Genomic DNA, 102,386 nt, shown 5'->3' with positions numbered 1-102,386 from the left:
CCCCTCACTCGTAAACAAGTCCCCAAGATACTTAAACTCCTCCACTTGGGGCAGGATCTCCTCCCCGACCTGGAGAGGGCATGCCACCCTTTTCCGACTGAGAACCATGGTCTCAGATTTGGAGGCGCTGATCTTCATCCCAACCGCTTCACACTCAACTGCGAACCGCTCCAATGAGAGTTGGAGATCACGGCTTGACAAAGCCAACAGTACCACATCATCTGCAAAAAGCAGAGATGAAATACTGAGTTCACCAAACCGGATCCCCTCATCGAAACAAATCCGACTTACTGCCGGCAATGCGGACCAAACTTTGACATCGGAGGTACAGGGACCCAACTGCCCGTATCAAGGGGCTCGGTACCCCGTACTCCCGAAGCAAGCTCCACAGAACTCATCGTGGGACACGGTTGAATGCCTTCTCCAAGTCCACGAAACACATGTAGACTGGTTGGGCAAACTCCCATGAACCCTCAAGGACCCCGTAGAGAGTGTAGAGCTGGTCCACTGTTTCACGGCCAGGACGAAAACCGCACTGCTCCTCTTGGATCTGAGATTCAACCTCCCGACGGACCCTCCTCTCCAGTACCCCTGAGTAGACCTTACCAGGGAGGCTGAGGAGTGTGATTCCTCTATAATTGGAACACACCCTCCGGTCCCCCTTCTTAAAAAAGGGGACCACCACCCCGGTCTGCCAATCCAGAGTCAGTGTCCCCGATGTCCACACAATGTTGTAGAGGCATGTCAACCATGACAGCCCCACAACATCCAGAGCCCGAAGGACCTCCGGGCGGATCTCATCCACCCCCGGGACCTTGCCACCGTGGAGCTTGTTAACTACCTCAGTTACTTCAGCCCCCGAGATAGGTGAGTCCACCACAGCGTCTTCAGGCTCTGCTTCCTCAAAGGAAGGCGTGTCGGTAGAGTTGAGGAGGTCTTCGAACTATTCTCCCCACCGACTCACAACGTCCCGAGTCGAGGTCAGCAGCACCCCATCTCCACTATAAAAAGTGTTGATGATGCACTGCTTCCCTCTCCTGAGACAACGGATGGTGGACCAGAATTTCTTCGAAGCCGTCTGGAAGTCGTTTTCCATGTCCTCACCGAACTCCTCACACGCCAGAGTTTTTGCTTCGGCAACCACCGAAGCCGTATTCCGCTTGGCCAGTCGGCACCTGTCAGCTGCCTCCGGAGTCCACAGGCCAGAAAGGCCCGATAGGACTCTTTCTTCAGCCTGACAGCATCCCGTACCGCCGGTGTCCACCAGCGGGTTCGGGGGTTGCCGCCACGACAGGCACTGACCACCTTACGTCCACAGCTTCAATCGGCTGCCTCAACAATGGAGGCACGAAACATGGTCCACTCAGACTCAATGTCCCCCGCCTCCCCCGGTACGTGGGCAAAGTTCTGCTGGAGGTGGGAGTTGAAACTCTTTCTGACAGGGGATTCTGCCAAGCGTTCCCAGCGGACCCTTACAATACATTTGGGTCTGCCGGATCTTCCCCCACCATTGGAGCCAACTCACCACCAGGTGGTGATAAGTTGACAGCTCCGCCCCTCTCTTCACCCGAGTGTCCAAAACATGCGGCCGCAAATCCGTTGACACGACTACAAAGTCGATCATCGAACTGCGGCCGAGGGTGTCCTGGTGCCAAGTGCACATATGAACACCCTTATGTTTGAACATGGTGTTCGTTATCGACAATCCATGACGAGCACAGAAGTCTAGTAACAGAACACCGCTCGCGTTCAGATTGGGGGGGGCCATTCCTCCCAATCACGCCCTTCCAGGTCTCACTGTCATTACCCACGTGAGCATTGAAGTCCCCCAGCAGAACGAGGGAGTCTCCAGGGGGAACGCTTTCCAGCACACCCTCCAAAGACTCCAAAAAGGGTGGGTACTCTGAACTGCTGTTTGGTGCCTAAGCGCAAACAACAGTCAGCACCCGTCCCGCCACCTTGAGGCGGAGGGAGGCTACCCTCTCATCCACCGGGGTGAACCCCAGTGTACAGGCGCCAAGCCGGGGGGCAATAAGTATGCCCACACCTGCTCGGCGACTCTCACCTTGGGCAACTCCAGAGTGGAAGAGTGTCCAACCCCTCTCAAGAGGACTGGTACCAGAGCCTAAGCTGTGTGTGGAGGTGAGCCCGACTATATCTAATCGGAATTTCTCTTCCTCGCACACCAGCTCAGGCTCCTTCTCTGCCAGAGAGGTGACATTACATGTCCCAAGAGCTAGTCTCTGTAGCCAGGGATCAGAGCGCCAAGGTCCCTGCCTCTTGCCGCCACCCGACTCACATTGCACCCCACCCCTTTGACCCCTCCCACAAGTGATGAGCCCATGGGAAGGGGGACCCACGTCGCCTTTTCGGGCTGTGCCCGGCCGAGCCCCATGGGTGCCAGGCCGGGGCTCGGCCGGGCAGTGGGTTTGGTGAGCCGTGCTTTGTCTGGACCCTCACCAAGGACCTGTTTGCCATGGATGACCCTACCAGGGGCAAAAGCCCCCGACAACTTAGATGGCTGTCATGTCCGAATCAAGCCTCCAAGTGACCTTGATGGTCATGACTTATAAGAACCGCGAGCTTTTCAGCAGCATAATTATGCAAGCTGTATGTGACCATCAGAGTCGCTTTCTGGACATCTACATGGGCTGACCTGGATCAGTCCACGACTCCAGTCCACTTCATCTTGGCAGATGGAGGGTACCCGTGCCACACGACCACTCCCCGTCATCACTCCTTACAAGCGGCCGGTGCAGGGTGTGTGGGCCCGGCGATTCAACATTCATCATTCCAAGGCGCACAAACATGGCAAAATATCAGCAGATGAAAAATAGATTCATATACAATGTAATGAATGGTTAATAAATCTTTCCCATCTTTTGTAGTGACATGGCAGCCATCTATTGCCCCAACCATCCCTGCAAACCCCCACGTAATGGATGATGTAGTGGACACCACAACCGGTATGATGCCCCACTTCAAGTCACGAGAGGAAGATCAGGACTCTTGCTCGTGCCCCATCCATGTCATGGGTCCTGGAAGAACGGTTCCATCCATGCTCCAAATGAGTCCCTGCTCAGGCGAGAATTAAAAAATAGCACAGGCACACTCAGGTTTATCCTGCAACTGTTATGAACTGGGGAATGTTTTTTATTTATTTACTGTGAATAGTTATTTCTGTGAATTTACTGTGAGTTATGATGTACTTAATTTATCCATTTTGTTTGTTCCCAACAGTTTGTAAGCAAAACAGACACATGGTGGCATCTTCATATTATTGTAAAAGTTTTGGTCTTTTACAAACCTGGGCTTTTTCACTTTTGTTTGAAGAAGCTGATCTAAAGCTGTGACTGGGACAAATGCATGTAAACACGTAAAATAAATTGTTGAGCGATACAAACTAGTTCATCTGTTTTGAAAGTACCCTGGTTTTTGTTTACTTTTAAGTGAATGTTATATAAATTCTAGTCTTGGGAACACCAAGCATTGATTTTTATTTTGATCAATCATTTTTTCCATTAAACTGAAAAACCTTCGTCTCCCTCCTCTCAGTTGCTCTTCTCTCCTCTGCCAACCTCTGTCTCTCCAATTCTTGTCTCCGCATTTCTAAACCCAGTTTGTAGAGTCTTATTTCATGAGTTCGATTCAACAAAGGCAGTTTTATTTCTTTGTTTTGCTCCCTACTATTGAAATATATGTGACTTAAATATTCTAATATCCTATTTCATATCCAATTCCAAACAAATCATGTTAAGGTAGAGAAAATAATAATTAATGAACAGTTCTGTTACATATATTTAGTGAATAATCAACACATAAGAGTCAGGGGGGTACCCGAAGGTACACAACCCAAGAAAGATTAGGAACCATTGAATTAGCGCATCTTGAGTAAATGGATGGAAATAGACAAGACAATAACCCGTTAAATGTTTTTCCTGTGATATTATTTTTTTTACACCATGCACTGGCTGCGTAGAACTTGGCCTCCCGTAAAGAGGCTGTCGTATATACGATTCCCCCTGGAGCTTGATCAGCCGCGCGGTCATCTCCTTGCTCCCTAAAGAGAAAGATAAAATAAAATAATGCTATTTTGCATGCATGCAGAATTACGACAATTCAAATGTTTCAGCTGTACCTTCTATACAAGAGTTACTAGAACGACCTTTGTTATATTTGGCCGATAACTGATAAACTGATCTTAATCTGGAGCGAAATATCCAACCATTGCTGCCCAATATTTCTTATGATTGTTTTAATATTATATACGAATAACTTATACTTACATCTGAAAGTGCACTCCGATGAGGTGGAACACGTACGTAGCTTCGTTTGTTTTTTTTTTGTCAAAGAAGAGTGTAGAACGGCGTAAGAAGAGCGAGGCATTTAAGGCTGCGAAGGTTCCATTTTAGTAGCCTTCCCTCAGGGTCCGTCGCCATGGAAACTCCATGGAAACAAGGCCAGATTTGAAGGCTAGTTCTCGGAGGCTGCGTGAATTTGGACACCTGCGTAAGCAGTCTCGTCGCACCGGAAGTGACGTATTCTGGTCGCCATATTGGACATCGAAGGACGGAGCCTATTAATTTGTAGCTATTGAACCTGTCCAAATTCACCACGAGTTATGCGGTCCATTCAGGCTACATGAGGAGGAGCCTTGTTAGGGCCCAGCCTGCAAACTGGCCTTCTGAGGTCGCGGACTGTTAATTTGGACACGGCCTGTGTTTTTGAGTCTACCCGGACGTCATACTGTTATAAAATGCGATTTGCCAGTAAACAGCCAATCAGAATCAGCCCTCGCGTCCGACTCCTGATTGGTTAACAATTGTGGCACAGTTTGCATTGTAAGCGTAAAACTGTGTTTTGTACCGAGAGAGAGAAACCGGAAGAGTTGCTCTTTTTGTGGAACCCACGCTAAGACAGTTCAACACCTGTTTTGGATCGGCTCATATTCAAGGACATTTTGGAAGGACTTCAATAAATTTGTCAGTTTATTTCTTTATTAAAACTTTTCTTTAAAGTGGGAAAATGTTGTTTTCTGTTTCTTGAAGAAGTGTGGTGCTGTAGATGCTTTTTTTCATAATTTATTTGCTAATAATAACTTTTTTATTCATAAATGTAAGTTTGGCAATCAGAAACCAACCTTTTCACACTGACACTGTTTTCTATATTAGACTTTTAAATGACTCTACTAACACAAAGGCTCAGGAAAAAGGCCAGTTGAGCAAGTGGAACAAGTGATTTTATTGATGATTGTGGAAGGCACCGATTTCATAAGCACCGTTTCTTCTCACACCTTTTCCATTAGGTACAATCAAAAACACAACTGAAAAGAATAATGTTAACAAATGTTGTTCCAGGCAAAGGCAATTAATTTTATTTACATGTTTGATGTAAACACAAAAAAAATCATCACTCAGACACGTTGGTTCTTCTGGCACTGATCACATTGGCTTAGTGTCAATAAAAGAGCTTTGCAAAATTCAATACATCATATTTCATCCAAAATCACATTTACATCTTACCACCAAGAGTCAGTTCCTTCAGTTTTTTTGTCTTTTTTTAAGCTTCAAGGATTGCTGCAATTCTCACTAGCACAATCGTGTCTCTCAGCACCCTGCTTAGTGGAGAATTCTTGAGCACAAACGCTGCAACTGAATGGCTTGTCTCCACTGTGTTCTTGTGTGCGCTGTTAAATGTGACTTTCGAGAGAAGCATTTTCCACAAACCAAGCAGGAAAAATGCTTCCCTCCACTGTGTATTCCTGTGTGCGTTTGTAAATTTGACTTATCAAAGAAGCTTCTGCCACAAACTGAGTAGGAAAAAGGATTTTCTCCACTATGTGTTGTGTGTTTTGTTAAACTTGACTATCAGAGAAGCTTTTGCAACAAACTGAGCAAGAAAAAGGGTTTTCTCCACTGTGTATTCTTGTGTGGCTTGTTAAACTTGCCTTTATAGAAAAGCTTTCACCACAAACCAAGCAGGAAAAAGGTTTTTCTCCTCTATGTGTTGTGTGGCTTGTTAAAGTTGACTTATCAAAGAAGCTTTTGCCACAAACTGAGCAGGAAAAAAGATTTTCTCCACTGTGTGTTCCTGTGTGCCCTTTTAAACTTGACTCCCCGTGACGTCACTTTCGGCGCGACATCTGTTCCTCCGCTTTCATACAACCGGGTGAGTAAACGCAACTATGGTTTTGTGCACCACCACATGCAACACTTGCACCATTCTCATGGAAAGACTCTCCCTGATAGAGGGACGTGTCCGCCAGCTAGAACAGAATAATGTGATAAGCGGAAATGTGGCTCACACGACTGTTAGCACGGGTTGTAGCCAACCTGCTAGTCTGGTTAGCATTGGCCGTAAATGGCTTGCTAATCGCGGTGAGCCTGTTAAGACGCATAGCAGTTCCATTCCACCTTGGTCTCCTGTGAGACGTGACTCCATTGCCCGCAACATTAAGCTTGAAAATCCAGCCACAGTAACGTGTATTCCTGGGGCCAGAGCACCCGATAAAGAAGCTAATCTTATGGAACTAGCAGTGCAAACGACGCTAGCTATTCAGATATAGTGATACACATCGGCTCCAATGACACTGGGATGAAATAATCAGAGATCACAAAGAAAAACATATCAAGGACTTGTGATCTCGCCAGAAAGATGAGTCGGCATCGAGTAATTGTCTCTGGCCCCTTGCCTGCGAGAGGCAATGATGAGAGGTTTAGTAGATTATTCTCGCTAAATAAGTGGCTGGCTAGTTTTTGTAGTGAGCAGGGACTGCAGTTTATAGATAACTGGCCTTCTTTCTGGGGCCGACCCGACCTGCTGAGGATGGACGGCCTTCACCCTAACTGGGAAGGCGCCATCACTCTTTCTAGAAACATAGATTATTGTTTGAGCCTTCCATGACTATTCATATTAGAGCAGGTCGGGTTGCAGGCGAATAGTGAGCCTGTAAGGAAGGGTATGGAGTCTGTAAGGCTAGAGCTAACTAGCGCTATGCTAGACTTGGACAACACACATAGCTTTTCTTCTAGATCTGAGCGCTACACACCATACGCTGTTACATCTCATACTGATATAATTTCTACTGAGGTGGCAATACATGATGGGTTTAAGCATTCCTCCTCGGTCGGTTTTATTGACGACGAGCCGTTCTCTCAAAATAATACCACTCGAAAGCTGGTAAATAACTACAGTGGAACCTTGGTTCTCGAACGACTCTGAGGTCGAACAAATCGGCGTTCGAACAAAAAAAAGAGAAATTCTTGCTTCGCAGTTCGAACAAACATCGGAGTTCGAACGCCGGTATGACGCGTGAGTGCGCACGCGAGGGTGGGATGCTGAGCGGCCAATTGACCAATTGTTGTCGCGTGCGGACGTGCTACGTGCTGCAAAGTGTTTTAGCCCCTAATCATGCCTCCAAAGAAGGTCAGAGCAAGCAACAAAGCTGCTACTAGCAAAAAAGAAAAGTAGTGCGTACAACTATTGCATTTAATTCGGTGTTCGAACAAATCGCTTTTCGAACAGGGTTCTGGAACGGATTATGGTCGAGAACCGAGGTTCCACTGTAGTTCAAAATGCAATAGCTAGACTCTTGACTAGGACGAGAAAGTTTGATCATATTACCCCGATACTAGCCAATTTGCATTGGCTTCCGGTCCTCGGAAGTTGTGATTTTAAAGTTCTGCTACTTACTTTTAAAATTTTGCACGGCTTAGCACCTTCCTATCTCGTTGACCTCGCGGTACCATATGTTCCGTCCCGAAACCTTCGCTCACAAAATGCTGGTCTTTTAGTGATCCCGCGAGCCAAAAAGAAGTCCGCAGGTTCTAGAGCGTTCTCTATTCGGGCACCAATGCTTTGGAATGCACTACCCTCATGTATTAGAGGCACCACCTCAGTACAAATGTTCAAAACACTATTAAAGACACATTTAGACTCTTGTGCATTTAGCTGAAATATTTGTTGGCCTGTTTACTGCCGCTTTTTTTCTTTTTTCTCTTTTGTTTTCTTTTCTGCCCCCTTTTCCCCCGGCTGGGGGATTAGGTGACGGTGACCCACTAGGAAGTTTAAGGCATTGACCAACTGGGCATGCACCTGTTCCAGTGATGTCGTCTTCCTGCAGCGCGACATTTGATTAATTAATTTATATACTTTAGCATCTAATTTAATTATTTGTTGGCCTGTTTACTGCTGCTTCTTCTCTTTTCTGCCCCCTCCTTCCCCTGCTTGGAAATTAGGTGATGGGGACATGCTTTGAAGATTACGGCACTGACGAACCGGGAAGGGACGTGCTCTGCCGAAGTCGTCTTCATGCAGCGCCTTTTCTGATTTCCTTATATTTCAGCACTTCATTGAACTACTTGTTGGCCTGTTTGCTATTTCTGTTCTTTTTTTTCTGTTCCCAATTCCCCGACGTGGGAATTAGGTGATGGTGATTCACTTGGAAGTGGCTGTTCTGAATTTACACCAACTGACCGGTACAAGATCGAAGGCTCATCTTCGGATATGCTGCCATGGAGATTACGGCCCTGGATGAGGACGCACTCCACTGAAGTCATCTTCCTGCAGCACTTCATTCAATTGACTCTTATATTATCTCATCTATTATTGCATAGCATCATTTTATGTGTCAAACGTTGCCCAGTTGGCATCCATTGCAGCCTGGTCATCCTGGAAGGGGGATTCCCCCATCTGTGGTCTCTTCTCAAGGTTTCTCAACTTTCCCCTAATGGGGTTTTGAGTTTTCCTTGCCCTCCTGGGGGTTAAGATCAGTGGATGTCGATTGTGGTTATGTAAAGCCCTTTGAGACTGTCTGTGATTAAGGGCTATACAAATAAAATTGACTTGACTTGTTGCGTATGCATTCCCATCACGCTAATCTTCGGGATTTCCCTCCAAAAGTCCCCCAGAGGGAAAGCAGATGCGTCTCCCCGTTGATACGACCAGTTTACTCGTGACCACCTTAAATTACTCTCATACCCTGGAAGGTCACTGACCTGGCGAGAGAATTGCCCCCACCATAAACAATGCTCAGGCCTATTTTCTCTCAGGGCAGTATCTGGTTACATCGGAACTTCAGAACCAAGACTGGTCACTTCTGTGAGCTCCAGTCCCTTCATAGTTTCATAAAGAGAATTACTTCCCATATCTATATTAGGCCATTTAAAAATATCTGACTTTTTAAAAATTTATTTCAACTTATATTTAAGCTTGCTTATGTAATACTACAATATTTATTCAATTATTTTAATATGTGAAATTATATCAATATTAATTTAAACCATTTTATTTCACTCTTGATTATTTCTTAACATATTTGTTCATTTGAATATGTATGCAATTTAAATTATTCCATCCATCCAGGCATTTTGTGCCGCTCATCCGGGGTCGGGTTATTGAATTAATTAAATACATAAGTATTTTTTACATTTCAATATTTATTTCAAGATTAGGACTCTTCTCAATGAGCTCAATATTTATAAAATGTTTCCATATTTCTTATTAATTGAATTAGGTCTGTATGTGGTTGCCAATTTTAATATTTCCCTATTTCATTATAAAAATAATATAAAAAATATAATAGAGCATGAACAAAAATATTTAGTATATTTGACAAAATGATACGTTTTTTCCGAAGTAAGATTCTGCTTAGCAACAAGCCCCAAACGCTTGATAGAGCTCAACCTGGAAAGAGGTTTTAGCTAGTCAGAAATTTATTCAGAAAGTGAAATATTAAATGTATGTGAGGGGATATTTGAAGAGTTTGAGTTTTGTTCAATGGACCATTCATATACGAGCCAGCCAAACACAGCGAGAAAACCAGCGCTGACTCCAGTCACCATCAGGTTACCAACTCCTGACATACCAAAACCTTTGAGAGAAACTGAGACTGCTTGCGTTTCTCTTTCTTGTTCTTTTTCGAGTTTAGTTTTTCACCTTTTCACGGCGTAATGAAGGCCAGTTGAGCAAGTAGAACACGTAATTTTATTGATGATTGTGGAAGGCAACGATTTCATAAGCAGTTTGTTCTCACACCTTTTCCATTAAATACGATTAAAAAGACAACTGAAAAGCATAACGTTAACAAATGTTATTCCAGGCAAAGGCAATTAATTTCATTTACATCTTGATGTAAAATCACAAAAAAAAAGATCATCATCACACAAACACATTGATAATTCTGGCTCTGATCCCATTGGCTTCATGTCAATAAAAGAGCTTTGCAAAATTACATTTTTCATATTTTATTCAAAATCACATTTACATCTTACCACTAAGAGTCAGTTCCTTCAGTTTTTTGTTTTCTTTTTTTAAGCTTCAAGGATCGCTGCTTTTCTCACCAGCACAATTGTGTCTCTCAGCACTACGTTTAGTGAAGAATTTTTTAGCGCAAACGCTGCAACTGAATGGCTTGTCTCCACTGTGTGTTCTTGAGTGGCGTCGTAAACTCCACTTTACAGAGAAGCTTTTGCCACAAACTGAGCAGGAAAAAGGTTTTTCTCCACTGTGCGTTCTTGTGTGATATGTTAAACTTGAATTTTGAGAGAAGCTTTTACCACAAACTGAGCATGAAAAAGGTTTTTCTCCAGTGTGTAATCGTGTATGTGTTTTTAAATTTGTCTTAAAAGAAAAGCTTTTGCCACAAACTGAGCAGGAAAAAGGGTTTTCTCCAGTGTGTGTTCTTGTGTGATTTATTAAATCAGACTTTCGAGAGCAACTCTTGCCACAAACTGAGCAGGAAAAAGGGTTCTCTCCACTGTGTTTTCTTGTGTGTTCTGTTAAATGTGACTTTTGAGAGAAGCATTTTCCACAAACTGAGCATGAAAAAGGTTTTTCTCCACTGTGTGTTCTTGTGTGCCTTGTTAAATGTGACTTTTGAGAGAAGCATTTTCCACAAACGGAGCATGAATAAGGTTTTTCTCCAGTGTGTGTTCTTGTGTGTTTCATTAAAATTGACTTTGAAGAAAAGCTTTTCCCACAAACTGAGCAGGAAAAAGGCTTTTCTCCACTGTGTGTTTTTGTGTGACTTGTTAAATGTGACTTTTGAGAGAAGCTTTTTCCACAAACTGAGCATGAAAAAGGTTTTTCTCCAGTGTGTGTTCTTGCGTGTTCTGTTAAACTTGCCTTTTGAGAGAAGCATTTTCCACAAACTGAGCATGAAAAAGATTTTTCTCCACTGTGAATTCTTGTGTGGATTGTTAAATCAAACTTTTGAGAGAAGCTTTTGCCACAAACTGAGCAGGAAAAAGATTTTTCACCACTGTGTGTTTTTCTGTGCCCTTTTAAAGACAGCTTTGAAGTGAATGAGTCAGTGTGACATGCCCTTTCACCTTTGGCTTGCCCATCATCATCATCATCATCATTAGTATCATCATCATTGTCATGAGCATCTGATGTGTCCTCATTTTGTGCTTGTGATGGCCCCCAGTGGTCTTCATCACCTTCTGTTGTCACGTGATGACTTGAACTGCTGCTTGTAGGCTCCACCCCTCTGTTGTCCTCACTCACATCCTTGTTTTCATCTTCAGTCTTTATAGGGAGAACGTTCACTGGTGACTTGTTGATCTCCTCCTCCTCCTCCTCCTTTTTGATGTGAGTCAAGTCTGGCTCCTCTTTCACAGAACGGAGATCGTTTTCACTGACGTCTGCAGGACACAAAAAGACAAATTTGGTTTGGTCAAATCAAAGTTCAGGCGGCGACTTTGTCTTATATTGTTTCTACCATGCTACCTTGACTTGTGCCCGCCGCACACGGAGCAATGCGTGCGACCCCAACTTGGACCGGACCATGGGGACACTTCACTGCAAAATTGCTCATTTTATTGCGATATTGATTTTAGGTCATATTGCCCAGCCCTATATTCTCTCCATCACAATCGTGTCTGTAGAAAAGGCTGCTCAGAGACTGTGACACCGGCTCCTTTAAGAGGGCGGAGTTTAGTGCTCCAACTCACGTGTGTGGGCGTGCGTGCGTGTATATAAGAAGGAGGAAGAGGGGAGAATCGTGTCAGTCTGTCTATCGAGCTAAGTTTGAGTTGTAGTCCACATTTATCCTGCTTTGAGTTGTGCGTGAGACAAGTAAGTTACAGCATTAATACCACTGTTTGTTTGTCTGTACAATCCACGTTTCACTGCTAATTAGTAACATGCAATGTTCAATGTTTATTATTTCCTTTAGAACCACACGAATTGAAGCGTCAAGAAATGTGTGCTTTGACTGCAACTTATTAAAAGACCTGAACCACAAGACCATACCCTCATTATTGGAGTTCTAACCGGACTCTCAACAGCGATTTGCATACTCCTCCCAGCACTAGTCAGTTACATATTTTTCAATGGTCCTTCGAGCCGGATGGCAAATCGCTGTTTGAAGATGCAGGACTCAGAATTAGCAGCACCTGGCGGCAAATCCAAACGATTGACATCGGTGCCTTCCTGTATGTCTGATTATGACTTAAGTGGGCCAGGTGCGCTGAGTAAATTCCGAAGACCAGCTGCTCTTACTAGAGCATTACCAGAGGAGCACGTAGCTACGGAGCGCTCAACTAGTAGATCCCCATCACCACCGGCTAGCCAGGGCTTTGACACGGGAAATTTGGGGGATGTTGAGCACGAGCAGGGGTCTCAGCATTTTAGGTTGCAAACCACCAGGGGGCAGGATGCCAACACACTCAGTGAGTTTAATGCCGCCCTTAAAGAGATGCGCCGAGAAAATGCTGAACTCCGCAAACAGTTTCAGAGCCTGATGACCGCCTTACAGTCCAATCCTCCTCCTCCTAACCTCCCACCTCCAGGCACATACCGCAGTGGGTTTGACGGAGGCAATCAACGCCCGACCAGAAGCCAACTGGACAATCCAGCCCACTCACAGCTTCAAGATCAGGCACGCGGGTCGTCCGGAAACCTGATACAGGACTTCTCACAAGTCAAAGTTTCACAGCCACCCGCAGATCAAGGATATAGTCCATACTACGCAGCCACACCCCCGCAATGTGCGTCTCGTGCTGACATGTATGGCCAAAGGCATCCCGCTCACTCATTCAGAGCTAGTGACCCCCAGTATGAAGATTCCTACGCTGGCAGAGATTCAGCCTTCCCCCCAGTGCCCTACTCTCATGTTCCCCAGAGAGAGACCACATACAGAGGACCAAAGCCCACCATTCCCAGCCTCACATCACCAGACCCCAGAGGGTTCGCACGTATGAAGTTAGCCTTAGAGAATTTATTACCGCATGACGCCACTGAGAGATACAAGTACCAGATTCTCACTGATCATCTTAAGTGTGAAGAAGCCTCACTCGTGGCTGACTCTTATTGTAATTCCAGGCTACCCTACACAGATACGATGCTGGCTCTCACCAAGATGTATGGACAGCCCCACAAGCTTGCTGTGCAACGGATTGCAGCGCTAATGGATGGTCCAAACATACGTAGCGGTGATGCTAAGAGCTTTCGTTTATTCGCTCTCAATGTGCGCTCACTAGTGGGCATGTTAGAACAGCTGGGTCGACAAGGTCAGGCTGAATTAACCTGTGGCTCTCATGTCTCGAGGCTCTTAAGTAAACTCCCCCACGACCTCAATGCCAGCTTTAAAAGATTCATCCATCCACTTAGAGTTTCCATTCCGACCCTTTTCGAATTTGCTGATTGGCTGGAATATGAGCTAGAAGTCCAGGAAGACAGCATTACGCCCCCCAAGAGAGATGAGTCGTCCAACAAGAGGCATGATAACAAGCGCACTCCTAAATCTTCAAGTAAGTCTGCTACTATCCTCCTGAACACTGAGAAAGCTTCGGGATCAAGCTGTGCAGCAGACCCACCTGCCTCTGGACAGTCAGCTGACAAGGCAAATGCGATGGAAAGGAGAAAGGCCTACTGTCCATATTGTGATAATGACAAGCACTTCCTAAACAGCTGCTCTAATTTTAAGGACTTGACTAGGGAAAAAAAGGTGACGTGGATTAAAGTCAATAAGAAGTGCTGGCGTTGTGGACGCAATCATCAAGCGGCAAAGTGCACGCTCAAAGCCCCCTGTAAGGACTGTGGCAGGAAACATCTGCTTGTGCTGCATGACGTGAATGAGAGGGGAAAGGAGGAGGAACAAGCGCCGCATTCACCGCCAACAGGAAGCTGCCTCGTAAGCACAACCGACAGAGTCCTGTATGCAGACCGGCCAGTCTACAACCGGAAGGTGTTGCTGAAGATCAGCAAAGTCTTCCTGAGGAACGGTGACAAATCCTTGGAGACGTATGCAATTTTAGATGATGGCTCTGAGCGGACAATACTGCTCCAGCCTGCTGCCAAACAGTTGTGCCTTCAAGGAAGAAAGGAGGTGATGGCTCTCCGTACGATCCGGTCAGGACTGGATCAGCTCCATGGAGCGTCAGTTTCGTTCACGATTTCGCCAGCTGACAGCCCTGACAAGATATATAGTATCCCGAATGCCTTCACAGCCGCTCAACTGAGTCTAGCAAAGCATTCTCATCCAGTTGCCGCACTTAAGCAGAAGTATATACATCTGTCAGGTTTGCCTCTTCTGTCAGTGAACAGGGTCCAGCCGATGCTGCTGATTGGTGCTGACAACACGCACCTCATCACACCAATAGAGCCAGTCAGATCAGGACCACCTGGTGGGCCAGCAGCTGTAAAGACACGCCTCGGATGGACTCTACAAGGGCCAGCCCAAGCCATTAAGTCAAGCCCGAATGTAAGTCACTGCCTTTTTACGTCCACCCCTTCATCCACAGAGCTCTTCTCATGCGTTGAGAAGATATGGCAGATGGAGGTGCTTCCCTACCGCAGCGAGAAGCTAACAGTTCGGTCAAGACAGGACGCTGTTTTCAAGAAGACTCGATTTGGATTTCAAAAGGCAGATATCAGTGTAGATGTTCGTCCTCAGCGACAGTCACCCCGCATTAAAAAGCTAGCCCAGAACAAAGAACCCATGCATGTGAAAGAAGACAAGTGGGTGCTCCCTCAAGTGAGAAAGGAGGAGCAGCCAGAGGCCTCCTCCATTGAAGTGAATGAGATTGACTGCCCCCACATCAAACAGGAAGTGCAGAAGCCTCTGAATATTCAAGAGGCACCTGACGAGGTGGCAAAGCAAACAGAGCCCCTCTTCATTAAAGAGCAAGAGGAAGCAAAACCCTTCCAAGTAATGGAAGAGGAGGAAGCGTCTCCCCACATTAAAGAAGAAGAGGTGGATGTGGCAATCACACTGACTGGTCTTCCTTTAAAGAGTGAGGATGAAGGTGGAAGTGTGGATAAATGCGGACTGGACTCTCCAAGCAACAGCTCAAGTCAGCACATGACGACAGAAGGTGAGCTGAAACATCATCTCGTGCTAACTCTGTCCAGTTCTAGTCTTCCAGATCCTCTTCAATACGAGACATGGCACAGTTTCATTGAGGCCACTGCCCGGCAGTTTCATGGGGCGGCCGACTCCAAGAAGCCCCTAACGGCTGATTCCTACGCTGCTGCTGAGCTGGAAACCTTGCAACAATCTCAAAGAGAGTCATTCCCTGAGGATGTCACCCAGTTAAAGGTCAACAAACCCATTGCTAAATCAAGTCGACTTATCCCACTTGCACCTGAGTTTGATAAACAAACAGGTCTTATCAGAGTAGGAGGCCGTCTTCGCCGTCTCCCCCTCCTGACAGCGGATGAAGTGCACCCCATTGTTCTGGACCCTAAACATGCTCTGACCAGACTCATCATACAGGATTATGATGTAAAGCTACAGCATCCCGGGCCAGAACGAGTGTTTGCTGAAATCCGGAGGAAGTACTGGGTGCTACGTTGACGCGAAGCCGTACGCCGGCATCAGAGAGCCTGTGTGAAGTGCAAGGAGTGGAAAGGACGACCAAATCGTCCACGGATGGCGGAACTCCCTCCGGCCAGACTGCGTCTCTTCAAACCTGCATTCTATTCCACCGGCGTAGACTGTTTTGGGCCATACACCATCAAGATTGGACGCAGGAACGAAAAGAGGTGGGGGATAATATTTAAATGTCTAACCACTAGAGCAGTCCACCTCGACCTGATTCCTAGTATGGACACAGATGCGTTCCTGATGGCCCTGAGACGCTTTATAGCCAGACGAGGGAAACCCCAAGAGATTCTCTGTGACCAGGGAACAAACTTCAGAGGAGGCGAACGAGAACTACAGGAAGCATTTCAAGAGCTTCATCCTGAGCTCCAGCAACAGCTTGCTAGCCAACAAATCAGGTTTGCCTTTAACCCTCCTGGTTCCCCACACTTTGGCGGATGCTGGGAGCGGGAGATTCGCTCATTGAAGACTGCCCTTCAAGTCACCATCGGAGCCCAGATCGTTACAGATGAGGTATTACGCACAGTACTAGTTGAGATTGAGGGGATGCTCAATTCAAAACCTCTGGGCTACACGTCATCTGAGATTGCGGACCCTGACCCCATTACCCCCAATTGTCTCCTCATGGGGCGGCGGGACGCCTCGCTGCCACAAGTCGTCTATGAGGACTCTGAGATACTTGGCCGAAGAAGATGGCGGCACAGTCAGGTGCTAGCAGACCATTTCTGGCAGCACTTCCTGCGACACTATCTGCCAGGACTTCAAGCCCGCCACAAGTGGCAAAATGAATCAGCTAATCTGCAAGTGGGAGATGTAGTTATGATTGTGGACAAGCAGCTGCCACGGGCATTCTGGCCTGTAGGGAAAGTCTCTCAGGTCTTTCCTGGACCAGACACTCGAATCAGATCAGCCGAAGTGACTGTGAAGGGAAGAACTTACGTCCGACCTGTGGCAAGACTCATCAGCCTACCTGCTCTGCCGAAGGACGATTAATCACCCTTTGTATGACCTTTTCTGTTGTTCATATTCACAGGTGAATATGGGGGCGGCTGTAGAAAAGGCTGCTCAGAGACTGTGACACCGGCTCCTTTAAGAGGGCGGAGTTTAGTGCTCCAACTCACGTGTGTGGGCGTGCGTGCGTGTATATAAGGAGGAAGAGGGGAGAATCGTGTCAGTCTGTCTATCGAGCTAAGTTTGAGTTGTAGTCCACATTTATCCTGCTTTGAGTTGTGCGTGAGACAAGTAAGTTACAGCATTAATACCACTGTTTGTTTGTCTGTACAATCCACGTTTCACTGCTAATTAGTAACATGCAATGTTCAATGTTTATTATTTCCTTTAGAACCACACGAATTGAAGCGTCAAGAAATGTGTGCTTTGACTGCAACTTATTAAAAGACCTGAACCACAAGACCATACCCTCATTATTGGAGTTCTAACCGGACTCTCAACAGCGATTTGCATACTCCTCCCAGCACTAGTCAGTTACATATTTTTCAGTGTCTCTCAGCCTGCTGTTTAGTGGTGAATTTTTTAGCACAAACACTGCAACTGAATGGCTTATCTGCACTGTGTGTTCTTGTGTGTCTCGTTAACGTTGACTTTTCAGAGAAGCATTTTCCACAAACTGAGCAGGAAAAAGGTTTTTCTCCACTGTGAGTTCTTGTGTGTCTTGTGAAACATCCCTTTTGAGAGAAACTTTTTCCGCAAACTGAGCAGGAAAAAGGATTTTCACCACTGTGTTTTTGTGTGATTTATTAAATCAGACTTTCGAGAGCAACTCTTGCCACAAACTGAGCAAGAAAGAGGTTCTTCAGTGTGTGTTCTTGCATGCTCTGTTAATCGGAACTTTTGAGAAAAGCTTTTGCCACAAACTGAGCAGGAAAAAGGTTTTTCACCACTGTGTGTTCTTGTGTGTTCTGTTAAAGTTCCCTTTTGAGGGAAGCATTTTCCACAAACTGAGCAGGAAAAAGGTTTTTCTCCTGTGTGTGTTCTTGTGTGGTTTGTTAAATGCGACTTTTGAGAGAAACTCTTGCCACAAACCGAGCAGGAAAAAGGTTTCTCTCCAGTGTGTGTTCTTGTGTGGGTTGTTAAATACGACTTTTGAGAGAAACTCTTGCCACAAACCGAGCAGGAAAAAGGTTTTTCTCCACTGTGCATTCTTGTGTGGATTGTTAAATCAAACTTTCGAGAGGAGCATTTCCCACAAACTGAACAAGAAAAAGGTTTTTCACCACTGTGTGTTTTTCTGTGCCCTTTTAAAGACAGCTTTGAAGTGAATGAGTCAGTGTGACATGCCCTTTTACTTTTAGCTTGCCCATTATCATCATCGTCGTCATGAGCGTCTGATAATGTGTCCTCATGATGTGCTTGTGATGGCCCCCAGTGGTCTTCATCACCTTCTGTTGCCACGTGACGACTTGAACTGCTGCTTGTAGGCTCCGCCCCTCTGTTGTCCTCACTCTCATCCTTGTTTTCATCGTCCGTCTTTATATGGACAACGTTCACTGGTGACTTGTTAATATCCTCCTCCTCCTCCTCCTTTTTGATGTGAGTCCAGTCTGGCTCCTCTTTCACAGAACGGAGATCGTTTTCACAGACGTCTGCATGACACAAAAAGACAAATACACATTTGGTTTGGTCAAGTCAAATCTCAGGGGGCGACTTCGACTTATATTGTTTTTACCGTGCTACCTTGACTTGTGCCTGCCGCACACGGAGCAATGCGTGCGACCCCAACTTGGACCGGACCATGGGGGCATTTCACAAAATTACGTCCTACGATGTAAGCCTCCCGTTAGCCGCACAACAGTGATAAACGAGCATTTAAAAAGGAAGCACGTTGCGGCTGATGCCCGATTTCATTCCTGACATAGTCACAGACGTTTCTGGAAGCGAGCTGAAGTTAGCACACACAGGCTATTGTGTGCGTCTGATGGAACACCTGTTGTGGGACCCTAACATATTAATGGGGGCCACTGGGGGCCATCGCAACATAATGTCATTGATAAAATAGGAATCGTTCAAGTGAAATATGTTTACAAGTATTTCATTTTGCATTTATAGATAGTTTCATCGTGGGTACTTTTTGCTTTCATTATAATCTGGATCCCTAAAAGAATTAAAGGGGCCCTGGAATCAGAGTGGCTATTTATTGCATGATTTACGTTTGTTTGTTTTTTTACCCAAAATGACATTTATCCTGCTCGTACATTCCGACATTCCCCTTTTTCCTTTTTTAAAATAAAATTTATGTTTCTAAATCAAATTTAAAACAAAATTATGTTTGAAGAGACAAAATCCCTACACATAAGCATGAAGCAATTACACTTTCACTCTGACTTACATGTTGACATATTTGAATAATGACTGTTTATATTAAAGTTATCCAATACATATTCAAATTAGACTAAGATACACCATAATATTTTAAGAGTTCACTAAATTATTTTGGAACTGCAATGATGCTTAACTGCCAAAGGGTGTCAGTAATGAGTAACAAAGGAACACAAGACCTCCCACTGATACATCATCATTGTCATTGGGATAAATTACAAGGAACTACGAGTTGTGGGGGAGATGCAAACCACCTGGGCCACAGGAACTTTATTACCAGGAACAAAATTTTCCTGGACTTGTTGGTAGAAAAGGGGGTTTTGACGTTCTCCCTTTGTAAGCCCATAGTAAGCAAAAAATGCAGATGCATTCCTTGCAGCATGCGCTTGTTCACTGATCGAGATCCGTGCAACCCTGGATGGATGCATTCAATCTATTTCAAATGTTTGGATGGGGTGAATCTACGCATATGTGCACAAAACAGTGCAGGGCCACCCGAGGTTCATTGACTCTCACCCGACGAAGCCAGTACAAAGTTAATAAATAAATAAATAAAACCAATACGTACTTGATTAAAAAAAAAAAAAACTTAATATTTTGTGTTTTATCCACTAAAATTGATCAACCGCCATTGATGTTTTCGCCGCAGAGTGCACATTTTTTAGAGTCGGGCAGAATTCCTTCCGTAAGGACTTGCTTGAACAAGATATAAAACCCAGAAAATGTAAAATGTTAAACGAGTTCAAATTTTATACTGGGAAAAACATGGAGTTCACCCCCCACTATTGGTTATTCTTTGGCATTTATTTTCTGCACTGATTTCATTTGGCATAAACAAATGTTCAGCAAACCGACAAGTAAAAGGCAACATTTAAAAATAAAATGGCAATAACCGTGAACGACTTCCCCAAACAACTTAATGTTGTGATGCATATTTCTAACGATAGAAAGTCGTTCTATACAAAGCAAATGAGAGTAAGACGTGTACAAACCTGCTTTGTGTTGCACAACACGAAGCTGCTTGCAACCTTCGCCCAGCAGTTGAAGATGTTGCTCGTTCTCTTCTTTTATTCCACAAAGTTCCTCTTCGTACTTGGGTGTCGTTTTTGCACACATTTTCAAATGATAATTCCAAAAAATCCACACTTGATCTCTGCTTGGCGATGAGTCATGTGCCTCTTTTCGTTAGCGGCTAGCTAGCTAACAAGCTAAGCTAACTACGCCGAAAAGCATCAACGCGCGAAGATGAGGTTATCGGGACACAAAGACTTAATGAATTATGTCGTAGTCCTTTAGAGTAGCACTGGACATCCTATGAGAAAATTACAGTCAGTTCCACACGAAATCAGAAGAATTTAGCGGTGGCTGTTTTTGTTCCGGTGTGGAGGAGTCGGTGGATCTGGTCGAGGTCCTTCGGAAGCTGCGCGCTAGGTAATGACGTCATGCTTTAAGCACGTATTTTTCAAATATATTTCTTTGACTCTGTGTTTGTTTTACCCCTGGCTGTTCTATTTTAATATATATTTTATATAATATTTTAATTAATAATTTAATTTTAATTTTGCAAAATAACTAAATTAACGCCACATTGGCGAGTCAGCTCTTACGTCACTTCCGCCTATGCCCCGAGAAGCCGCTGCTTCTACAGCAGTGGGACGTTTCCGTTTCTCCTACCGAACTTGCAACAATGCTGTGGTTCACTCGGGCTGCAAGATTGTATGAATATAATTTCTGCATATACTAGCAGTGCTTCTCAATTATTTCACGCCCACCCCTACCAAGAGGAAAAAGATTCGCTCCCCCCCACCACCAATTTTTTTCTGTCTTTGTATAGTGATGTTAGATTGTCAATAAAATATCCCTTAACGAAGCTAAATTCCTAAGAAATATGATTTTGAGAACTATTATTGTGAGGATCTCGAAACTCAGTACTCTGTTCTGCAAATATTGATGAGATGATAAATATTTACTCATACGGTTTTTGTAAAAAACTTTATTAACATCAGCAAACCAAACACAGTTATTAATACGTACATAATATAGAAAAGACAAAAAGAAGAGCCAGGGGGATTTTAAACAAAAAATCTTTGTAAATAACATAAAGCAACAGCTTTAGTATGTTTACGATACTTTTTTTAAAAAAATAATTTTATGGTGACTATACGTTTTTTTCATGGTTACTGTAACAATATTATTGTGAGTTATGTTATGTTGCTTAGGGGCCGATTACAGTGACGGACGAGAGAAGGAGGAAGTGACGTTTTCCCTATCTCAACAGCCTGAAGTAACGTACTGTACTGCAAAAGTTAAGAAGTTAATAAAAGTGAAGTAAGCAAGTCAATGCTTTAATCGTCCACTCTGAATGAGAAACAGAACAGAGTGAAACATGGTGGCAGCGCGTGAGTCATAACTGGCGACGGGAAGAGAGTGTTGAAAGGATCGCTAGCTTGTTAGCACGGAAGCTAACTACGGACAGTCGCTACGATGGAAGGACTGCGACCGCCGCCGATTCTGGCTTTGGATTCAAACAATTTGACGAAGACGTGGAAAGCGTGGAAAGATGAATTCACATTGTATGTGGACCTGACAATGCCGGACTCGGAGGAATCCACGAAATGCAAGCTGTTTCATTACCTCATAGGCGAAGAAGGTAGAGAACTGTTGAACACGTTGTTGATGGATGATGTGTCGGCAAGAACTACCGTGAGGGAGATGATGAGAAAATTCGACGAACATTGTAACCCTAAGTTAAAGGAGACTGTGGAGAGATACAGATTCTTCATGAGAGATCAGACACCGGGCAAAAATGTGGACAAGTACGTTAATGAATTGAGAATTTTGGCCAGCACCTGCAATTTTGAGCAGCTGAGAGACTCATTGATAAAAGATAGAATCGTGTGTGGCACAAACGACAATGCGCTGAGGGAAAGACTGCTGAGAGAAGACAATCTGACATTAGAAAAACGCATGAAGATTTGTCGAGCAACAGAGTTGTCACGAGAAAATGGTAAAACACTGCAGGGGCATTCAGAGGAGGAAGTGCATCTACTCAAACAAGAAAAAGCAAGCAGAGGTGATGTTTGCTGTAAGTTTTGTGGCAAGAAGCATGAGTGGAATAAAAAGAAGTGCCCTGCTTTTGGAAAAAAGTGTAAAAAATGTGGGAAGGCTAATCATTTTGCTGCTATGTGTAAGACAAAAAATGCACATGGTAAAAATGATAGAGCTGTGAATGCAATTCAAGAGCAAGATAAAAAAGAATATGAAGATATTATGATGATAACCCACATCGTTGAGACAAAAGAGAACGTGAACCAAATTGGAGACAGACATACTCCAGAAAAACAACTCTTTGCTGGTATGCTAATTGACACTACACAAGTTAAATTTCAAATAGACTGTGGAGCGAGCTGTAATGTCATTCCTGTGCATCACTGAAGTGAAATATGGTTTATTAATGTTGTTTTACCACATAAATGCTGCATAATAACCATTTTATACCTATATACACGCGTTAGTAGATGTCTGTGTCTATGTGTTATGAGAATGGGAATAATTGGAGGGAATTCGCACAGGGCCTAAGCACCAGGAATGTCTGACTCATGCGAAAAGGTACAGCCGATAACGAAAAAAGGGAGTATCGAAAAGGGAGTAAGGATTGGCAAAGGCCAAGGTTGTGCAAAGGGCCATGCAAACCATCAAAGCGCACTCGAACTGGAGGGGATGGGGTGCGATATTGGCTATAAGAATGTAACGGAGGCAAAACGAAAGTGGAGTCGGCTGAGGGTTCTACGCGCGGACGCCCAGCATCGTATTTTTTGCTCGCATTACTGAGGACGCCGGGGCTCTCCGTCCTTCCAGCACACGGTAATGAGATTTATGTATTGCATGTAATCTATGAGCTGAGATACAATTGTTGCTTGCTTGCTTGTACACTTTATACTGTGGGTTAAATAAAATGTGCCGCTTGTTTAACGCAGTGAAGTGTTTGCTGTCCATGTAAGTCGCCGACGATCCGCGATCCTGAAGTTAATAATAAGTCATAGCAATTGATCATGAGTTGTGACTATTATATTATTTGATACTGTAACTGATTATAAGCAGTGTCTACTCAAGGGCTCACGCTTGTCTGATTGGATATAACAGACAGCTTAACCCATTGTAGTTCATGCTTGTCTGATTGGATATAACAGACAACTTAACCCATTGTAGCCTGGCGATTGGGTATCAGTCTCGCTACTAGTCACTCTTATTGATGCTGTAATTGATCATAAGCAGTATCAGAATTGTTTCAAAACAGGATTACAGAGTTACATGCGGGACAAAATTTACTTGTCAGGAACTGTCCTTACTTGAGGCCGAGGCCAGACCTACAGACCAGCATGACGGTCACCGGCTGAATGGGGACACCTCAGGTGAGATTGGCCGTGCCGTGCATCAGATATTTCTGGCCCTGTTGGGGCCGATGTTGCTGTATCTTTCAGGTGGGGAGCGGAGGAGACAGGCCTGGTCTATGTGGCCAGGGCGAAACGTGAATGGAGTGAGACTTCCGGCAGTGACCCATCCAATAATGTCGTCATTCCGCAGCTGTTCCAGTTGGCCGTCCATAGGGCGTGTCCTTCCGGTTACGGACATCATGTGAAACAGTCCATCAATGAAAAAATGCTAATCAGTCTCAGGAGAACACATTTTTTTTTACATCATTTTGCACGACATCAGAAAAGGAAAATGTGGGATTGGATTAAGGAGCGTTACTAAAAATTGTTGTACTTGCAGGTTCAGGTGGCCAAGAGGGCAAAAAATAATAAAATAAAAAAAATGAAAAAAAAGGGGTGGGGCAGCTAATGCATGCAGCTCCCTTTGCACCTGCGCCTTCCGCTTCTGCTGCTCCTAGGCAAGGTTCGGGTGACGCGGCACCACAGCAGACTGGCTGTCCGTACCCGGCCGGTCAACGAGGTCGGGATTGCGGTAACAGAGGTAGGGGTGGTTATAAACGGGGGTTGTGAGTGGGGTGTGCTCTTGCTGCGGGGTCACTGGGTGATGAACTATCCATACCGAGCCACTTTCTGGAATGTGCCATCCTCTGGTCCTGTGCCATTCCTGTCGCCCAGAGCTCAACCAGCGCAGGGGGCGCCACCGTTACCCACTCCCAACGCACTCTTGACACCAACCCGCTGGTACCCCATTCCATGACAGGGGGCCACGGCGCATATGTGGTGCTCTCCTCCATTCCACTGGCTGAACTGAAACATCTGAGGGCAGCTCTGAAACCTGGTTCTCCATCCTCCCGCGGTGGGTATGCCCTGTTCCTGATCCAACCTCCACCCATTCACCAATTGACCCAGTACATTGTACACTGTACATATGATCGCACACATGATTTGGTTTCTCAAAATGCATTCATCCAAATTTAGTCAGGAGTTCATCTTGCATTAGGATTATATATGTGTTATGTCTACCGGCGTTGCCTCGCATGCGTGCCTTGTCCCTGAGCAGCAGAAATGGTATGAATTGTTTACTTTCGCTGAGCCACAAATCACATTGACTATTGATGCGCGTCTTCATACTAAAGATCTAGGCCCCATGGTAAAGCGGTGTGTCGAGGCGGTTGGCTGGGTTCAGACGTCTATTATGAATGTTGAATACTCCGCGTCACTAACAGGGTATCATACTTCAGCACCCACTACAAATTCTTCGGTTTTGGGAACGTGACTAAATTTCAAAATTTCACGAAGCGGGTCACTCGGGAGAGGTAGTTCTGTGTGCGTCTCTGCCGGAGGGGTTGTGGACACGGGGCCCGACTGATTTTGGGCTCTGCTCCACAGCTCCCTCAATTGTTTTACTGTCTCTACACCCTCGCCCAGTTGACAGAATCAGAGTTGGCACAGCCTGGAGGTGGAGGGAGGCATTCGGGAGACAATAGGAGGTGAAGACTGCAGCGGTCTTGGAGCTGTCTACATCTTGGAGAGCACCTATTCTTCCCGTAAAAAATGGTTTAATTTGGTATCTGCGTAATTCTAGGTTTGGGATTTTTATTTATCATAAATGGTTACTATTTCATTTGGTTTGCTTTAAAGATTTGCCAAAAAACTGTAAAAATTGGAGCGTTAGCTCAGGGCTTAATTTATAATCTCGAGACAGTTAGATATTTGAACTCAGTGAACTAAATTTTCTTTAATTCATGTTGGGGGGCTCGCCTTACAGCGAGGAGGAGGTGGACCCAAAAGGCGAGGAGGCCAAGAGGTGGGTAACGTGAAGGGAATTTATTAAATGAAACAAACAACGTGGCAGGGTGCTAGGTATCAAGGGCAACCAAAACGTGACTAACAGAAAAGGAGGACGAGGAACAGAAGCCGGGGCAAAACGCTGAGGGACGTAACGGGAACGAGGACGTGAACAAGAGCATGAGCTTGACAGGAACAAACGTGGTCGTGGAAGTCCGGAAAGTGTGGCAATGACCCGACGCTCAGTAGTTGGTCTGGGAAGCTTAAATAGTCCGAGTAATCAGGGGAGCAGATGGGAATCAGGTGCGTGATGGTTGACAGGGAACAGGTGCGTGGCTGGTGAGGATGAGACGGCTGAGAGGGAAACGCCCCTACACAGCTGACAAAACAATAACAGAAAAGCACATGGCACGAAGGAGGGAAGAAAATAACAACAAACACACTGACATGCCCGACACGGGTCATGACAGTACCCCCCCCTCAAGGGACGGATTTCAGACGTCCCAAATAAAGCCAAAAGAAAAAAAACAACAACCCAAAGAACAAAGTCCAAAAACGAGGGTGGGCGGAAGGGGTCGGGAGGTGGGACCACCACCCGTGTTCGGGACCGGTCTGGCGGGTGTCCGGGAGGCCAGACCAGCAAGTCCTTTCGCGGCCCTTCAGGAGGGCGTGCGGGCGGCCAGACCAGCACGTCCCATTGTGGCCATTCAGGCGGACGTCCGGGGCGACCCGAACGCCAAAAGGAGTCCGCCGACGGGGCTGAGACGAGAGGCGGCGGCGCAACGCTGGGTGCAGCAGAGGACGGGGCTTGGGCCGGCGTTGAGGTGGGCGCAACCGAGGCAGTAACTTGGAGCGACGGTAGGACGTTGGACACCGCCGCCGAGACGGAGACGAGACACGGTGGATCGCCGGACGCCGCCGGAGCAGGGACGAGACGCGGCGGTGGGTCGTTGACCGCCGTCGAGGCAGGCACTTGGGGCGGCGGCTGGTTGTCGAACCCCGCCGAGACAGGAACGTGGAGCGGCGGCTGGTTGTCGAACCCCGCCGAGACAGGAACGTGGAGCGGCGGCTGGTCGTTGAGCACCGCCGAGACAGGAACGTGGAGCGGCGGCTGGTCGTCGGACGCCGCAGAGACGGGGACGAGACGCGGTGGTAGGTCGTCGAGCGCCGTCGAGGCAGGTACTTGGAGCGGCGGCTGGTCGTCGAACCCCGCCCAGACAGGAACGTGGAGCGGCGGCTGGTCGTCGAACCCCGCCGAGACAGGAACGTGGAGCGGCGGCTGGTCGTCGAGCCCCGCCGAGACAGGAACGTGGAGCGGCGACTGGTCGTCGAGCCCCGCCGAGACAGGAACGTGGAGCGGCGACTGGTCGTCGAGCCCCGCCGAGACAGGAACGTGGAGCGGCGGTTGGTCGTCGTCCACCGCCGAGGCAGGAACCGGGAGCAGTGGCGGATCATCGGACGTCGTCGAGACAGAGGCGGGAGGCGGCGACGGTTCATCAGACGTCGCCGAGGCAGAGACGAAGGGCGGCGGCGCGTCGTCGACGACCGCCGAGACAGAGGCGGGAAACGACGGCGGTCCTTTGGACGCCGTCGCGAACGTGACTTGGGACGGCAGGGAATTGTTAACCGCCGTCGAGGCAGGAACTTGCGACGGGTGCAGGACGAGCGCCGTCGGATCAAAGACCTGAGGCGGCTGCGGGACGTGCTCTGCCAGAACAAGGACTTGGGACGGGCGCAGGACGTGCTCCGCCGGGACATGAGCTTGAGGCGGACGCAGGACGTGCTACGCCGGGACGTGAACTTGGGACGGATGCAGGGAGTGCTACGCCGGGACGTGAACTTGGGACGGATGCAGGGAGTGCTCCGCCTGAACGTGGACTTGACCTTGAGACGGACGCAGGACGTGCTCCGCCGGGACGTGAACTTGGGATGGATGCAGGGAGTGCTCCGCCTGAACGTGGACTTGACCTTGAGACGGACGCAGGACGTGCTCCGCCGGGACGTGAACTTGGGACGGATGCAGGGAGTGCTCCGCCTGAACGTGGACTTGACCTTGAGACGGACGCAGGACGTGCTCCGCCGGGACGTGAACTTGGGACGGATGCAGGGTGTGCTCCGCCGGGACGTGAACTTGGGACGGATGCAGGGTGTGCTCCGCCTGAACGTGGACTTGACCTTGAGACGGACGCAGGACGTGCTCCGCCGGGACGTGAACTTGGGACGGATGCAGGGTGTGCTCCGCCTGAACGTGGACTTGACCTTGAGACGGACGCAGGACGTGCTCCGCCGGGACGTGAACTTGGGACGGATGCAGGGAGTGCTCCGCCTGAACGTGGACTTGACCTTGAGACGGACGCAGGACGTGCTCCGCCGGGACATGAGCTTGAGGCGGACGCAGGACGTGCTCCGCCGGGACGTGAACTTGGGACGGACGGAGGGAGTGCTCCGCCTGAACATGGACTTGAGGCGGGCGCAGGACGTGCTCCGCCGGGACATGAGCTTGAGGCGGACGCAGGACGTGCTCCGCCGGGACGTGAACTTGGAACGGACGCACAGCGTGCTCTGCTGGATCGGGAACTGGGAGCGGATGCAAGACGTGCTCCGCCGGAACGTGGACCTGGGGCGCTGGCAAGGCGCCGGAACGGGGCTCAGCAGCTGGCGAGGAGCCGGGACGGGACTCAGCAGCTGGCGAGGAGCCGGGACGGGACTCAGCAGCTGGCGAGGAGCCGGGACGGGACTCAGCAGCTGGCGAGGAGCCGGGACGGGACTCAGCAGCTGGCGAGGAGCCGGGACGGGGCTCAGCAGCTGGCGAGGAGCCGGGACGGGGCTCAGCAGCTGGCGAGGAGCCGGGACGGGGCTTAGCAGCTGGCGAGGAGCCGGGACGGGGCTTCGCAGCTAGGGAGGTGCCGGGACGGGGCTCAGCAGCTGACGGTGAGCCGGAGTGGGACTCTGGAGGTTGCAGCTGGTGAGGGACCGGCACTGGAAGCTGCAGCCGACGAGGGAGCGGCGTGGGTTGCTGCAGCTGACGTGGAAGCGGCGTGGGTTGCTGCAGCTGACGTGGAAGCGGCGTGGATTGCTGCAGCTGACGTGGAAGCGGCGTGGATTGCTGCAGCTGACGTGGAGGCACCGTGGGTTGCTGCAGCTGACGTGGAGGCGGCATGGTCTGCGCAGCTGGCGTGGAGGCGGCATGGGTTGCTGCAGCTGGCGTGGAGGCGACGTGGGTTGCTGCAGCTGGCGTGGAGGCGGCGTGGGTTGCTGCAGCTGACGTGGAGGCGACGTGGGTTGCTGCAGCTGACGTGGAGGCGACATGGGTTGCTGCAGCTGACGTGGAGGCGACATGGGTTGCTGCAGCTGACGTGGAGGCGACATGGGTTTCTGCAGCTGACGTGGAGGCGACATGGGTTGCTGCAGCTGACGTGGAGGCGACTGCGGGCCGGGCGCAGCATTCGGACCGGGCGCAGCCGAGACGGGGGACCTGATCCCCATCAGCCTTCTTCATGTCGACCAGCTGGGCTTGAAGTGAGGAGACCTGCTTCTCCGCGTTCCTCTTGCCCTCTTCTGCCTCAGCCAGCATCTTCCGCAGAGCGTTCCGCACGTCCTCCTGCTGCCGCAAGCGAGTGGAGAGGCTCAGCTTTTGGCGAGTCTCCTCTTGGAGCATCTCCTGTGCATCCTGCAGCTGCGACTCCACTGAAGACAGGTCTTGGCTGACTTTGATGTTTCTGCCCTCGGCTTCAGTCAGCAGACTGTTGACATTGTCCAGCTCCGACTGCATCTTGGCCAACTTGTCAGCCATCTCCCGCCTCTGCTGTTCGCTCTCTCCAAACTTGACCTGCAGCTCTTGCTGTGCTGCAGTTGAGTCTAAAGTGTCCTCCAACTCAGTCTTGAGAGCTTCCAGCTCCTCTCCAAGGTCTCTGCGCGCCTCATCTGCCTTGTTGCGCGCCTGTCTCTCCGATTCCAGATCCTCCTGCAGCTCCGAGATCTGAGCTTCCAGTTCCTGGTTCCTCTTCTGGGCGAGGTTCTCCTCCTCCCTCTTTGCCAGTACAGCCAGCATCTCCTCCTCCTTCTGGGCCAAGTGAGCTTCCATTTTAGCAAAGTGGGCCTGAAGTTCAGAAATCTGGTCACTGATTGAGTCCGGGTTGCGCTGGGCGTCTGAAAGATGGTAGATATACTCGAGATCGTCCTTTTGATCCGAGTCGATGATCAGATGGGGTGGAATGACGGGTAAACCGTCGATGACGTAATCTGGAGACGAGGGGAGTGTAGCAGACGTGGCGCTGAGCTGATCGGCAGGTTGAGGGAGGTTGTCCGTGTGGCGGTGTCCATGACGCCGCCGCGAGCCCCTCGCTGGGTCCTTCTTTCTAGGTCGGGTCATTCTGTCGGGGGGCTCGCCTTACGGCGAGGAGGAGGTGGACCCAAAAGGCGAGGAGGCCGAGAGGTGGGTAACGTGAAGGGAATTTATTAAATGAAACAAACAAGGACAAACAACGTGGCAGGGTGCTAGGTATCAAGGGCAACCAAAACGTGACTAACAGAAAAGGAGGACGAGGAACAGAAGCCGGGGCAAAACGCTGAGGGACGTAACGGGAACGAGGACGTGAACAAGAGCATGAGCTTGACAGGAACAAACGTGGTCGTGGAAGTCCGGAAAGTGTGGCAATGACCCGACGCTGAGTAGTTGGTCTGGGAAGCTTAAATAGTCCGAGTAATCAGGGTAGCAGATGGGAATCAGGTGCGTGATGGTTGACAGGGAACAGGTGCGTGGCTGGTGAGGATGAGACGGCTGAGAGGGAAACGCCCCTACACAGCTGACAAAACAATAACAGAAAAGCACATGGCACGAAGGAGGGAAGAAAATAACAACAAACACACTGACATGCCCGACACGGGTCATGACAATTCAGGAATAATTTGCCCATCTTGCAAAGCCAAATTCTAACATTGTGCCATATTAGCTGGATATCATTAGGACATAATTGCGAACCAACACTTCTGGATTGTGGTGATTATCGGCACAACGAAATGTATACGTTGTAAAATTGTTTCTGGGGGCAATGCCTGTGAGGATGCCACTGTCTAGATTATATACAAAGAAAGCTTTTACAACAGTCTGGGAATTGAAATAGATATAGATATAAAATTTGGTGGGTCTACGTTAATTACAATATCTTATTGAAGTGCCTGATACAAGCTTCACAAACAAGTTTAAAAAGGTGATTGAGTGCAATTAATGGTTACCAGACGAACAAGTGTGTCTGCACATAGACGAGAATGCAAGTCAGTAAATAAAGACACACAAGCTTGCAGCATTACGTTACCTGCGTGACTTCTTAGAAGACAGAACATTACATGGTACCAGGTCGCGGGTCAAGAAAAGGACTGACGCGAGATGGACTCCGTAAGGCCACCAGAAGCGCTGAAAATGACGGGAAATGTGGACGCGAGTTGGCGCGCTTTCAAGCAACAATTCCTGCTCTACCTTGCCGCCGTGGGAGTCGGAAACAGAGCGGACGAAAGAAAAATAGCCCTTTTGCGAACCAATGCCGGAGCCGAGGCCATCGAGGTATTCAATGAACCCGAAGATAAAGACAAGTTTGAAAAGGTCCTGTGGATTTAATTAATAATAATAATAATAATAATATTCCCTTTATTAGTCCCACAATGGGGAAATTCGAGATTCGAACCCAGGCCTCCTGGGGAGACTGGGTCCTGAACGCGGCGCCTTGTAGATACACTTGCAAAGACATTTTCAAGTCGGACCTTTCAAGAGAAGCTATATCGTCCAACACTCACTCAGTGGTGCGTAAGTGTGTTTCTGGATATTATTTGTCCAGCCGTGGTGTCATAAATGATGGTATTTTGATGTGGATTCATTCAAGTAGGACAAAGTAGGACTTCACTGAAGGCACCTTAAATTACTTCCATACCCTGGAAGGTCACTGACCTGGCGAGAGAATTGCCCCCACCATAAACAATGCTCAGGCCTATTTTCTCTCAGGGCAGTTTCTGGTTACATCGGAACTTCAGCACCAAGACTGGTCACTTCTGTGAGCTCCAGTCCCTTCATAGTTTCATAAAGAGAATTACTTCCCAGATCTATATTAGGCCATTTAAAAATACAAGACTTTTTTTTTCATTTATTTCAATGTATATTTAAGCTTGCTTATGTAATAATACAATATTTATTCAATTGTTTTAGGATGTAAAATTATCAACAATTTGAACCTTTTTATTTCACACTTGAATATTTCTGAACATATTTGTTCTTTTGAAAATGTGTGCAATTTAAATTATTCCATCCATCCAGCCATTTTCTGCCGCTCATCCAGGGTCGGGTTATTGAATTAATTTTTTAGTATTTTTTATAATTCAATATTTATTTCAAGATCAGGACTCTTCTCAATTAGTTCAATATATATAAAATGTTTCTATATTTGTTAATTGAATTAAGTCTGTAGGTGGTTTCCAATTTTACATTTTAATATTTTCCTATTTCACTATATAAAAAATCCAATGTATAAAAAATATAATACAGCATGAAAAAAAATATTTGGTATATTTGACAAAATGATAGTTTTTTCCAAAGTGAGATTCTGCTTAGCAACAAACCCCAAACACTTGATAGAGCTCAACCCATTAAGTGTATTTTGCAGAAATGTATTCAGAAAGCATAATATTAAATGTGAGGGGATATTTGAAGAGTTTGAGTTATGTTCAATGGACCATACATATACGAGCCAGCCAAACACAGCGAGAAAATCAGCGCTGACTCCAGTCGCCATCAAGTTGCCAACTCCTGACATTCCAAAACCTTTGAGAGAAACTGAGACTATTTGCGTTTCTCTGTCTGGTTCTTTTTATAGTTCAACTTCGAGTTCTGTTTTTCACCTTTTCACACAGCGTAATGAAGGCCAGTTGAGCAAGTGGAACAAGTGATTTTATTGATGATTGTGGAAGGCAACGATTTCATAAGCACCGTTTCTTCTCACACCTTTTCCATTAGGTACGATTAAAAAGACAACTGAAAAGCATAACGTTAACAAATGTTATTCCAGGCAAAGGCAATTAATTTTATTGACATGTTTGATGTAAACACAAAAAAAAATCATCACCACTCAGACACAATGGTTATTCTGGCGCTGATCCCATTGGCTTAATGTCGATAAAAGAGCTTTGCAAAATTAAATTTTTCATATTTTATTCAAAATCACATTTACATCTTACCACAAAGAGTCAGTTGCTTCAGTTTTTTGTTGTCTTTTTTTTAAGCTTCAAGGATCGCTGCAATTCTCACCAGCACAATCGTGTCTCTCAGCAAGACGTTGAGTGAAGAATTTTTTAGCACAAACGCTGCAACTAAATGGCATGTCTCCACTGTGTGTTCTTGTGTGGCTTTGTGAACTTGACTTTACAGAGAAGCTTTTGCCACAAACTGAGCAGGAAAAAGGTTTTTCTGCACTGTGTGTTCTTGTGTGGGTTGTTAAATTTGACTTTACAGAGAAGCTTTTGCCACAAACTGAGCAGGAAAAAGGTTTTTCTCCAGTGTGTAATCGTGTATGTGTTTTTAAATTCCACTTAAAAGAAAAGCTTTTGCCACAAACTGAGCAGGAAAAGGGTTTTTCTCCACCGTGCGTTCTTGTGTGGCTTCGTAAATGCGACTTTAGAGAGAAACTCCTGGCACAAACTGAGCAGGAAAAAGGTTTTTCTCCACTGTGCGTTCTTGTGTGGCTTTGTAAATGCGACTTTAGAGAGAAACTCCTGCCACACACTGAGCAAGAAAAAGGTTTTTCTCCAGTGTGTGTTCTTGTGTGGCAAGTTAAATTTGACTTTACAGAGAAGCGTCTACCACAAACTGAGCAGGAAAAAGGTTTTTCTCCACTGTGTGTTTTTGTGTGTTTTGTTAAACTTGACTTTTGAGAGAAGCATTTTCCACAAACTGAGCAAGAAAAAGATTTTTCTCCACTGTGTGTTATTGTGTGTTCTGTTAAACTTGACTTTTGAGAGAAGCATTTTCCACAAACTGAGCAAGAAAAAGGTTTTTCTCCACTGTGTGTTCTTGTGTGTTTTGTTAAATTTCCCTTTTCAGAGAATCCTTTGCCACAAACTGAGCATGAAAAAGGCTTCTCTCCACTGTGTGTTCTTGCGTGCCTTACTAAATGAGACTTTTGAGAGAAGCTTTTGTCACAAACTGAGCATGAGAAAGGCTTCTCTCCACTGTGTGTTCTTGCGTGCCTTACTAAATGAGACTTTTGAGAGAAGCTTTTGCCACAAACTGAGCAAGAAAAAGGTTTTTCTCCACTGTGCATTCTTGTGTGGATTGTTAAATCAAACTTTTGATAGAAGCTTTTGCCACAAACCGAGCAGGAAAAAGGTTTTTCACCACTGTGTGTTTTTCTGTGCCCTTTTAAAGACAGCTTTGAAGAGAATGAGTCAGTGTGACATGCCCTTTCACCTTTGGCTTGCCCATCATCATCGTCATGAGCGTCTGATAATGTGTCCTCATTATGTACTTGTGATGGTCCCCAGTGGTCTTCATCACCTTCTGTTGTCACGTAATGACTTGAACTGCTGCTTGTAGGCTCCGCCCCTCTCTTGTCCTCACTCTCATCCTTGTTTTCATCTTCAGTCTTTATAGGGAGAACATTCACTGGTGACTTGTTGATCTCCTCCTCCTCCTCCTCCTTTTTGATGTGAGTCAAGTCTGGCTCCTCTTTTACATAAAGGAGATCGTTTTCACTGACGTCTGCAGGACACAGAAAGACAAATTTGGTTTGGTCAAGTCAAACCTCATGCAGCGACTTTGTCTTATATTGTTTCTACCGTGCTACCTTGACTTGTGCCTGCCGCATACGGAGCAATGCGTGGACCCCAACTTGGACCGGACCATGGGGGCATTTCACAAAATTACGTCCTACGATGTAAACCTCCCTTTAGCAGCACAACTGTGATAAACGAGCACTTAAAAAAGAAGCACGTTGCGGCTGATGCCCGATTTCATTCCTGACATAGTCACAGACGTTTTTGGAATATGTATTCGAATTCAACTAAGATACACCATAATATTTTAAGTGTTTACTGAATTATTTTGGAACTGCAATGATGCTTAACAGCTATAAGGGTGTCAGTAATGAGTAACAAAGTAACACAGGACCTCCCACTGATACGTCATGATTGTCATTTGGATAAATTACCAGGAACTATGAGTTGTGGGGGTGATGCAAACCACCTGGGCCACAAGAACTTTATGACCAGGAACTAAATGTTCCTGGCCTTGTTGGTAGAAAAGGGGGTTGTGGCGTACTCCCTTTTTAAGCCCATAGTAAGCCAAAGATGCAGATGCATTCCTTGCAGCATGCGCTTGTTCACTGATGAGAACCGTGCAACCCTGGATGGATGCATTCAATGTATTTTAAATGTTTGGATGGGGTGAAACTACGCACACGTGCACAAAACAGTGCAGGGCCACCCGAGGTTCATTGACTCTCACCCAACCAAGCCAGTAAAAAGTTCATAAATAAATAAGACCAATCCGTGCTTAATTTAAGAAAAAAAAATTAATATTTTGTGTTTTATTCACTAAAATTGATCAACCGCTATTGACGTTTTCGCGGCAGTGTGCACATTTTTAGAGTCAGGCGGAATTCCTTCCGTAAGGAATTGCTTGAACAAAATATAAAAACCAGAAAATGTTATTTTGTTATTTTAAATGTAAATTTTATACTGGGAAAAACATGGAGTTCACCCCCCACTATTGGTTATTCTTTGGCATATATTTTCTGCACTGATTACATTTGACATAAACAATTGCTCAGCAGACCTGCAAGTAAAAGGCAATATTTAAAAATAAAACGGCAATAACCTTGAACGCATTTCCCCAAACAACTTAATGTTGTGATGCATATTTCTAATGAAAGAAAGTCGTTCTTTACAAAGCAAATGAGAGTAACACGTGTACAAACCTGCTTTGTGTAGCACAACACGAGGCTGGTTGCAAACTTCGTCCAGCAGTTGATGATGTTGCTCGTTCTCTTCTTTTATTCCACAAAGTTCCTCTTTGTACTTGGGTGTCGTTCTTTCACACATTTTCAAATGATAATTCCAAAAAATCCACACTTGATCTCTGCTTGACGATGAGTCATGTGCCTCTTTTTGTTAGCGGCTAGCTAGCTAACAAGCTAAGCTAACTACGCCGAAAAGCATCAACACGCGAAGATGAGGTTATCGGGACACAAATACTTAATGAATTATGTCGTAGTCCTTTAGAGTAGCACTGGACATCCTTTGAGAAAATTACAGTCAGTTCCACATAAATCAGAAGAATTTAGCGGTGGGTGTTTTTGTTCCGGTGTGGACGGCTCGGTGCATGTGGTCGAGGTCCTTCGGAAGCTGCGCGCTTGCTAATGACGTCATGCTTTAAGCACGTATTTTTCAAATATCTTTCTTTGCCTCTGTGTTTGTTTTTACCCCTGGCTGTTCTGTTTCAATATATATTCTATGTAATATTTTAATTCGGTTGATAAAAAAATGTAACAAAATAATTAAAATAACGCCACAAAAGCGAGTCAGCTCCGACGTCACTTCCGCCTATGCCCCGAGAAGCCGCTGCTGGAACAGCAGTGGGAAGGTTACGTTTCTCCTACCGAACTTGCAACAATGCTGCTGTTCAATCGGGCTGCAAGATTGTATGGATATAATGTCTGCATATACTCGCAGTGCCTCTCAATTATTTCACGCCCGCCCCTACCAAGAAGAAAAAGATTCGCGCCCCTCCACCGCCAATTTTTTTTCTGTCTTTGTATATTGAGATTAGATTGTCAATAAAATATCACTTAACTAACCTACATTGATAAGAAATATAATTTCGAGAACTATTATAGAGAGGATCTCGAAGCTCAGTACTCTGTTGTGCAAATATTGATGAGATGACAAATATTTGTCATCTCATGTCATTATCCACACCACTTATCCTGAACAGGGTCGCGGGAGAGTGCTGGAGCCAATTCCAGCTGACTTCGGGCGAAAGGCGCACTCCACCCTGAACTGGTCGCCAGCCAGTCACAGGGCAGACAAAGACACCGTCACTGAGAGGGAACTGAACCCACGCTGCCTGCACACAACTCAGGCGAGTGTACCACTCCACCATCAGTGACATGATAAATATTTACTTATACGTTTTTTGCCAAAAGCTTTATTAACATTAACAAACACAGTTATTAATACGTACATAATATAGAAAAGACAAAAAGAAGAGCCAGGGGGATTTTAAACAAAAATTCTATATGAGTAACATAAAGCAACAGCTTTAGTATTGTTGGAGTTGAGTCACCGTGGAAATGAGAAGTATTTAGTAAATCAACTTTTAAAAGCCAAACTTACGCCAATGCGTGTTCGGTTTTTGTACTCAAGAAGAAAAGGGTCAAATAAAGACTCAACAACTGATTAGAGTTCCGATATTTAGTTTCTTCCATTTCTGGAGTTCAGGAAATAGTACAAAGACAGATATCTGGGTGGCTTTTTCTTAATCTCACGAGAAACTGCACTCGGGCGAGCACAGTCAAAAAATGTGCACCATCTTTCAGCCCAGCTTCAGTTTTTATAGGAGTTTTTTATGTCAAGAGTAATGTAGGTTGAATCGGTTGAATCGGTCGTCCTCGCTCCCTCCCACGGCACGGGTCCACGTCCAAGGGAAGGTCCTCCCCAGGTTAGTCATCGTCTGGATAGTTGATTCCCGTCTGGTCCCCAAGACTGGCACGCCAAGGCTGGCCTTCTCCGGCTGGCAGTCTCTCCGTCTCTCTCTTCGCTGGCATTCCTCTGTAATCTTGTCGATGTGCATGTGTATGTGTGTATGTGCACGTGTATGTGCAGGTGTAAGTACGTGCCTGTGTGTATGCATGCGTGTTCATGTGTTCCGATCTCCAATTGTTATGTCTTTCGGAATGTATTTTTGCGATAGTGTCTATGTGACACCTCTAGTGCCAAATTTGGTATGTTTGCATCTCTACAGCCAATGTGGAGAATGAGCGTCGTATTAGATCATGAAGTGCTGTGAATGCAAGTCATGGAAATGCTATGTGTGCAAATTTGTTCTCACTACCCAAAATTTCAATTAAGTTCACACATTTAAACTAAGTACTATAAATTTAGCATATGAGAAAAATATAATAAATCAGAAAACAGGACTACAATCCCAGTTATTCTTGTGACCCGTGCTTCTACTTTCATCTGATAAATGCTTTTTGTTTCATCAATGTTTAACATATTCCGTAAATATGAACCTGCTAAATTAAATAATTGACCTTCTGTCCCGTAAGTGTTTAAAATAATGCCAGCAATCATAATACAATCCTTCATTTATTGCAGTCGTCTTATCATTGCAGTTGTCAGGGTCGCCGGTCGGCGAGGAGGAGGTGGACCCAGAATGCGAGGAAGCTGGAGAAGGTGTAACTTAAGCAATTTATTAGGGGACCAAAATAATGACAGACAACGGGGCAGGGTGCAAAATAAGAAAGACGAACTTAACGTGGCAAACTGGATCACAAGAGTGAGGAGCAAGGACAGGGACAAATGCTAGGGGGCGAGAGCGGGGGCGAGAGCGGGGGCGAGAGCGGGGGCGAGAGCGGGGGCGAGAGCGGGGGCGAGAGCGGGGGCGAGAGCGGGGGCGAGGACAAGACCATGAACGAGATCAGAGAGCGGTCGTGACAGTCCGTAACGGAGCAATGCACTCACAATGAGTTGTTGGAGTGAGGTGTTCAAATAGTCCAGTAATTAGGGGAGCAGATGGGCATCAGGTGTGTGAGGGTAACGGGGAACAGGTGCGTGGCTGGTGGGAAACGAGTGCTGGAGGGAACGTCCCACTCAGCTGACTAAATAAACAGAATGAGCACATGGCAGGAAGGTGAAGAAAATAATAACAAAAACACTGACATGACCGACACGGGTTATGACAGCAGTATTTTTTATCATTGCAGCATTTTATTAATTTTCCCTCTGTACCATATAGACAGACATTCGGAGTGTTTCCTTACACTTGTAAATGTTGTGGGATGTAAGTGTGTATATACACATGGGGATTTGTGTGTTTACGTATATACTGTGTATATTCGCATAGGTTTGCTTTTTCTGAATGTCTGCTGCTAATGTTATACATTAACGGCCACATTGCACCGCCGCCTCGGTGTGATCTATATCTTTGCTGCTGTAACACTGCAAATTTCCCCATTGTGTGACTATTAAAGGACATCTTTATCGTTATCTTTAAAAACCTTGTGTTGGTGCTTGCAAAATAATTTTCCATAAGATTAAGATTGAACAAAATGGTGAAACAAAAATTAAAAAAGTAAATACTGTAACTATTAAACATTGAATACTAAATTATTCCTAAAACAGATCAATGAATCTTGAAATTAATAGTGAATTATTGTAGTTTAATGAATACTGAAACGAATAATGAAATATTACAGTCCTTAAATAAATACCGAAATAACAAATAAATAAAACAGTGACATATTTTAATTTGAAATTCGCAATCACATCGCAACCTGTCGAAAAACCCTGTAAAAAGGCAAAGGTGCAAATATCTTGACATAAAGTATCACTTTATCATGTCAACTGTTAATAATAGGGAAATACATTTGGAATACTATCCAACCAACAACATGGTGTCAGATGTGAAAACAAAACCAGCAACAAAAGTAAAATTCAATACATCTCTCAAGTTCATATTTGGGAACTAAAATGTTTCTTCATGTGCATCTTGGGTTTTTCTCTATGTTTAGAAGATAACGATGATTTGCATCGCAAATGGTGACATCTGTCGGTGAGTTGGTGACAGTGCTCCACAAAGCCAGCAGCCAATCAAATCACAGCGGGGTGTGTCCTGTTCTTCGGTTTTCGTGCCGAACAGACTGCCATTTTCTCGGAGGAAATTCTTTCAGTGCGACTCTGAAAAGACGACGCCATCTTTCATTCGTCTCGTTGAACAAAGAGAAGCTCACGAGTTATCGCCAAGCAGAGATCAAGTGCGGATTTGTTGAGATTGTCATTTGAAAATGTGTCAAAGAACGACACCCAAGTACAAAGAGGAACTTTGTGGAATAAAAGAAGAGAACGAGCAACATCTTCAACTGCTGGACGAAGTTTGCAACCAGCCTCGTGTTGTGCCACTCAAAGCAGGTTTGTACACGTCTTACTCTCATTTGCTTTGTAAAGAACGACTTTCTATCGTTAAAAATATGCATCACAACATTAGGTTGTTTGGGGAAATCGTTCAAGGTTATTGCCGTTTTATTTTTAAATGTTGCCTTTTACTTGCCGGTTTGCTGAACATTTGTTTATGCCAAATGAAATCAGTGCAGAAAATGGATGCCAAAGAATAACCATTAGTGGGGGGTAAACTCCGTGTTTTTTTTCCCAGTTTAAAATTTGAACTGATTATTTAACATTTTACATATTCCAGTTTTTATACGTTGTGAAAGAAATTAAGTTTGTCATGTCTCAAAACTATGCTGACAGATGTAGTGTATTTTTATATCCACTGTTGGAGTTGAGCCACCGAGAAAATGAGAAACATTTAGTAAATGAATATGCAAAGCCAAATTTACTCCAATGCGTGTTCGTTTTTTGTACTCAAGAAAAAAAGGGTCAAATAAAGACTCAACAACAACTGATTACAGTTGCGATATTTTAGTTTCTTCGATTTCTGGAGTTCAGGAAATAGTACAAATACAGATATCTAGCGACCTTTTCTTAATCTGACGAGAAACTGTACTCAGACGAGTCCAATCGAAAAATGGCGCGCTGATCTCAGCCCAGCCTCACATTTTATAGGTTTTCTATGTCAAGGGTCATGTAGGTTGAATCGGTCGTCCTTGCTCCTTCTCCCGTCCACGTTCCACGTCCAAGGCTGACCTTCTCAGGCAGGCGGCAGTCTCTCCGTCTCTCCTTCCCCTGTAATCTCGTCAGTGTACAGATTGTGTGGTGTATGTTTTCCCAGATCAAATTATGTGTTTTTGGTGTTCTTGATAGCGTCCCGGTGACGTCCTCCCCGGCCCAACTTGATATGTTTGTATCTTCTATGGCCTATGTGGAGAATGTGTTTAGTCGTATTTGTCCATGAAGTGCGATCTGGTTTGTCATCAGTTTGACCTGAGCAGACTGAATCTGTTTGTTCTGAATGAAAGTGTGGGTCATGAAAATACAGTGTGTGCAAGTTTGAGGTCTTGCATTTAAACTAAGTCATATAAATTTAGCATATGAATGCATCAGTGAACACCATGACTACAATCCCAGTCAATCTTATCGATGCACTGTACTTCTACATTCATTTGATAAATTATTTTGGTTTAATCAATGTTTAACATATTCAGTAAATATGAACCTGCTAAATTAAATAATTGACCTTCTGTCCCGTAAGTGTTTAAAATAATGCCAGCAATCGTAATACAAACCTTCAATATTCATGTCCGGTGTGGCCATTTCCTATAAGAAGGGAAGGCCAGAGAGAGGGGACACCTTTCCCTTTTTTCTTTTTGGGGAGACTTCTTTTGACATCAGCATGTGGCGAGAAGAAAATCTCTTTCTAACCAAAATGACTGTGTCAGAGAATCTTTTTCCATCACCAATTCTGCCATGCTCGGCGACCTGTCCGGAGCGAAGCTGAGCCAGACCCACACATCAACAACAAAATATACCACATTTTTGGCGTCACAAACAGGATTCTTGCTCCATTGAGGGTCTCAAGGGTGCTGGGGCGCAGGCGTTCAACAGCCGGCCGGCTGAACTTTCGGTGAGATGCTTTTACTCACAATGGGTGTTGTGCGCCTGTGTCCAAGCGGTCGGGGCTTTTGGGGTCGTTAAAGAAAGCTTGTGCGTGTGGGTCTGCTGGCTGATTGGTCATGGAAAATGTCCCTGTGTTAGTTTCAATTATTGTTTAAACAAGAGGCCTCTATAAATGATTAAAAAAAATATGATGGGAACTCAGTAAATGGGGACGAGTGTGGGAGAAATGTGCAGAAGATAAAGAAAAGAAAGGTCTAGTGGTTAAAGAAATGAGAAATAAGAAGTGTAAAACTATAGCTATAGACAACATAGTCGTGAATAAGCTCAGTTTGAGCACAGACCCTGGCCAGGGTGTAAATTTTAGCAGGAAATTTATGAGCTGAAAATAGAAATAATGAAGAGCAGCGCGCGTCCACGTATCGTATTGGGCACTTTGTGGCATGGAACACAGTAAGGATCGAGGCGTACCGTTGTGTGGAGAGCCTGGGGCTGAGCCGACAGTTTCGCTGGTACGTAGCAAGAATAATGCATTAAGTCTGGGCCGGTTCGACTCCGCTGTTCAGATATGTACCCTGTGATTACTCGTGTTCTGGTCAAGGCCGCGCAAAATCAAAAACCTGGCTGCGGTCCGCCCCGTATTGGCACAGGATGTACGCAGGGGTTTGTGAAGAGATGAGATGAAAGTACGTGGAAGTTCGGCCTAATTAGGGGGGTTGCTGCTTCGTTTGTTTTTATTGTTATTTGTGTTGACACATGTGGGGCATGTGTCAAAGGGGGGAGATAGGTGCAGTATTTTGTTCTCATAATTGTTTTTACATGTAAGGATTTTTAGGTGTTAATAGGACATGTCAACGATGATCATGCAGAGGTGAAAGAGTAGAAGATTGGGCCCAGCAGGAAGAATGCAAGCAGAGCCCTGAGAGATGAAAACGTTAACATATGGTTCAGGAACAGGTCTGTTTGACGGCAAAAGTCTGGCTATGGTAAACAATTGATAATTAGACCTCAATGATTGTGCAGTTGAAAAAGTTCATATATTGACTGTGCAAAGCTAAAGTGAGAAACTAGGATTAACTATTTGGCAAACACGAGAACGTATTTAGTCTCGAGGAAGACTGAATACAGTAAAATTGCAATAAGAAGAACAATAAACCAGCCCTGAGTGTTACAATGTCCTGGAAACAAAAGTTTGGGATTGCCCCTGAGGGTGAAATTCCTCTCTGAACTCCTCCTTTTTGCCCCCGGCAGCAACTCATGAAACAGGGAAACTGATAAGAGATACAATTTTGTTGAAACAGAACATGCAAGGTTAAAGGTCATGCAAAACGAAAAAAAAAAAACCATCTAATGTTCCATACTTCAGTTTGGCGACGGATGTGCTACGGTAATTCAATTAATGGAACGACATTTTGAGATGGAAATGACAGGAATATGATGAATTATCATGTTATGAAGGGACTTTTGAGATACAGTAAATTGATATAAATTAAATTAGAAATTTTTAGTCTGCGCATAATCCACTTCAAAGAATACTGACTCATGGGTTGAGGAAAACGGGGTTATATTAGTTCAGTGGTTCTCAATTATTTCCTGTCACGCCCCCCCTACCAAGAAGAAAATAAATTCGCGCCCCCCCACCACAATATTTTTACATTTCGTTCTAATGTACATGTTCTTTGTATATTAATGTTGGATTGTCAATAAAATATAACTTAACAAAGCTAAATTGATAAAAATATATAATTTTGAGAACGACTATTGTGAGGATCTCGAAACTCAGCACTCTGTGGTGCGAATATTGATGGGATGATAAATATTTACTATACGTTTTTGTTTAGTTTTTTTAACTTTATTAACATGAACAAACCAAATTAATACATACATAATATAGAAAAGACAAAAAGAGCCAGGGGGATTTCAAACAAAAATTCTATATAAATAACATAAAGCAACAGTTTTAATATGTTGACTACACATTTTTTTTTATGTTTACAATCCGTTTGACGTCAAACCGCTTTGTTGTGATGACGTCAGCCATTTCCGTGTTCCAGCCTGAGAGCGTCTGCTAAATTGCTCACGTAGCCATCGTCTTATTTTGTTCGGATACGTAATGGTTGCAATCCAACATTTCTGTTCATAGCTGCTGGCTCTCCGCCCGAACGCGGTTTGAGTCAGACTTCTTTTAAAAGTCGAGCGTCCATCGAAGCAATTAATTTTAGCGATTAGCGCGTTTAGCGCCAACTTGCTCGCTCTGCTGCGGCGCAAGATAGCTTAGCATTTAAAGAGCGGCGAAAGAAATCACTTCAACGAGCGACGGGGCGACGCTTTTTTTTTTGTTAATCAGGACTGGGCGACACGTTTTTTTTAAAACCAGTACTGCGTAAACTCTGGGCTCAAATAGCTTTGACGAGCTCAAACTCGCATTGTCTGAGATCGCCTTTTTCGGTCCCAAAACCATGCAAAAAAGCATGTTCGCCAGGGTCCCACGCGCCCCCCTCAGCATCACACCGCGCCCCACTATTTGAGAATCACTGTATTAGTTAGTTAAAAAAGAATAGCTAAATTATAGTTGATGTGTTCATGGAGATTGAATATGAATCATAAACAGAAGACAAAACCAATTGGCATTGGCATTTGTAAAATATGATGAGGGATTAAGTTGGTGAGCTCTTATGGGAGACGGGGCGAGACGCGAATGGATTGAAGCTTCCGCCAGTGACACGTCCAATAGTGTCACCACCACACAGCTGTGCCGGGTGGCCGTCCTCGAGGGCGTGCGCCTCCCAGTTACTGACATCATGCGAAACAGTCCGTCAATGAGAAACTGCTCATCAGTATGAGTAGAATCCCCGTTTTTGCATCGATGAAAGAAAATATTGTATAGGATGGAGAAAAATAATTGTTACACTTGCAGGTTCAGGGGGACAAGAGTGCTAATTCACCCGGAAAAGAAAAAAGAATATGGAAAAAATAAATAAAATAAAACAGAGGGAAGCAGCTAATGCAGCAGCCGACGCATGCAGCTCCCATTGCGTCTGCTCTTTCCGTTTCCGCTGCTCCTTGGCCAGGTTCTGGTGACGCAGTGCCCATAGCAGGCTTGTTGTCCGCACCTGCCGGTCAACAAGGTCACGTAAAAGAAGTAGGGGTGGTTATAGACATGGGTTGTGAGTGGGACGTTCTTTTGCTGTGGGGTCACTGGGTCATGAGCGGTCCAAGCCGAGCCACTTCCTGAAATGTACCATCCTGTGGTCCAGCGCCATGCCTGTCACAAAGAGCTCCACTAGCACGGGGCGCCACCGCTACCCCCTCCTCCGACAACGCTTCTATGGCTTCCAAACGCACACTTGACGCCTCAACCCGATTGGGACCACATTCCACGATAGGGGTGCCCGTGGAGCCTCAGCATTCAAGGACCGGCAGGTCTTGGCATTCCGGTGACGATTGATGGACAACAGTTTTTGATGGTGGAACAAGATGTTCCACGCTTTGCAAGCTTGACGAGCAACAGTGAGCAACAACACTGTCACCCTTGTGGGACTCTTGACATTGGCCGAGTCACTGCCATGGACCGAACCCGCACCTGTGAAACACTGGAATTCGAGTGGGACTGAATTTCCAGAAGGGACTGAATTTGACTGTGCACATCCGCCGGGGGAAGCATATGTTGTCCTGCGTTCCAGTCGACTGGGCAGCTCTGAGACCAGGGTCTCCATCCTCCCGCGGGTGGTCCGTCCTGTTCCTTCTCTGGTCTGCGTAGTGTAGCCGCCTCCACCCCTTCAAACCACCAATTGGTCCTTTGCATTGAACACTCAGTTCTGATGATTTGGTTTTTCAGGATGCATTCACCCAATTCCGAGGGTCAGAAGTGCATCTTGCATTAGGATTATGTATTTGTGATGTCTACCGGTGCTGCCTCGCATGTGTGCCTTGCCCCAGAGCAGAGGAAACGGTATGAATTGTCTATGATCGCTGAGCCACAAATCACATTAACTATCGGTGCGCATCATCATACTAAAGTTTTCGGCCCATTGGTGAAGACTTTTGGCAGAGTTAATTTCAGATGTAGAATACTCCATGTCACTTGCAGGGTGTGGTGTTTCAGCACCCAATCCGAATTCTTCTGTTACGGAACATTTTCCGAATTTCTTGACAGTATGGTAGACAGTGAATGGGTCACTCTGAAGCGAAATCTCTGTTTGCGTCTCTGCCAGAGGGGTTGTGGACCCGGGTCTGACTGATGTTGTGCTCTGCTCCACAGCTTCTCCAATTTGTTTTTGCTATATCTGAGCCTCCCCCATTTGACAGAGTTAATGCCGGTACAACCTGGCGGACTGCTCCTCGCAAGTGACAAAGACAATCTTGGCTTGTCTCGTTTTTGACAAAAACTCTGACATATCTTGTTCAAGCAATTCCTTATGGAATGAGTCAACCTGACTCTCAAAACTGTGCACACTGCGGCAAAAAGATCAATGGCGGTTGATTAATTTTAGTGGATAAAGCACAAAGGATTAAGTTTTTTTTAAATAAATCAAGTACATATTGGTCTTATTTATGAAACTTTTACTGGCTCGGTCAATGAACCTCGGGTGGCCCTGCACTGTTTTGTGCACGTGTGCATAGTTTCACCCCATCCAAGCAATTAAAATACATTGAATGCCTCCATCCAGGGTTGCACGGATCTCATCAGTGAACAAGCGCATGCTGCAAGGAATGCATCTGCATCTTTGGCTTACTATGGTCTCAAAAAGGCTGAAAGTCACAACCCCCTTTTCTACCTACAAGTCCAGGAACATTTAGTTCCTGATAAAGTTCCTGTGGCCCAGGTGGTTTGCATCTCCCCCGCAACTTATAGTTCCTGGTAATTTTTGCAAATGACAATGATGACGGAACAATGGGAGGTGTTGTGTTACTTTGTTACTCATTACTGACACCCTACGGCTGTTAAGCATCATTGCGGTTACAAAATAATTCAGTGAACTCATAATATTTTGGTGTATCTTCGTCGAATTTGAATACATATTGGATAACTTTAAAATATACAGTCATTATTCAAATATGTCAACACGAAAGTCAGAGTGAAAGTGTTGTTGCTGAATGCTTATGTGTAAGAACTTTTACTCTTCAAACGTAATCTTGTTTTAAAATTTATTTAGAAACAGAAATTTTATAAAAATAAAAAGAGTAATGTCAGAACGTACTAGCAGGATAAATGTCATTTTGGGTAAAAAAAAAACAAAAAAAACAAACGTTACTCATGCAATAAATAGCGACTCTGATTCCAGGGCCCCTTTAATTCTTTTAGGGATGCAGGTTATCATGAAAGCAAAAAGTACCCACAATGAAACTATCTATAAATGCAAAAAGAAATACTTGAAAACGTATTTCGCTTGAAGGATTCCTATTTTATCAATGACATTATGTTGCGATGGCCCCCAGTGGTCTGCATCAATATTTTAGGGTCCCACAACAGGTGTTCCATCAGACGCACACAATAACCTGTGTGTGCTAACTTCAGCTCGCTTCCAGAAACGCCTGGGACGATGTCAGGAATGAAATCGGGCATCAGCCGCAACGTGCTTCCTTTTTAAATGCTCGTTTATCACTGTTGTGCTGCTAAAAGGAGGTTTACATCAAAGGACGTAATTTATTGAAATGCCCCCATGGTCTGGTCCAAGTCGGGGTCGCACGCATTGTTCCGTGTGCGGCAGGCACCAGTCAAGGTAGTACGGTAGAAACAATATAAGGCAAAGTCGACGCACAAGGTTTGACTTGACCAAACCAACTGTATGTTTGTCTTTTTGTGTCCGACAGACGTCAGTGAAAACAATCTCTGTTCTGTGAAAGAGGAGCCAGACTTGACTCACATCAAAAAGGAGGAGGAGATGAACGTTGTCCATATAAAGACTGAAAATGAAAACAAGGATGAGAGTGAGGACAACAGAGGGGCGGAGCCTCCAAGCAGCAGCTCAAGTCATCACGTGACAACAGAAGGTGATGAAGACCACTGGGGGCCATCACAAGCACATAATGAGGACACATTAGACGCTCATGACGATGGTGATACTAATGATGATGATAATGGGCAAGCTAAAGGTGAAAGGGTATGTCACACTGACTCATTCACTTCAAAGCTGTCTTTAAAACCGCACACGAGAACACACAGTGGAGAAAAAACATTTTCTTGCTCGGTTTGTGGCAAAAGCTTCTCTCGAAAGTTTCATTTAACAATCCACACAAGAACACACAGTGGAGAAACATCTTTTTCCTGCTCAGTTTGTGGCAAAAGCTTTTCTTTTAAGTCAAATTTAAAAACACATACACGATTACACACTGGAGAAAAACCTTTTTCATGCTCAGTTTGTGGAAAATGCTTCTCTCGAAAGGCAAATTTAGTAAGGCACACAAGAACGCACAGTGGAGAAAAACCTTTTTCCTGCTCAGTTTGTGGAAAATGCTTCTCTGGAAAGGCACATTTAACACAACATACAAGAACACACAGTGGAGAAAACCCTTTTTCCTGCTCAGTTTGTGGCAAGAGTTTCTATCGAAAGGCAAATTTAACACAACATACAAGAACACACAGTGGAGAAAAACCTTTTTCCTACTCAGTTTGTGGCAAGAGTTTCTCTCGAAGGTCTCAATTAATAATTCACTCAAGAACACACAGTGGTGAAAAATCTTTTTCCTGCTCTGTTTGTGGAAAATGCTTCTCTCAAAAGGCAGGTTTAACATATCACACAAGAAAGCACAGTGGAGAAAAACCTTTTTCATGCTCAGTTTGTGGCAAGAGTTACTCTGACAAGTCTAATTTAACAAGCCACACAAGAACACACAGTGGTGAAAAACCTTTTTCTTGCTCTGTTTGTGGAAAATGCTTCTCTCAAAAGGCAGGTTTAACATATCACGCAAGAAAGCACATTGGAGAAAAACCTTTTTCATACTCGGTTTGTGGCAAAAGTTTCTCTGACAAGTCTATTTTAACAAGGCACACAAGAACACACAGTGGTGAAAAACCTTTTTCTTGCTCGGTTTGTGGCAAAAGCTTCCTGCATAAGTCGCATTTAACAATCCACAAAAGATCACACACTGGAGAAAAACCTTTTTCCTGCTCAGTTTGTGGAAAATGCTTCTCGAAAAAGACATATTTAACAGAACACACAAGAACACACAGTGGAGAAAAACCTTTTTCCTGCTTGGTTTGCGGTAAATGTTTCTCTCGAAAGTCTGATTTAATAAATCACACAAGAACGCACACTGGAGAAAAACCTTTTTCCTGCTCAGTTTGTGCTAAGAGTTTCTCTCAAAAGTGGCATTTACAAAGCCACACAAGAACACACAGTGGAGACAAGCCATTCAGTTGCAGCGTTCGTTCTAAAAAATATTGTCACTAAACAGGGAGCTGAGAGACACGATTGTGCTGGCGAGAATTGCAGCGATCCTTGAAGATTAAAAAAAGACAAAAAAAATGAAAGAACCGACTCTTTGTGGTAAGATGTAAATGTGATTTTCAATAAAATATGATGAAATTGAATTTTGCAAAGCTCTTTTATTGAGATCAGTGCCAGAAGAACCACTGTCTGAGTGGTGATGATTTTTTTTGTGTGTTTACTTCAAACATGTAAATAAAATTTATTGCTTTTGCCTGGTACAACATTTTTTAACATTATGCTTTTCAGTTGTCTTTTTAATCGCATTTAATGGAAAAGGTGTGAGAAGAAACAGTGCTTATGAAATCGGTGCCTTCCACAATCATCAATAAAATCACTTGTTCCACTTGCTCAACTCGCCTTCATTACGCTGTGAAAAGGTGAAAAACAGAACTCGAAGTTGAACTAAAAAAAGAACCAGAAAGAGAAACGCAAATAGTCTCAGTTTCTCTTCAAGGTTTTGGTATGTCAGGAGTTGGCAATCTGATGGCAACTGGAGTCAGCGCTGGTTTTCTCGTTGTGTTTGGCTGGCTCGTATATGTATGGTTCATTGAACAAAACTCAAACTCTTCAAATATCCCCTCAGATACATTTAATATTTCGCTTTCTGAATAAATTTCTGACTGGCTAAATACACTTTCTAGGTTGAGCTCTATCAAGCGTTTGGGGTTTGTTGCTAAGCAGAATCTCACTTCAGAAAAACTATAATGTAAAAAATACTTAGGTATTAAATTAATTCAATAACCCGACCCCGGATGAGCGGCAGAAAATGGCTGGATGGATGGAATAATTTAAATTGCATACATATTCAAATGAACAAATATGTTCAGAAATATTCAAGAGTGAAATAAGGTTTAAATTGATATTGATATAATTTAACATTAAAATAATTGAATAAATATTGTAGTATTATATAAGCAAGCTTAAATATACATTGAAATAAATTTTAAAAAAGTCATGTATTTTTAAATGGCCTTATATAGATATGGGAAGTTCAAAGAAGTGACCAGTCTTGGTTCTGAAGTTCCGATGTAACCAGATACTGCCCTGAGAGAAAATAGGCCTGAGCATTGTTTATGGTGGGGGCAATTCTCTCGCCAGGTCAGTGACCTTCCAGGGTATGAGAGTAATTTAAGGTGGTCACGAGTAGACTGGTCGTATCAAAGGGGAGACGCATCTGTTCTCCCTCTGGGGGACTTTTGGAGGGAAATCCCGAAGACTAGCGGAATGGGAATGCATATGCAACAAGGGAAAATTAGATATTCATGTCCTATTTGGGCATTCCCCATAAGAAGGGAATGTCTGAGAGGGGGCTCGCACGTGCGCGGAGCGCACACACGCACACATTCTTTTTCGAACCAGTTCTTTTCCATCACCAATCCAGCCTTGCTCGGCTGCCTCTCCGGAAGGCAGCAAGGACCCACACTTCAAAGACAAAATATACGACATATTGAAAGAAAAATAATACTCAAATATTGAAATAAGTATAGAATTGAATGAATAAACAACAAAGAAATAAATACCTCCTGGAAAATATCCTTATTTATCAACATTTCTCAAAGCACAGCATTTCGATCAGATTGAGTTCTTTCTTGCACATTCTTAAACAATCGTAAGTTTTTTACTTTTAATTTTTAAGTTAATTCAGTGCATTTCACACCTGTGCCTTCAGTGAAGTCCTACTTTGTCCTACTTGAATGAATCCCCATCAAAATACCATCATTTATGAAACCACGGCTGGACAAATAATATCCAGAAACACACTTACGCACCACTGAGTGAGTGTTGGACGATATAGCTTCTCTTGAAAGGTCCGACTTGAAAATGTCCTTGCAAGTGTATCTGCAATAAAAATCACACTTTTCCCTCCTTCGGCCATTGTGGTTTAAAAAAAGCAAGAATATATTTCAGATTTTCGAACGGCCGCCAGTTACGACTTTTTGGTGTGTTGATTCGGCATAGCGCCGCCCCCTCACGAGTGAGTATCCAATCACAAAACGCGTTCATCACCCTCAGCATAAGGCCAGCGAAAAGGCTCACTGTAACCAACTCGTGATCTGATTGGCTATCGCAACCGTCTAACAAATTTGAAAGCTCATTGACTTTGACAGAAGAGATGCTCGCACAATTGCATCTTAAGGCCTCGGAACGCATAATGCGCGCTCCTCGTATTGTGAAACCTGCCCAGCAACACGAGCGAACGGAATTCTGATTGGATTCAAAACTCTCACCTAAAAATACAACGCTCAGCTATAATATAACATCAATGTGACGATTATTATCATTTTTTTTATTGATTATGTTTGGCCAACAGAGAAGGCCTTGAAGGCCCACCACTGAGTTACTTAATAGCCTAAATTAAACTTTACTTTCATCAATCGAGTTAAAGTTATGCTTTATTGTAGGATTTATGTAATTAATAGTGAAGGATTGTATTACGATTGCTGGCATTATTTTAAACTTTTACGGGACAAAAGGTCAATTATGTTATGGTCCGTTTCCGTCATGTCTTGTTTTTGTTTACGTTTGCTCAACGGGCGTGGGGGCGTTTCTTTCCAGCGCATGTCCTGTCATGTCGTCATGGCTGGAGAGACGCGCCCACCAGCCACGCACCTGTCTCTCGTCAACCCACTAATTACGTCACTATTTAAGCCTCCTACGCTGACTACTCGGCGTTGGTTCATTGCCCTTTCTTGGATGTCACTGTTGCCCTTGTTCATTGTCCATGCTCATTGTTCATTTTTCATTGTCACGGTCGCTTATCCCTGGTTCCTGTCCCTGCGTCCTAGTCCAGTTTAGTTCTGCCCAGCCGTGTTTTGTTAGTCGTCGTTGTTTTGCACTTTATTTCGTTTGTTTGTGCCTAGTACCTTGTTTGCCCTATTTTGTTAATTAAATTCCCTTTAAGTTACCCTTGCCTGACATCCCTTCATTTTGGGTCCTCCTCTACCTCCACCTTCCGATTCCTAACAAATTATTTAATTTAGCAGGTTCATGTTTACTGAATATGTTAAAATAATTTATCAAATGAAAGTAGAAGTACAGTGCATAGATAAGACTGGGATTGTAGTCATGGTGTTTACTGATTCATTATATTATTGTTATCCGTTCCTACTCGGTTTCCTCCTGACCGTGGTCGGGGGGGACGCAGGGGAGATCCGTCTCCAAGGCCGGAGTTGCCCTGGGATCGTGATCGGCGCACGTCGTCGAAATGCGGAGCCCTCCCAATCAATAATAACACGCCAGCAGGGAGACAGTGGTGTACCTGTAACCTCACTTTATTGTTTTCATGCTCTCCCCTCTTCCATCTTTTTCTTCCACTTTCTTTTCATACAACACTCGACAAAAACATCCGCCCCCTCCCTCCTCCACGCATGCGCACACCCACACGTCACGCAAGCTTGTCACCATAGTCGCAACATTATTCTCATATGCTAAATTTCTCTAACGTAGGGTGGGGGTCTTATGGGTTAAATGTAAGGACTCAAACTTGCACACATAGTATTTTCATGACCCACACTCTCATTCAGAACAAACAGATTCAGTCTGCTCAGGTCAAACTGATGACAAACCAGATAGCACTTCATGGACAAATACGATAAAACACATTCTCCACAGAGGCCATAGAAGATACAAACATATCAAATTGAGCCGGGGAGGACGTCACAGGGACACGATCAAGAACAAAAAACATAACAATTTGATCTGGGAAAACATACACCACACAATCTGCACACCGACAAGATTACAGGGGAAGTAGAGACTGAGAGACTCCCGCTGTAAATTATGGCAACGAGGCTCTTGTCTTATAACGCGTTTTAATGGCGTTACCACTCACCACAACTCCCCACTTGCATGAACAATCTCGCGAGACCCCTGCGAGACAATTGTGACACTCAGTTACCGTGAAGGTGCAACACAGTCGCAAATATAAATTTAGCACCATTACATGACATCTCCCCTCTTTTGTGTTATTTTCAATAACATCAAAACAAGCATTTATTTCCCCAACTGGGCTGCAAAATGCAAAAAAAAAAAAAAATAAAGATGCCTCTCAGAAATCAAGTTAACCAGAAATATGCACCAATCAAACAAATCCCAACAGCATGAGTAATTTTGGCATCGGTAACAAACAATCCCACTTTTTTCTTCAACAATCTACTTAATTTCCATATAATTCTCCAGTGTATTTTTTTTCCTTTCAACTCCCCCTTTTTTTTTTTTGTATCCCCCCCCCCCCAAAGACCATGAGTCTCAGTCTCTCAGGTCAAGCCTGTCAACTGGTTTGCACACCCGTCCAGAACGGGTCACCACCCGAGTAGGTGGGGAAGTCGAGGATGTCGACTCACTCCGGCATACAGAAACGGTGTCGTCTATGCCGGTGTTGACAGGATGGACATCCGTCAGCTTGTAGTCTTCGGACGCTGCTGGGACTGACTGGGGAACTGGCCCAGGTTTGAGGTGACGGCGGTTCCGCCTCAGTTCTGCTCCTTGTGGTGTCCGTATGATGAAGGACCTAGGTGTTGTACTCTCGCATGAAACCACAGCTGGCAAACACCATGACTTCTCGTGATCCAATTTGGAAAACACTTGGTCACCTGGATGTAAAGAAGGCAAAGTTCTGGCTCCATGGCGACGGTTGAAGTAGTGAGTCTGTTTAGCCTTTTCCTTCTTATCTGTCTCCTCCACATCTGTCCTGCTGGGCCACTTAGGTTTGAGGTTCTCCTCCAGTGTTGGAAGTGTTGTTCTAATTTTTCTCCCCATCAACAGCTCAGCTGGGCTGTAGCCTGTCATGGAACAGGGAGTAGCTCGATGACACATGAGCGCCATGACAGGGTCCTCCTGCTTCAGGATCCTTTTAGCTGTCTGCACTGCTCTTTCTGCATGTCCATTTCCTTTTGGATGATGAGGGCTGGACGTGTAGTGTTGGAAGCCGAGCTGTTTAGCGAACTGCTGGAATTCAGCACTTGTAAACTGGGGACCATTGTCACTCACAATCTCACTTGGAATGCCGAATCTAGCGAAAACGGTTTTCAAACTTTTTATTAATTGTGCACTCGTTGTAGATGGCAGGTGTAATATTTCAATAAACCTTGAGTAGTAATCCGAGATTACAAGGTAGTTATGTTGTTTAAATTCACAGATGTCCATGGCTACTCTCTTCCAAGGTCGCTCCGGAAGCGGTGTGGATAGGAGTGGCTCCTTTTGTTGAGTTCTTCTCATTTCGTAGCACACTTGACATGATGCCACGAGCTTGCATATTTCTGATGAAAGTCACCACACGGATGAACCCGCTCTCTGTCTACATTTGATGAGGCCTTGATGTCCCTCATGAACTTTCTGAAGTACTTCCCCTCTCATTGATCGTGGCACAACAATCCTACACCCTCTCAGAATTAGGCAATCGTGCACTGACAGCTCTGATTTAACTTGAACATATGCTCTAGCAACTACTGGCACTTTACTGATGTGCTCAGGCCATCCTCTCTCTATTAGTCCTGCAACACATTGAAGTTCGGGGTCAGCGGCTGTCGCTACCCTAATTTCCTCCAACTTGCCTGTAGATGCAGGGATCCCTTCCACCACACTAGCCATATAACAGGCCACATCGCTATGCGTTTCGTTTACAGTGTTTGCGTTAGGTAGCGGGCTGCGTGACAGCGCGTCCGCAACAATCAGGGTTTTCCCAGGAGCATATTCTGCGATAGGGTTGAATCTCATTAGTCTCATGAGAAGACGCTGGCAACGTAAAGGTACATTGTCCAAACTTCGATTGTTGATGAGAGGTACAAGTGGTTTGTGATCAGTTCCCAACTTGAACTGTTCCAGTCCGTTAAGGTATCTGTCGAACTTCTCGCACGCCCAGACACCAGCCAATGCTTCCTTTTCTTATCTGTGCGTAGCGAGATTCTGCATCGCTTAGCCTTCGGGAGCAATAAGCTACAGGTTTCCAATGATCTCCATGGAGTTGCAGTAACACACCACCCAGTCCATAACTGCTCGCATCAGCCGACACAGCAGTTGGCATCCCCACATTGTAGTAGGCAAGCACCGGTGCAGTTGTTAGCAATTCCTTAATGTTCTCAAAAAGCTGCTTGTTGAGCGTCCAGACCACATCATTCCTCATAAGCTTATGCATTGGCTGACCCACCGTTGAGAGGTTTGGAATATACCTTCCTAGGTAATTGACCATTCCCAATATCCTCTTCAGCTCTTTCAAATCACCTGGTGGTGACAACTGCCGTATAGCTTCCACCTTCTCTGGGTCTGGCCGGATGCCAGACCTGTCGATGAGGTGTCCAAGGAATCGCACCTGGCTCTGTTTAATTGAACACTTATCTTTGTTGAGCTTCAGGCCAGCAGTCTGGATGCGTTGCATCACCTTCTCCAAGTTGTCGTCATGCTCCTTCTCAGTAGCCCCGTACACGAGGATGTCATCCATGAAGACCTCAACCCCTTCAAGGCCCTGTAGAGTCTCCATCATCTTTCTCTGGAAGATCTCTGGTGTACTTGTAATTCCAAACGGGAGACGTTTAAAGTTGAAGCGGCCAAAACGAGTGATGAATGTAGTGAGCCTACAGCAGTCTAGATGGAGAGGTATCTGGAAGAACCCGCTGGCTGCATCCAAGGAAGAAAAGACTGTAGCTCCGCTTAGTTTCGCTATTATGTCATCAGGTGTGGGCAAAATGTATCGTTCTCGTTTAACAGCCTCATTCAGCCTTTTGAGGTCGACACAGATGCGGGCTTTTCCTGTGCTTTTCTTCAGGACTGGCACCATGGGTGCACACCAGTCAGTGGGCTGCGTAACCCTCTCTATTATGCCATTTTGTTCCATCCTCTGTAACTCTTCTTTTACCTTTTGCAGCATGGGCAGAGGAACACGTCGCGCTGTGTGTACGGCATATGGTTGAGCATTGTCTTTTAATTGTATTCGCACCGGTTCAGTCTTTAAAGTCCCATGTTCACCGTATGCTTGTATGTGGCCTCTGTTGGTCACCAACTCATCTATTCTCCTCACCAGTTTCATTTTCACAGACATTGGCAAGCTGAGGAGGTTATTCACCGTGCGACCACGAATAACATAAACTGCGAGAGGGTAGGTTTTGCCTTTATCGGTAACTGTGCTTTGGATCAGACCTAAGCACTGCAATTCACCACCTGGACTATCAAGTGGAATGTCAGCAGGCTGCAGTTGTGTTTTGGGGGTGAGCGAGCGGTAGGTCTGTTCGCAGATGACGTTCACGTCTGCCCCTGTGTCAATTTTAAATTCTGCTGGGGTAGATCCCAGCAACAACTTCACGGCCCATTGCTGTGAAGTCCCATTTGCTTTTCTCACTGACCCAAGGAAATACGGTTGCTGTTGCTCCGGTTGCTCTGTGACTTCACTCACCGCCGCTTTTTTATTCCTACACACTCTGCTCCAATGTCCCACTTTGTTGCACGAGTTACATGTAGATTTCTTAGCAGGACACATTTCATCCTTATTATGCTTGGCTTTCCCACATTTTCCACATTGTCCATAACAGCTCTCCCTCTGCTTGAAGCGTTGCTTGGTGCACCTTTTAAACTTGTTGGTCACCTCATGTACCATCCCAGCTGCTTCTCCTTGCATGCTAATTTGGGACGTTACCTCCTCACACTGCCTGACCGTCTCAATCGTCCGCGCCAGTGTTAGGTCGTTCATCAGCTGCAGTTTACGTGAAACCTCCTTATCCAATATTCCCACGACGATCCTGTCGCGAATGTTCTCCTCTCGGGTCGCGCCGAAATCACAATGTTCCGAGAGCTCGTACAACGCACGAATGAAAGTCTCCGCCTTCTCGCCCGGCCGCTGTGCGCGCTGGTGGAAGCATGCGCGTTCATGTATCACATTCCGTCGTGGCACAAAATAGTCGTCGAACTTGCCAAGTACTCGTTCAAAGTCATTTCTGTGTCCATCTTCGGCGAATGTAAACGTCTTGTAGATGTCCTCGGACTCGCTACCCATGGCGTATATCAGGCTGCTCACCTGCACCGCGCCCTCTTCTCTGTCGAGTTTCGTGGCGGTCCCGAATCTCACAAATCGCTGCTTCCAGTCCGGCCACTCTCGTGGCTTATCAAAGGGGAAACCCGTCGGGGGATTAAACTTGGCCATTGTTTCGAGTTCACTTCTGACACCATGTAAATGATGGCAACGAGGCTCTTGTCTTGTAACACGTTTTAATGGCGATACCACTCCAACAACTCCCCACTTGCATGAACAATCTCGCGAGACCCCTGCGAGACAATTGTGACACTCAGTTACCGTAAAGGTGCAACATAGTCGCAAATATAAATTTAGCACCATTACATGACACGCGCCTGCCTGAAAAGGTGAGCCTTGGACGTGGAACGTGGACCGGGCGAAGGAGCAAGGACAACCGATTCAACCTACATTACCTTTGACATAGAAAACCTCCTATAAAATGTGAGGCTGGGCTGAGATCAGCGCGCCATTTTTCGATTGTACTCGTCTGATTACAGTTTCTCGTGAGATTAAGAAAAAGCCGCCCAGATATCTGTCTTTGTACTATTTCCTGAACGCCAGAAATTGAAGAAACTAAAATATGGAAACTCTAATCAGTTGTTGTTGAGTCTTTATTTGACCCTTTTCTTTTTGAGTACAAAAAACAAACACACATTGGAGTAAGTTTGGCTTTTAAGGTTCATCAACTAAATGATTCTCAATTTCTCTGTGGCTCAACTCCAACAAACTCTCTCTGCGTGGGTTCCACAAAAAGAGCAACTCTTCCAGCTTCTCTCTCCTCTAAGGTACAAAACACAGTTTTACGCTTACAATGCAAACTATGCCCCAATTATTAACCAATCAGGAGTCGGAACCTTGGGCTGATTCTGATTGGCTGTTTACTGTCCAATCGCATCTTACAACAGTGCGACGTCCGGGAAGACTCAAACACGGGCCGTGTCCAAATTAACAGGCTGCGACCTCCGAAGGCTGCTTTTTCGGCCGCATGACGTCACTTTCGGCGCGACACGACCGCGCGTGGTGTCCAAATTCACGGCTGTCACGTGCGACCTTCGAATCCAGCCTTGGAATTGGTCTTCGTTTCCATGGAGCCAAGGCCGCTTGGCGCAACATTTACGTTCCGCCCCCATGTACTTTGCTCCTCTGTTCGACACAGGTGATACGTATTTGTGGTGGATTTATGAACGGCTTGGATAATCAATGGATAATCAGCGACGAGCGCCAGACCGAAGGCATCGGCTTAGCAAAACATTTGTATTATTTAATTTTAAACGATGGAACCCGAACTTTTCTTCATTATTATTTCACTTTTTGGTTTATTTCCATTTTGTTCTTGAGGAGAGGAGGATCACGCTTTCCCATCGCAGAGTTGTCCTTTATCGAAGGAATGAAGTAAGTTCCAAATACGTCTATCAGCATTTTCACACTATTACCAACATTGACAGGTCAATAGGGTTATAACGTGATTGTTACAGATGAACTAAAAACATCAGTAGTACAACTTCAGTAGTACATGTGTTAACTTCATAATAGAACAAATATCGAATGGAAATGATATAATTATATACATTCTGAAAGAGTTTTTATGAATTTAGATACTTGTGACGGCTTTATTGTCCCCGTGATTAGTTTGTACATATGGCAAAACACCAGAATACCACTAGAGAGTTTAGGGCCAGAGTTATTAAAATTAAGTTGGTGATACTGTAGGAATGATGCAAGCAAACGAAACAAGTACAATAATTAATGCGTTCATGTTTTTTTTTTTTTTATTCAAAACATTAACAGCCAAGAAGTCCATACTGCAGGATAAACCTGGGTGTGCCAGTGTTGGATCGTTTTTTCAATGGAGAGGATCTCCAAACAGACTTTCGCCTGAGCAGGGACTTATTCAGAGTGTTGCTGAACCTCCTGGACCAAGACCGACGACATGGATGGGGTGTCGAGATAGAGGTCCTTGTCTTTCTCTTCTGGCTGGCGAGTGGGGCATCATATCGGGTGGTGGCACGAGCATTTGGGATGCCGCGGTCCACTGCCCACTACATCATCCACCGGGTCACTGGGGAAGTGGTGGCTCTTCGCCACAGAGTCATCCACTTCCCCAACACTGCAGGAGACCTTCAGGCAGTGACCCAGGGATTTGCAGGGCTGGCGAAGCACCATGCATTTGCAAGAGCTGCTGGAGCAATAGATGGTTGTCATGTCCGAATCAAGCCTCCAAGTGGCCCTGATGGTCATGACTACAAGAACCGCAAGCTTTTCAGCAGCATAATCATGCAAGCTGTGTGTGACCATCAGGGTCGCTTTCTGGACATATTCTTGGGTTGGCCTGGATCAGTCCACGACTCCAGGGTCCTCCGGCACAGCTCTCTTTACCAAAGAGGGCTGTATCCTCCTCCAGGGCACTTCATCTTGGCAGATGAAGGGTATCCGTGCCTCCAGCGACCACTCCCCCTCATCACTCCTTACAAGCGGCCGGTGCAGGGCGTGGGGGCCCGGCGCTTCAACGTTCATCATTCCAAAGGCACGCTCTATTATTGAGCGTGCCTTTGGAATGATGAAGGTGAGATTCCGGGCCATCTTTTTCCGCACCCTGGAGGTGCACCACACCTTTGGCACAAAATAATCTTTAACTGAATCATCAAACAGCACAGCCACACAAACATGGCAAAATATCAGAAGATGTAATGAATGGTTAATAAATCTATCCCATCTTTTGTAGTGACATGGCAGCCATCTATTGCCCCGACCATCCCTGCAAACCCCCACGTAATGGATGATGTAGTGGACATTGCAACTGGTATGATGCCCCACTTCAAGTCACGAGAGGAAGATCAGGACTCTTGCTCGTGCCCCATCCATGTCATGGGTCCTGGAAGAACGGTTCCATCCATGCTCCAAATGAGTCCCTGCTCAGGCGAAAATTGGCAAAACAGCACTGACACACTCAGGTTTATCCTGCAACAGTTCTGAACTGGGAAATGCCTTTTTATTTTCTGTGAATAGTTACTGTGAATTATAATGTATGTCTTGTTTGTCCACCAGTTTTTCAATAAATTAAGTTTGTAAGCAAAACAGACATGGTGGAGTCTTCATATTATTGTAAATGTTTTGGTCTTTCACAAACCTGGGCTTTTTCACTTTTGTCTGAAGAAGCTGATCTCAAGATGTGACTGGGATACGAACTAGTTCATCTGTTTTAAAAGTACCCCGGTTTTTGTTTACTCTTAAATGAATGTTATCTAAATTTCAGTCTTGAACACCAAGCATATTTCACTCATTTTTTATTTTGATATATCATCTTTTCCATCAAAGTAAAAAACCTTTCAAAAGTCTCCCTCCTCTCAGTTGCCCTTCCCTCCTCTGCCAACCTCTGTCTCTCCAATTCCTGTCTCCGCATTGCCAAGTCGAGTCTGGATAGTTTGATCATTTCATCCTCTCTCCTTCGCTTTCTCCCTCTCGGTCGTTGCTCCGGCTTTTGGCCTCGCTCTTCTTCCTCTTCTATGACTTCTTCTTCTTCCTCCTCCTCCTCCTCCTCCTCTTGCGTCACCCTGGCCCGACTTGGACCTGGGAGTTCTTCAGGGATGGCCTGACTTGGCCCTGGTCTTTCCTCAGGGATGGAGGCAATTAGGACAGGGGGGGTGATGGACTCTGTCCGAGCACTCCATCCATAAGTTCGAACCAGGGCCAAGTATCGGCAGTAGCTCTCCCTGCCACCCCTTCGCCAGTGCCTGGGTTTTTGCAATCCTTTATGGAAAGAAGCAAAAAGATAAAACAATTATATCTTCATTTTCACACACAAGAAAAAGAAATGTGGACTTCCATACTTTATACTTCATTTTTAAATTATCCAATTTTTTTTTTGCCTGCAGGGGCGTCACTTTGCCCTGCAGCTCGAGCTTTTCCACGATGGTCCTGTATTAAATAAATAAAAATGCATGCAAAAATAAAGGATGAAAAAATGGGTAAAAAAGATGCAAACATTAGTCAGAAATCCTGGTGTTATGGGTAACATGCAGATTATATTATTCATTAATATCAGTAATTGGGGAGCACATTGTCGGGGGTACATGGAATTTATACAGGGCACATTCTGTGCTAGAATAAACAGCTGCGTGTTCGCGCAAATCTAATTCAAACACAAATAGCTGATGAATGGAATAAAATTGCTATAGTGGGTCTCGCCATTCTTATGCGTTTTCTTCTTGATATTTAGAGTTTAAATGGATGGAAATAAATAAGACAATAACCCGTCAAATATTTTTCCCGATAGAAATTGTATTTTTGCCTCCATGCTGTGCCTGCGGAGAACTTGGCCCCTGTAAAGAGGCCGTCGTACTCCCCGCGCAGCTTGATCAGCGCGGTCATCTCCTTGCTCCCTAAAACATAAGGGAAAGATTAAATAAAATAATGCTAACATGCAGAAATAAGACAATTCAAATGTTTCAGCCGTACCTCCTATGCAATAGTTCTTAGAGCTACATTAGTTATATTTGGCCGATATCGCAACTAATTAAATTATCTTAATCTGGAGCTAAATATCCAAACATTGCTGCCCAATATTTCTCATGAGTGCTGTCTTAATATTACATATAAATAACTTGTACTTACATCTGAAAGTGCACTCGGATGAGGCGGAACACGTGGCTTTGGTAGTTTGCATCTTGCGAGTGTAGAACGGCGTAGAGGAAGAGCGAGGATTTTATAGGGGCAATTTAGAGTGTTCAATCGGCCTGCCATGCATGTTTTTGGAATGTGGGAGAAAACCGGAGTACCCGGAGGAAACCCACGCAGGCACGGGGAGGACATGCAAACTCCACACAGGATGGCCGGAGCCGGGATTGAACCCACGCCCGATGATGTCTCTCACTGTGAGGCCATCGCGCTAACCAGTCGGCCACCGTGCCGCACTGTAGAAACAATATAAGACAAAGTCGCTGCATGAGCTTTGACATGATCAAACCAAATGTGTGTTTGTCTTTTTGTGTCCTGCAGACGTCAGTGAAAAATATCTCCGTTCTGTGAAAGAGGTGCCAGACCTGACTCGCATCAAAAAGGAGGAGGAGGAGGAGGAGATCAACAAGTCACCAGTGAACGTTGTCCGTATAGAGACTGACGATGAAAACAAGGATGAGAGTGAGGACAAGAGAGGGGCGGAGCCTCCAAGCAACCGTTCAAGTCATCACGTGACAACAGAAGGTGATGAAGACCACTGGGGGCCATCACAAGTACATAATGAGGACACATTATCAGACGCTCATGACGATGATGATGATGATGATGATGATGATGATGGGCAAGCTAAAGGTGAAAGGGCATGTCACACTGACTCATTCACTTCAAAGCTGTCTTTAAAAGGACACAGAAAAACACACAGTGGTGAAAAACCTTTTTCTTGTTCAGTTTGTGGAAAATGCTTCTCTCAAAAGGGAAATTTAACAGAACACACAAGAACACACAGTGGAGAAAAACCTTTTTCCTGCTCAGTTTGTGGCAAGAGTTTCTCTCAAAAGACAAATTTAACAATCCACACAAGAGCGCACAGTGGAGAAAAACCTTTTTCCTGCTCAGTTTGTGTAAAATGCTTCTCTCAAAAGCCAAGTTTAAAAGCACACACAAGAACACACAGTGGTGAAAACCCTTTTTCTTGCTCAGTTTGTGGTAAAAGCTATTCTCAAAAGTCAAATTTAACAAGTCACACAAAAATGCACAGTGGAGAAAACCCTTTTTCCTGCTCAGTTTGTGGAAAATGCTTCTCTGAAAAGGCAAGTTTAACAGAACACACAAGAAAACACAGTGGAGAAAAACCTTTTTCTTGTTCAGTTTGTGGCAAGAGTTTCTCTCAAAAGACAAATTTAACAACCCACACAAGAACACACAGTGGAGAAAAACCTTTTTCCTGCTCAGTTTGTGGCAAGAGTTTCTCTCAAAAGACAAATTTAACAACCCACACAAGAACACACAGTGGAGAAAAACCTTTTTCCTGCTCAGTTTGTGGCAAGAGTTTCTCTCAAAAGGGAAATTTAACAGAACACACAAGAACACACAGTGGAGAAAAACCTTTTTCCTGCTCAGTTTGTGGCAAGAGTTTCTCTCAAAAGACAAATTTAACAACCCACACAAGAACACACAGTGGAGAAAAACCTTTTTCCTGCTCAGTTTGTGGCAAGAGTTTCTCTCAAAAGAGAAATTTAACAATCCACACAAGAGCGCACAGTGGAGAAAAACCTTTTTCCTGTTCAGTTTGTGGCAAGAGTTTCTCTCAAAAGAGAAATTTAACAATCCACACAAGAGCGCACAGTGGAGAAAAACCTTTTTCCTGCTCAGTTTGTGGAAAATGCTTCTCTCAAAAGCCAAGTTTAAAAGCACACACAAGAACACACAGTGGTGAAAACCCTTTTTCTTGCTCAGTTTGTGGTAAAAGCTATTCTCAAAAGTCAAATTTAACAAGTCACACAAGAATGCACAGTGGAGAAAACCCTTTTTCCTGCTCAGTTTGTGGAAAATGCTTCTCTGAAAAGGCAAGTTTAACAGAACACACAAGAAAACACAGTGGAGAAAAACCTTTTTCTTGTTCAGTTTGTGGAAAATGCTTCTCTCAAAAGGGAAATTTAACAGAACACACAAGAACACACAGTGGAGAAAAACCTTTTTCCTGCTCAGTTTGTGGCAAGAGTTTCTCTCAAAAGACAAATTTAACAGAACACACAAGAACACACAGTGGAGAAAAACCTTTTTCCTGTTCAGTTTGTGGCAAGAGTTTCTCTCAAAAGAGAAATTTAACAATCCACACAAGAGCGCACAGTGGAGAAAAACCTTTTTCCTGCTCAGTTTGTGGAAAATGCTTCTCTCAAAAGCCAAGTTTAAAAGCACACACAAGAACACACAGTGGTGAAAACCCTTTTTCTTGCTCAGTTTGTGGTAAAAGCTATTCTCAAAAGTCAAATTTAACAAGTCACACAAGAATGCACAGTGGAGAAAACCCTTTTTCCTGCTCAGTTTGTGCCAAGAGGTTCTCTCAAAAGTCGCATTTACGAAGCTACACAAGAACACACAGTGGAGAAAAGCCATTCAGTTGCAGCGTTTGTGCTAAAAAATTCTTTTCTAAAAAGGGTGCTGCGAGACACAATTGTGCTGGTGAGAATAGCAGCGATCCTTGAAGCTTAAAAAAAATAAAACAAAAAACTGAAGGAACTGACTCTTTGTGGTAAGATGTAAATGTGATTTTGAATAAAATATGATGAAATTGAATTTTGCAAAGCTTTTTTATTGACACAAAGCCAATGTGATCAGTGTCAGAAGAAGCAACGTGTCTGAGTGATGATCTTTTTTTTGTTTTCATATCAAACATTATTAATGAAATTAATTGCCTTTGCCTGGAACATTTGTTAACATTATGCTTTTCAATTGTCTTTTTAAACGTACTTAATGGAAAAGGTGTGAGAAGAAACTGTGCTTATGAAATCAGTGCCTTCCACAATCATCAATAAAATCACTTGTTCCACTTACGCTGTGTGAAAAGGTGAAAAACTGAACAAGAAGTTGAACTCGAAAAAGAACCAGAAAGAGAAACGCAAATCGGCTCAGTTTCTCTCAAAGGTTTTGGAATGTCAGGAGTTGGCAACTTGATGGCGACTGGAGTCAGCGCTGGTTTTCTCGCTGTGTTTGGCTGGCTCGTATATGTATGGTCCATTGAACATAACTCAAACTCTTCAAATATCCCCTCACATACATTTAATATTTCGCTTTCTGAATAAATTTCTGACTGGCTAAATACACTTTCTAGGTTGAGCTCCATCAAGCGTTTGGCATTTGTTGCTAAGCAGAATCTCACTTCGGAAAAATATACCAAATATTTTTTTTCATGCTTTATTATATTTTTTATACATTGGATTATTTATATAGTGAAAAAGGGAAATATTAAAATGTAAAATTGGAAATCACATACAGACTTAATTCAATTAATAACAAATATAGAAACATTTTATAAATATTGAACTCATTGAGAAGAGTCCTGATCTTGAAATAAATATTGAATTATAAAAAATACTAAAAAATTAATTCAATAACCCGACCCTGGATGAGTGGCAGAAAATGGCTGGATGGATGGAATAATTTAAATTGCACACATATTCAAAAGAACAAATATGTTAAGAAATATTCAAGTGTGAAATAAAAAGGTTTAAATTGTTGAGAATTTTACATATTAAAATAATTGAATAAATATTGTATTATTACATAAGCAAGCTTAAATATAAATTGAAATAAATGAAAAAAAAGTCGTGTAATTTTTAAATGGCCTAATTTAGATATGGGAAGTAATTCTCTTTATGAAACTATGAAGGGACTGGAGCTCACAGAAGTGACCAGTCTTGGTTCTGAAGTTCCGATGTAACCAGATACTGCCCTGAGAGAAAATGGGCCTGAGCATTGTTTAATGGTGGGGGCAATTCTCTCGCCAGGTCAGTGACCTTCCAGGGTATGAGAGTAATTTAAGGTGGTCACGAGTAGACTGGTGGTATCAACGGGGAGACGCATCTGCTCTCCCTCTGGGGGACTTTTGGAGGGAAATCCCGAAGACTAGCGGGATGGGAATGCATATGCAACAAGGGAAAATTAGATATTCATGTCCTATTTGGGCATTCCTTGTAAGAAGGTAATGTCTGAGAGGGGGCGTGCACGTTTTTGGGGAGACTTCTTTTGACATCAGCATGTGACGAGAAAAAATCTTTTTCGAACCAGTTCTTTTCCATCACCAATCCAGCCTTGCTCGGCTGCCTCTCCGGAAGGCAGCAAGGACCCACACTTCAAAGACAAAATATACTACATATTGAAAGAAAAATAATACTCAAATATTGAAATTAGTATAGAATTGAATGAATAAACAACAAAGAAATAAATACCTCCTGGAAAATATCGTTATTTTCAACATTTGTCAACATTTTTCTTTCTTGCACATTCTTAAACAATCGTAATTTTTTTTACTTTTTCTTCAGTTACTTCAGTGCATTTCACACCTGTGCCTTCAAGGAATTCCGACTTCGTCCTACTTGAATGAATCCCCATCAAAATACCATGACACCACGACTGGACAAATAATATCCAGAAACACACTTATGCACCACTGAGTGAGTGTTGGATGATATAGCTTGTTGGAATTTATCTTTATAACAATGTTAGAATTTAATTTTAAACCAATGTAAACTCAAATTAGTAATCTGACTCCAATTTGCGACCTTACCCAACTCTCACTCATCCAACAATATGCGCGCTCGTTCTGCAATAGAAAGGTATCAGGAAGCCGGCATTTTCACGCACGAGTGGATTTATTCCCAATACACAGACTTTCTACATGGCACCTGGGTCTCGGGTCCCTCTCAATACAACTCTACACCTCTCTTGCCACCAGCGAATGTGTTCTACCCCCGAGTTGCCCAGTAATGATTCATACTATACAATATGCAAATGGCACAGAGACAAAGGCATCCTGGCATGATTCTATTGGCTATGTGTATCCTGCAGTTAACTTTAGCTTGCTCTCATTGGTCTTTCTCCCCCACCGAATCCCGTGGCTCCTCCTGCGTGTGATCTTTTGATGGCTGCTCCTTCATCCACTGCCCCCCGAGTCATCTTGTCTCTCTCCCTCCTTGCGGCTATCACCATCTGTCCTGAAACATTCCATTCTTGCACCCCACACACCGTTCCGCTCCACCAGTCACACGCTCAGCACTTTACAGTTTCACACTTTCATACACTGGATGCAGCAACATCTAATGAACTATGTTCAGCTCAAACTCTTATATTCCTTTCATAGTCAAATGTATGAAATCCTTTAAGTGTAACCGAAGTTTGGACCATGCTAATGACAAGACCCTCAGGAGAGGAATGCAGGAAGATTGGATCACGGCTGCAACACAGGAGGTGTGAACGAGACACCTCTGAAACAATGGACTTTCATGCCGGGACAACAAAAGTCATGCTGGTGGCTCCTAGCAGTCTACCCTTTGCTCTGTGTTTAGATCATGACTGCCATGATTACATTATCCTTTCGAGGTAATTTACCCCTTCTTGCTTGCAAGTGCCACTCCTCCAGTTCGCTCCACAGGTTTGAGGTGACATGTGACCTGTGTGACCAGAAGGCCGGAGAACGCTTTAAATAGCGTCTCATCACGCCCATCCCGGAGGTTCTCCTCAACAAGGAGGGTGATATTGATAAGATATTCTAAGTTAGTGTCCATGAAAACAGATTAAGATATAGTTGTTGCTTTAGCCTGCTCATGTGCTCCGCAGGTTTTATTATTATTCACATTGGGTGCGCGACTAGATAACACACACCCAGTACAGGATAGGGCAAGATTTTGTTGTATTGTTGAGACTTTTCCATAATATACGGCACCACAGCTGTGACACTTGAGGTTAATTTCAGTTAAGGGGGCGGTGGCGCTGTTTTTCTGAAAATTACTCACTTAACGCAAGGTTAGGTTCTTCGTAGAGGGGATTACAGAGTTACATGCGGGACAAAATGTACTTGTCAGGAACTGTCCTTACTTGAGGCCGAGGCCAGACCTACAGACCAGCATGACGGTCACCGGCTGAATGGGGACACCTCAGGTGAGATTGGCCGTGCCGTGCATCAGATATTTCTGGCCCGTTGGGGTCGATGTTGCTGTATCTTTCAGGTGGGGAGCGGAGGAGACAGGCCTGGTCTATGTGGCCAGGGCGAGACGTGAATGGAGTGAGACTTCCGGCAGTGACCCATCCAATAATGTCGTCATTCCGCAGCTATTCCAGTTGGCCGTCCTTAGGGCGTGTCCTTACGGTTACGGACATCATGTGAAACAGTCCATCAATGAAAAAATGCTAATCAGTCTCAGGAGAACACATTTTTTTTTACATCATTTTGCACGACATCAGAAAAGGAAAATGTGGGATTGGATTAAGGAGCGTTACTAAAAATTGTTGTACTTGCAGGTTCAGGTGGCCAAGAGGGCTAAAAATTATAAAATAAAAAAAATGAAAAAAAGGGGTGGGGCAGCTAATGCATGCAGCTCCCATTGCACCTGCGCCTTCCGCTTCTGCTGCTCCTAGGCAAGGTTCGGTTGACGCGGCACCACAGCAGACTGGCTGTCCGTACCCGGCCGGTCAACGAGGTCGGGATTGCGGTAACAGAGGTAGGGGTGGTTATAGACGGGGGTTGTGAGTGGCGTGTGCTCTTGCTGCGGGGTCACTGGGTGATGAGCTGTCCAAGCCGAGCCACTTTCTGGAATGTGCCATCCTCTGGTCCGGTGCCATTCCTGTCGCCCAGAGCTCAACCAGCGCAGGGGGCGCCACCGTTACCCACTCCCAACGCACTCTTGACACCAACCCGCTGGTACCCCATTCCATGACAGGGAGCCGCGGAGCTTTAGCGTTCGAGGACTGGCAGGTCCCTGCATTCAGGGGACGGTGGATGGACAAGTTTTCGATGGTGCTTGATACTGGGGTGAAATATTCCACGCGCTGTGAGCTCTTTCCGCATCTCCCAGTGAGTAACAACACTATCCTCCTTGTGGACTCTCGAGATTGCCTGAGTCACTGCCATTGACTGAACGAACACTGGAATTCGAGTGGCATTTCCGGATGGGACTGAACTTGACTGTGCACATCTGTTGGGGGGCGCATATGTGGTGCTCTCCTCCATTCCACTGGCTGAACTGAAACATCTGAGGGCAGCTCTGAAACCTGGTTCTCCATCCTCCCGCGGTGGGTATGCCCTGTTCCTGATCCAACCTCCACCCATTCACCAATTGACCAAGTACATTGTACACTGTACATATGATCGCACACATGATTTGGTTTATCAAAATGCATTCATCCAAATTTAGTCAGGAGTTCATCTTGCATTAGGATTATATATGTGTTATGTCTACCGGCGTTGCCTCGCATGCGTGCCTTGTCCCTGAGCAGCAGAAATGGTATGAATTGTTTACTTTCGCTGAGCCACAAATCACATTGACTATTGATGCGCGTCTTCATACTAAAGATCTAGGCCCCATGGTAAAGCGGTGTGTAGAGGCGGTTGGCTGGGTTCAGACGTCTATTACAAATGTTGAATACTCCGCGTCACTAACAGGGTATCATACTTCAGCACCCACTACAAATTCTTCGGTTTTGGGAACGTGACTAAATTTCAAAATTTCACGAGACGGGTCACTCGGGAGAGGTAGCTCTGTGTGCGTCTCTGCCGGATGGGTTGTGGACACGGGGCCCGACTGATTTTGGGCTCTGCTCCACAGCTCCCCCAATTGTTTTACTGTCTCTACACCCTCGCCCAGTTGACAGAATCAGAGTTGGCACAGCCTGGAGGTGGAGGGAGGCATTCGGGAGACAAGAGGAGGTGAAGACTGCAGCGGTCTTGGAGCTGTCTACGTCTTGGAGAGCACCTATTCTTCCCGTAAAAAATGGTTTAATTTGGTATCTGCGTAATTCTAGGTTTGGGATTTTTATTTTATTTTTTATTTTTATCATAAATGGTTGCTATTTCATTTGGCTAGCTTTGAAGATTTGCCAAAAAACGGTCAAAATTGGAGCATTAGCTCAGGGCTTAATTTATAATCTCTAAACAGTTAGATATTTGAACTCGGTGAACTACATTTTCTTTAATTCAGGAATAATTTGCCCATCTTGCAAAGCCAAATTCTAACATTGTGCCATATTAGCTGGATATCATTCGGACATTATTGCGAACCAACACTGCTGGATTGTGGTGATTATCGGCACAACGAAATGTATACGTTGGAAAATTGTTTCTCGGGGCAATGCCTGTGAGGATGCCACTGTCTAGATCAGGGGTGCTCATTAAGTCGATCGCGATCTACCGGTCGATCGCGGAGGTGGTACTGGTCGATCGCGGCGTGACATTAAAAAAATATCATCCTAGCATCAATGCCGTCACTTGATTAATATACAAGGCAGCCATTCAGATGACAACTGAATGTTGCCATTCTGTTGACCAATCAAATCAAACAACGGCTCTAAGTGCAGCAGAACTTACGATGTCAGCCTATCATCCATCCCCGTTACTTGATTGACATACAGGACAACCAGTCAGATAACAACTGAATTTTGACCTTTAGGTCACCGCTCATGCGTAAACAACGACGCAAAGTGCTAAGCTAGTCGGCGAATTGTGTCAGATTTTAAGCCCTCGCTAAAGTTTATGGTCACTAAAATGAGTGAAGGAGCTGGACCAAGTAAAAAGGCAAAAACATATCACTTCCATACGGAATGGGAGGTGGACTTTTTTTTTACAATGTCATTTTCGAAGTGCGTTTGCCTCATATGCCATTCTATCATCGCAGTACCAAAGAAGGGAAATGTGGAGCGGCATTTTCGGACTGTTCAAGAAAGATACGAAAACGACTTCCCGCCGAAAAGCGAGCTAAGAAAGAGAAAGGTGAATGAACTAAAATCCCAGTTGACAAGACAGCAGTCATTTTTCACACAACATACTTCAAAAGCGAAGGCGGCCACCGAAGCATCGTTCCGGGTGTGTCACGCCATTGTTAAAAACAAGAAGTCCTTCCAAGACGGAGAGATGGTAAAAGAGGCATTCGTTGAAGCAGCTGACTCATTGTTCCGGGACTTTAAAAATAAGGCAGAGATATTATCTTCAATCAAAGCTCTGCAGTTGTCAAGACATACAGTTACACGTCGCTGTGATGCCATGGCCGAGGATTTAACCCAGCAAATGTGGACGGACATCAGAAATTGTGAATTTTTCTCACTGCAGTTGGACGAATCTACGGATGTGAGTGACACAGCCCAGATGTGCGTTTTCATTCGCATGGTGTTAAGTGATATCACTGCAAAAGAGGAGCTATGAACAGTACTTCCCATGAAAGAACAGACGCGAGGAGAGGACATATTTCAGACGTTTAAAAACTTTATCGAGAAAACTGAGCTCCCAATGTACAAATTGGTGTCTATCACCTCAGATGGAGCACCTGCAATGGTTGGGCGTGTGAATGGATTTATTGCCAAGTGCAGGCAGGATGATGCGTTCCCAGACTTCTTGAATTACCATTGCATTATCCACCAACAAGCGCTATGCGCTAAAATGCTTAACCTGAAAGAGATCATGGATGTGGCAACGAAGATCGCATGTTCTATTTGAGCCAGATCTCTTCAAAGACGGTTATTCCGTGCACATCTGGAGAAGGCTGGCTGCGACCACTCTGAGTTGTTGCTACATACTGACGTGAGATGGCTTAGTCGTGGGAAATTCCTCAAAAGATTTCGAGAGCTCTGTCCGGAGATTAAGGAGTTTTTCCGTGTATCTGGACATGCAGAATACAAGCAGCTAAATGACGGCCAGTGGCTGTTAGACTTGGCATTTTTAACCGATCTGACAAACTTGTTGAATGACCTTAATCTTGAGCTGCAAGGAAAAGACAAAACAGTGACCAATATGATCAGCTCAGTTCACGCTTTCAAACGAAAGATGCAACATTTCTCCACAAAGCTGCAGCACCATGATTTGGCAAATTTCCAGAACCTGGCGTCAGAGTTGGAGACGCAAGGGAAGGCCTGTGAGCAACTTGACAGTGCACGCTACACGGAGCAGATCACCGGTTGTCTGTCAGAATTTAACAAACGCTTTCAAGACTTTTCTTTGCTTGAGCCAGTCGCTACATTCATGTGCTATCCTTTTCAGGAAGATGTTGAGGTTGATTCACTCGCATCAAACATTGTATCACTGTTTCACATGAACTCTTCTGGAGTGGAAGATGAGATTTTGACTCTACAAACCGACATTGAACTGAAGTCGAGAGCTCATGGACAGTTCTGGAACTTACTCACGGAGGAAAAGTACCCTAACATGAGGAAATGTGCTATCTCTTTGACTGCATTATTCGGCTCCACTTATTTATGTGAGTCAGCCTTTTTTTACATGAAGATCATTAAGTCCAAATACCGTTCCACCATGACTGATGAACATTTGGAAGTGTGTTTGAGGCTGGCTATCAGCAGCTACTGTCCGGACTATGCATCCCTGGCTGATTCAATTCAGTGCAAGTCATCAAAGTAAACTCAGTTAATTTAAAAAATGTTCATAGTTAATTATGTGTGTTTTGCAATATTGGCTCATTTGGTTATGTAAGGTACATCAACATACATTGTACGTACAAATAATCCTTAATACATTTGAAAATAAATAGATGTTTTGCATTTTTGTAGTGGGTAGATCATTTTGACTCTGTCATTTTGAAAGTAGCTCGCATGCTGAAAAAGTGTGAGCACCCCTGATGTAGGTGTTGCAGCAGAAAAATGGGACATGAGTGCCACAGCTAGACAGACACACCAAACTCCTCAAAAGTTAGCCCCACTAATCGGGCGAAAATCCCTCTTAAAATGTAGTATGAACGGTCACGCTATAACTGCTCTATTAGATACTGGAGCCACTGTCAGCATTGTCGACCGTGCTTGGAAGGAAAAATATTTACCGGGACAAGATATTTTCCCTCTTTGTGAGCTCTTGGAAGAAGATCTCAGTGTAACAGCAGTCATAGGAGATGAAGTGCAGTCCAGACTTTGAACTACCCTTTGTGCTTCACACTGATGCCTCTGAGAATGGACTTGGTGCCGTGTTCTATCAGCGACAGCATGGAAACCTAAGGGTGATAGCTTATGCATCAAGAACTCTGTCTCCCGCTGAGAAAAATTACAATTTACACTCTGGGAACCTAGAGTGCCTTGCTCTAAAGTGGGCAACGTGAGACATGTTTCGGGATTATTTGTTTTATGCACCACATTTCACGGTATATACCAACAATAATCCCCTCACATATATAAATGGAACAGCTGAATTGAATGGAGTGGGCCATAGGTGGGTGGGTGAGCTGGCAGACTTCCGATTTGAAGTAAAGTACAGGCCGGGAAAAGTGAATATGGATGCAGACGCCCTCTCTCGTATCCCGCTTAACATCGACTCCTATGTCAGGGAATGCACTGAGGAGCTCACGAGAGAAACCATCCAAGCTACATGGGAAGGCTCTGAGAGTGCAAGAAAGCAAGATGTTGCCTATGTTGCCGCACTAAATCTGACTTCAGGCTCAGAAGTCTATATGAAGGTGTCACCACTCACCATTAGTCACAGTGAACTAGTTGCATCGCAAAGAGCCGATCCTGCCATAGGTGAGTTGGTCCGATTGAAGGGAACAAAGACAGAATTAACCGATCAGGACAGAAAGGGAGCTAGTGGCGCAGTGAGCAGGCAGATGCATGAGTGGGGAAAGCACCACATAAAAGATCAATTGTTGTACCGGTTCACTGGTCAGCCACAACAGCTCCTCTTACCATCACAATATCACTCTATAGTACTAAAACATCTCCATGATGACATGGGCCACGTTGGAGCAGAGAGGGTCATCCACCTTGCGCGAGACCGCTTCAATTGGCCATTCATGAAGAAGGAAATAGAGCTGTATGTGACCAGGAAGTGCCATTGAAGTGCCAACAGAAGAAACCTGTAACACACGTCAGAACACCAATGGGGAGCATTACCACCTAAGCACCACTAGAACTTGTTTCAATAGACTACATGCATTTGGAACCCAGCAAGGGTGGCTATGAATAAAAATTAGTTGTGGTAGACCACTTTACCAGGTTTGCCCAAGTTTGTGCAACAAAAAATAAGTCTGGCAAATCAGCGGCTGAGAAAATATTTTATGACTTTATACCACTATTTGGTTACCCAGCCCGGTTGCATCACGACCAAGGCCGTGAATATGAAAAGGACCTGTTCAGGACCCTGGGACGTCTGGCTGGAGTTACTCACTCAAGGACAACCCCATATCACCCTCAGGACAACCCAGCTGAGAGGTTCAACAGAACTTTGCTGCAGATGTTGAGAACATTGGAGGAAAAAGACACGAGTAACTGGAAACAGCACTTAGCTCTGGTTGTGCATACAGACAACTGCACCAGACATGAGGTAACAGGCTTCTCTCCCCATTACCTCCTGTTTGGCCGGCACCCGCGTCTCCCAGTAGATGTGATTTTTGGCTTATCAACCAAAGACCAGATTGACACACCGCAGACATATGCGAATAAGTGGTCTCTGAGAATGAAGCAGGCCGATCAAATTTTATCAGAGAACAGTCAAAAGTCCAACGGAATTATCACCGCCACGTCAAAGGAGTTGTGCGCCAACCGGGCGACAGAGTCCTTGTTCGCAATATGAATGCGAGAGGTGGACCAGGGAAGTTGAGGTCCTATTGGGAACAACTTATCTATGTCGTGAAAGAACGAGTGGGTGACAGCCCGGTTTACAAAGTGTGTCCCGAGGCAGGGGGTGATAAGATACGGATACTTCATCGAAACCTCCTTCACATCGTTCATGACTTACCTGCAGATTTACCTGATCAGCTGAAGAGTCCATTACAATGAAGAAAGAAACAGCAGAACAATAACAAGAAACACGGAGAGATAGGTCACACATCACAGACGGTGACTCAGAGAACTCTGATGATGAGACGCCTAGGTTACAATACTGGTTGAGAACTCCAAAACACACTGGACTGCAGTCACAGGCTATGAAATCTAACCATGAGCATCAGCAAAACCAGGACAATTTTCAAATGTTGCCAGAACCCCTAGATTTTCAACAACATGGTGAATATGAGGCTGAACAACTCATCTCCGACTCTGTGGCATCGCAGGAGGAGCCCGTTAGGAGATCCACTCAGGAAAGGAGACGCCCCCCCCACGCACACACATTTTAACCTATGATTCACTTGGGCAGCCATCCTATCGACCACAGGAACTGATGGGTCCACTTGCACTTTATTCAGTTCAAGCTATGCCAGTGTGGGAACACAGCCCCTTCCCATGCCCTATTTCCCCCCTTACCAGACACTGCCTTTTACTACACTAGCGCCTGATGGGAACTGCTGCGAATAAATATTTACACCTACGTCGAGGATACGGTATTTGGGAACATGCTTTTGTGGGAATTAAATGTCTTCCTGGTTAAGTACAAATATAAGTTTTATATATCGGGAGCCATTTTCTCTTTGTCGGGGAGTGTGTGACCCACTAAATATGTGGTCACCGTTGAGTTCATTTGGGATGTTTGATGTGGTGAAGGGAAATTCATTTTCCAGGTTGATTTGAAACGTGTGCGTGTTTCAACAGCAGAGGGCAGTAAAAGAACAGCACAGTAACAGCGATGTGATTGTATCTTCACAACTAAAGTGGATTTGTGTCGCAGTTTCTGTGAGTTCGCGATTCTGACAAGATCCGTTGAAAAAGCAACAACTGATCTCCGTTCTCATTATTTTTCCTGCATTTGCAGGATTATTATCTGTCAACACGCCTGCCAACCTGGGGCCTGTAACAAAAGCAATTTGAATATGCAAACTCATAAAGAATGGAAAAACATGAACACTTTGACTTTATCACACCCGTCCATACGCTTCCTGTTGTTCAAACGGTTTCAGCTTACAAGACATGTTTGGGTCACACTTCTGTTAAATGCGAGCTAAACGGTTTCCTGTCGAACACTGTTCAAGACGTGCATCTGTTTTTGTGGCTTCCTGCTTAACTGGCAGCACAGACACTTCTGTTTCCACTGAACGAACGTTTTCCGGTTTAAGAGGTCCATGTTTTTGTGACCTTCTATTAAATGTATGTAAAATGTTAAATAATCAGTTCAAATTTTAAACTGTGAAAAAAACATGGAGTTTACCCCCCACTATTGGTTATTATTTGGCATAAATGTTCTGCACTGATTTCATTTGGCAGAAACAAATGTTCAGCAGACGTGCAAGTAAAACGCAATAATTAAAAATAAAGAAGAAAACTCCAAAGACAAGGCGTACTTTTCTTGCTTTTATCAAGTTCTCTTGTCCTTACAAACAACAACTGTGAGGTATTTTATTTAGAAATATAGTAACTGCAACAAAGAAGAAATAAAAATAGAGTGCATTAATATACTGCACATGAGCAGTACATGAGCAGTTAGCCTAATGAAACAACACACTTCTATGCACGTGCGTTCAAAATAAAGTACACATTTGACCTAAAATACATTTTTATGAAATTGGAAACACTCACAATAACGAAAGCCTTACAAGACTCAATTGTTTTGGAGTACGTTTACCACGCCATGAGCTACTCTTTTGCAAATACGACGAAATCGTCTCTTTTTCTTCGGAGGTGAAATTCGTCACAGATCCACGATTGCAACAGATGCGCTAACATCAATGAATTCGAAAACGATCCACAAAAAAGAGGACTTGTTACTCTCACACTTTTATCAGTTGTTTTAACAGTTTGCACCAAGAGAATGAGAATAATATACTTGTTGATGAGGAAAGGTGAATAAATTCAAAATCTTTGACTTAGACAAACTTGTGAAATATTCAAGACACGAGAGAGGCAATTAACCTTGGGCGGATTTCCCCAAACAAATTAATATTGTGATGCATATTTCTAACGATAGAAAGTCGTTCTTTACAAAGCTGTTATAACTTGGGTAGGAGGGTTAATATCCAAAGTAAAGACTCGGGAGACAGGAAGCCATTTCAACTACGTCTGTATATTTTTGTTCCGCACTCAACAACAACTTACGTCATCAACAAGTTACCCAGGGGGCACCGCTGCATTCTCGACGAGCAACGACTACAATCAATACATAACAAAAGCAAATGAGAGAAAGAAGTGTACAAACCTGCTTTGTGTAGCACAACACGAGGCTGCTTGCAAACTTCACCCACCAGTTGAAGATGTTGCTCGTTCTCTTCTTTTATTCCACAAAGTTCCTCTTTGTACTTGGGTGTCATTTTTGCACACATTTTCAAACGCCAATCTCAACAAATCCCCACTTGGTCTTTGCTTGGCGATAACTCGTGTGCTTCTCTTTGTTCGACGAGACGAATGAAAGATGGCGTCGTTTTTTTCCTTCGAGAAAATAGCAGTCTGTTCGTCACGAAAGCGGAAGAACAGGACACACCCCGCTGTGATATGATTGGCTGCTGGCTGTGTGGAGCACTGTCACCAACTCACCGACAGATGTCACCATTTGCGATGCAAATCATTGTTATCTTCTAAACAGAGAAAAAACGTAAGATTTAAACGTATGCACATGAACAAAAATTTTAGTTCCCAAATATGAACTTGAGAGATGTATTGAATTTTACTTTTGTTGCTGGTTTTGTTAAAACATCTGCCACCATGTCGTCGGTTGGACAGTATTCCAAATGTATTTCCCTATTACTAACAGTTGACATGATTAAGTGATACTTTATGTCAACATGTTTGCACCTTTGCCTTTTTACAGGGTTTTTCGCCAGTGACGTTGTTGCGAATTTTAAATTAAAATACGTCACAGTTTTATTATCTAAATGTTAGAGTGTTAAAAATGATTTCAGTGCTGTTATAAGTCCTTAAATATTTCATTATTCGTTTCAGTATTCAATAAACTACGGTGATTCATTAATTATTTCAAGATTCATTGAACTGTTTTAGTAATAATTTAGTATTCAATGTTTAATTGTTACTGTAGTTATTTTTTTAAATATTTGTGTCACTATTTTGTTCAATCTTAATGTGATGGAAAATTATTTAGCAAGTAAGGTTTTTGTTATTTATTGTGGCCACCTGCTTTTGAAGAAAGTGCCTTTCGCTTCTTGTACTAGAGAATTCTTTGTGAAGCCAAAACAACACGGCCATGACTGATAAGTAGGCTCAACGCAGAAAAAGTATCTTTTTGTTTTAAGATTACACAGTTCCTGCCAAATAAATCTTCATCTTCCTGTGTGCATCAGTATCTTCCCACGCACCCATTGAGATCACTCAGCAGACTGACCCAAAAGACAATTTATTTTCCAGACTATCTCATTGATCTTCCCTTACTGCTAAAAATTCCACAACAATCTGGGGCCAGACGTGGGATAGCTGAAGATCCGCCGGTGAAATTCAGGGACACTGGCGTGTGGCCACCCGGGTCCAATTCAGACAGCAGCAGAATCATCATCTCCGTGGTGACAAATGCTGACTCCAGTCGCCATCAGATTGCCAAGTCCTGACTTACCAAAACCTTTGAGAGAAATGGAGACTACTTGCGTTTCTCTTTCTGGTTCTTTTTATAGTTCAACTTCTAGTTCAGTTTTTCACCTTTTCACGCAGCGTAATGAAGGCCAGTTGAGCAAGTGGAACAAGTGATTTTATTGATGATTGTGGAAGGCACCGATTTCATAAGCACCGTTTCTTCTCACACCTTTTCCATTAAGTACGATTAAAAAGACAACTGAAAAGCATAATGTTAAAAAATGTTGTTCTAGGCAAAGGGAATTCATTTTATTGACATGTTTGATGTAAACAAAAAAAATCATCATCACTCAGACACATTGGTTCTTCTGGCAATGATCACATTGGCTTAGTGTCAATAAAAGAGCTTTGCAAAATTCAATTAATCATATTTCATTCAAAATCACATTTACATCTTACCACAAAGAGTCGGTTCCTTCAGTTTTTTTAAGCTTCAAGCATCGCTGCTTTTATCACCAACACAATTATGTCTCTCAGCAATATGTTTAGTGGAGAATTTTTTAGCACAAACGCTGCAACTGAATGGCTTGTCTCGACTGTGTGTTCTTGTATGGCGTCGTAAATACGACTTTTGAGAGAACCTCTTGCCACAAACTGAGCATGAAAAAGGTTTTTCTCCACTGTGTGTTCTTGTGTGTTCTGTTAAATGTGCCTTTTGAGAGAAGCATTTTCCACAAACTGAGCAAGAAAAAGGTTTTTCTCCACTGTGTGTTCTTGTGTGTTCTGTTAAACTTGACTTTTGAGAGAAGCATTTTCCACAAACTGAGCAAGAAAAACGTTTTTCTCCACTGTGTGTTCTTGTGTGTTCTCTTAAATGTCCCTTTTCAGAGAATCCTTTGCCACAAACTGAGCATGAAAAAGGCTTCTCTCCACTATGTGTTCTTCTATGTTTTGTTAAAGTTGATTTTAGAGAGAAGCATTTTCCACAAACTGAGCAGGAAAAAGGTTTTTCTCCACTGTGCATTCTTGTGTGGATTGTTAAATCAAACTTTTGATAGAAGCTTTTGCCACAAACTGAGCAAGAAAAAGATTTTTCTCCACTGTGCGTTCCTGTGTGCCTGACTAAATGAGACTTTCGCGAGAAGCTTTTGCCACAAACTGAGCATGAAAAAGGCTTCTCTCCACTGTGTGTTCTTGCGTGCCTTGTTAATTGTGTCTTTTGACAGAAACTTTTGCCACAAACCGAGCAAGAAAACTGTTTTTCACCACTGTGTGTTTTTCTGTGCCCTTTTAAAGACAGCTTTGAAGTGAATGAGTCAGTGTGACATGCCCTTTCACCTTTGGCTTGCCCATCATCATCATCATCATCATCATCGTCATGAGCGTCTGATAATGTGTCCTCATTATGTACTTGTGATGGCCCCCAGTGGTCTTCATCACCTTCTGTTGTCACGTGATGACTTGATCTGCTGCTTGTAGGCTCCGCCCATCTGTTGTCCTCACTCTCATCCTTGTTTTCATCTTCAGTCTTTATAGGGAGAACGTTCACTGGTGACTTGTTGATCTCCTCCTCCTCCTCCTCCTTTTTGATGTGAGTCAAGTCTGGCTCCTCTTTCACAGAACGGAGATCGTTTTCACAGACGTCTGCAGGACACAAAAAGACAAATTTGGTTTGGTCAAGTCAAAGGTCAGGCGGCGACTTTGTCTTATATTGTTTCTTCCGTGCTACCTTGACTTGTGCCTGCCGCATACGGAGCAATGCGTGGACCCCAACTTGGACCGGACCATGGGGGCATTTCACAGAATTACGTCCTACGATGTAAACCTCCCTATCGCAGCACAACTGTGATAAACGAGCATTTAAAAAGGAAGCACGTTGCGGCTGATGCCCGATTTCCTTCCTGACATAGTCACAGACGTTTCTGGAATATGAATTCAAATTCAACTAAGATACACCATAATATTTTTTTAGAGTTCACTGAATTATTTTGGAACTGCAATTATGCTTAACAGCCATAGGGTGTCAGTAATGAGTAACAAAGTAACACAAGACCTCCCACTGATACATCGTCATTGTCATTTGGATAAATTACCAGGAACTACGAGTTGTGGGGGTGATGCAAACCACCTGAGCCACAGGAACTTTATTACCAGGAACTAAATGTTCCTGGACTTGTAGGTAGAAAAGGGGGTTGTGAGTTTCAGCCTTTTTGAGACCATAGTAAGACAAAGATGCAGATGCATTCCTTGCAGCATGCGCTTGTTCACCGATGAGATCCGTGCAACCCTGGATGGATGCATTCAATGTATTTTAAATGTTTGGATGAGGTGAAACGATGCACACGTGCACAAAACAGTGCAGGGCCACCCGAGGTTCATTGACTCTCACCCGACCAAGCCAGTAGAAAGTTCATAAATAAATAAGACCAATACGTACTTCATTTAAAAAAAAAAAAAACTTAATATTTTGTGTTTTATTCACTAAAATTGATCAACCGCCATTGACGTTTTCGCGGCAGTGTGCACATTTTTAGAGTCAGGCGGAATTCCTTCCGTAAGGAATTGCTTGAACAAAATATAAAAACCAGAAAATGTTATTTTGTTATTTTAAATGTAAATTTTATACTGGGAAAAACATGGAGTTCACCCCCCACTATTGGTTATTCTTTGGCATATATTTTCTGCACTGATTACATTTGACATAAACAAATGTTCAGCAAACCTGCAAGTAAAAGGCAATATTTAAAAATAAAACGGCAATAACCTTGAACGATTTCCCCAAACAACTTAATGTTGTGATGCATATTTCTAATGAAAGAAAGTCGTTCTATACAAAGCAAATGAGAGTTAGACGTGTACAAACCTGCTTTGTGTAGCACAACACGAGACTGGTTGCAAACTTCGTCCAGCAGTGGAAGATGTTGCTCGTTCTCTTCTTTTATTCCACAAAGTTCATCTTTGTACTTGGGTGCCGTTCTTGCACACATTTTCAAATGATAATTAAAAAATATCCGCACTTGATCTCTGCTTGGCGATGAGTCATCTGCCTCTTTTTGTTAGCGGCTCGCTAGCTAAAAAGCTAAGCTAACTACGCCGAAAAGCATCAACGCGCGAAGATGAGGTTATCGGGACACAAAGACTTAATGAATTATGTCGTAGTCCTTTAGAGTAGCAATGGACATCCTTTGAGAAAATTACAGTCAGTTTCACACTAAATCAGAAGAATTTAGCGGTGGGTGTTTTTGTTCCGGTGTGGACGGGTCGGTGGATGTGGTCAAGGTCCTTCGGAAGCTGCGCGCTTGCTAATGACGTCATGCTTTAAGCACGTATTTTTCAAATATATTTCTTTGCCTCTGTGTTTTTTTTACACCTGGCTGTTCTCTTTTAATATATATTCTATGTAATATTTTAATTCGGTTGATTAAAATTTTTTAACAAAATAACTAAAATAACGCCACAAAAGCGAGTCAGCTCCAACGTCACTTCCGCCTATGCCCGGAGAAGCCGCGACTGGAACAGCAGTGGGAAGGTTACGTTTCTCCGACCGAACTTGCAAGAATGTTGTGGTTCACTCGGGCTGCAAGATTGTATGGATATAATGTCTGCATATACTAGCAGTGCTTCTCAATTATTTCACGCCCGCCCCTACCAAGAAGAAAAAGATTCGCGCCCCCCCACCACCAATTTTTTTCTGTCTTTGTATATTGAGATTAGATTGTCAATAAAATATCCCTTAACTAACCTACATTGATAAGAAATTTAATTTCGAGAACTATTATCGTGAGGATCTCGAAGCTCAGTACTCTGTTGTGCAAATATTGATGAGATGACAAATATTTGTCATGTCATGTCATTATCCTCACCGCTTATCCTGAACAGGGTCGCGGGAGGGTGCTGGAGCCTATCCCAGCTGACTTCGGGCGAAAGGCCCACTACACCCTTCACTGGTCGCCAGCCAGTCACAGGACGGACATAGACACCGTCACTGAGAGGGAACTGAACCCACGTTGCCTGCACACAACTCAGGCGAGTGTACCACTACACGATCAGTGACATGATAAATATTTACTAATACGTTTTTTGCCAAAATCTTTTGTAAATGTAGCCATAATTGGGCATGGATTTAATTTATTTGTTCCTTGTTAGTTATTTATATGTATAGTTAATTTATGAAGTTAAGTAATTTACATATTAGTATTTGCATTTAATTCTATACATAGTATTGCATTGTTTGGAGGACACGCCCTTGCCTTCCGTTTCCCTTTAAATACTTCCCGGTTTTGGCCCCACACGTGTATAGATGATCAACTGGTTTGACCCTGCGGTCACTTCAGCAAAACTTTATTAAGAATAGAGACATGGAGGACAAATTATCACCTCAACAATTCACCCTTCAATTCCCTCTTTTGCGGCAGCAGCCAACGAGGTATTTTTTTCGTTTCTATATTGTTTCAGTATGTGACATTAGTTACTTTGTTGTTCTTATGAATGTATTGTCAATTGTATTATTTATTTGTGTACAGTTTTCACGGTGTGATGGAGTAAGACGCCTTCATTAAACCAGTTACAAAAAGAAACCCATTTGTGTTTGTCGTGCCTGCGGAGGGAGTTTCAGTGAAAACTCGACAGTGAAAACGCGTCTGTTTCACCAACGCAAGTGGACAGAAGATGGCGCCGGAGACTGCTTCAACGCTCGTCGAACAGCACGATGGCCGCCTACCATGACGTCGTCACGTCAACCGCAAGAAGTGAACGCTAAGCTCAATTCGCATTTCACACACAAGCAAGACGGTTGCATAGGAGCTACAGTTACAGGAAGAAGCCACAAGAAGCTTGGACTGTTGTTAAGAAACTAATCCAAGGAAAGGGCGATTTTTGTAATTGTGCTATTTAGTTAGTGTGTGAGTAAAGTGTGGGTTGATTGTATAATAATTACAAATAACCACTAGGGATCAATATTTTACATGGTTTACATTGATTGGGAGTATTATATTGACTGTTCAATATGTGCACCGATTCCAAGTTAAAGTAAGACTGCATATCTGGAAACTAATCTTAATACAAATGATGATCCTACACAAGAAAGAGACCTGCTCCTTCTCAGAGCTGAATATAATAAATTGTCGGCTGATAGAGTAGCTAATAGTCTTTTGTGGTTGAGAAGGGCCTATTATGATCAAGGCGAGAAAGCGGGTAAGTTGTTATCTTGGCAAGTTAAAAAAAGACATACCGACAGAGCTATCAAGAGCATTACAACCCCATTGGGAAATATATCTATGGATCCATTGGAAATTAATGATACCTTTAGAGAATATTACCAATTTCTGTATAAATCCGACATGTCAAAAACACCAGAAGCTCAAAATGAATTCCTGGATCTTTATCAGTTTAAAATATTACCAGATGAATTTAAAAAAGAACTTGATAGCGATTTAGAAATGAAGAAATTTCTGAAGCCATTCAAAGTACAAAAAGTGGCAAAACTGGTGGAAATGATGGACTGCCCATTGAATTTTATAAAACTTTTAAAGAAAAATTACTTACCCCTTTATTGAATATGTATAATGGCTCACTTCAAAGTGGGATACTCCCGCCCTCCTTACGTCTGGCGATTATAACACTCATTTTGAAACCGGGAAAGCCCCCAATGGAATGTTCATCTTTTAGACCAATAAGTTTAATGAACTGTGATACTAAAATATTGTGCAAATTATTGGCTAAGAGGTTGGAAAAACACATACCATATCTGGTACATCATGATCAAAATGGTTTTGTACAGAAGCGTCAGGGATTTCATAATATACGAGGGGTCTTGAATATAATACATGAAAAGTACAATACTAAGGATATGGCATTGCTGTCTCTAGATGCCAGACAGGCCTTTGATAGAATAGAATGGCCATATCTATTTATTTTACTGCCGAGATATGGACTTGGTGCTAACTTTCTCAGATGGGTAAAACTGCTATATACTGACTGGCCCGATGGCTAGTATATTAACAAATAACATTGCTTCAAAGCCAATCACTCTAGAACGATCTACTAGACAAGGATGCCCTCTATCACCTATGTTGTTCATTCTTGCCATAGAGCCCTTTGCGATGGCGGTTAGAACGCATACGAGTATAGAAGGGATTAATTTAGGGGGGCAGGAATATAAAATATCATTATATGCTGATGATGTCATTCTTTTTTTAACAAACTTACACAATAGCGTCCCAAGTCTTATTAGCTATATAGACATATTTGGAAAATTATCTGGTTATGATGTCAATTACTCAAAATCATCAATACTATTTCTAAATAAGGAAGAAAGGACAAACCCAACCGTAAAAACACCTTTTATTAACGCAAAAGAAGGATTTCTTTACCTCGGGGTGCAAATAACACCTTCAATTAAAACAGTGGTCCCTTCCAACTATGACCCTTTGATTGCAGAGATGAAGGAAACGCTGGATCGTTGGATGACTTTGCCTATATCAATAATTGGACGGATTAAATTGATAAAAATGAATATACTACCAAAGTTTTGATATTTATTTCAGTCAATTCCACTGCAATTGTCAAATGCATTCTTTATTAAGATTAACAAAACCTTTAGCACATTCATTTGGAGTAGTAAAAAACCCCGCGTTGAGATTGCGACTACTCTACCTCCCATATGAACGAGGAGGACAACGGTTTCCGAATTTAAAATGGTATTATTGGGCTGCGCAATTGCAATCTATGGTGTTTTATTTTACAAATGAGATGAATCCATCATGGCTGTCTATCGAACAAGCCTCAGTGTCACTTCCCCTAAAGCTCTACTTATACTCAGCAAACCATAAAACCCTAAAAAAGGAGACTAAAAACCCGTTTGTGAAAAACTCTATTGATATCTGGTATAAAGCACATCATCATATTAAAGACACTCCTCTAATTTTACGTTTTACCCCTTTGAGGGGTAACTTAAATTTTGTGCCTGGCAGGGCAGATGGGGGTTTTAGGATATGGACAGAAAAGGGTATTGCAAGTGTGGGTGATTTATATAATAACGGTATATTGCTTACATTTGAAGAACTTGTACATAAATATCAAATTCATAAAAACCATTTCTTTAAATATCTGCAACTCAAACATTTCATATCTGCAAAATACAAAACGATCAACATAGAACCTCCCCTTTCAAATTTGGAACGTCTGACACTTTCACACAGTGATGATAAAGGTTTAATTTCTGTGTATTACAACCTTTTGGTAACCCATGATGATGAATCCTCCATTGATAGATTACAGGCATGGAATTCTGATTTTGAGGAGGCTGTAACAGAGGAAGAATGGCATAGGGCATGCCTTAAAGCCCAGAAACAAACAGTTAATACTAGAATGAGACTATTACAGTATAAATGGCTGATGAGAACATACATTACACCTGTAAAACTGAACTCATGGTCTCCTGTTATACCAGACACCTGTATTAAATGTGTAGAGGGACGGGGTTCCCTCTTCCATTGCGTTTGGGAATGTCAGAAATTGCAAAAATATTGGAGAGGAGTAGGACAGACATTGTCAACTATAGTTGGAATTAACATACCTCATGTTGTGAAACTTTTTGTGCTGGGCATCTACCCCAAAGACTTTGTGGCTTGCACAAACATAACTACTTTGATTGACTTTGGATTGCTACAGGCCAGGAGACTCATTGCATTATACTGGAAAAAAATGGACGCACCTTCACTGGATCACTGGATAAAAGAACTGACAAACAATATGGCAATGGAAAAACTGACGTATGTCATGAGAGGGAGAGCAGAGGAGTTTGAGGAAATGTGGAAACCTTGACAAAATTTTGTGGGCCAGTGGGGTGCTCAACCACCCACTGTGCTATAACATAGTCTGAAGCTGCCTGTTTTATTTTATTTATTTACTTTTTTGTTTATTTTCTGTTGTTGTTGTCATGTGTATAATGTGTGAAAAAGTAATAAAAATATTGTAAAAAAAAAAAAAAAAAAAGGATGATCTCCCAGATCAACGCAGCCTTGGTGTGAAGTGGAACATAATGGAAGACTATTTCACATTCCACGTACCCGACATTGAGAAACCATACACACGCAGAGGAGTCCTCTCAACTGTCAACAGTGTATTTGACCCGCTTGGGTTTTTGGCACCAGTGATTATTCAAGGACGCCTCCTTCTAAGAGAACTGTCTCTTCAAACCAATGAGTGGGACTCGCCACTACCAGAGGACATGAAGGGAAGATGGGTGACTTGGCAACAGTCCCTGCAATGTCTCAATGAGGTCCATGTTCCCCGTCCATACACCAAGATGTCACTATCCGAAGCTGAACGCACGGAATTATGCTTGTTTTCAGATGCGTCTATGAAAGCAATATGTGCAGTCTCATACCTCAAAGTTATAGCTCCTGATGGCACGACAGAGGTTGGATTTGTCCTAGGGAAAGCACGACTTGCCCCACAGCCAGAGCTAACTGTGCCTAGGCTTGAACTTTGTGCCGCAGTAATGGCAATTGAAATGGCAGAAGTTATATTTGATGAAATCGATCACTCGATAGACAAAATCAGTTTCTACACAGATAGTAAAGTTGTCCTTGGTTATATCCACAACCAGTCCAGGCGCTTTTATGTGTATGTAAACAACCGTGTCCGCCGCATCAGAGAGTCAACCACTCCTGAACAATGGCATTATGTCGCGACAGACCACAATCCTGCTGATTATGGTTCACGATCAGTTCCAGCTGCTGCACTATAAAACACAATGTGGTTCACGGGCCCATCCTTTCTTCAGCGTTCTCCCGAGATCCAGTTGGAGCAACAAGGATTTGACTTGCTGGACCCCGACAATGACACAGAGGTCCGCCCAGAGGTACAGACACTTTGCACAAGCATCACTAAAGTTGCACTGAGTTCAAATTGTTTGGAGCGTTTCTCCACATGGAAGTCACTTAAGAGAGCCGTGTCACGCCTTATTCATATTGCCCGATGCTTCTCTCAGCCTACAACCACCACAAAGTGCTCTGGATGGCACATCTGTAAAACCGCTATCTCCCCTGAACTGTTAGAACAAGCAGAGACTGTAATCATTAGAAATCTACAGCTTGAAACATATGCAGACGAAATGCAATGCATCTCTGAGAAACGGAATCTTTCTAAAAATAGTCCACTCCTGAAGCTGAACCCCCTCATTGGCAAAGATAAGCTATTAAGAGTTGGTGGTCGAATTTCTCGTGCAGAGCTGGGAGTTAAAGAAACGAACCCCATAATTTTGCCAGGCAGACACCACTGCACTATCCTCCTAGTGCGCCATCACCATGAGAAGGTGAACCATCAAAGCAGGCATTTCACCGAAGACGCTGTTCGAGAAGGTGGCTTCTGGATCATCGGAGGAAAACGATGTATTGGTAAAGTTATTAGTAAATGTGTGACATGCAAAAGATAGAGAGGGAAATTTGAGGAACAAATAATGAGCGATTTGCCCGCTGACAGACTCAAAATGGAACCCCCTTTCTCCTATGTGGGTGTGGACATGTTTGGCCCATGGGAGGTAACTGCAAGACGAACAAGAGGGGGGCAAGCGAATAGTAAAAGATGGGCAGTACTCTTCACATGTTTATGTACAAGAGCAGTCCATATTGAAGTCGTGGAGGAAATAAGCTCTTCAAGTTTTATCAATGCATTGAGGCGCTTCTTTGCTCTGCGAGGACCCGCAAAGCTGTTACGTTCCGATTGCGGCACGAACTTTGTTGGTGCTCACAAGGAAATGACAACAACATCGGAGGAAGAAAAGATACAAAATTATCTGCCAGACCAAAGGTGCAAGTGGATATTTAACCCACCACATTCGTCCCATATGGGAGGAGCGTGGGAACGGATGATCGGAGTGGCTCGCCGGATACTTGACAACATGCTCATGCAGGCTGACCATGTGCAACTGACTCATGAAATCCTAACTACATTTCTTGCAGAAGTAATGGCCATCATAAATGCACGCCCTTTGTTGCCAGTATCGTCAGACCCAGAAAATCCTCACATCTTGTCACCTGCGATGCTGCTGACACAAAAAACGCAGGCAGCTCCTCAGATCTGTGATAACGTCGGCGAGAAGGACATGTTGAAAAGCCATTGGAAACGTGTTCAGTTCCTTGCGGACAACTTTTGGAGCAGGTGGCGTAAGGAATATTTGAGCTGCCTCCAGTCTAGGCAGAAATGGCATCACAAAACAACCAACATTAAGGAAGAAGATGTTATTCTTCTCAAGGATAAACAAACAAGAAGACATGAGTGGCCAATGGGCGTAATAATAAAGACTGTTCCCAGTGAAGATGGGATCATCCGGAAGGCTGAAGTTGAAGTTGCTTCCCAAGAGACTGTTAGAAACTATTTTCGACCAATTTCAGAGATGGTCTTGCTATGTTCGGGTGGTACTTAAGTTATGTGGTATCCTTAAGATACCAGACGGGGAGTGTTTTGGCCGTTATTATTTTTTCAATTGTTTATAGTTAAGAGACTGTTGCATGCCATTCCCCTTTAAGTCCCAGTTTGGTGGTGCACTGTCCCTTTAAGAGAGTGTCAAAAGTCAGCGCGAGAACAAGCGCTCCCTGCTCACACAAAGTCTGTTATACACGAAGCCAAGTAGCCGTTAGGTTGTGTCTGATGCTTAAGTCCATAAAACGACATTCCCTGTAAGTGTTTTCCAAATATTTAACCATTGATTGATGTTAATTCGTAGAGTTTGTAAATCGCAAATTAGGATGTGAACTATTTGCATTGCTGACTGTGCCGCTGTGATGTGTTTGTTTCGTCTCGTTGCACACTTGAGTACAATGACAATAAAGGGATTTCTATTGTTTCAGTTTCACACCTGCCATATAAAGAGAAGGTCTAAACCCATCCTGGCGTCAGTGACTGATTGTGTGGAGGTGTTTAACTAACTGGTTAGCAAAAAGGTTCTGTGAGGCCAGTACACATATTCACAAACATAAATTACAAACAGAGGGTTTCCTACTCAATGGTAATAGAATAGAATAGAAATCCCTTTATTGTCATTGTACTCGAGTGTGCAACGAGATTAGATGTATGTATGTATGTAACTGTATGTAAACTGAGAAGAAATATGATTACAGACTTGATTCTCTAGAAGCCAGGTTTTTAGGTGTTTACCAAAGGAAGTGAGAGTGGGTAAGGCTCGTACGGCATTTGGTATTGTGTTCCAGGTGTGAGATGCTCTGTATGAGAACAGTGACTGGCCAAAGGTACTTTTTCTGAATGGAACTGTACAGTCACCTCTAGACTCTGCACATATTTATTTAGTGGAGGTGGAGCCAAACCATTGAGAATTTTATACACAAGAATACAATCAGAATATTTTTGTATGTTTTCCCAGCTCAGGAGTTCATATTTCTTCAGAAATTGACAGTGGTGGTATGTGTTCGGGTTTTTATCCAAGATTTTCAAGGACTGTTTGTATGCAATTTCAACAGGCTTAAGTGTGGTTTTACATGCCATTGCCCAACTAGTTAGACAATAAGTCATATGTGACATTATTATGGCATTTAAAAATAGTTTGGATGAATCGAGAGTTAAATTATTCCTAATATATCTAAAGTTAGAGAGATTAAGTTTCATGTGATTCATTAATCTTTCTATTTGTTGCCTAATCTGTAACTGCGAGTCCAACATGATTCCTAGATATTTAAACTCTTGTACAACCTCAATTTTCGTTCCTTGCACATATACGTGAGGATTTGTATCAGCACACCTCCTAATTGAAAAGAACATACAGACAGTCTTTGATACATTAAGATGTAAGTGAGAACGTTCTAGCCAATTTGACACATCAGACATGGCTGCTGATACATATTGTGCAGCTTGATATTTGTGTGTGTTCATTCCGACTGCCACATAGTAACCATAAATTAAAAAAAAATAAAAATGTCGCGTATACATACTAAAGCTGTTGCTTTGTAATTTATATAGATTTTTTGTTTAAAATCGCCCTGGCTCTTCTTTTTGTCTTTTCTATATTTTGTACGTATTAATAACTGTGTTTGGTTTGTTAATGTTAATAAAGTTTTTTTCACTTAAACAAATATTAGTAAATATTTATCATCTCATCAATATTTGGACAACAGAGTACTGAGTTTCGAGATGCTTGCGATAATCGTTCTCGAAATTGTATTTCTTATCAATTTAGCTTAGTTAAGGGATATTTTATTGACAATCTAACATCAATATACAAAGACAGAAAAAAATGGTGGTGGGGGGCGCGAATCTTTTTTTCTTCTTGGTAGGGGCGGGCGTGAAATAATTGAGAAGCACTGCTAATATATGCAGACATTATATTCATACAATCTTGCAGCCCGATTGAACCACAGCATTGTTGCAAGTTCGGTCGGAGAAACTTGAACGTCCCACTGCTGGAGCAGCAGCGGCTTCTCGGGACAGAGGCGGAAGTGACGCGAGAGATGACTCGCCAATGTGGCGTTAATTTAGTTGTTTTTTTTATCAACCGAATTAAAATATATAAAATATATATTAAAATAGAACAGCCAGGGGTAAAAAAACAAACGCAGAGGTAAAGAAATATATTTAAAAAATACGTGCTTAAAGCATGACGTCATTAGCAAGCGCGCAGCTTCCGAAGGGCCTCGACCACATCCAGCGATCCGTCCACACCGAAATAAAAACAACCACCGCTAAATTCTTCTGATTTAGTGTGGAACTGACTGTAATTTTCTCGCAGGATTTCCAGTGCTACTCTAAAGGACGCCGACATAATTCATTAAGTCTTTGTGTCCCGATAACCTCATCTTCACGCGTTGATGCTTTTCGGCGTAGTTAGCTTAGCTTGTTAGCTAGCTAGCCGCTAACGAAAAGAGGCACATGACTCATCGCCAAGCAGAGATCAAGTGTGGATTTTTTGGGATTGGCGTTTGAATATGTGTGAAAGAACGACACCCAAGTACAAAGAGGAACTTTGTGGAATAAAAGAAGAGAACGAGCAACATCTTCAACTGCTGGGCGAAGTTAGCAAGCAGCCTCGTGTTGTGCCACTCAAAGCAGGTTTGTACACGTCTTACTCTCATTTGCTTTGGAAAGAACGACTTTCTGTCGTTAGAAATATGCATCACAACATTAAGTTGTTTGGGGAAATGAGTTCACTGTTATTGTCATTTCATTTTTAAATGTTGCCTTTGTTGGAGTTGTGTCACAGTGGAAATGAGAAGTAGTTCGTAAATCAACCTTTGAACGCCAAACGTACTCCAATGCGTGTTCGTTTTTTGTACTCAAGAAGAAAATGGTCAAATAAAGACTCAACAACTGATTAGAGTTCCGATATTTAGTTTCTTCAATTTCTGGAGTTAAGGAAATACTTCAAAGACATCTGGGCGGCTTTTTCTTAATCTCACGAGAAAACTGCACTCGGGCGAGCACAGTCGAAAAATGCGCACCATCTTTCAGCCCAGCTTCAGTCTTTATAGGAGTTTTTTATGTCAAGAGTAATGTAGGTTGAATCGGTCGTCCTCGCTCCCTCCCACGACACGGGTCCACGTCCAAGGGAAGGTCCTCCCCAGGTTAGTCATCGTGTGGATAGTTGATTCCCGTCTGGTCGCCAAGACTGGCACGCCAAGTCTGGCCTTCTCCGGCGGGCAGTCTCTCCGTCTCTCTCCTCGCTGGCATTCCTCTGTAATCTTGTTGGTGTGCATGTGTGCGTGTGTATGTGCAAGTGTATGTGTGTATATGTTCGCGTGTATGAGCAGGTGTATGTATATGTTTGTGTGTGTATGCGTATGTGCATGTGCTCTGATCTCCAATTGTTCTGTCTTTCGGAATGTGTTTTTTGCGATAGCGTCTGTGTGAGTCCTGCAGTGCCCAATTTGGTATGTTTGCATCTCTACAGCCAATGTGGAGAATGTGCTTTGTCGTCTTTGTCCATGAAGTGCTGTCAGTGTGAGGGCAGCTCAAGGAAATGCTATGTGTGCAAATTTGTTCTCACTCCTGAGAATTTCAATAAAGTTCACACATTTCAACTAAGTACTATAAATTTAGCATATGAGAATAATATAAGAAATCAGTAAACATCAGGACTACAATCCCAGTCATTCTTGTGACCCATGCTTCTAGTTTCATTTGATAAATGCTTCTTGTTTCATCCATGTTTAAAATATTTAGTAAATATGAACCTGCTAACTTTAATAAACGACATTCTGTCCCGCATGTGTTTAAAATAATGCCAGTATTCGTAATACAATCCTTCACCTTTTACTTGTCGGTTTGCCGAACATTTGTTTATGCCAAATGAAATCAGTGCAGAAAATAAAAACCAAAGAATAACCAATAGTGGGGGGTGAACTCCATTTTTTTCCTTTTTTTTTTTTTTTATAAAATTTGAACTGATTATTTAACATTTTACATTTTCTGTTTTTTATATCTTGTTCGAGCAATTCCTTACGGAAGGAATTCTGCCTGACTCTGAAAAATGTGCACACTGCAACGAAACCTCAATGGCGGTTGATACATTTTAGTGAATAAAACACAGAATATTAATTATTTTTTTAAAAAATCAAGTACGTATTGGTCTTATTGTTTGTCTTTTTGTGTCCTGCAGAGGTCAGTGAAAACGATCTCTGTTCTGTGAAAGAGGAGCCAGACTTGACTCACATCAAAAAGGAGGAGGAGGAGGAGGAGGAGATCAACAAGTCACCAGTGAACGTTGTCCCTATAAAGACTGAAGATGAAAACAAGGATGAGAGTGAGGACAACAGAGGGGCGGAGCCTACAAGCAGCAGCTCAAGTCATTACGTGACAACAGAAGGTGATGAAGACCACTGGGGGCCATCTCAAGCACAAAATGAGGACACATTATCAGGCGCTCGTGACTATGAGGATGATGATAATGAGCAAACTAAAGGTGAAAGGGCATGTCACACTGACTCATTAACTTCAAAGCTGTCCTTAAAACCACACACAAGAACACACAGTGGAGAAAAAACGTTTTCTTGCTCGGTTTGTGGAAAATGGTTCTCTGAAAAGGGAAATTTAACAGAACACACAAGAACACACTGGAGAAAAACCTTTTTCTTGCTCAGTTTGTGGGAAAAGCTTTTCTCTAAAGTCACGATTAAAAGAACATACAAGAACACACACTGCAGAAAAACCTTTTTCTTGCTCAGTCTGTGGTAAAAGCTTCTCCCGAAAGTCGCATTTAACAAGCCACACAAGAACACACAGTGGAGAAAAATCATTTTCCTGTTCAGTTTGTGGCAAAAGCTTCTCTCAAAAGTCTAATTTAACAATCCACACAAGAACACACAGTGGAGAAAAACCTTTTTCCTGCTCAGTTTGTGGAAAATGCTTCTCTGAAAAGGGAAATTTAACAGAACACACAAGAACACACACTGGAGAAAAACCTTTTTCCTGCTCAGTTTGTGGCAAAAGCTTCTCTGGAAAGTCTAATTTAACTAAACACACAACAACACATAGTGGAGAAAAACCTTTTTCATGCTCAGTTTGTGGGAAAAGCTTTTCTCTGAAGTCACGATTAAAAGAACATACAAGAACACACACTGCAGAAAAACCTTTTTCTTTCTCAGTCTGTGGTAAAAGCTTCTCCCAAAAGTCGCATTTAACAAGCCACGCAAGAACACACAGTGGAGAAAAACCTTTTTCCTGCTCAGTTTGTGGAAAATGCTTCTGGAGAAAGCCATATTTAACAGAACACACAAGAACTCACAGTGGAGAAAAACCTTTTTCCTGCTCAGTTTGTTGCAAAAGCTTCTCTCGAAAGTCACATTTAACAAGTCACACAAGAACACACAGTGGAGAAAAACCTTTTTCCTGCTCAGTTTGTTGCAAAAGCTTCTCTCAAAAGTCACATTTAACAAGTCACACAAGAACACACAGTGGAGAAAAACCTTTTTCCTGCTCAGTTTGTTGCAAAAGCTTCTCTCAAAAGGCACATTTCACAAGTCACACAAGAAGACACAGTGGAGAAAAACCTTTTTCCTGCTCAGTTTGTTGCAAAAGCTTCTCTCGAAAATCACATTTAACAAGTCACACAAGAACACACAGTGGAGAAAAAACATTCGCCTGCTCAGTTTGTGGCAAAGGATTCTCTCAAAAATAAACTTTAACAAAACATAGAAGAACACACAGTGGAGAAAAACCTTTTTCCTGCTTGGTTTGCGGTAAATGTTTCTCTCGAAAGTAATCACTCAAGAACACACACTGGAGAAAAACCTCTTCCATGCTCTGTTTGTGGAAAATGCTTCTCTGATAACTGGGCTTTAACAAAACATAGAAGAACACACCTTGGTAAAAACCGTTTTTCCTGCTCAGTTTGTGGCAAGAGTTTCTCTCAAAAGTCGTATTTAAGAAGCCACCCAAGAACACACACTGGAGAAAAGCCATTCAGTTGCAGCGTTTGTGCGAAAAAAATCCGCCACTAAACAGCATGCTGAGACACACGATTGTGATGGCGAGATTAGCAGCGATCCTTGAAGCTAACAAAAAAGACAAAAAACTGAAGGAACTGTCTCTTTGTGGTAAGATGTAAATGTGATTTTGAATAAAATATGATGTTTTGAATTTTGCAAAGCTTTTTTATTGACATTAAGCCAATGTGATCACTGCCAGAAGAACCATTAAGTCTGAGTGATGATGAGTTTTTTTGTGTGTGTGTTTACATCGAACATGTAAATGAAATTAATTGCCTTTGCCTGGAACAACATTTTTTAACATTATGCTTTTCAGTTGTCTTTTTAATCGTACCTAATGGAAAAGGTGTGAGAAGAAACTGTGCTTATGCAATCAGTGCCTTCCACAATCATCAATAAAATCACTTGTTCCACTTGCTCAACTGGCCTTCATTATGCTGTGAAAAGGTGAAAAACTGAACTAGAAGTTGAACTATAAAAGGAACCAGAAAGAAACGCAAATCGGCTCAGTTTCTCTCAAAGGTTTTGGTATGTCAGGAGTTGGCAACTTGATGGCGACTGGAGTCAGCGTTCATTTGTCACCACTGAGGAGATGATTCGCATCACGCAGTTCGTTGCTGCTGCTGTCTGAATTGGACCCGGGTGGCCACACGCGAGCGTCCCTGAATTTCACCGGCGGATCTTCAGCTATCCCACGTCTGACCCCAGATTGTTATGGAATTTTCAGCAGTAAGGGAAGATCAATGAGATAGTCTGGAAAATAAATTGTCTTTTGGGTCAGTCTGCAGAGTGATCTCAGTGGGAGAAGTGCTGGGAAGATACTGATGCACACAGGAAGATGAAAATTTATTTGACAGGAACTGTGGAATCTTCAAACAAAAATATATTTTTTCTGCATTTATCATGAAATATTTAAGTCCTCATATCAACACTGTAATCATTTTTAACACTAACATTTAGGACATAAAACAGTGACGTATTTTAATTCAAAATTCACAACCACGTCGCTGGCGAAAACCCTGTAAAAAAAGGCAAAGGTTCAAGCATGTTGACATTAAGTATCACTTTATCATGTCAACTGTTAGTAATAGAGAAATACATTTGCAATACTGTCCAACCGACGACATGGTGTCAGATGTTTTCACAAAACCAGCAACAAAAGTAAAATTCAGTACATCTGTCAAGTTCATATTTATGAACTAAAATGTTTGGTCATATTGTTGGAATCTTAACTATTATCTGTACCAAAAGTTTACCAAAATGGTTCCAATTAATTATCTGACTCCATTAATGGTTAACCAAACACGACCTTCATTCATACAACAATTATGCGCGCTCGTTTTTGAGAGAAAGAAATGACCAGGAAGCCGGCAACTTCACACGGGAGCGGATTTATTTCTAACAGGAGATCTAATACAAAGCCTGGGGCTCGGTTCCTACCATTACAGCTCTGCGCGTCCCTGTACCCAACAGAGGACGACGCCCCGCCCGAGTTGCCCAGGATCATTTATACATTTCAACAAAACAAAGCAAAGACATCAAAGACTAGTCTCCTATTTGCTATGTGTCATCTGCAACTAACTTGAGCTTTCTCTTATTGGATATCTTCACCCCGCATGATGGCGGGTCAGCTCTTCCCATGTGCGCGCGCCAAGGCAGTTGTTCATGCGCTCAACTGCCCATGAGCCACTCGATCTGTTATTCCACTCTCACGGTCGACCGTCTGACCATCTCACACAACAGCACCTGGATGTCCTTGATGTCTGGAACTTTTCCGCGTCAGCTCACCCAGTTCTCCGACGTGCGGCTCGTCCTGCACAAAACATCTGCCACCTATGCACTTCACACAGCCTGCCCTGACCTTTTATTGTACATTGAATTAAAGCACAATCAGTACATATCTTTATTGCACTAAACTGAATAAACTTGTAGTCAATTGTATAAAATCCTTTAATCCCTCACATGGCCTCAGCGAACTGAGGCCGTCACCCCCACAAAAATAAGAATAGAAAAATAATCAAAACAGTAAAAAATAAAAATGTAGAATGATATATAAAAATTGTATTCCCTCTCATGGCCTCAGACAACTGAGGCCATTACCACTGACTCCGCTGAACCCCATGGACCTGCTGGCTGCCAGAGGAACTGGCTGTGGGCCCGACACGGGGATCATCATGTACTTGCCACCCAGTGGCAGCGGGCCCAAGGTGCGTTCAAGGCTTATAACTGTAGGAGATCTGATACTGTCATGACCCGCGTTGGTCATGTCAGTGTTTTTTGTCATTGTTTTTCTTCACCTCCCTGCCATGTCTTCATTCTGTTTAGTTTGTCAGCTGAGTAGGGGCGTTTCCCCTCAGCACTCCGTCCCCACCAGCCACGCACCTGTTCCCCATTAGCCGCGCACACCTGACTCCCATCTGCTCCCCTAATAAATAGACTATTTAACCACCCCTGTCTCGGCGGCGCTCGACGATCAGCCGCCGCTCCAAGTTCCTTTCTTGGGGGCGTTCCACGATCAGCCCGACGGACCGCCGCCACTCCGGGTTCCTGCCTCTGCTGCATCCGGCGTCCCGCCGCCGCTTCTCGTCTCAGCCTCGTCAGCGGACTCCATGTGGCGTTCAGGTCCTCCCGGACGTCCCCCTGAATGGCCACAGTGGGACGTATTGATCTGGCCACCCGCACGGCCGCCTGAAGGGCCACGAAAAGACTCGCTGGTCTGGCCTCCCGGACATCCCCCAGACCGGCCTCGAACAGGGGTTGTGGTCCCGCCTCCCGACCCCTTCCGCCCACCCTCGTCTTGGACTTTGTTTTCGCTTTTTCTTTTTTTGCCTTGTTTGGGACGTCTGGAATCCGTCCCTTGAGGGGGGGTACTGTCATGACCCGTGTTGGTCATGTCAGTGTTTTTTATTCTTTTTCTTCACCTCCCTGCCATGTCTTCATTCTGTTTATTTTGTCAGCTGAGTAGGGGCGTTTCCCCCCAGCACTCCGTCCCCACCAGCCACGGACCTGTTCCCCGTTAGCCGCGCACACCTGACTCCCATCTGCTCCCCGAATCAATGGACTATTTAACCACCCCGTGCCGACAGCTCAGCGTCGGTGCATTGCTCCAGCTACACCCTCTATTCGCGTTGCTCCGATTGCTCATTCATCACGTCCTCGTTCATGTTCATGCTCATTTGGAACTGGTCACTGTCCTTGCTCCCCGTCACTGTTTCAGTCTAGTCACTTTCTGTTCATCCTTCGTTATTTTCGCACCCCGCCTCGTTCTGGTTTGTCCAGTTTCCTCGTTCGCCTGCCTGTTCATTTAATAAACTCCCTCCAAGTTACCTTGCCTTGGCTTCCCTGCCTCTTTGGGTCCTGCCCGCTACCGCGACGACCCCGCAGCCTGACAGATACAATGTATACAACAACATCCGCAAAGCACCATAATAGCTGTAAATACTGCCACTGAGATTAATATAGAGCTAATCAGACCTTTCCATTTACCAAAGACATTCAACCATCCTGACCTCATTTCCGAATCTACACCTGAATGTTCTTTCATCTTTTTGTTCAAAGTTTGCAAACCTTCCAATGCCTTGGTGAGACGCCCATCCGGTGCCGTGTTGTTTGGTGTGAAACTACAACATTGATCCCGAAATGTCCCGCACACTCCTTGTTTTTCAGCCAATAACATATCTAAAGCAATCCTATTTTGAAACGTCATTAATGAAGTTTTTGACAATTGTTCATGTGCCGCCTCTAAAGCTTCTGTAGTAAAATTACTCAATCTCTGAGCGTTGTAATGAACATAATTTATGCAATCCACATTTTTGTTTGGGGTCAAATGCTTTCAAACCCTGATGCAATTTGGTCTGCCAATTTGTATTTGTCCGGGACCCCTCTTGGCACGCTTATCGTAACCAATCTCTCAGGCCTCTTTTTTGTCTATCCACACCGGACATCGGGACGACTTGATTGAATTGATCCCACTTTAACTGGTCCAAATCTACAGGTGTTGCACTCACCGGCATAATTAAAGTCACCAGGGAACACCTGCCAGAGGCATTGGTCGGCAGCCTGTCATATAGAAATTTCCCACCACACCACAACCAGACGTCTGCACGGGAAAGCGGGGGTCCTGCTGGAAGAGACACATTCGTTACACACCAATCCCACGGTATTTGTCCAATTGTCTGTCCTGTTCCATTCAATTTCAAACACGTAAAATTTTGCTTGGCCACCTCATTATCAAACCCTTGAATTCTCCAAATCAATTGTGAGATTGAATAATTTCGCACATATACCAACCTTGGGGTCTTGGTCACAAATTTTATAAAACAATATCACCTGTGCGTCTGTCAACCTATCCGAGCTGTCCTCCCGTTCCTCGTACATGACCGTCTGGTTGCAGTGGTACTGTAACATCACAATTTTTGTCTCCACTCCGTCTGTCTAAAAAACAGTCTGATAGAGTAGAAGCAAACATACTAAAAGCGTCCTGCTAAATTAAATAATTGACCTTCTGTCCCGTAAGTGTTTAAAATGCCAGCAATCGTTATACAATCCTTCCAAAAAATGCATGCAGCAAAAAATATACTATGAAAAATATAAAATGACCCCCTGTCGACCCCACCCCCTAGTGGGGTCGATCCCAATCAAAGTTATATTAGACAACAAAAAGTAACAAATAAACTAGTGCCGTCCCGCGATTAAATTTCTTAACTAAATAATCGCAATAATACCATAATTAATTGTATTCGATCACCTTTTTCAATTTATTTGTGAAGCTTGTATCAGTCACTTGAATAATATAACGTAAACCCACCAAATATTATATCTATTTCAATTCCCAGACTGTTGTAAAAGCTTTCTTCGAATATAATCTAGACCGTTTCATCCTCACAGGCATTGCCCCCAGAAAAAATTCTCCAACGTATGAATTTAGTTTTGCTGATAATCACCACAATCCAGCAGTGTTGGTTCGCAATAATGTCCTAATGATATCCAGCTAATATGGCACAATATTAGAATTTGACTTCGCAACATGGGTAAATCATTCCTGAATTAAATAAAATTTAGTTCACTGAGTTCAAATATTTAACTGTGTTTAGAGATTACAAATTAAGCCTCGATCTAACGCTCCAATTTGGACTGTTTTTTGACAAATTTTTAAAGCAACCCAAATGAAATAGTAACCATTTATGCTTAAAATATCCCAAAACTATAATAACGCAGATACCAAATTAAACCTTTTTTTTTTTTCTTTTTTAACGGGAAGAATAGGTGTTCTCCAAGACATAGACAGCTCCAAGACTGCTGCAGTCTTCACCTCCTATTGTCTCCCGAATGCTTCAATCCACCTACAGGCCGTGCCCACACTGCTTCTGTCAACTGGGGAGGGTGTAGAGACAGTAAAAACAATACACACACACCGAATTACCTCTTCCGAGTGACCCGTCTTGTGAAATTTTGGATGTTGCCAAAACCGAAGAATTTGTAGTGGGTGTTAAAATATGATATTCTGATAGTGACGCGGAGTATTCAACAACTCTGGGGCCAAGATCTTTTGTATGATGATGTGCATCGATATTCAATGTGATTTGTGGTTCGGTGAAAGTAAACAATTCATACCATTTCCGCTGCTCAGGGACAAGGCAGGCGTACGAGGCAACGCCGGTAGACATAACAAATATATAATCCTAATGGAAGATCTACTCCTGCCTAAATTTAGATGAATGCATTTTGATAAACCAAACCATGTGTGACCACATGTACAATGTAATGTCAATTGGTGAATTGAATGGGTGGAGGTTGCTAAACCACTCAGACCAGAGCAGGAACAGGGCATACCCACCGCGGGAGGATGAAGAACCAGGTTTCAGAGCTGCCCTCAGATGTTTCAGTTTAGTTCAGCCACTGGGAAGGAAGAGAGCACGACATATGCTCCCTCCGACGGATGTGCACAGTCAAGTTCAGTCCCATCCGGAAATGACACTCGAATTCCAGTGTTCGTTCAGTCAATGGCAGTGACTCAGGCAATCTCGAGAGTCCACATGGCTCACTGGAAGATGCGGAAGGAGCTCACAGCTCGCCCCAATATCCAGCACCATCGAAAACTTGTCCATCCACCTTCCCCGGAATGCAGGGATCTGCCAGTCCTCGAACGCTGAAGCTCCGCGGCCCCCTGTCATGGAATGGGGTACCAGCGGGTTGGTGTCAAGAGTGCGTTGGGAGTGGGTAACGGTGGCGCCTCCTGCGCTGTTGGAGCTCTTTGTGACAGGCATGGCACCGGACCAGAGGATGGAAGATTCCAGAAAGTGGCTCGGTATGGACTGCTCACCACCCAGTGACCCCGCAGCAAGAGCACACCCCACTCACAACCCCTGTCTATAACCACCCCTACCTCTGTTACCGCAATCGTTGACCAGCCTGGTACGGACAGCCAGCCTGCTGTGGCGCCACGTCACCCGAACCTTGCCTAGGAGCAGCAGAAGTGGAAGGAACAGGTGCAATGGGACCTGTTTGCGTCAACGGCTGCATTAGCTGCTCCCCTCCCTTTTTTTTATTTTATTTTTTTTCTCTCTTGGCCTCCTTAACCTGCAAGTACAACAATGTTTAGTCACGCTCCTTAATCCAATCCCATATTTTCCTTTTCTGATGTCGTGCAAAATTATGTACAAAATGTGTTCTACTTGGACCGATTAGCATTTTTCATTGATGGACTATTTCGCCTGATGTCTGCCACCGGAAGAAGCACGCCCTTGTGGACGGCCAACTGGAACAGCTGTGTAATGTTGACATTATTGGATGGGTCACTGCCGGAAGTCTCACTCCATTCACGTCTCGCCCTGGCCACATAGACCAGGCCTGTCTCCCCCTTCCCCACCTGAAAGATATAGCAACATCGGCCCCAACGGGGCCAGAAATATCTGATGCACGGCACGGCCAATCTCACCTGAGGTGTCCCCATTCAGCCGGTGACCGTCATGCTGGTCTGTAGGTCTGGCCTCGGCCTCAAGTAAGGACAGTTCCTGACAAGTAAATTTTGTCCCGCATGTAACTCTGTAATCCTGTTTTGAAACAATTCTGATACTGCTTATGATCAATTACAGCATCAATAAGAGTGACTAGTAGCGAGACTGATACCCAATCGCCAGGCTACAATGGGTTAAGTTGTCTGTTATATCCAATCAGACAAGCGTGAGCCCTTGAGTAGACACTGCTTATAATCAATTACAGTATCAAATAATATAATAGTCACAACTCATGATCAGTTGCTATGACTTATTATTAACTTCAGGATCGCGGATCGTCGGCGACTTACATGGACAGCAAACACTTCACTGCGTTAAACAAGCGGCACATTTTATTTAACCCACAGTATAAAGTGTACAAGCAAGCAAGCAACAATTGTATTTCAGCTCATAGATTACATGCAATACATAAATCTCATTACCGTGTGCTGGAAGGACGGAGAGCCCCGGCGTCCTCAGTAATGCGAGCAAAAAATACGATGCTGGGCGTCCGCGCGTAGAACCCTCAGCCGACTCCACTTACGTTTTGCCTCCGTCACATTCTTATAGCCAATATCGCACCCCATCCCCTCCCGTTCGAGTGCGCTTTGATGGTTTGCATGGCCCTTCGCACAACCTTGGCCTTTGCCAATCCTTACTCCCTTTTCGATACTCCCTTTTTTCGTTATCGGCTGTACCTTTTCGCATGAGTCAGACATTCCTGGTGCTTAGGCCCTGTGCGAATTCCCTCCAATTATTCCCATTCTCATAACACATAGACACAGACATCTACTAACGCGTGTATATAGGTATAAAATGGTTATTATGCAGCATTTATGTGGTAAAACAACATTAATAAACCATATTTCACTTCAGTGATGCACAGGAATGACATTACAGCTCGCTCCACAGTCTATTTGAAATTTAACTTGTGTAGTGTCAATTAGCATACCAGCAAAGAGTTGTTTTTCTGGAGTATGTCTGTCTCCAATTTGGTTCACGTTCTCTTTTGTCTCAACGATGTGGGTTATCATCATAATATCTTCATATTCTTTTTTATCTTGCTCTTGAATTGCATTCACAGCTCTATCATTATTACCATGTGCATTTTTTGTCTTACACATAGCAGCAAAATGATTATCCTTCCCACATTTTTTACACTTTTTTCCAAAAGCAGGGCACTTCTTTTTATTCCACTCATGCTTCTTGCCACAAAACGTACAGCAAACATCACCTCTGCTTGCTTTTTCTTGTTTGAGTAGATGCACTTCCTCCTCTGACTACCCTTGCAGTGTTTTACCATTTTCTCGTGACAACTCTGTTGCTCGACAAA

At 43.8% G+C, this 102,386-nt stretch overlaps 1 protein-coding gene and 1 pseudogene across 1 annotated transcript; both read left to right on the top strand.

The window, feature by feature from the left end:
• Positions 1-16,051: 16,051 nt before the first annotated feature.
• On the top strand, positions 16,052-94,474 carry LOC148342005 (uncharacterized; annotated as a pseudogene).
• Positions 62,212-71,295, top strand: LOC148342006 (uncharacterized). Its single transcript, XM_088284272.1, has 4 exons — positions 62,212-63,587; positions 70,361-70,424; positions 70,920-71,201; positions 71,285-71,295. Exons 1-4 carry the CDS (start codon positions 62,295-62,297, stop codon positions 71,293-71,295), a joined length of 1,650 nt encoding a protein of 549 aa, XP_088140398.1. The 5' UTR covers positions 62,212-62,294.
• Positions 94,475-102,386: the final 7,912 nt, after the last annotated feature.

The sequence above is a fragment of the Idiotropiscis lumnitzeri genome, chromosome 2, assembly GCF_059441095.1.
Source record: "Idiotropiscis lumnitzeri isolate Australia: NSW breed Sydney's pygmy pipehorse chromosome 2, RoL_Ilum_1.0, whole genome shotgun sequence".
Lineage (NCBI taxonomy): Eukaryota > Metazoa > Chordata > Actinopteri > Syngnathiformes > Syngnathidae > Idiotropiscis > Idiotropiscis lumnitzeri.
The sequence above is the reverse complement of the archived record's forward strand: the minus strand, read 5'-3'. Positions and strand labels throughout refer to the sequence as shown.

Bases quoted from the DNA above. Each gene is read 5' to 3' on its own strand.
- LOC148342006 (XM_088284272.1), top strand. From the start codon at position 62,295: ATGCACAGTGGAGAAAACCCTTTTTCCTGCTCAGTTTGTGGAAAATGC. The intron at 63,588-70,360 runs GTTTGTGCCAAG...TTCTCACTGCAG, and splicing joins AAAACCCTTTTTCCTGCTCA to TTGGACGAATCTACGGATGT. The intron at 70,425-70,919 runs GTGATATCACTG...CTGGACATGCAG, and splicing joins TTTCATTCGCATGGTGTTAA to AATACAAGCAGCTAAATGAC.